Consider the following 144,179-nt stretch of genomic DNA (forward strand, 5'->3'; position numbering starts at 1 on the left):
ATAAGATAAGCTATAAGAGCAGCTGAACTGCTTAACTGTTAGAGCTGTTTAAAAAAAGGTTTTTGTATACCTAACAAGGACAAACATTGTGGACCAGATCTAAAGTAGTTACTAAAAAGAACTGCAATGCCTAAAAGTGATTTTTAAAACCAAGTATAAAGGTAATTTCTTCTTCCATACCTGTGAAAAAATATCTGTGTTTAGTAAAAGTAAAGAACTCCAACTCAGAGATGGTTTGAAGCAAATTTGAGAGCATTTATTATAGAAAGAGTCCGTAAATTATAATTTAATAGAAATCAGTATTTTATCAGCATGTCTAGTTTTAAATTGTTTGTCATTTTTCTGTCATGTAAAAAATAAATCCATATAGCAAGACAGAATTGAAACTAGACACAAATTGGAGTACTTTTTATACAGCGACTTGCTCAAAAATAAAATTTCATCATAAATAGACCATCAGCTAGTGTTTATTTAAGAAATAAGAAATAAGTTTAGGGGAAAGTTAAGGTCATTTAATGCATTTCAATTCTGTGTTAGAATCTCATTTTAATAAAATCTGAAAAGTTAAAATATATTTTTCAATGTAAATATATTACTGCTTCAACATTTTCTTCTATACAAATTCAATTGTTATTTATGGCAACATAATTGGCTGGAAAGATGCCAGTTTGTCCTCCTATGCTTCCTTCCCACCAATCAAACTGGGAATCTGTTTTGGTTGTGACTGTGATTTTGTCTCCAGCTTTGAAAGTCAAGTCACCTGGCTGTTGTCCTTCGAATGAGTAAAGTGCTGTCACTTCTACTGGACTACTCCAAGAGTTTCCTGAAGTGAAAGAAATTAAATAAAAAGGAAATTACTAAACTGTACATACAGTAAGTCCTTAAATACAATATTCTTAAATGACAGCAGAAAATAGTGATAAAGACACCAAAATAATTTATCTGAGCATGTACGCTGCTGATGAAAAAACCCTCCATTTCCATTACATTCTTAGGAAAGTGAAATTTGGATTCTAGTCTACCAGCACAGTCTATTTAATAAAGTAGTATTCTATAGAAAATAAAGAACAGCGATTTTTTCTATATGCCTCATGCGGCCAAACAGAGACGGTGGGAACAAAATCAGTGTGTTGACGAAAGTGCAAGTGCTTCCGAAAGACTGCTTAACAGAACCACTTTCTGGTTTTAGTTTTGGTATGTGTTCTCTGTGACAACTTCTTCACAGAAACTGCAAAACTGGAAGCAGGGTTTTGGTTTTTTTATCAATACTCAGGATATAGGATGGTAAAATACAAAATATCCACAGCACTTCCCTTCTCTTTCCATAGGGTCTGCAGTGTCTAGGATTTTGGTGTATCTCACATGTTAAACAAAAGCCACAAAAAGTCCTTGTGGAAAAAATTGACTATGGTTCGGTATACTGGAAGTGACTTGGCTTGCATAGTGGTGCTTTAGGCCACATATACAAACGGCTTTTATTCTCTTTCCACCAGTTTCTTAAATAACTCTTTCAGTCCTTAGCTGGGGTTGGAATCATGCCATGAGTCTTCTGATCCAGTTTTAAAATCATCTAAAGTCTTGAATGCTCCAGCCTCCATTCCCGTTGACGCTTTTTTAGCCAATATTTCAATTTTTATTATTATTGAACTTTTAATCTACGTGAGTATCTTAAGTTTGCTAACAATTATGTTTGCTCTCAATTCCTTTAACTGTTTGAACTATACAAGGTAGCTGCATTTGTTTGATATTGATTTAGAAAACAGTTAAATCTCTCACATTAATGCATCTAGAAGTGAAAAGTGGAAGGTGAAATGGAAGACTAGTTAAGAGGAAATAATGAAGACATTTACAGTCTTCAGGTGGAGAGATTTCAGCACATATTGCTGCACAAATGATCGAACTTGCAAGATTAAAGGCTTTAAGCGTTAGCTGCACCTGCTTGCTGCCAAAACTGTATTGCAAAATAGAAAACCCAAGCTCTTCTTAGCCTACACACTGCAAGTACAGAGCTAGAAAGGATGGTGAGAGAAGCACTGATACAACTTCTTTTTGGCTATCTGTGGTCAACAACTGATACCCACAGAACTTTTCTTCTAGTCGCTTTTATCACTTTTATCACAAAAGAAAGAGGAAAAACACTTTTCCCCCAAGTCTCCGAAATACAAACTCTAGCCAAAAAAAGGACAGAGAGAGAAGAATAATGGATTACAAATGTATGCATAAACAGCATAGATTTTTTTTTTCCCCAGCATCCGTCAACATATGCGTTCATTCCATAGGCCAGTTCTTCCCCTTCATGATCTGTATTTGTAGCAGTCATCATCAAATGGAACAGGTTGCCCAGAGAGGTGGTGGATGCCCCATCCCTGGAAGTGTTCAAGGCCAGGCTGGATGGGGCTCTGAGCAACCTGGTCTAGTGGGAGGTGTCCCTGCCCGTGGCAGGGGGGCTGGAACTAGATGATCTTTAAGGTCCCTTCCAACCCTAACAATTCTATGATAAATAAAAAAATATTTCATCATGTGCTGGGAGAGTGCTGGTTACAGGTAAGTCGAATGCTGTCTCCCTTGATCACACAGTCCTTCTCTCTGTGTCTATATTCATGATCACACACCACTATTTCTTTTCATGCGAAAACAAAACCAGCTGAGAATCCTCATGTGCTCCACCAGTTATCCCTACCAAAAAAAGACAGCAAAACAGCTTTTCTAAATATCTTTTTCACTTTCAAACTTGAAAACCCGACAGACTGAGTATTCAGCAATTACATGATCTTCCTCCAAGAATTCAAGGATTTGATGCAGTCGGGATGATATGATGCGTTCCCATGCAAAGTGTGGTTTGAAGCTAGATATTCTGATCAGGAAAATCATAGCAAAACCCACAAAAGTAAAAGATGCTTTGACTTTCCCCTCCTAGTTTTAATTGAACAACAGTAAGAAAGTACTGTGTCTCAGGACTCTTTAGGTGCTAAGGCATGAAAACAGTTATGACTCAGTCGCATATAAAAAGGTAGAGGGGGTGTGTTTTACTCCTGTGCCACATTTAGGTGGCACACATGGGTAAAAACACAGTTTATAAGTTATGATGAAGGCTACAAATTCTTATACTTTGAGTTTTTAACCACTTGTGTTTCCATCACCTAAATGCCCAAACAGATAATTGCTCAAGGAGAATTACACTTATATATTTATAACTGCCCAAACTATGTTAATATACTTGGAAAAAACAGATAATTGACAGCACAAAAGAAGAGACTGAAAGTGCTAAAAGTGACGGTGAGAGCTTCTTTTCACTACATTCAATGGAAGAAGTCTCACCACCACTTTAATATGCTGGACTTGTAGCAATGGCCACAAGTAATAGTAATGTTCCTCCATGGCTGAACTTGCATTAAGACTGTAATTCCTCTTACACAAACCACTGCGGATACTGAAATTGGCTCAGTAAAGTAGGAAGAAAAATGAAGGGAAACTAGACACAAATTAAAGTATGAGGAGGTGGAACAAAAGAAGTGGGTGTGAGATATTAAAGTGCAGGAGTGCATTCTATGCACCACAATCATGCCTCCAATTATTATTTGCTCTCTCATATGAAGAAGTTCGTTTTATGCATTTCCCTTCCCACTTTTTGCCCCTGTGCATGTGTATCTTTCCAAACATACAGAAACGTTAAAGCTCTACAGCTGATCATGAACACCGAGTTCTGTGCCCTTGCCCCATTTGCTACCTGCTGTCGTTTAAAGGCATTTTCCTGTTTTATTCCTGCTAGCTATTTCATAACAATTCCTACTTCATTTTCCCTAGCAGCTCTTTCCCATACTATAGTTTCATTTTATGTCTCACAAAGATTCTAATCTCTCTGCTTTAATTCTGTATTTTTGTAGCATAAAACAGATAAAATGCATACTTATTGCCTCCAGATCGCAGCACCCCGTGCTTCATATTTATATGGATCATCCTAAAAAATAGGTACCTTAAATGAATGCAGTGTTATGAAATCTATCATGTATATTATAAGGGGGAGCTATTTCATGTTCTTGTTTCCCAATTTCAGTTTTACATGAAAGGGTTTTACATAAAATTGTTATAGTCAACGTGAAGATTGCTGAATGCATATATTGAAATCGCATTTGCAGCTCACACAAGATGGTGCTACAGTGCTACATACAGCATATGATACTGAAATCATTGAGATTTATGAGTATGCACACTGGAATAAAAACAAATTACATCGCGGAAAATCCTTAATTAACGGTATCTGAATACACACAGCACACTTCTACACACACAGTGGTCAAAACAGTAATACAGAAATTTTGGCTGAAGATCAATTAGTGCAGCAGCCAGCATACATATTCAGTGTTCTAGCATACATGGGTATGGCGTATGCTTGACAACAAACTGCTCTGACCACAATATCCTTTCATTTTTTTTTCATCTTTACATACCATAATGATTTGAACTTTTTGCTAAGGGCTACTGCTATGGATTAAGAACTTGATGATGTATAAACTAGAGTGAATTTATGGCCTCTTGGGTGCGCTGCAGTACCAGCCCCAGAGTGAATGAAAGAGCGATAAAGCTATCTTTAATTACAGCACATATACCGTAGAATGAAAGCCTTCTCTAGAAAGTTGCTACAGAACAGATACACTGGCTACAGTTGCATTTATCGGCTGAGGAGTGCCAGAGCCTTTCTTTGTCTTTGAGGACAACTGGCATAGACTGGCCACATACATACTAATAAATGCTCACCATCCAGAGAGGAGAGCCACATCCAAACTACCTACAAGTTTCTACACTGGAGTAACTCCTAAACCACATCTATGAATTAACTGGGAAAGTGCTCGGTGAAAATAACGGCAAGGAACTTTCTAACAACACAACCACACAGGTAACTGAGCTATAGTGCTTGAGCCCACGCCTTCACACTGTTTAATTTACTAGTAGATGTAGCCACTGTTTCACATTCTAATGTGAACCTATAAAATATTACTAAATTCATAGGCTGATTCTAAGATTTTTTTTTTTTAGGGAAAACCAGGCATTTTACGTCGTTTTGGGTTCAGCTTATTATGCTTTCAAAAACTAAATCTGAGTTGGAAGACACAGTGGTCCAGTCCAGCTGGACCAGTCCAGTGGGTCCCATATTTACTTTTACTGGCACAGATGTATCTATCCCCTAGCCACTGAATGTCTGATATTGAAGAGCTTGCAGAAGAATTATACAAAAACTGCGAAGTGCTGCTTTTGGCCAGTGACACAGCAATAAAACTGAAATAAGTTTCATGTGCTTGAGGTTACTGGTGAGATTGCTAAACATCCACTTTGCAAAAATTTGCTAATTGTCAGCAATTAAAGAGCTAGCATGATTTTGTGGGTCATGTGTGCACCTGTATGATAGAAACTATAGGTGAAATAATACAAACTGTTGCTGCTGGTTTTGGGTTCATCTAAACCATATTAAAGAACTTGCAAAAAAGGAGTCCTGTGACTCAACTGTCACTGCCAATGAGCCATCTGATCAAGGGTACTGATGACTGATAGGGTAATCCTGTTGTTGACTGTCCATATATTATGCACTTTCTACTAAGTCTCTACTTCGGTAAATGAGCTGTGGGTCTGGTTTCTTTTGAAGTTGAAAGGTTATAGCATTGCTTCCATTGGTACACAACATACCATATGAAAACGTGATTGTCTAGGTAGATATATTTTTCCTGGAAACTGAAGTCTCTCTATCTTACTCAACTTTTTTGTGCAACCTTTAGAATGCATGGCTATAATTTTCGTTAAAAATCAATCTGAATGACCAACGCATTCAACATACTAACTTCTACTTTCTCTGTATTTTGTAAATAAGTAAAGAGAAATGACTGGAATTGCCACACTAAATGTTAAAAGTCAGATGAGTCTCCAGCATCAGAGACAACAGAAGTTGTACAGTGCTGGCATAAAAGCTCCACCAAAAAGCGTCAGCTTACAGAAAAGCTGTAATAGAATTCTCATTGCTTAAATGGAGACCTAGAAAACTAAGCAACCACATGAATGCTGTTTGTGCAGTAGAAGTAAGAGAAAACCAACAAACAGACCAAACGATGGAAAACAACTAATGGATTTAGGCAGATGCAAACATCTATGCTTTTAAAAACAAGTATATCAAGTATCAAAAAGGTTTACTATCACTAGTACAGTGTTCAGAGACATTGAAAGCCTTGCGTAATGCTCATAGGTTTAGGATGAGAGCTGTAACTAACAGTGAACAGAGAGAAATCTTAGTTCTTTACCCATTATGGGACCCTGGGCTTTTGTTTGGAAAGAATTAGTATTGAGCTTATAATTCGAGTTCAGGAAAGAATCCAAAGTAGGCTGAAGAGCTAGGTTAATTACTGGGTCCTGCAAATCTCTTTAGTAAAAAATGACAGTTGGTGCCAGCAACAATGAAGACTTTACAGGAGAATTTTAATAGCCACCCTCAGCCAATGGTCTGGACACCACCACCTGAAGATACAATTGTGAAGGTAAATACTGTGCTTGTATACATATGCTAATTATACAAAACTGCCTGAAGGATGTTCGCCCCAAATGATGATATTAAAAAGGAAGACTATTATCAGGTCCCAACTGGACACATCAAAGAGGAAGAGAACCATTAGCTTCATTCAACAGCTTTACCTGAGCCAGCAACATGTCATTGCAGCAAAGAAGGCAAACAGTATCCTGGGTTGCATTAGGCAAAGTATTGCCAACAGGTCAAGGGAGGTGGTCCTTCCCCTTTACTCAGCACTGGTGAGGCCCCACCTAGAGCGCTGGGTCATTTTGAGCTCTCAGTATGAGAGAGACATGGACATGCTGGAGAGAGTCCAGCACAGGGCCATGGGGATGATGAAGGCACTGGAGCATCTCTCCTGTGAGGGAAGGCTGAGAAAGCTGGGACTGTGCAGCCTAGGGAAGAGAAGGCTCATCAATGTCTACAAATGCCTGAAGGGAGGGCGGAAGGAGGATGGAGCCAGGCTCTTTTCAGTGGTGTCCAGTGATGGAAGCAGAGGCCATGGGCACAAACTGAAACACAGGAGGTGCTATCTGAACATCAGGAAACACTTTTTTAACTGTGAAGCTGACTGAGCATTGCAACAGGTTGCCCAGGGAGGCTGTGGAATCTCCATCCTTGGAGGTATTCAAAAGCTGTCTGGACATGGTACTGGGCAACTGGCTCTTGGTGGTCTGGCTTGAGCATGGGGGTTGGACCAGATGATCTCTAGGGCCCCCTTCCAACCTCAACCATTCTGTGATTTGGTAAAAAACTTCACAAACAGACTTTTGAAACATAGAGCTGAAGTACCCACATCTCCAAAAAGAAGTTTGTGCAAGCAGGAGAACCTGTACTACCAGAACAGATTGTGTGTGCTCATAACCCATACTACCTGTGAGAGGGGATGTGCATGAATGTAAAGCTTTGTACACATAATACTTGATATGCATGCATGACTGGAAGTACAATTGAAACTTTGGAGGTTGTGTTTAGAAATCTCAGGTGTTTATGAACTTTTTCTAGTTGTCTAATATTGTGATTTATTTGCTGTAATGCTGATATTGATCCTGAATGTATACTTCACAGATTATTAGTTAATTAATCTGCCATTAGTGAATTCATAACGCACTTTGATCCTGATTTTGGTTTAAGCTACTGAGCGGTCTTTCCCTGTGGCACTTCTTCCAAAAGTGTCTTCTCCCACCGCAAGGATTAGGCTGAATGGCTCATGGCCATCACTAAACTTTGACTAATAATTATAATGAAAGAACTTATTTAGCTGCTGGTCTGGTAATGAGAGCCAGTATGGGTTGTGATGATAAAGCTAGACTGAGAGCAGGAATTCAAATACGTAATAAAAAGCTAAGCTCACTAGCAGTCCCATGAGAAGCCAGGATGGCTGTTCTTTTTTGCAAAAACATACCAGTTTAGCCTAGGACTGACAGAGCAACTGGGCTCCGATTAGGGTTAAGACTAGGATCAGAGTTTAATAAAGTAAGGGGCTGAAGAGAAAGATTCATTAGTGGACAAGCAATATCAGGAATGAGATAAGGCATTAAACGGCAAGAGTAAGTATCTTACAGATACTTCTGTATTTGCTGTGCTCATCACCAGACAGAGCTAGATCTGGAAGCTTAAATATAACACTGGATCCTTGAAGGACAGGTGAGGGACAGAATAAGAGCAAGAAATGTCTTGTGGCTCGTTCTGAGGTGGATACGAGTTACTGCATTACAATCAGCGTCAGCTTTAAGGGTGGAACTTAGAGTATGTTTGAGTGTGAGTTTGAGTGTGGAATCCAGTCAGGAACAGTTATTCAGCTTCTGCAGTCACTGTTAATAGGAGTTTGAACCGGCCCAGTTCTTACAGTGATTACTGCTGCCCCTTCTCTTTCATATTTTCAGACTAGAAGCTTATTGAGCTATATTTTGGGTAGGATTTGGGTAGGAATTGCGAGCACCAGAGAGACAGATTTTCTGCTGGATTCAGCACACTGTGCATTAGAATGTGGAAGGCAAGGGGTGGGCAAAAGAAATAGCACGTAGCAAATTCTGAAGGCATCAGGGTAACTACTAATGACAAGGATAGCTTCTAAATTAGTGCTAGGGCTTCATGATAGTAGGAACTAAAGGCCCAAAATTTGACTTGAGGAATGCACCAGCATTGGGCCACGATGATGCCTAAAGGCAGGCAGAGAAATGGCTTAAGTTTAACTTCAAAGTAGGTAGGTGAATCACTAAGTTCAATTTGTAATACTCACAAGAATGTGATGAAAGCTGGATCTGGCAGAGCATGCTTTTGGTCCTGTTTGAGCTCAAATATACTTTACCTAAGAGTCAGTGAAGGAATGTAACAGATGGGCAAAGTGATAGGGCAGGAAATTAACTTGGAAGCAAGAACTGAATCTAGATGAGAGTAAAGGAATATTGAATTTGCAAAGGTCAGAGAGATGGATGTTGCAACAATTGAATCATACAGGACAAAAGTGGAGATGGAAAGGCTGCATCTTTGAAATGGTATTCAGACAACAATTTATAGGACTCATTGCTTAGGAAGTGAGAACTTCTAATGAAATTCAACTTGAAGATCACATGTGCTCTGCAGTGGTCAGCAACAGGTAGTTTCAGATTCTATCTGATAATTTTTAGTTCAAATTCATAATTAGTTAACAAAGGAGTACCAGCGTAAGGCAGAAAGAGATGGATCTGGAACAAAGGTAGTTAGGAGTTGTCTGCAGAAAATGTTATCTAGCAAATGAAAAGGGACAAAGAATAGCTAGCTGGTAAATCTTAAAAGAAAAAATAGAGGTCTGATAAGGACTCCTTCTCAATGACACACTGGAAATATAGATGTAACGGCAATTACAGACATAGCCCAGCAATGGAATTCAGGGAGCACAAGGATTACCAAAGAAAACAGAAAATGACAATTAATCTATCTAACAGGTTAAGGAAGGATGGAATGTGATTTCTAATGCGTGGTTATAAAGAGGTCACCAGAGACTTGGAAGCAACAGTTACATTTACATCAATGAAAGGTCAACTGCCAGTCTGGCCCTGTCCACGCTATTAAACTCCATGTCTCCAAATCAGAGTAGCTTCATTCATATTGACTACTGGGGACAGTCTCTGGCGCATGCTAACTTCCAAACTACTAAGGACAGCCCACTACCTTTCCCAGATCAAAATCACACCAGGAACTGCTAACAATTTAATGGAATAAATTATAAAGTTTCAGTGCCCAAGCACATTCCCTGGCCACGTTTAATTTATCAGCACAGACAGAGTCAATGGCTTGAACTGGATGCAAGAGAGACTGCTTTAAAGAGGGTCCAGCATAGTACTGAACAACTCCAAAACAACAAGATAAAAGATTAGGTAACAGCAATGTGATCAACTATGGGCTTTATAAGATGAAAAAGTACAAGATGCTAACACTGGGAAGAGATATTGCGGGATGAGATTGAGAGTTTAAGGGTCAAAAAGAAGTGTCAAGGTAGGATGGATACCTGGGACAAACAGAGAGAGAAGGGATAAACGCTGAGAATCTTCTTCATCTGTGAAAGCTGTAAAGTTTAGAGAAGATATGAGCTGAGGATGAGTAGAACTATCATATCTGTATTAGTATCCTCCAGAAAGATACCCAGTATGGACTGGTAAGAGGCGACAAACACTGGTTAGGATCTGAAGAATGGTCAAGTAATGCAAATACAGGTGAGACGGGGAGCATGTAACTAAAGAAAGCACATTCTCTGAGACTTAGGTTGGAGTCTGGTGTGTTGCCAGACACTAAACCACTCCTCTTTTTGCCCCTATTAGTCATCTGGGGAGGCTATTTCAGAGCCATACTCCTCCAGTAGGTAAAAGAGCTTTCTTAATGTCCAGCTTCAACTAATTCACTACTAGTTTACATCTATTTTTTTGTTTGTCAACATTGGCCTTTGGCTGAAACCATTCTTTCTTGCCATTTACCTTCCTTATGCTTTATAGTCAAAAAACTTTTTTTTAAACCTTCAGACTGTTACACTAAAAATGACTTAGCCACCTCATATCAGTGACTCCTTGCTCCACCCATTGCACTTATTCTTCTCCGCATCTATTCAATTTAACTTAATTTTTCTTGAAAATGATTAAACAGAATATTACCATCAATAAGAGGCCTGTAGATAACCGACTCCTCGCACTCTACCATTAAGGGCAGAGCTGTTTAAATAGAAGGATGACAGAACTGAAGGAACAGAGAACTCATTTTGTAGAGATCATGGATTTATTTCTGAATGCAAACACTGAAAGAAAAATTTGGAATGAATCAGCACAGGAGACTGTCAGAACAGATTTTTTGATGAGGAGACAGCCATGAATGAAGAAATAAGCAAAGAAAAAATGGAATGGGAAAGAGAGCAGAGAACACTGCAGGAACAGCCACAGAAAGCTGAGGTACAAGAATGGGAGAGGTATTACTGACATAGCAGAGCCCCTCTTTAAGGTGAAGGCTGAGACAAAAGGTTCTGCAACCAAAGCTGCAGAATAGGCAATAAAACTAGACAACACAGAGCTAACTGGTCAAATGCATTTAGAAGAACGGTAACGAAATCACAAAAACTAATAATGAAGATTCAGAGAAATCAAAATAAAGGGGATGTGTACCTAATTTAAAGAAACTTCAATATAGAAAGATACAGATTTTGAATATGAATGGATGTATTCCAAATCCCAGAACTCGAAAGCCACAGCCATATTAGAATTCAACATAATACAATATTAAACACAGATGTTACTCATTAGTTTGATGATCATTAATACAACAGAAAGTCATTACTTATATGAACTGTTTTAATATTAGTAGGTTTTGAAAGGCGAGAAGTCTCTGTGTACAATAACGGAACCTGCTCCAAGGCTACTGAAGACAGAAAAAGGAAGCTAGCAAACAGAAGATGAGAGTGATGCAAAGTTGGGAGGGAAAACGTCTTTGTGATTAGTGCACTTATCTGTTCCCTGACCATAAGAAGAAATACCAGCACATGAATTAAATGGTGCAGCTATTTCAAAGAGACGAAGGAAACAGGCCTAAAACTGACCTGTTGATATTAATTTAAAAAGCAGTTAAGAGCAGCATTAATCAGGTTGATGTCAAAGCATTAATTGTGTGCTGGACCACCAATACGGAGAGAGAAATTGGACAGTGTGTTGTCTGATATAAAGCTAATTCTTCAGCTCTCTTTTCTCCAAAGGATTATGAGCTGAAACTACTGATTATGTCAGTGATACAGCACCTTTTCCAAGAACGAGGCAAATCCGATGTCTTGGTTATGTATGATCAGTCATACTGGGGAGTATCTACCTTCTACTACACCTAAACTTACTCTCTTGGTTTCTATTATATTTTACGTCTATTTCTGAACTATTATGTAAAACAGCAGCTACAAAAATAACTTCTGAACGTAAAATTATGCCCTACAGAGATTTGATTTCTCAGGTGAATATGTCAAGGATACTCAATGAAGCATTGGAAGGGAACTGAGAGGGAGTGGGTGGAAGAAAGATGCAAGGCTTAGTGCTGGATTTTTGAGGAAACCACTCATTATTCCTACATGCCAGTTTCCTGCAAGCTGTTCAATCCTTTTATTTTAAGGATCTCATGCCTTACGTCACTACTACATTTTGTAGTTCCTTTTAAGGAAGAGTTTTAAAACAAGAATGAATACTAGTTTTAAATTCAAGGTATGGGAATTAACAGTGGTTTTGATCATAACGATTCTGTGTCACACTCTAAACAACTGAAGACACGCTTTGTTGATATTTTAAGAGACAATCTTAGAAATAGTTCAGTTGTCTGAAAGCATGCATGCACACGACTAAACTTGCCTCCTTAGAAACAAAACAATGGAAACTATTTCATTTATGTTATGAACAGTCAAAAATGCACAGAATACCTCTGAAAACACAGAAAAAGATACTCCAGGGTGTAAAGAAATAAAGCTACAAAAGTACCAATTGTATGTTTATTACAAACTACATGCACACATACCACAAAAAAAATTTTGTTATAACTAATTTTTCCACTCAGAGTTTAGAAAGCAATCAAAATGTTGATAACTGCAACAGAAAACAGTGTTCTGTTATTGAAATAGAAAATATATGGCTTGCAATGGATGTTACTACCAGTTTGAGTATTTCCTCAAATTTAAAAACTTCTTGCATATATTGTGTGATTCCTTTATTAAAAAGGACTGGCTCATTTACTTCATAGAATGTAAACAGAGAAAAAAAATATTTCCACAGCGATGTTATAAAATACTGAAACAATGCTGCCTCAAAATATCCACTTTATGACCACATGCAATAATAAAACCATGACAGATATAGCATCCTGTCCCATGTGACTTTTTGGAAAATTGGTATCTTGGAGATTAAGACCTCATTAGGTATAATTATATAGTTATAATTCATAATGTTTTACGGATGCAGAAGTTTAATGCAAGTAACAGTCCATGCTTTAATGATATTTGAATTCCGAGGCTTTACTTTTCATAAGTAGTTTCTAACAAATACTGTTTAGGTAATGTGAACTTTGGCTCAAAGCTGGGGCTTAGACCCACAAAGGTGATGTTCACATCTAGGTTGCACAACAGTTATATCAGATTACTGAATTACCTAGGTTACAATGTCATGATAAGCATAAACAAAATACCTTATAATGTTAAGATTCACTCACTGGGCACTTATTAGGCAATGTCCGTTCTCAGGCTTTATCATTCACTATGCCTGGTGATAGGCCCAGAGCAGCAGCACCTTTGGAAAGTGAAAATTGTTCTGTCTTTAAAGACTTAAGATGGAAGTGAAGCAAGGAAAGTCAGAGAAAGGATGAAAGGAAGTGCCATATGAGTTACTACACAGAGGAAAAGAAGGCAGTAAACTAAAAGATGTCATGGCTTTCTTCTCTCAAGACAAGATGAAACATCATCCAGGGGGAGTTGGGCAAAAGGGAGTAAAGCACAAGCATGTTACATACTGGGACTCTGAAGAAATGAACTTTTCAGGTCCTGTATGGCAACAAAATATTACACATGCTAATGCCTGCTTAGAAAAAAAGTCTGCATGCAACTCTCATTCAGAAAGAAAAATAGTAGCCCCAGTGTACTCTAAATAAGAGAAGTCATGAAAATAATTTCAGTTCTTGAATCACACCAGTTTACAGATCAGGTTTTTTTTTTTTCAATCTGGTGTGCTTCATTTTCCATATTCTTAGACCACATCTCTCAGACTTTAACCTAAGAAGAAAGCATTTTATCTCAGCTTCTAGAGCAAAACAGGTATATTCTGACTCACAAATTTCATTTCAGTTGTTTCTGGACAAATTACAAGCCAAGTGTTTGTTCAGTCTTACAAGTGAAATCTCAAATGTCCTATCCACATTAAACTACTAATTTCCTTAATGGCCTTTTTTATTTTGTTTTTTAAACGTAGACTCATCTCAAAAAACCCGCAGCATACACAAAACAACAACCTCAGATCTCACTGAACAGATGTTTGGGAAGGCCTAAATATGCACGGTAGATTTGACATTTTATATCTACAGGTACTAATCTGCTATAATCAGATATAAGCATAAATCTTCCTGTACAGATACTTGAAGTATGTCATATGCCACCATTGATCCAATTAATCTCCAATAATGCTCATCTGATCAAAGGTCAGGAGACATGATATTCAGCAAATCATGCTCAGAAGAAATAATCTCTTGCCTTAGCTGTTGTTTTGCCACTAACTATGGCTTGTTTTGGGTAAGTAAACAAAACCACTTGTCTTTCTCTACTTTCTGAAAAAAAGCTTCTTAAGATTCTCAAAGTAAATAAATTCAACATTGAAATCTGAAAACAATTCCTTCTTCGTAACTAGAAAACAAGGATGGACTTTTTGGGGTAAGTGACAGTGCAGTAAAGCAGTACCCTTCAAACGTAGGCTACACAGCCCTGCTCTGAAGAGGGAGGGCAGGCAACAGTTGCTCTGCTCTATTCTACAATCACTTACAGGCAAATAAGCGTCTTCTATCCAGAAGACCTGATGTCTGTTCTGTTGTAGCAGCTGCAGATTTAAGGCAATTTCAAAGCATTCAAGGTACTCTGGATAATATTAAGGAAGGCCTGTGTCATTCCAGGAACTACACTCTTTAATACCTCTTGGTACTAAATGTACACCCCAGGTCTGGAAAGGAGTGCAACCCCAAATGTTAAGCCCTCTTCCACTCTCATGGGAACTGTCTCAGCGAACCCTATTTTCTGAATTAGTTGCAAAGCTAGGCATTATGTATTACTTCAACTAGGTACTTTGCCCAGGTTTCCAGCATTGCAAAGCCCTCCAGTTGATTTCCGGAATGAATTAATAACGACGTTCTCTATCACTAAAGAAATGGTGGCTGGAAAAAACTATTCCATGTTTAATACTTTTTGTTAAAGACAATACAAAGCAAAGTCAGCCACAGATGTTCCATACAAGGTACACTACCCTCAATTTGTCTGCAGAGCCTCAACAGATTCATCATCAGCTGCAAATCTGTATGCATGGAATGGAGGTATTGTACCCACTTTTCTAATAGACACAAAACCCAGAAAAAGGCTCAAGTATTTTTGAACTCCTCCACATAAACTGGAAACAAGACCATTTCAAAGCAGCTTCCATGTCACCAGCTTGTGTCACTACTGAACAGTGTCACATCTACCAAACAAAACCAGTAGTTTCATCGGTAGCTGAGACAGACCTTAAACTGTAAAGTTTAAGTTATTGTGCAAATTAAGCTCGTTCAGTATGAAACATATTTCACTGTTTTTGAGTTTCTGGCCTACTAGGGAACATGCTGGCTCATCATCTTCATCTGCTGATGGAATGCTTTCTATCTTTGTTTCAGCACACTCAGCTTTTGCATTAAAGAAGTGCCTTTTTTGTCAAGCATCTGTGGATGTATTCGATATTTAGGATATAAAAAAACCACCTCCTGCTTGCAAGAGTCAATTCCATAGCAGTACTTTTGCTGATTACTTTTTGGATTTTTCTGCCTTTTCAAAAAACATTTAAATTTTCATTCAAACTGAAATGGTCAAATAAACTATATCAATGTCAAGGGCTTTATTATGTTCAAGACTACATTAATGCAAATAGTGCCTGTGCTGAAATCATACTGCAGAAGCTGAGATGCAATGCTAAGCATAACCTTCATATTCTGAAAAGTACAGTACAGTAACGAGAACTAAGCACTGTTTTATTCAGGTCAAACTGACAATTTAGGAATGATTTCCAGATATTTTATTATGTTGACAAGTTTCTCCGTGTTTTCTCTACAGATAGTGAGTTAACATCTCAACCTGAATACATGGTCTTTATATTTTGCTTCTCAAATCTCTGTACTGTCAGATTCAAAGCCCAACTTAATTCTATTGTAGCTTCTGCCAGTTTCTTAGGGTAATGTTTTGTGAAATACTGATTGAAAATTTTTTCAACCTTGCATGGAGGCATTGCGTATTGCAACTTGCAACATCCACCCTCATGAGGATGAAGCATCTTGGACTGCCACCACGACTCAACCTGTGTTCACATTACGCTTCCCAGGCTGGAACAGCCAACCAACCTTCACTAAATACTCATTACATCAGTCTGCCAAAACGTACACAGTTATGACAAAGTTCATGAAATGGAACAGTAAACAGTTCTGCAATTTTTGGATAAAATTTAAGACAGTATTGACAGTATTCTTTGTACTTTTATGAAATGATGCAATGCTACATACAATGCTTTTCGGTCAACTGAAATATTGGATATATAGATGCTCCTTCAAAAGAAAAAGCTTATAGTAACTGCATTTGCAAAAATAGTATCTCTTAGTTCAAATGTGAGGAAATTCTGTCTTGCAGATGGGATTCAGACACTAACTCCAATTTGTCCAGTGTGCAACAAATATGAAGGCAGATTTTTATGCCAACAGAACCTCCAAATTTCTCTGCTGCCCTATACCCAGCTGTACCACGAATCTCCAATTCTTTCTCATCCTTTTGCAATAGTTGACAAACGTCAGAACTGGTTGAAGGAGTAGGGAAGAAACAGTCTGAACTTTATGGCAGGGACTAATACATGAAAATTGTACCAGAGCAAGTTTTTCCCTTCTATTTTTCCTTATAGAAGAGTTTTCTATTTCCTTATTTTTTATTTTCTTTTGACACCTTCCTTGCTAAATAGCAAAGGATCTACGAAGAACATAGACATGCACCACTGAGAGGAAAGGGTGAAGAGGGGTACATGAAAAAGGAAAGTATTATCAGAGTCTTCCTTTAGCACTTAGTATAAAGTTCAGTATGCTTCTGGGAACAGATATGCAGCATTTCCTCCCATCTCCTTCCTGCCTCTCACCAGAGGTAAGGGGAATGTTGGGGACTATGTGGAAATCAGGATGTTCTCAAGCATGCAGTTTTCAGATGTGGTGAAGTTTCTTGTCCCTGCTGTCAAAATGGATCTGTAAAGCATCTCCCTGCTGTTACTGCAAAACGATCTCCATTTCTTAGATCAGTATTAGCTTTCATCTCAAGTCAATCAAGCACGGGGCATTTTGCCGCAGTCTGGATAGAAATCCTGTATATCTATCACTTCCTTGAGGTACTCAAAAGTCCTGTTTGGCTTCTATTAGTATTAACGAAGCAGAAGCTCCCATACTCCCGAAGGCTTTTCTAGATAAATAGACAGGAAAGCTATTTAAACTTGCTTTTGTCCTACTACTTGAAAAATACAGAAAGAAAATATTATCTAATGCAGTACACAGCTTTGAAATAACTTTTTAAGCATATTTATGAAATATATGCTAAAACATTAAGCTGCATGCTTTGCAAGGGCCTCAGAAAAAAGACTTTAACCTATACCTTTTAACATTTTTATGTTCACATGAACAATTTCACATTTTAACTGCTGTGAATCAGAATTACCACCTTAATGGTGCTTTACACTTAAAAAATAAGCGTAGATTGCAGTGAGATTTTCCTATGATTTAGCTCTAATTTCCTAATTTTTATTCCAAGTCATTAAAAAGCGCCAAGGAAAAAATATTGCCAGTATATCTGTTTCGTATTTAGCATAACAGCTCTCTGCCAATGCATGCAAACATCAGAAAGACCCGGATTTCATCCTAGCACGCTTGACCTCAATCTCTCTGTGCCTTGTTGCATTTTGAGCTAGCTGATTATAGGAAGTAAGTTATTTGTTCCAGTGTGACCAGTGAAGTCCTGCATGCTACATATTTTCCCCTCAGTTTGCCACAGCATAAGCCGTAAGCAGATTGGTTATCTGACTTATTACATTCATAGTAGTAATAGTACAATCCTAGTAAAAGTGAATCAGGGATAAAAATAGTCTCAAAAATAATTTCCTGGGATTTCCTGGGTTTGGTTAGTATTAAGAAAGAGCTCATAATAGCAAGAAAATTAATACTGTGGGGGACCACCAGATGGATGTTTTATTTTTCCAGTAACTAAATATAAACATGTCACAAGCCTTGCCACGAAAAACACAAAAATAGACCAAGCTTAGCTAAAACTCTTAAAAACAAACAAACAGACAAACAAAGGTACCTTTGGTACTTTGCAGGGAGTTAACTTCATGTTCACTAAAGCAGCAGACAATGTCATGAAGGATTATGACAGACACATCATATATCTCACTTTGTAAAAATATTCTCAAATAAATACCTATAAGTTATTTTGAGCTGTCTTATTGATTTTACAGTTTATAATCTGCTAGAGTTCCTCCTCAAATTATAGTATAGAAGGAACAGATTACTGCACAGCTTGATGAAGGTTCTTGCTTACAATGTAAAGTAGTTCTACTTCATCCTATGGCAAGTCTCTGCCTTTCTTGGAAAAGGAGTAATTAATGAACTGAAGAATGAAAAGTGGCTTTTTTTCAGTTACAAATATACAGCACACATCCACAGCAACTAAAGAAATATGCACATATCTGATTTTATCCAATTTTGTTATTTTGATTATTTTATCCAGTTTTCAATTAATTATTGAAATCATCTTTTATTCACCACAAAAAATGTCTACTCCACTTTCCCGTAAAGACACACAATGGGAGAAAAATTTCACTAACCAGTTAACTTCCTCATACACAAGAGTGAGTAACAGCACAGAAATATCACAGGAAAACATGGGAAATTCAACTGAAAGAATGGCTTCCTTTATCAGCTCTCCATGAGGTAGATTATTCTATTTATCTTTGAGTTGTCATACCCCCATTAATGAACTGACTTTTAAAAGCGTACAGTCTAATGCCTATGAAAATGACTCAGGGTCAACATCTCTGAAATATCAGCCAGTCTCAGTGACAGAAATAAATCATGTTTCCATGGATGATTTCATTTCCAGTTCAAAAGAAAAATGCATTTTTCCCCCCATTGTGAGGCATAGAGTCTTCCTCCATCCTTAAAAAAAAAAATAGCTTTGGATTCCTTCTCCCTTCCAGGTCTATACAAATAACATAGTACAAAACACATTTTATAATCTTACTTAACTAAAAGTTAAAAGCTTTTCATTCATTTTCACTACAATGCAAGTTGGCAAATGAATCTTTACAATGATGACACCATTTTAAATTATCTTGATCCAGAACAGACAGAAAGAAGCAAAGACTGCAATACTTACAATATTCTAGAAAGACAGACTTTAAACATTTGCTTTCTGACAACAAAGGAAAAGCAAAAATTCAAGTATTACACTGGGAAAAACTTAGCCTTAGACTACAGACATACCTCAATTTTATTGGCTCAAAACTGGTGTAATACTTTAACTTTACTATTGTGGTGCTTTGTTTTAATTACAATAAAAATGCCCAAGCCAAAAGTTGTTCATCAAGAGGAGATTTGGGGCACGCTCAGATTTCTCTTACAGTGTACTTGTCAGAATTTTTTTGTCAGTGGGTATTTCTAAATGTGGAACTGCATAGGTTTTATAAATAGTTGTACGTTAGACTTCCAGTTAAATTTGAGTTGTTCCAAAAGAGTACTAATTTTTTTAAAACTAAGTTAAGAGAAGCACATCAGAAAAATAAATCAATTCCTTCGATACACATTTAGCAAAGCAAGACTATTTTAAAGTTGCAAGCACATAGAGTGATGCTCTCTCTCTGCAGCCCTAACTAAAAATCCCATTGTTTCACTACACTGTGTTTAAATAAGCACTACAGGTAATTAAATGTACTAATTAATGTAGAGACAGCTAGAATGGTGTCCACATTTCAGGTTACATTTTTTCTTTTCCCTGTGTTTGATCAGTATTATCCTACAGGCTGTTAGCTGTAAAAACAGTATCACAAGTCAGATGGAAAGTGAACTGCTGCAGGACAGGCATGCAAGTAAAATAAGTGAAACAGAAGGTGAAGTCACAAGTAAAAATTATGCTATTGCCCTCAGAGAGCTTCAAACCAGATTTTTTTTTTTAACATTTTTTACATCAGAGGCAGTCTATGGATTCTTAGTCCATGTAATTGTGTTGGCTTAGTTAACATGTTTTGACCTGGCCACAAAAAAACCCCATAATGTACTAACAAAAAGAAATTCACATACAGACCGTCAAGTTTCCTTGACAAAATACATTTTGGGAGGCATGAAAAGCTGTCTTGGAACTCTCACAGCAAACAGATTTTCATAGATCTACTATTAGTGACCAAGGATGAGGAAAAGGCTGAGGTACTTAATGCAGTCTTTGCCTCAGTCTTCAGCAGTAGGACCAGTTGTTCCCTGAGCACCCAGACCCCTGAACTAGAAGACAGGGATGGGGAGCAGAATGAAGCCCCTCTAATCCAAATGGAAATGGTGAGGGACCTGCTTCAGCACCTGGAGGTGCACGAATCTATGGGGCCGGATGGGATCCACCCAAGGGTATTGAAAGAGCTGGCGGAGGTGCTCGCCAGGCCACTTGGTATCATTTATGAGCAGTCCTGGACAACCGGGGAGGTCCCAGCTGACTGGAGGTTAGCAAATGTGACACCCATCCACAAGAAGGGCCGGAAGGAGGATCCAGGGAACTACAGGCCAGTCAGTCTGACCTCGGTGCCTGGGAAGGTCATGGAACAGATCCTCCTCAGTGCCATTACACGGCACATGCAGGAGAACAGGGTGATCAGGCCCAGTCAGCATGGGTTTGTGAAGGGCAGGTCATGCCTATCAAACCTAATATCCTTCTATGATAAGGTGACCCACTTAGTGGATGAGGGAAAAGCTGTGGATGTTATCTACTTGGATTTTTGCAAAGCTTTTGACACTGTTTCCCACAGCATTCTCCTGGAGAAACTGGCTGCTCATGGCCTGGACAGGTGTACTCTTCGCTGGGTAAAAAACTGGCTGGATGGCCGTGCCCAGAGAGTGGTGGTAAATGGAGTTAAATCCAGTTGGTGTCCAGTCACAAGTGGTGTCCCCCAGGGTTCGGTGCTGGGGCCGGTTCTCTTTAATATCTTTATCAATGATCTGGATGAAGGGATCGAATGCACCCTCAGTAAGTTCGCAGATGACACTAAACTGGGCGGGCGTGTTGATCTGCTTGAGGGTAGGTTGGCTCTGCAGAGGGATCTGGACAGGCTGGACCGATGGGCTGAGACCAATGGTATGAGGTTCAACAAGGCCAAATGCCGGGTCCTGCACTTGGGACACAACAACCCCATGCAGCGCTACAGGATTGGGGCAGAGTGGCTTGAAAGCAGCTCGACAGAAAAGGACTTGGGAGTGTTGGTGGACTGCCGGCTGAATATGAGCCAGCAGTGTGCCCAGGTGGCCAAGAAGGCCAACAGCATCCTAGCCTGTATCAGGAATAGTGTGGTGAGCCGGACTAGGGAAGTGATCATCCCCCTGTACTCGGCACTGGTGAGGCCCCACCTCGAGTACTGCGTTCAGTTTTGGGCCCCTCGCTAAAAGAGGGACATTGAGGTGTTGGAGCGTGTCCAGAGAAGGGCTACAAAGCTGGTGAGGGGTCTGGAGGACAAACCTTATGAAGAACGACTGAGGGAGCTGGGGTTGTTTAGCCTGGAGAAGAGGAGGCTGAGGGGAGACCTTATCACCCTCTACAACTGCCTGAAAGGAGGTTGTAGAGAGATGGGGGCTGACCTCTTCTCCCTGGTGACAAGTGATAGGACAAGGGGAAATGGGTTCAAGTTACGTCAGGGGAGGTTTAGATTAGATATTAGGAGACATTTTTTCACTGAAAGGGTTATTAAACATTGGAATAGGCTGCCCAGGGAGGTGGTGGATTCACCATCCCTGGAGGTGTTTAAAAAAAGGGTAGATGGGGCACTTAGGGACATGGTTTAGAAGTGGCTCTTGTCAGGGTAGGCTAAAGGTTGGACTCGATGATCTTAAAGGTCCCTTCCAACCTCAACAATTCTATGATTCTATGATTCTACTGAACGATCTAGCATTCATAGATTACTGAAAGAAAAACTGAGATAATCTCTGAAATTATAGAGAACTCGGCAAGACCTGATTCCTGGAGAACTGTAACCAGGAAAAGCAGCATCTCCAAGAGGGATTTAGTTTACACAAATTGAGTTTACCACGACCTCATGGTACCACCTAATCAAAAAGGATTGATATTGTCTCAACTCTTTTAACATAGAGGAGCAATATGTAAGAGGGTTAAAATAACTAACTAACAAAAAAGGTAAGAACTGGAATTTAGTCCACATTCATTATGCCTTTTTGGAGCCGAAATCCTATTGATCTCAGTGAGCTCACATCTCGGGATTTGCTATTTGTAGCACTATTTAAAATCTGAGAAGGAGGAGAAAACGACTTATGACAAAGAGCTCATCAATCTGTTTAGCAATCAAAAGAGAGATCAAGGAAGATCAAAAGGTGATTTGATTACAGCACAAGTGCCTCAAAGGGAACAAGAGGGGAACAAAAAACGCCTCTGGGTAGGAAAGGGCTCTTTTAATATAGTGAAGAAAGCCACAACAAATACCATCATCTAAAAGCTGCAGACAAATTCATATGGAAAGGCGTGAATTTTTAATAATGAGGTTGACAAATCGCTCAAACCATAATTGAAGGAAGGAGGGGTTTTTTAGCTTCTTAAAAAAGGTGTCAGATTTCTCATCTGCTTCCGTGTCTGTCAGTAGGCTTGATATAGCACATTTTTCAGTATGAAAGAACACAAATATATGCCTAGTGGGGCAGTAACAATTTCATATTATTTTCAAAGTGAAAGATTTCTGCTGAAATAACTAGTTACAATTAATATTTTGTTGTTGTTTGGTTTTTTTTGAAGTTTTACGGTAATCAAGTTTGGGTGTGATGATTTTATGCACAACAGTCTTAAGCTTTCAATGTCTGCAGATAGTAAATTTATTTAATTCAAAAACCCAAAGAAGACGGCACACATTTTCCCCAAGATAAAGTTAAAATTAAAAATATTTAGTTCAAGTACTTGTGGAAGGTAAGAAAGCCAGTGTTTCTGAGAGAAATCTTAAAAAAAACCCTTGAACACTTAGGCTTTACAGGCACAAGTTCTTATGAGTTTCTTAAGAAATCATACGACTGCTTAAATGATGCAAACAGCATCATTACTTTCTCCTAATTATGACAAAATACTTGCACTGTTACAAAAACAAATGCTTTTGTGTTTACGACGAGCATTTTATCTTACAGTATGGTAGCCATAGACCCACCCTCTTGTTCATAAACATTCCTGAAAGGGAACACATTACTGAGCAGAGGCAGAATGAAGCACTACGCAAGTATGCATTTTCGAGGCCAGAGAACTCAAGTCCATGGTGATTTTTGATAGCTGTGAAAGAACAGTGTTTGGAAGGAAAAAATTTTTTGCATCTTCATCCCCATTCCTGTCTCAAGCCCGTTTCCTGATTGTTTCAGCATCTTGGCAATTTAAAGTGATTCTTTTCCAAACATGTGAACCAATCCTTTTCTGATTAGCTGAGCTGAAGAAAGTGAAAAAATATCTGACTTCTGATTCTGAACAAACTGCCTGTTAATGATTAAGTTCTCACAAACGTTCACTTTAACCCAGCTCCTGCTTTTACTAGCTATTCCTGCTGCTACCAGTTCAGTTGGGAAACCACATCACTGCAACGTTTTCAGGATTGTACAGTATTCAGCAAACTGTTAGGAGGACAGATGGGTAAGTCAAGTTAACCATATATCTACAGTTTTGGTAACTTGCTGCTCCATGGCACAACCCCACGCAGATATAGCTAGAAATCGTAACACTAATGAAACACTAGTATCTAAGATTAGATATTCTAGTGTGACAATATCAACCAAATGTATCTGAAAAAATTGTCCTAATAAAATAAACTTCTCCTGAGTCCCCAATGCCCAAGTAGTCCACTGAAGAACCACAGGTCATTTATATTACAGACGTGGAACAGAACTCTGCAGAAACCTTCTATCCAGATAAAGTAAAGTTAGATCATGGTAATAAAACTTGGAACGATCAGTCAGCCCATTTATTAGATTGTACAACATAGAGGGGACAAGTAGAAAAATGAAGCTGCAAATCCCTAATTCTAGTAAGGGAGAAGGCATGAATGTTCATACTCATAAGTAAATCTCATATCTTTATCTGAGCAGTCTCCAGAAAAATCTCTACTACTGTAGAAACTTCACACTTCATTGAATCACGATAACTGTATCAGCTATTAAGTTTTTTTTTTCCCAGAATTGCAAAAGGTGTCTGCAAATCATTATTTTTTTAAAATAAAATTTGTCTTATTTCCAATTTTCTGGAAACATTTTAAAGCATTACTGAACCTCAGTTTACAACTAAATGCATTACCTTAAGTATTATTCAGTTACATGAAAACAATCTACTTGTATGACAGTTCAAGTATCACATTATCAGTTTAGGAAAACATGTTTTTCATTTAACATTCTTCTTGCATTTGAAATAGGTTATATTACATTACCCATCTAGATAATTCAGGTCCACATAAAATAATTAAAAATGTTTTATCCTCAAGACCAGCTCTTCTTCCATCTAATAAGAAGAATTAATGTTTCAACCTTTCTACTACTTTTGTAACTGTTGCAAAACCAAAGCCTCATAACACAACGCCAACCTCGCTCCTCCCCACCCAAAAGCAAGTCACTACTGGCAACCCAGACAAACTTGCTGCTCAACATCAAACTCTATCCCTGCACCAGCCATTATACCTAAAATGTAGCTTCCTAAAGATTAGTTTCATTCACTCTTCTATTAGTTATCTAAAAACTCTTTTTTTTAAACTAGAAAGATGCAAAAAATGTTGAACATTTTTTCCGGATCACTGTAGAACATCCATTACAGCAACTAATCCTGCAATAAAGATTGGGAAGTATGATCTGTAGCCTCTAGGCAGCTCAGTTGAAATCATCTGGACTATAAATAGGGATGAAGAGATTCTTGACAGGAGGTATGGCCTTAAGGCTCCTTCTATACCATCACCTAGCATTACTACATCCCTTGTTACTGATGTGAAAGGGACTGCAACCCTTTTCCAGCCTCCCACCAACGTGCACGTAGGTTACGGTATTGAGACACTCAGGGGGGAACCAACTTCAGCCTTGACTTTTCCCCGTGATAATAACAATTCTTTGGCTTTTAGAAACATATAGTGTTTCTGTGGATTCAGATAGCATTTGAACTGTTACCTATGGAAATACAATCTGCAATAGAAAGCAAAATATGCCATGCCAAGCTTGTACGGTAAACAAAAATTTATCACGAGACAAAATTTCTTGCAGGATGTGTCATTTATAGAAGACCCTACTGCCTCTTGCACTCCTCAAAGATAAGCTTCTGTGTTTCTAGAAATCCTCAGGAGTCCCTGATGGCAGACTAATTGAGTCTACATTTTGATTTCAAAGAATCTTGAAAGCCATCAACAGATAGCTCTGGAAGATTTTTACCTTGTCACTTGCAACTGAATGGAAGAACACTCCCTTTAATACAGCAAATGCGTGTGCAAGCTTTTCCTGCTGCTTTAGAAACCTCAGTTGGTATGGGGTTTTTTAAGATGGAAAATTTAAGTTTTAATGTCCAGAAGTTCAATTTTTCTTTCTTTTTGGATGACAGCTACTGAGTACAGATCACTAGAGTCACCATTCTTTTCCTGGTAAAAGTCCTACAGTAGAACAGCAAATTTTGATTCTCAGGAAATCTCAGATCTGCAGAAGTCACATCAACAGCTCAGCTTAACATCCTCCTATGTCAGTCTCCTCAACAGACACGCACATCAACAGCATGTATGGAAAGAAGATATGAAGGAGAATGTAAAGACAATGACACGTATCATTTATCTTAATTTTTAGTGAAAATGAAATTTTAGTGAAAATTATATGAACCAAGAAATGAAAAATACAATAATGATTTTGGCCTTCAGACTACTGAGTTTAGATGCTGTGTTAAATCACAGTACTCTCCCTGAAATAGACTTTTCACTGTGATCTATTATCAACCTTGATTTAGCTCCATTTTCAAAAATAAAAAAAGAGATCTTTTGTTTCATTTTATTTCCAACTGGCACATGCAGTATGTGAAAATCTGTGTACATATTCACATATAGATAAACATATATATATGTAATATATAAAGCCTTCATCTTGATTTTTATCTATCAGAAACGACTAAAACATTTATTTATCAAATGGACAATATATTTCATGGGAGAAATAATTTGTTTCACTGACTTTGAAGCAGCTAACAGTCTTTTACCTGTGAAAGAAGGGATTCCTGGTGGGAGCAAACACTATAGCAGCCAAATGAACATAACAACTTTTGTAATAAAATTTTTTCCTAACAGATCACATCCTAAGTTTCCAGATGATGGGCCCCGCAGTTCAAGAGCTACATCGCAAATACTACAGAGTAAGATTCTCCCATTAGAGATGAAACTGCTTTAAAGTTAAGAGAATCAGAATAGAACAATGAACAAGTAGCAACTTTGTAGTATAATGTTACCACAACTCAACACAAAAACCTCAAGGAGTGTAACTGCAATGGAAATCTCTGTTTATGCCAGCAAAATCAGATATGACCTGTGGAAGCACTTTTTAATTAAAACAGGAATTAGAGTACCTTGCATAAGGACTTGAACACAAGCTTGTGGTATCAGCTTTCTTTTTCATTTCAATTAGGTGGTAACGTAAAACAGTTTTATTATTTTCAGTGTATTTTTCAGTGCAGAGCACTTTCAGTGCTCGCTGAATAACGCAAAAGAACTTTTGCTGTTCAGAAAAAGAACGTCGCTGTTGGAATCTAAAGCCAGGGAATAAGATTCACATTTATGAAATTTTTTTCAGGACACCATACAAGACCTGAATATCATTTTAACACATGGACAATAAAGTAAAATACGTACAGCTAGATATTGTTAGATGCCTTCCAAAACACTCTTAGGACTTCTCAGATTCCATACTGCATTAATAAAATATGTGTAAGCTTAGTACTTACCCACAGAGGCATAATCATTTGGAAGTTCAGGATAAAGTTTGTTTGTATTCTTTTTAGCTGAAAGAGAAAATAAAGTAGCAAATTATATGATATATTAACATACATTGTTATATTTCATATACTGCTTTTCTAATACATGTTCAATAGTTATAAAATGATTGTAGTTATCTACAGAGCCGTACAGAAGAAATAAATAAGAACTTTGCCTTATATCCTTGTCGAGAGAAATAAATCAAGTTAACAACAGGAGCTACACAGTAAAGCCTTGCTTTCCATGAGAGCACTTTGGTAGATAAACTGTCATAGAGCGAAAACTCTACCTCTTCTGCTCTACTGTAAGACCTCTACCTATTAAAACATAACGACAACCTGAAAAAGAAACTAAGTTTTCTAGAATCCAGAAGTTTCTAGAAGTAGGACTAGCAGTTTCTAGTAGGACTGTTCTTTTTACTACGAAGTTTCATCGTACCATTGGGCTTCTACATATCCAATAAACATGAATGCTTCCTTTGAACTACTACATGCTTCTGTAACTATACAAACACTATTTCTACAGAAAATCTGTCAGAGAGAAAAGGTTTGTTTATATAAAACAAACAAAACCTTTACCCTGTATCACTCATGGCACTATCCCAACATGTTTTCAGTGTTTGCCCAAGGAAGAGTATTAACAGAATATTTTTATAGAGACAGCTACTACTATAATAATTGCATAACATTCATTAGGCTTTAATGCTCTAATTTTATATAGAGAATAATCATTATCAAAAGGTTTTTAACCTGGTGGTGTTGGTCTAACAGTGGGTTTAGGTGGCTCTGGTCTTGCTGATGGTCTAGCAGGTGGGTCATTTACCTAAAATGTACAAATTTTTATAAAAAGTTGTATCACACCTGGAAGTAGATTGTAAGTTCAGAGTCTAGAGGTATGTCAAGTTACACTGACAAAAAAATAATTCACTCTTTCTCCACTGAAATTGTATGAACTCGAGAAGCACACTAAAGAACTAGTGACATACACGACTGTAAATTCACCATGGGTTTAAAAAAGATGAAAGTAAATGATTGTCTATCAGTAACATCAACATCTACAAGAAAACACTTTCTACAGTCTTAGTATCATATTGTAAATGTGACTGTTTGAATGGAAGACAGAAAAAGTAGATAAATGAAGAGTATCCACATCAAACCTGGTATGCTCATTATTTGCAGATTAACTTGATTAGGAATAGTAGAACAAACTTTTCTAATCATACCTCATATTTGATTATGCGCTATTATAAAAAAAAAAAGATATACTTTGTTATTCTGGAGGATGCAAAGCAAAACCAGCAACGTTCTTGTCCAGAGGAGCCCACCAGGGCAATACTTGAACGAATCTATTACTCGCATGCAGAATCTGCAATGTGTTATGCCTTTAAGCATCCAATAGAGAAGTTACAAATGCCACGTGAACATCAACATCACCACTGACTCGGAACAGTTCAGGACCAGAAAGAGCCTATGTGAAAAAGAGGTGCACAAACCCATCTTTGTTCCCTTACAGCTTTTCCTGGGTTATTTTTTTGCTCTTCGTTTTCATATACTTCAGTGAAGGATGCTAGAGTTTCATAAAGATCATCTGCTTGAGCAGGAAAAGGCACATCACCAAGCAAGATGGCACTAGCACGAATATCCTGCCCATAAAACCTGATACAAAAGAAAAGATGCCAGGTATTTGATCATCATTACATTTCAACATCTAGACAAATTCACCTTGTGCAGACGTTCCCCCCGCCTCCTCCCTGTCCCTGCATTTCTCCTACTGATCATCTATTGAGCAATGACAGAACTAGTTGAACGCTGTAAATTTGCAATGATAAGTAATTGTAGCAAACCTGAATACCTACCTACCACCTTATTTCAAAACGATCTTCACCAGCAATATTCTGTTCCTACTCACATGGTATGCATCAGCTAGACTATTTGAAAGCCAATCACACAGCAAACTGAAGAAACACACACCACTTTTGCAAAACATTGTCATAGATTCCTTAATGATGTACTAAAATTCCTTAATTCATTGTAACCTCAGTTTTATGAATGGAGACAGCTAAAAGTTACTGACATGCTGTCATTAGAATAAGTATTAGTCTTTGCTGATATTAGCAGAACGAAATTTTTCATAAACACAGAACATACAAATGCAAGACACTCAGAGGTTCCTTGGATTTTAAACTTAATAGGCTGCACAAAGGAAGCAGCATTCCATAAACTGGGTATTTTCTCAAAATCAGTGGTCTAAACCAGATTTTTTTTGTTTGTTTCAAGTGGCCTAAAAGAATATTTCTCATTATGCAGTAAATACCTCAATACCTATATTCTACAATATTGTGCTGGGTTTAGATGGCAAGGTTTTGGTAAGGGGTGGGGCGGCAGGGGTGGCTTCTGTGAGAAGATGCCAGAAGCTGCCTCCACGTCAGATACAGGCAGTTCCAGCCAGCTCCAAGAGAGACCCACCACTGGCCAAGGCTGAGCCCATCAGCAATGGTGGTAGCACCTCTGTAAAAAAAGAGGTAAAAAAAAGCTACACAACAGCAACTGGGAGAGATGAGTGAGAGTACGTAAGAGAAACAACTCTGCAGACACCAAGGTCAGTGGAGAAGGAGGGGGAGGAGGTGCTCCAGGCACTGGAGCAGAGATTCCCCTGCAGCCCCTGGTGAAGACCATGTTAAGGCAGGCTGTCTCCTTGCAGCCCATGGAGATTCACAGTGTAGCAGATATCCACCTGCAGCCTGTGGAGGACCCCCCGCCGGAGCAGGTGGATATGCCTGAAGGAGGCTATGACCCCATGGTAAGCCCGTGCTGGAGCAGACTCCTGGCAGGACCTGTGGGCCTGTGGAGAGAGGAGCCCACACTGGAGCAGGTTTGCTGGCAGAACACGTAACCCTGTGGGGGACCCACGCTGGAGCAGTCCATTTCTGAAAGACTGCACCTCATGGAAATCATCCACACTGGAGCAGTTTGTGAAGAACTGCAGCCTGTGGGAAGGAGCCATGTTGGAGAAGTTTGTGAAGGACTGTCTCCCATGGGAGGGAGCCCACGCTGGAGCAGGGGAAGAGTGTGAGGAGGAAAGAGTGGCAGAGACAAGGTGTGATGAAGTGACCTCAACCCCCATTCCCATCCTCCTGCGCCGCTCAGTGGCAGGAGGTAGAGTAGCTGGGAATGAAGTTGGGGGGAAGGTGTTTTTGGCTTTTTCATGTGTTCTTTTTTCTCATTATCCTACTCTCTTATTAACTGTCAATAAATTAAATTAATATACCCAAGTTGAGGGTTTTTTTTTGCCCAAGACAGTAATTGGTAAGTGATCTCCCTGCCTTTATCTCAACCCATAAACTTGTCATATTTCTTCTCCTCTCATCTTCCTGAGGAGGAGGAGTGACAGAGCAGCTTGGCTGGCATCTGGTGGCTAGCGAAGGTCAACCTGCCACAGATATATAAACTCTAAATACTCAGCATCATCTCAATACCCGTTGCAAGATGTCTAAATTGAAGAAACCCTTGGCCCTCAAGAAACTCTGAACTCAGCACAGTATGTTCGCACAACAAACTCTTTTTCCAAATTGAATGTGCCCTGGTTCATTTTGTCACTATGCCTTCACTGAATCTTCTAGATTTGAAGAGAACTTACTTGCGATTTGTTTCTTTCCTTTCAATTAAACAGGTTCCTTCCAGAGATACACCTGCAAACAGTCCTCGAGATTTGCAGTATGTATAGACAGCAGCAGAGCTTCTCAGGGCAACATCCCCTTCTAAGTTCCTAGAAGGAAAAAAATTTTGGTTTACATTCTTCAATATGGCTTTGCAACATGAATAGCAATGTCTTTTTATTTTAATCCCACCAAAAGTCAGCAAAAGCTTCACTTCCCTCTGTTCTTGCAAACTGTATTGAATATATTCAAGTGGGTCAGACTTGAAATCCTTTTTCAGTTCTTATTTCAGACAGGACCAAGTACAAAGTAATTAAGTTGTTTGATAAGGTTTCCTCTGAATCACAGAGCAATGTTGCCTCATGTGAATGCTCCACGTTATACCTCCTCTTGCATTCCAAAATCTGAAAATGATTAACCCATGTTTGAATCATGTTTTAAAATGATCTGATTATGTTTGTGGTGACTTGGAATTCCATTCAATATATCCAAATCGTCCTCGATTTTACGGTGCCTAAAACAGCACAAAATAATTCACGTAAGGCCTTACCAGACCTCAATAGAACTGGAAGATTACAATTTTTGTCTTACACAGGACTACACAATATTTTAGGTTTGAAGATACCTCATCAGTCAGACAGTCTTGTCAACTTCTTCCTCAAAATGGATACAACATCAAATTGAGATCAGGTTACTCTGGGTTTTGTCTAGCCAGTTTTTGAAGATTTCCAAGGACAGTTTCCACACTCTGAGCAACCTGTGTCAGTGCTCAATTATACTCATGTTGAAAATTTTTTTCTCATATCCAGTCAGAATTTTCTTTGTTTTGACTTATGACTACCATCTCTCACTCTCCTGCTATGCACCTCAGTAAAGAATTTGGGTCTATGTTCTTGGTGATCCCCTGTTGGGAATGCAGCCTTTTAGAAGACCTCAAGGTCTTTTCTCCTCCAGGTTAAACAAGCTGAGCTCCCCCAGCCTCATCGTTCAGGTACTCCAAGTCCCTGGCCACCTCGGTAGCTGTTCACTGCACACACTAAAGTTTACAAACTTCTTCCTTGTACTGCAGGGCCAAAACTGGACACAATAATCTAGGTGTAGTCTATGAAGTGCCAAGAAAAGGGGAACAATCACTTCCCTTATCTACTAGTTACAGCTCTGTTGATGCAGCCCCCTACACTGTTCACTGCCTTTTCTGTCAGCATGCTGTGCTGGCTCAGCTTACTGTCCACCAGGACCCCGGCACCTTCTCCTGCCTACATAACTGCAGAGGGTTCATCTAACCTAAGGTGCAGAATTTCACATTTTTCCTTGTTTAATTTCATGAGATTTCCTGTTGGATCCTATCTCTACACTCTCTAAGTCCATTGCTCTGCATGGCAGCCCTACCCCAAAATGTACTGGCTGCACCCCTCATTTGGTGTCATCCACAAACTTGAAGAGGATATTTTGCATCTGCACCTCCAGGTCACTGATAAAAACATCAAGTGGGAGAGGTCCCAGAATAGTCTCATGAGGAATTCCATAGAAACCTAGTTTCTGAGTACAACATGAGTCATTTACCACTATTTTTCAAGCTTAAGGATCCATTTTTCACCTATTTACTAGCCTGTCCCGCCCTGACACGCAGGCCACAATGTCCCAGCTTGGACACAAAGACACTGCAGCACAGCACACTGAACGCCTCTGCAAGGCAGATGACATTCGCTGCCCTTCCCCCTGATCCACAGATCTCTGTCATCTGTGGAATAGATGTCATCTTATCCCTTTTATTTTGTCAGAAAAGATAACACCTCACCAGTAAAAACTTCATCATAAAAGAAAAAGGTCTCAGAAGGCGCATGTTCCACGAGCACTGTTTGAGGCACCTGGGCTTGGTAAGCCTAGAGAAGAGAACCTAACATCAGGGGGAACCTAACAGCAGCCTTCAAGTATCTATGAAAAGGCAATCAAGAATATGAAGCCAGGCTCTTTACAGCAGTGTATGGACATCAACTGGACATAAATTGAAACAAGAAATGTTTTGACTGGATGCAAGGCAAAACTTTTCACCATGAGGACAGCTGAGCAGAGAGCAGGTTGCCCAGAGAGCCTAAGCAGTCTCCATCTTTGGATTTTTTTCAAGACCCAACTGGAATAAAGGCCTGAGCAACTTGATCTGAAGACATAACAGACCTTGCTTTGCGCAGGAGGTTGAAGTAGAGATCTCGTAAGGTCTCTTCCAAGTTAAATTATTCTGTGATTATATCATCTCATCCTTCAAAGTAAACTGGCTTAACCACTTAAGGTTTAAAAGTAATTATTTGGTGTATTTTTTATTTACTGTCAGGCAGGACCGCGGTGACGGAAAGCACAGACCCATAGGTTAATGACAATAACAGTTCAGTCAAGCACAGTAGCACCTGTACTCTTTATTGAGTCTAGCCAAGCAGTCTCCTGAAGAAAGAGAATAAATCTCAGAACACTTTCCTTCTAACAATAAATGCCTTTATCAGAGGTAAAAAAAAAGGGCAACAAGCAACTAAAAAGGCATAACACAAGAACAATAAGGTCCAGTCAACATACAGGTTGCCCAGGTTGTTCTGTAACATGTCAAAAAAAGCCACATCAATGTTTATAGTTTTTAAAGCTATCTTCAATATTTAACTCTACCCCACATTTAAATTTACCCCATATTAAGAAAGTATTTTACTCACCTCCCCAGAGGTCCAATTGCCACAGTAAGATTTCCTCCAAGTGTAAGATTCCCTCCTTTGGCGAAAGCCTCTACTGCTCTTTCATGATTCAATATTATCACTAAGTCTGAAACCTACAAAATATCAAATAAAGTACTATGTTTTTTAAGAAGAAAGTTAGAACGGCAAGGGAGAAGTATTTCCTGATTTGCACGAAAACAGGTGGGATTATTGAAGATATTCCCTTCCACAAATGAAAACCACCTCTCTATTTATCAAGGTTTTAATTGAAGTGAGAATTTTTCGTTCTCTCTGAGAATTACTTCTTTTCTTGTAAAGGATTCTTTTGAATGAATTTTCATAACAAAGTTGATTATTTTTCTGCAAGGTATTTTGAAACTAAAAATCCTTTCACCTACTTTTTGACTGATTTTTTCCCAAATGATGATATGGTCAGTATGTGATAAACAACAGTTGTAACAGAAACCTTATTTTAATTCAAAATTTCCTAATTAATTAATTTTTATTTTGTATGTTTTTTGCAAACAATTACGAAGGCATTTTGAGATGTGAAGAGAGATCAGATTAAGAAAATAATTTTGATCCTTCCCTAGTTGAATTAATAACAGGAAGACAGAACTTTACAGTAAACAAAAATTACTGTCCAAACAGTAAACAGCAAAAATGATACAGGTTTTCCTGTTATTGACAAAATTTTATTTTCTTGACAGAAAATTAAGGGTTCAATATGAATTAATATTTAATTTTTAAGACTTGAATATATGAGATGTAGCCAGTTTCTTCAAGAAACTATTAAACCAAATAACTGAAGAGCTAACAAAGTCTTTTTGAGAGATTCAAATGCAAAATGGAAAAAAAAGAAAATCACTATTTTTAAAAGACTTTATTTGTCTGGATTGTGACACAAAATGCACATATCAAAGAACTTCTACTACTATTTAAATCGATGCCTATTACCACCAGTACTGTAAAGCTACAACGGTATTCTACTTAACAAATTTCAATGAAAATCTCCTACAACTCTTTTCCCAATCTACGAAGCATATTAAAGAAGAAAAAAGCCTTTCAAACACACAGAAGATCCTATAAAGATCACTCTATAGCTTACCTGAAAGCTCAGTAAACACACTACATATATTAAAAAAACAATACTGAAACAATACCAGTTTGTTCAACAGAGTAGATTACACTTTTGTAGCTTACTGTGATGGATTATCTTTTCAACAGATAACTTGAATACCCAAGGACTTCCGTGCCTGATCTTTCATCTGATGGACTTGACTGAAAGCCAGGTTCAGAAAAAACTTGCAACTTACCCCAAATTCCAAACAGTGACAGCAGGGAATACAAGAGGAAATACCAGATTATTTGCAAAACAAGGCTGTCCCAGAAGTATCACACACAAGTAAAAGAGGTCTTTGTTATTAGCCCCCTGGTAACCTCCACCCCATCGCAAACAAAAGATGGCTGACACGAGTAGTTTCATCCATGGATGAAGAGGAGAATGTCATTCAGGATGCTGCTACCTCATCTTACCCATTAGGAGGATGAATCCATAGCTAAAGCTAAATGAATCCATAGTGAGAAAACCTTCAAGAAAAGTATTTAGATGAATTTTAAAATTGGTCTTTAATTTGAGGTACCAAGTTGTTTCACTTGGAAAAGCATGCAAATACTACAACTTATTTCCTTCTTCTTGTTTAAAACCACTCATAAGCACCACTACAACTATGCCAACTATAATCTCTCCTACAAGAATAAAATTCATCCAATTTCTACAAGGTTTATGATTATATATGACTAAAAGAATGCTGAAATTGGACTCTGGGGTCCTAAGCCACTTAGGTATTTCTGAATAGCATCTCCTCTCTTGAAGAAGTAAATAAGATTGTGTTATAATAATGCCAGTAAGGAAACAGTATTTTGTAAACTGACTAAAATTTCAAATGAAGGGCACAATATTTCTCAGAAAAAACACCCTCCCAGAAATAGCTTTTGTATTGAAATTATTTGAGTAAGTATCAATAGGAAATGGTTACATTATCTAAAATATCAGATGGAGATGATTAAAGGAAAAGTTTCACAGATTGAACGTGAAAAGTCTGTTTCATTGTCATAAAAGCAAAAAAAACCGCACGCAAGCCCCATAACCAAAACCCAAACCCTGGGGCTCAAACTCAATGTTTTGTAATGCGTTTAGATCCTGTAGTAATGAAAACCAAAGGAAACTCCTTACAAAAACTAATGATTTAGTATTTACGGTGTCCTTTAAAAAGCGCACAGTAATAATGCCTGAGATCACATAGTGAACAATGAGGATACAATAAAATATTGATCCGCTGCTCGTTATGTGAGTGCTGGCTGACTGGCTGTCAGGACAGGGATAGCTGGGTAGTTGTAGGAGACACACTGGGGGCTGGCGTGGACCACCCAGATCAGCTATGCATGGATTCTTCAGAAAAGTAGGACACCTGTAGCAAGAGATCTTGTTGGCAGCATACTGTTACTTTGATTTTCTTTGGGAATCATCAGAATGGAAGCTAAACAGAAAGAAAGGAGAAGGACAGGACTGAAGGCTAGGGTGGGAAGGAGGAGGAAAGACAGAAACAAACAAGGGTGAAGCAGCTGTGAGGAAGAAGAGATGGGAAGCAGAGGCAGAGCACTGTCAGGGCTCAGATCAACAGGATTTCTTGGAACATGCTGAGAGTCCCTTACTTTAAGCATTTCTGCTGGCTGGAAACTGGCTCATTTTCTGTAGCATTCCTTCAGAGGAGGTACCACCAGCTTTGGTGTTCCCAAACTGAAGGGTGAAGTGGGAAATGCATGAAATACGGTAACGTTAGCTAGACTCCATTTCACTCTACCTTCAATTCTTTTCAGTTTCCTGGCAGATGGAGTCCTTGTGCTCTTTAACAAAGAATTTGATACAGTATAAAGTACAGGATACTTTTAATTAACTCCAATTGGCTTACGGTGAACACTGACAGGAAGCTTTCCATAAGGGAAAAATTCAGTCTGCTCAAAGTGAGAAATCGAGAAAATAGCTGTTATGTCACTTCTTTTCATTTAAATCTCTCCAAGCAATTAGACTGATAGGATCAAACCTCCAATTTTGTTTGTCTTGTATGAATGAATTTTATAATAGCTTTTTTACACAGAAAAATAAATTCTACTATCTCACTAACATTCAGATCTCTGTCAATGCATTTTAATTTCTTGCAAAAGAAGTTACCAGAAAGTATTTCAAATGCAAAATTATACCTCAATTCCAATTTCAAATCCACCACCAACGCCAGCAATTCCTATTGCAGAAGGAGCAGACCAGGCTGTCATGCAAAACAAGACAAATTTACAGATTTTTTACCACACTTTACAGGAAATACTAATTTTATTATTAGAGTTAAAAAACGTTAACAAGTTCTCTATTTAAAACTATGTTCAAAACCACTACAATGAAATCATGTAGCTATGCAGAAAGAAATTTAAGAAATACAAACCCTCATGATCTAAACAAATCTTTGTTACAAATTACTTATCATACAGTTGTCCATAACTGGATATAATTCATTATTCTAATGAGTTTTAAACTATACACTTTTATATTTCATCCTTTTCTACGAAGACACCGAAAGCATTTACATCTGGTCAAAAGTAGGTAAAAAATTTTGAAAACAGCTTTCAATCCAAACATTGTCACCTACTGGCTTGAATCCTCACACATCTTGGGCTTTATGCCATGAAAAGAAATAATGAAGAAAATGTTTGTTTTCTTTTTAATTCTCCCATGAAGTACAAAAGGAAAATAGACACTTACTTCCATTAGGAAGACGAGCTAATACAATTCCACTTCCGCCTCGAGCAGTCACCAAAAATCCCGCCTTGATAACGGACAAAACTGCAAGGCCTTTGGCTTTAGCTATTACATGAGCTGAAACAGCAAATTCATTTATTCAAGATCTTGTAAGAGAATTTCTAGAAGGAGAAAATAAAACTCTATATTTAGCAATTTTGAACACATAAGAGTCAAACAGTTGAAGCAAAAGCTTAAAGAAAACTGGAAAAAAAAGAAAAGCTGAACTGACAATGACACTTCCACGCCATAGTCAACCACAAAGCTAGTCACAGGTCACATTAGCTTCCACCCATCTCTACACTGACACAACTGCTTCACCCATCCCAGTTAGCTCGTATAGAATTAGTTTGCTTATTGCCACGAATATTGTGTGTGAGTACCCTTAGAAAGACAAAGAGACAGTGAATAGTTGACATTCATGTCTCTACAGATTTTTGGAGGAGTCTGAATTTAAATCACAGTGACACACAGCAGCCTAATTAGCTTATATCATTAGCCAGTGTTTGTGGTAAATAAAGTGTCATCATTCTGCAACTCATATTACAGTCCTTCTGGAACACAATAGTTATAAATTCAAAGCCAAAACCAGCAACACAAGATGAAGGAAGATACTAGGAGAAACACAGAATACCAACTGCAAAAACAAAGAGGACAGCAGCAAATAAGAGTGCTTAATCAGTATCAAAGGAGAAATGTATCCTGATCTTTTTCCTTCAACTTACTTTCGTATAGCTAATTCTAATAAACACAGATATTCAAGAACTAGAGCTACTCTTCCAGGTTCTCCCTTAAGAACAGATATTCACAGGGTGAGCATGACGCGGTCCACCCACCCCAGAGAGAAGCCTTCCTGTGCAGATATCCTGTGGTTGTGAACATGCAAAAGATCTCTCCCAGAAAGTAATGTCTGCCTAGAATACAGCAAACCCCTTTACTTCCAAAAGGTTTTCACAAAAGTTATGGCACTCCAGATCTTCATTCCTCTCTAAGTTATGGTCAGTGAAAACAGAGGGAATTGGTAAAGAAGAGCATGACTGCAACACAGGGGAGTGCTGGAGGTTTTAGCTGAATCAAAACATTTTCTTTACTCACGAGGTATGATTTTATCGGGTCCATTTCTGGAAGTTATTTCTGTAAATTCTCGTAATATTTTAGCTGCCTTTTTAGCTTCTGACTTCAGGTTGGAAGGTATAGGGTTATTCACTGTAAAACATGAAAGAAATAAGAAATTACATCTATGGTCAGTTTAGGATAGCTCATATAAAAATAGAACAGTGTAATTTGTATGGGAAAAGTGATTCTTTACAAATAAAGAGTAAACACCACAAATGGGAAAACCGCAAATATAAGAAATGATCTTCTGCATCAGACGCACACTTCGTCCCTGATAGTTGTAATGGAAAATGCCACTTAGGAAGAGCGCACAAGCCCAGTTCTTTTCCGCAATCTGTTCCCCTTGTGCTTCCTCAGAATCCACTGATAACAGCAAGGATGCTGGAGATACATCCTCAGTTGTTCCTGTCAGTATTTATTTATGGGCTTGTTGCATACGAATTTGGCAAACCTGCTGATAATCTTTGCCTCCAGAACTTCTGCAGCAGCAGCTCAGAAATACTTAATCTATTCTAAATTAATCTAGTAGTTACAGTGAATGACTGCTAGTTCAAGTCTCATGAATTCTGGTAAACAACTACTGCTTTCAACTTATCCACTACCTTCATGCTTTTATAGACAGTCACAGCCCCCCAGCCTTCTCCACTCCTTCAGGAGTCTCAGCCTCTCAGTCTCTCCTCAAGGAAGTTGCTCCATCACTCTGCTCACTCTAATTGCTCTTCTCTGTACCACCATCAACTCTGCTGTCCTTCAAACTGGCAACTGTTGACCAATGAACACTAAAAGGTCAACATCTCTTCAGAAGATTTTTCTCTTACAGAGCTAAACTTGCAGTGTGTTCTGAATGCGAACAAAATTCTGTTTCAGACCAAGAAATTTCCTTTAGTAATCGACTTCCTGCTGAAAGGTTTACCAATATTTTCTCTCCAATGTGATCCAACATAAGCACCTCTGTAGATTTCAGCTGAGGAAAAAGCAGGGACTAGGGACAGATTATGTTTGCTTTATGAAGCTGTAGACTACAGTAGCAAACACAAAAAAATCTTCAAATTTACCCCCCAAATCCATGAGATCATAAATTCTACAGAAGAGTGTTGATTCCATTTAGATCTACCAGATCTGCTGTCATTAATCAACTACTGAACAGAATCAAGTATTGTAAGATATTAATATTCTGCAACAGTATAAATACCACTTTATGAATTAATAGTAATGCTTCACCTGTAGATTTGCAAAATGAGGCCTTAGTGTAGATAAAAAGATATGACCTAGTCTTGATTCTCACATCTACTAAAGCCTCTCAAAGCTACGACTTAAATTATTCTTGTTTTCCTGCCTGAACATATCAACACCTACCATTTCCAAGTTCATCAGCATCAAATTGTCTCAGTAATACATAAATACATTGTCAGAGCAAAGATGCACCTAGCCTCATGTCTTGTTCCTGAAAAGAACCAGCGACAGTATTTCAATAAAATTCCACTGTTCTTAAATTCACAAACACATAGAAAAGACTGTGCATAGAGAAACAACTTTCAGTCAAAAGTCGCCAAGTTTTTTAATTGGTGTTCCCTGAACATTCATTCAGCTCTTCTCTCTAGGCAACATTCCCACCCAAAGCCATGAAGGTGAGGACTAAATACATTTTGAGATTAAATCAATGAAACTTGGAGAGCAATTCAGCTCAGACTGAGTGAAACGCCTAGCCGCAAGTCAGCCAAGTTTCTGTCCAGGTTCCATTGACTAGAATAGGAATTACGCTTCTACTTTTCAAAGTGAAGTGTATTCCTCTAGTATGTCCTCCAAGCAAGAAGAAAGATTCCCAGAACAAGAGAGATTTTGACAGATGAGTCTCTGACCTAGCTTCCCCTGTGAAAGCTTGTAGCAACATTTGGCTTTGGTGAAAATGCAGCAGGTATAACATTGGAGAGTTTGAAGTGACAGCAGACATCACAAGGTTGTGCAGAAATATCAGTCTCTCTGGGAACAGAAGGAAATACATGCATAAAATGCAACAGATTGTAAACTGCACTGCGGTAACAGAGACATACTAATTCTGTCCTAATCATCCCTTCTGTTTTCAGAAAGTTAAGATGATGGCCAAGTCCCTGGTGTGTGAAACAGTAGGGGAAGGTGAAGTCCTAAACTCTAAGATCTCAGGACTTCAGAAAAAAGCTATTGGCACGGCAATTTTCTTTGACTATTACGGCACTAAAACTGTAAGCCACTGTCATGGTTTAACCCCAGCCAGCAACTAAGCACCATGCCAACTAAGCACCATGCAGCCACTTGCTCACCCTCTACCCCAGCAGGATGGGGGGAAGAGATGTGGAAGGGTAAAAGTGAGAAAACTCGTGGGTTGAGGTAAGAACAGTTTAATAATTGAAATAAAATAACAACAACAACAGTAACAATAATAATGATAAACTGTAATGAAAAGGAAAATAACAGAGAGAATAAAATCCAAGAAAAACAAGTGATGCAAATGAAAACAATTGCTCACCACCAACTGACTGATGCCCAGCCAGTCCCTGAGTAGTAGCCCCCTGGCCAACCTTCCCCCTAGTTTTATTGCTGAGCATGACGTCCTATGGTATGGAATATCCCTTTGGTCAGTTGGTGTCAGCTGTCCCAGCTGTGTCCCCTCCCAGCTCCTTGTGCACTCCCAGCCAACTCACTGTTGGGGCAGTGTAAGGAGCAGAAAAGACCTTGACTCTGTGTAAGGACTGCTCAGCAATGACTAAAACATCCCTGTGCTATGAACACTGTTTCCAGCACAAGTCCAAAACATAGCCCCAGACTAGCTACTACGAAGAAAATTAATTTTGCCTCATCTGAAACCAGCACAGCCAACTTGCAGGAGTTTTGAACGTGCGTTTCTTCCGTGGTTCACCAGGCTGGAACCTGGCCACACGGACACAGCAAGAAGAGAGACCAGCATAGCCCAAACAAAATATGAACAGATAGATTAACAAACCGGGCTGGAGTAAACCTCTCCACTACTTCCATTGTTTGTACTTGACATTGCATTTTCAAGGTCAGTGGGAAAATATTACCAGGATGTCGTAGGAGAAAAATAGGAAAATTTTTTGCTTTCGTATGGAGATACATTGAGGCAATCACAAAAAGAGTATTGCCACACCATTGTTCTCAAGAAGGCATGAGTAACACACTTTTAGCATATTATAACTTCTAGTTAATATTGTAACACACAGCGCATATTCATTTGTGCAACCAGGTGAACACTTTTGTATGTAGATTTTCACTTAAGATATTTTTTAAGTCTATAAGTCTTGATTTTGGGGAGGGTCACCTACGCAGTCTACACAAGATACACATTTCTTGGTACTTAATTACTCCTATGCTTCAATAAGATTAAGGTGGAACATATGCTTCACTTTAACTGTGGTAAAATGGACGGTTACACGCCTGACCATGCAGGACTCCCAGCAAAGTGATCAAGACAATGAAAATAAGACATGTGCACACTGGAGATAAAAAAAACACATTACGCAAAACAAGCAAAACCAAGCATTATCCACCTTCTAGATTACAGAGAAGTAAAAGATACTCCTGTGCTCCTCCCACTCTCCTCTTCCTTATCTTTGCATGCATTCCTTCCCCCTGCTTGCTTCTCTTTCGCCAATCTCAGAATTTGGAGGACCATCTCCAATTCATTCTTCTTACTACTAAAAAGAGAAAAAAAAGCTCATCTTTTAAAAGCATTAGAAAAGAAATCCCTTAGCTAAGTCCACTGAGAAAACATGAGATGTTTTCAGACCTAAATGTCTACAAACAAGAAGAGATGAGTTAAAAACAAACAAAAAAAATAACTTTACAGTTTTCATATGCATTTTCAGATTCAGAATTGCTTCAGAAAGATTTGACGGCTACCAGAAAACAGTGTGTGCAAGTTTATGTGCACGTAGGAGTTACTATTTAATTGATGACAATCCAAAGCTGAATTTCATAAGCCAGCAAAAGTAATGCTGTTACTAGCTCACTCTCCCTTCAACTCTCAATACATAATTGGTTTCAAAATCAAGTTTTGGTCTCACCTTGGGGCAGGAGGGAGGATGTCAAAGTAATCCTTTTCAGTGTTTACTTCGAACGTTTCACAAGCTACCTAGTCTGACCCTATGATTTTCCTACCTGGCTTAATTTTATCCTAGTATTGCTACTTAGGAAGAAATTAGTTAAGAAATATGTTGTAATAAGGATGGTGTTTTTACAAACATGTTGCCCAGAGAGGTGGTAGATGCTTCATCCCTGGAAACTTTCAAGGTTTGGACAGGGATCTGAGCAACCTGGCCTGGTTGAAGAAGTCCCGTCTCATTGCAGGGCAGGTCGGACTGGGCGACCTTAAAGGTCCCTTCCAACCCAAACTATTCTATGATTCATCTGCTCTCTGATTCTAAACATTATATTAAACGCAAACTTTTCACAGAAAAATAGCATTACTTGAGCAAATGGAAAATTATGTATTTCCACTCTAATCCCTCTGAAAGGGTATTTTTTGTGCCACATGTAAAGGGGATCCCTGTATTACCAAGGGACAGGGGAGATGGAGAGAGATTCCTCATCTAACTGTACACTGCAACACTAAGCACGAGAATAACCTAACTTCCCATCCTCAAAATAACAGCAGAAACTTCACTTTCTCCCTGTATTATTTGTTTCCTACATCAATATTGCTTCTGCATCCCCTGGGTATCTGCAGGAATACACTCCCTTGCTTTTTCCCTTCCTGCCATAGACTGAAGCAACGCAGGCTTATTTTTCTGGACTAAGAAAAAGCAGGAAGATTTGACACCACCATTCTGCCAGTTACTTTGCACGGAGCCAGATTTGTGCACTTTCAGAAGCAGGGTAAGGAATGGGTGATACTTCTAAAGCACAGTAGAGATACAGAGGGAAGAAGAGGGAAGGAAAAAAGGAAGAGGTGGAATGCACTGCCAACTGAAGAGCTCAAAGCTGCACCTTGTAGAGAAGGCTTGCAAGTAAAATTACTTAAATCCAGCTTTTAATTTAGACAGCAAGCAGCAGGTATAAAAATTGAAGTGACTTGAATTGGTATGGCACAGAAAGATTTTAATAACGAAGGATGGGATCAACATGCCAGCTGATTAAACACTTTCATTGCTGAAAACCAACACAGTTACTCAAAGTGGCTACCATATGATTCTTTCCATAGTGTCTCATTTTGAGTTCCTCTACTTACTTCCATAATGTTACATAGATACTAAGGAACTGGCAGGAAGCCTACAGGGATCTTGAGGAACTGATGACTTGTTTAAAAAGAAATCAAAACCACAAACAACAAGCCCACACCCTAACCTTAATTATGTATAATATGATGCTTGATAAAGCCTGGCTGGACTCCCATTTTGCTAAGATTGCTAGGGCCATATCAAAAGAAATCTAATATTTTTATCACTGTGGAAAGAGGGAGGTTTGACTCTCCTTCCTAGGCCACGCCACACTCAAGATTTTGTTGACAGAATTTAAGATTAAATAAGGACACAGACAAAAATCAACACTAAAATTTAATGGTTAGCTATATAACACAGGTGAGACCTCACTATAACATTTTATTTTAATCAGTTCCATAAAACTTTGTCCAAAGGCAAAGAACATTATGCTTTTTCAGTAAAAAACATAGTAAGTGGAAAATTACACAAATATGTCAAAGACAATTCAAAACTAGTTTTTTTTTTTTTTTTTAAAAAAAACAGAAGTACATAGGAGCTTGCACTATTAAATGTTGGTGTCTGTCCCAAAATACGATAGAAATAAAATTACCAAAGATTATGAAAGTTAGAGACAAAATCTTGTTTCTTCTAACTTTAATCACTGTATAAACAGACAAAACCATAAGTGATATTTCTGTGACATCAAAAATGGCTTAAACTTCTGTTCACCTATCAAATTGTCCTCCTCCCCCTCAAGCCTACCTTAGAATTTGAACTGTAGAATTCTGTTCTTAAAAACTGATTTAATATTGCAAGCCTATTGAACAGATGTTACAGAAATATCTGCTTTTTAATAAAATACTGTATGAAATAAGCAGAAGTTCCACGTTCAGTTTACCCCTTCAATAACATAAGGAATAATCCTGTAGCACTGTCTTCACTATTAGCTTTTAAAGTATGCATATATAATTGTCTGCTTTGTATTCAAGTAATGCTCAGGAAAGAGGTAACTAGGTGCAATAAGACAATAATATCTATCAGGAGGATATACTGACTGATGGATTTGGAATGCCATGACCAGTGAATGCTCAGCTGGGAGCAAGCTTCATTTGCACTCCTGCTTGTTGTTGAAAGGAAAAGATATTGAGCATATGTGAGTCAGCAACACAAACCCCATGGGGGAATATCACACCAAAATTGATTAACTGCTTAATTTGTAAGCTGATGAGGCAAGTGCGTCAGCCTCTAATTTACATTCTGACTAACAGTAATAATGTGTTGGCTGAACATTTGGTGAAATTATCTGAGCAAGGTGTAATAAAGAATAAATAAAGCCTTTTTACTTAAAAGCTATAACTAATTCTGATATAATCCAAATTCTGCTGAATATGAACAGATGAAATAAAGCATGGTGGCATTACGAGAACCTTAACATCAAAAGTACAGCTTCAAAGGAGATTGACGACAAAGTGGAGACAAAGTCTTACATGCAGATTTCATACATATGTTGCCCATGTATGTGTGAGCTTTGAAGTATTTGGTGGAAGGTGGTTTTGAGTTTTTTTGGTTACCAAAAAGATGAAAAAAACCAATAGCAAATACCTTCTACGAACCTCAGACAGTAATTCAGTCTTCACTTTCAGTTCACTAAAAAGCTCAGAAACAGCATAAGAATACATTAAAGCATAGCTGATTTGCAAATACTCGTGGTCATAGGAGCAACATCAATCCTAAAAAGCTTGTATGAACAGAGAACATTCAAAGTTATGATTAAGAACAGTCATAAACATGAGAACTAGCATAGTCACGAAAGGTTAAAGAAGAACTTCTAATGGGAAAGAGAAACCTGAAAAGCAAGAAAGAGCAGTGTTGGAGAGGAGCCTGAACAAGAGATTTCAAGTCAGCCTTACAATTAAAGTGTTGAATGTAATTTTGGTTTCACAAATATGTAACATCATGGTACTGTTGTAGCCAGCTCCAGCCCTGGTATTCATCTGATATTTGGAACTCACAGAATGGCAGGTGTTGGAAGGGACCTCTAGAGATAATCCCTCCTGCCAAAGCAGGTTCACGTAGAGCAGGCTGGACAGGAACACATCCAGGCGGGTTTTGAATACCTCCAAAGAAGGAGACTTCACAGCCTCTCTAGTCAGCCTGTTCCAGTGCTCTGGCACCCTCAAAGGAAACAAGTTTTTCCTTATCTTTAGACAGAACTTCCTGTGTTCCAGTTTGTGCCCATTGACCCTTGTCCTGTCACTGGGCACCACTGAAAAGAGTCTGGCCCCATCCCCTTGACACCAGCCCTTTAGGTCTTTATAAGCATTGATGAGATCCCCTCGCAGTCTTCTCTTCTCCAAGCTAAATAGACCCAGGTCTCTCAGCCTTTCTTCATAAGAGAGATGCTCCGTTCCCTTGATCATCTTTGTAGCCCTCCACTGGACTCTCCCCAGTAGTTCCTTGTATTTCTTGAACTGAGGAGCCCAGAACTGGACACAGTACTTCAGATGTGGCCTCACCGGGGCAGAGCAGAGTGGGAGGATGACCTCCCTCGACCTGCTGGCCATCCTCTTTTTAAAGCGCCCCAGGAGACCATTGGCCGCCTCGGTGGCCACAAGGGCACATTGCTGCCTCATGGTGAACTTGTTCACCAAGACTCCTAGGTCCCTCTCTGCAGAGTTGCTTTCCAGCAGGTCAGCCCCTAACCTGTACTGGTGCATGGGGTTATACCTCCCCAGGTGCAGGACCCTCTACTTGCCCTTGTTGAACTTCATTAGGTTCCCCTCCACCCATCTCTCCAGCCTGTCCAGGTCTCGCTCAATGGTGGCACAGCCTTCTGGTACGTCAGCCACTCCTCCCAGTTTTATATCATCAGCAAACTTGCTGAGGGTACACTCTGTCCCCTCATCCAGGTCACTGATGAATATGTTGAACAAGACCGGACCCAGTACTGACCCCTGGGGAACACCCCTAGCTACAGGCCTCCAACTAGACTCTGCGCTGCTGATCACAATCCTCTGAGCTCTGCCATTCAGCTGGTTCTCAATCCATCTCACTGTCCACAGTAAGACAGTGTCAAAAGCCTCAAGGTAGACAACATCCACTGCCCTCCCCTCATCTAACCAGCCAGTCACGCCATCACAGAAGGCTATCAGATTGGTCAAGCATGATTTCCTCTTGGTGAATCCATCTTGACCACTCCCAATAACCTTCTTTTCCTCCACATGCTTAGAGATGACATCCAGAATGAGCTTTGCAGGGATGGAGGTGAGGCTGACTGGCCTGTAGTTTCCTGGGTCCCCCTTCTTGCCCTTTTTGAAGACTGAAGTGACGTTGCCTTTCCTCCAGTCCTCAGGCACCTCTCCTGTTCCTAGAACAGCATGCAAGACGTGCATCATAAGCATTTTGTCTAACCACAAGAAAAAGTGAGGCAATATAGAGCAGTGGATAACAAGCAGCAGACTACGTTAAACATGTCTCCATCAGTCTTCCTCCATTTACTACTTCCAACACTTGAAGCCAATGGTAGGCAGCAAAGCAGCCACGCCAATGAAATGTCAAGAAAAGATCTGTGGAGTCCAAGGAAACAGTGGCAGAAGTTGAAAAGGAACCTAGAGGAAAAAGATCAAATAAAATAACCACTCCCCGTTAGTTGAAACCTGGCAGACTTCTGTTGTCAGAACCCAAGCTCCTTACTCCTGGTTTTGGAGGCAACAGCAACAAGCAGGTATTGTTTCCTCAAGACTCCAAGGAGCATGAAAGAGAAAAGCCTTAGAACAGGCAGTCTGATCATGAAAGCTTCAGAATGTGCACTAATGGTATGGCAAAAAGGAGTCTAGGAAAGCAGCAGCAGGGAATGAGAAAGTAGCAATTATTGACACAGGTTTGTGCCAATTGTCTATGTTGTACAATTCTGATGGAGGCACCTTGAAAACAGCAAGTGAGTCAGAAGACAACAGAAAATACATCAGTGTGAGGCAATGGAAGCAAAGTCAAAAAGGAGAAAACAGGGTGTCTCTGTACAGTGAAGACTTACACAAATCTCATGTATTTCTACCATGCTCCTCATCACCTGGATTCCTGAAATTTTATTAACTTTCGCACAATACAGTTCCTCAACAAGCTCAGTGTGAGTAGTTAGTGCTACGTCAGAGACAGTAAGAGTTATGGCAGGGTACAAGCACTGCAGCAGGAACTAAGCTGAGCTGCACTGGTAGACTAAATGTGTGCTTTCACAACCTTATAGGTTTTTGTACTTTGAATTAACGTAACTACTCTCTCCTCCATTCCCAGCCTAGGTAACAAGAAGTTTACTGCATGGTACTGCATTAAGCTGGTGCTGGTAGGGGTGGCGGAGGGAGAACAGAGGAGAAAGGGCCACAGAACCTGCAGAAAACAAGGAGTTGGAAGTATTTTAATGTTTACCTAAAACAGATGGAAATATAAGAACAATCAGATTTTTCCTCCCAAACACTGCATTGGAAAGAAGTGAAACAGTGCTTAGAAGTAAAGCTGAAAATCAACCCCCCCCACTCTTATCCACGTTAAAACCAGCGTGTTTTATCTTGTTTCACCTGCAATAACCTGTTAAAGTCAGCCATTGATGACAGCTTGTACACAGGAAAACCCTCATGAGCATAATAAAGTTACAACTAAATTCAGCCTTCAAGAGCTCAAATATGAAAAAGGAATGTCATAACAGAAGACAGCACCTTTTCTAAAAGGAAAATAGCCCAACAATTTTTCCTCAAGGAGCAGAATCTCACAGACATTTCTATCATTACATAAAGCTTAGATATTTACAGTATTTTTTTTAATTGAACTGGGGAGAGGGATATAAAAAGAAATAATCCTTGAATTTACGAAGCTTACATTCACAAAATTACATACATATATTTAAATCACAGTAATTTGGGGGGGCGACGACAAATGCCATCTTAAAGATTAGTACTTCTGAAAACCTGTATAGAATCTTTCATTGCACCTGTATGCTTATTCCAAGACAGCTAAGAAGTCAGACAACAACGATGAGAAACACAGTAATCTACATTTGGATTTTGGTATGCAAATACACAGTATAAAGTCAAACCAAAACCTACAGAATCACAAGTCTCTACTCACAAAAGAGCCACTTCAAACACAGAAGCCTTTCCATTGATAGAAAGGAAGTAATGGAGACAGAGAGCAGATTCCTTCCTTTGTTCTTGTCTCTGTAAGCTGTTGTTTTCTGTGGGTTTTTTTGTTTGTTATTATTTTGTTTTGTTTTTCCTTTTTAATGTATTACTGTGACTTATAGAAATCAAACTACCTCTGGAGATAAATTCAGTATTATTGGAAATATGTAACTCTGGTAACTCCAAACCCAGAGAGAGAAACTGCCCCAGCCTCAACCTGCACTTGTACTACTTTTACTATTAGACAGTGTTCCAAGGCAGACTGCTCTTTGCAGACTAACTTTGATATAGGGCTTTCTGCTATGAGGTTTTTTAAAGGAGAAAATTTATCCTTCCTGGTCAAGTTTTTAGGCTGTTGTCCTCTAAGCACAGGGATTTTGTAAACTCAAGCTTACAGAGATATGAACTGAGATGCTAGCTGATAACCTTTCTGAAAGCAAAGCAAAATTTATTTGAAATGCAGTAATTACATAAAATAACACATCCAAAAATAACCTCAGCTTTTGCACAGGCTATCTGAATAAATTAAATTGTATGAAATGTGATAAAAGTACTTATACCTGTTAGCTATGTCATTGTGAGTACTGTCATGTATAGTGTCCAAAAGCATACAAGGTTTTTGGTCAGCTGCTAGTGTTGACAAGCTGGCTTTTCAAATTTTGCTACCAATTATGTATGTATTTCTAGACAAAGGGATCTCAATTTTTTTTCATATGGAATATCCATTTTGTTAATGCTAAAAAAAACCCCACAACATGGAAAATCCCCCGTGCCTACAGGTTCACTGTGTGCATATTTTTTATTATTTTTCTCAACAAAGATGAAAGGACTTAACTAATCGAAACACAAAGAGTATCACTTGGTAACTTGATGGGATATCAGTCCTCAATCCCAGTTTGAATTAACTATTTCCTTGAGAAAAGTCAAGGAATTTAAAAAAAACCAACCTATAACACACATTATCAAAAGCATTTGATGAGCTAGGATCCCAGCAGTTTTTGTACTGAAGTCAGGTTGAAGGAAATTCAAATTAGAGATGCTGAATTTCCTCTCATCTCCTAGAAGGATGAACTTTCTGATGAGAGCTGGAACATATGAGGGTAAAATAATACAGACATAACTAACAAGACACTTTAAAGAAAAATGTGTTCCCTTTGTACATGCAAGATGTTTCAACTAAGTGATGTCTTCTTATTTCTAAGGAACTGTGGCATGTGAAGATAGTCGCTAACTGCCTGAGGCGCAGCTGAATCAGAGGATTTGTTCCAAAAAGCACATCAGACATCTGCTCAGCTGCACAGAAGGCAGAGCAGTGGAACACCTGTAGCTAAAAGTCTTCAAAAATCCTTGTTACTTTTAACAATTACAAGAATGCTAAAATCCTGAATCCACAGTTCTACAACTGAGTTGAAGCCTTTGCACTAGGAGAGAGGATAAACACAACAGGCATGGGGAAGAAAAAAAATAATCACTCAGTTTGTACAAAAATAATCAGAAAATGGCATTTTCAAGAATACAGACAGTGGTAGGCTTTACAATACGCACCAAAGGCAGAGTTACCCTGGGGGTTGCCTCAGACTAACAAGTGAACTCTTCCAAGAACTTGTATGAGAATTGCAGGCTTTTGCTCAAAACACGCCACCACACCTATCCACTCTGCCAGCCAAGCCTTGGGAAACTGTCTACTTGAAAATCTTTTAGCAAGTCTTTCGTATACACTTGTTGTAATATGTTTGATGTGTAAACAGTTGGTACCAAAGGGGTTGGGTGCTGCCCACCAAGCAAGATAAGTAGTGTGACCGAAGCTAAGTCAGAGCTAGGAAATTCAGTTCTGCCTGTCTCTCCTCACGTTAATACAAGAGTTGGTATGATATGTGAAATTTAGACATGGGGGTAAGGGAAAAATCCCAAAGGGAATCCCAACTTTGGTTTGCTAACTCTACTTTAATCACAAAGGATATACTTTAAGGCAATCCAAGCAGGTAAACAAATACATTAACCTTTAAACAAAAAAGCTTCAAGTAAAACAAAGCTGTGCTTTTCTGAAAAAAAAATCCTAAAAACCTTCTTGTTTATTTTCTCACTGGGGACAGAAGCATAGAGAGAACAAAAATGTGACAGACTACAACCCCAGTGTGCACTACCCAATAGCCTCATATGCTATAATAATAACCTACATGAAAAAAAAATATTTGAGTACCTTAACAAAACACAGAAAATATTTAACACTTCTATCAGTAAAAATGTCACCAACATTCTGACCCTCTTATTTCCCCATTTCATACATGTCCCAATTCCCTACGTGCACCTGTAAAATCTAAGAAGTTACTAATTCCCACAATGAATTAATTTCTACAATTAATCATACAAGAAATATTTCTTCAAACTAAAAGGAATAAACACTAAAAAAAAAAGAGTACTTGATATTTATTAATCGAGAGTTCGAAGAGCTCTACCTAAGCTCTTAGATTGTCTTTGTCGCAATAGCATTTCTCTCCCACTAAGTCATACAGCCTATTCTTCATAGCAGCCTTGCATTACAGGCTCTTTTACAACAATGTAATGGATGTTTAAAAAAATCCCCAAATATAGGGACCTTGTTACATCAGAAATAGTAATTCTTAGTGATGAGAAACCATGATACAAGAACTTGTTTTGTGACTTCTGTTACAGTTCATTTCACAAGTATGAAGTTGACATTAACTGAAGAAGGTACAGACTGTGACTGTCTCCCACTACCGAGGGCTGAGAAGGCAGAACAAGGTTTAAGATAACCATCCTCCACACTCCCCTCCCCAAGACACAGAAACATGAAATACTTGATCTCAAGGTTAGAGCTAGGCACACCTACATGTTACACACACAAATACAAACACTGAGTTTTATATGAACTGTGGAATATCCAAGACAACTTCTATATACAGCTTCACTTTCCACCGACCCACAGATGCAGAAAGGTGGTGCTGGTGAATCTATTTCCTATACTGACACCTCAAGGCACTCCAGTTGATAGAAAGCAGGAATGAAGGCACTCTACACTGCTCAGGTGATATAACATGGCAGAGCTACACGCGAGAATTACACAACCGACTCATCTGGCCCCCCTCTCCATCACCGAGGCCTCATCTGATAACTGAGCAGCACCACCGACCCCTCTGGCTCCACCACGTTGCACTCCTGGCCCCTGCAAGCAGACCCACGCGACAGCAGAGTGCTGAAGCACATAAGGAGGCAAATGCTGGATAGAGAATCAATGTTTCTGACTAGCTGTCATTTCCCCTGCAAAGTAAAATAATTAAATATAAAAAAATGCAGTCATAAACCAGCATTTACAATAAAAGTGATGTATGCAGGCCAGCACATGAAGTTGCATAAAAGGAAATGTATCCCATTACACAGAAAATACGTTACATATAAGCTTTGCAGGTTATAACGATTAACTAGTCATCACTTTCATTTCAAAGTCACAGATCTGGCACAAAATTTAGAATCTGGCATTTTTATTTAACTTCAAAAGTACCAATTTTTGACGGCATAACAAGGCAAACAAATCTTAAAAGCAGCAGAGGAATCCAGTCCCAGCCACACCCCGCCACTGCAGGGCCGGCAGCCAGCCTTACAAAACCCAGCCAGGTTTTGTACACGGGATATCCCAACAGATGAAGCCAGATTCAAAAGAAAAAAAAAGAAAAAAAAACGAAAAAATACTCAAGCTTTTCTAGAAAACGAAGAGTGCACGTGCTCAACTTTGCCAGCAGCCTGGTGAGGCCAGTGCCATATTCGACGCGTCTTAAATTTCTACTTGGAGGATGCACTATTCGCGCAACATAGGGCAAGAAGGAAAAATTATTGGGAAAACTAAGCGTGTAAGAGCACCGTAAGCTTGGTTTAGGGCGGGGGTCTGACCGGCTCTGCTCGGCGGGGACCCGCGGGGCAGCAGACCCAGCGGCCCACCGACGGCTGACCGGCCTCCTGGCTCCCCTGTGCCCTCCTGGTGGACCACAGGGGAGGTGGGCGGCTTCCTCACCCCCCGCCATGACCCACCCCAGCGGCTCGCCGGACAGACGGCCGCCCACCCGGGGGGAGGAGGCGGCGGGCAGGACGGAGCAGCCGTCCCCTCAGCGGGGGAAGCCCACCGCTGCAGTTCGCCCGCTGTGGAGCCCACCTGCCCCCCACGGGGATACTCACTCCTGCCCGGGCTAGGGCTGCCTCGCCTCGCCTCGCCTCGCCTCGCTTCCCTTCTCCTCGCCGCCGCCGCACTGGGCCGGGCCCGGGCGGCCCCGCCGAGCCGCGCACCTGCCTCAGGTGAGGCGGGCGGGGCCGAGGCGGCCGCCAACCGCCTGCTCGCCCGCCTGCCGCCCCGTGTCCTGTCCCATCCCGTCCCGTCCGTCTTCCCGCCCACACAGTCCACACATCGTGCTTGGCAGGGGTTCACCGTTCACCCCCCCCTTTTTTTTTTTTTTTCTCAAATCAGGCAAAAATTGTAGCCGACTGTAACGGCCGGTGCCGTAAAGCAAGGCGCAGTCGGCGCGACAGGCGGGAAGGCCCCTTTGCTAGGTGGCTGGCCAACCCCAAGCGAAGATGGCGGCGGGGGAGGCGAAGTCGGTGCTGTTCGTGTGCCTGGGTGAGCAGGGCGAGGGGAGAGGCGGGTCTTCTCTTGTCGCTCTTCGGTCAGGGGCACCGGGCGGGGGTGCGGGGAGAGCGGCGGGGCGGGGCGGGGGGCGCTGCCGAGGGAGCGGTGCCGGGGGAGCGGTGCCGGCCGGCGGGGCTGCGGTTAGGCCCGACCTAGTGACCGCAGATAGAGGGTGGCTCTGCCTCCTGGGGGAGGGCCGGAGTGGTGTCTGAGAAGGGAAGCAGAAAGCAGTATCCATCCCCTTCCCTGTCTTTGTGGTAAGTCGGAGTAATTAGTAGGAAATGACACCTGAAATCCAGCATTGAGAAAGGCGAAGGTTGTCTGTGGGGAAGAGCAGCTCCTCAGTAAACATAAATCACTCAAGGGTATTAACTCCTCAAGGGCAGCCCTAGGGGGTGGTCGTCAGTAGCTTTTTGAAACGGGCTGCCCGGTGCTTAGCTTCCAGAGCAGCAAGGAGGGAAGGGGTACCGTCCAGCCGGGGTCCTGGCTCGCTCTGGCCGCCGCCGTGGCTCCTGGAGGCGCCGCCTGGCACCGGCGGGAATAGGGATGGGGAAAACGATTGGCGTCAGTGGAGAGCGGTCTCTGTAAGAAGAGGGAAAAGATGTTAGGGCTTTAAGTAAAGAAGAGAACTTGGTGGAAGTGCTTTTGATATATGAAATTATGGCCATCATGGAAAGGAATGGAAAGAATAAGGCTTTTTTGAAGGGTTACCTAAATGAAGAATTAGGAATTTATTCTTTTTTTTAAGTAAAGGTATTCTATGTGTTTAAATCATGAATCTCATGTGACAAGAAGTCATGGAAAACAGAAATGTAAATGTGATCAGAAAGGGTTTGAATGCTTTCTTGAAGCTTAAGACGATTCATTACTGATAAGCAATATGATTTTCTGCATGTTCACAACCAACAAATTGCAAACCTGACTACATAGATTACAGGAGTGTGTCCCGTTTTGCGCATACTTTCTCTAAACATCTGCTTCTGCTCCCTTTTGGGAATAACAAGCTACGTGGCTCTTTACTCTGTTCTGGGAGGGCTTTTAACATTATCTGCTGCCTAGCCTTATAATCTTAACTGTGTTCTGAGAGTTGATCCCTGTGAATCCCTGGCGTTTTGCCAGTTTTGTTACAAAACCATTGGTTAATGTGTTGTTGGTTTGTTGGGTTTTTTGCTATCTGCTTTTCTGTTGTAACAGGAGAAATGCAGATTAATTGAATAACAAAACAAGAGTTTAATTCTGTGAAATATGTTCTGATGTTTACCTTAAAGTAAAGTCAGCTCCTAATACTAATTTAGGGAGAACACCCTTTAGTAAGGGATTATCAGTTGCCATATGTTTGGGAGCCAGTGGCATAGACAAAATTTTTGTATAAAAACACCTAAGTAATATGCATCCTTCTTTCCAAACAACATATTTTAAAGGCATCAGTAGTCTTTACAAAACGATTAATACGTATGGGTCTGAAGCCCATGATGGTGATTTGCACTGTAACAAGTTGCTAATCCAGCTGAGTCTCTGAGGAACAGTTGTTAGTGGAAGATAATATAATAATTGAGGTATGAAGTGAAATTATTAATACTAAACTTGAGTAAAGGGTGAACAAGTCAGGACCAATGTTAATGGCATGGATTTTTTAAAATGTTGTAAATAGCTTTTAAATTTCTTCTTCTATGCTACTGGGTTATAAAAAAATAACCATAATAGTATGTGACGTGTGACATAAAATCTAATTGATGTGACAAGCACTGCTTTTTTCCAGTCAAATATATGCTCTTTTCAGTTAAGTTTTGAAGGCAACTTCCTGCCTGAAGTTTCCTTAATTTTTTTTGTTAGTCTTGAAGAGTGATACTTATGGTTTGATAGATTTTTTTTCTTCCTAAATTTTATTAGAAATAATACCTATGGTTATTGCTGAAAAGAGTACTAAACAGATTTCTGTAACGTTTATCTGTAGTATTCTGTGATGGTTAATGAAGCACGTTAATTCTGAAATCTACCACATTCAGTGAGAGCTGAAGTACAAGCCCCAGAAGTAAAAGCCTTAATGAAAAATTACATTTTCTTTCTATGTTATTTTGAAAGAAACCTATTACGTAAGTATCTGTTGACTGTATTCTTTGGTTGTGATGAGATAAGCAGATATTCATCACACAACAAAATACAGTCTAGTTCATGTGCATCGCTAAGTTAATGAGAAGGGTTCCTCATCACTGAGAAATAAATGAAGCACCCAGGAACATTATGTAATTACAGTATATGAAAAGGCACTGGGAAAGAATTTTTTTTTTCATTTAAGGCATAGAAGTAATTAAAATGGGAGGTGAACCAAAATGCAGTTTGCTCTTTTTGCACTTATGTAGCTCATCTAATTAATGGTAGAGTTTCAGAAATGAGCTTATTATGATGCTGTGTTACATAAATCAACCTCTTTCTCTCTGATGGCTTGTCCACTATAACGTAACAAGCTGCATGGGCATCTTAGACCAGGCACTGGCTTACTGGTCTCCTCTGTGTGTGGAGGAATAGTTGTAAGACAGGTGAACAGTAAACAAGTAGGTTTTGGCTAGGTCCTTTGAAAATCGATGCTTGTTGCGAACCACTGAGTGTAAGTATTGCCATCAGAGTTCTAGGCTGCATAAAATAATTTCTAAAATGACAATTAATTTATTGGGTATGAAGAAATTAGATTGCAGTTACAGAGAGATTTGAGTTTCCTAGTTCAGTTGTCACAATCCATTATATGCGTTTAGATATAGCCAGATACAAGGTTTCGTGGGGCAAAATGCCATTTATAGCTGCAGAATGGAAAAGCAATAGGTTGTATGAGACATCGAAGAAGTCATGGAAAACAGCTGCTGTAATGAAGTTTCTTAGCAAGCTGATAAAAAGAAATAATACTATTTTTTGGATAAAGAAGAGCATGTTAGATAAATGTAAGGAAAATACCTTTCTTTTGTGCAGCATTGATAAGATATCTGAAGAATACAATGCCTTATTTAAACTCTGTTTCAGAATGATGCAGAAGTACTAGAGTTGAAAGCACAGTTGTAAAAGCGATTTTGGAATTGGAAAATAAGATTAAGATGTATGCTTAAAAATGTTAAGAGTCTGATTGTTGTGAGTGGGTCCTTATGTGTTGAAAACTTTTATTTTTACTGGGTAACCTTTAGGTTGCTGAGAAAAGCATAATGTTCCAGTGGTTGATAATTCAGTATAATTAATCTTCCTGCAGGGAAAGATTTTTAAAGGGTGAACTTTCATCTGATTAGCTGATGGTTTGACCATTGTGAATCCTGGCAAGTCATATTGCTATTGACATGGATTACATTGACTAAGCTTTGATTGGCTAGGGACCAGTCAAAAAAATCTAATCCTCCCGTAGACATCCCCATTTAGATATCTTGAGCCAAAATTGAGTTCCGCTTAGAAAAATATATATATACCACACATACACATGCTAATATTCAGTTTCTGAGAGAAATCCCACTGTGTGTTAGAAGTAGGGAGGATGTATGGAAGTTAGATGATGTCATTTAGGTAGCTATATACTGAAAAGTTTATCTGAAAGAGTGTAAGTATTCAATGAAATTGATTGTGAATGGAAAGGCCGGGGAATTTGGACTAAAATTGGAGCCTTGAATGGTGCCTTACAAAGCTAATTGAATGCTGAGTGTGACAAGATAGACTTAACTGAGAAGAACTAGGAATCATCATGAAGTTCAGACAGACAGGAATTTGAGTACAGAATGGAACAGAGTGAGTAGAAAGTTTTAAACACTTGCTTATGAAGGGGACCTGGTGGATGATGTAAATGATACTGGGAAGCAGTATTACAGTCACTCAGATGAACTGACTATGCATGGAAAGGTAAGTAGAGTTAAGCAGGTTTTTAAATGTGAGAGGATGAAAGCTAGTAAAACTTCTGTTACAAACAGCAGACAGAAAAACAAACGAAGAGAAAAGCATCTGTTTGCATTTGGGGAAGGTCTGAAGGAGTTAAAGAGCTGAATAAGGAGCAATGAAGATATAAAAACAGTTGAGAGAAGAGATGGTCAGATCAACAGTACCTAGAGATGAGCTATGGACCTGAGCATGAAATGGCTTCAAGTTGTCTTTCCTGTCAGTAGAAATAACACTTCCATTTCTGTATGAGAACGGGTCAAAGATTAATGCACAGACTGGAGTAAGAGCTCTAAAAATTAAGCATTGGCTTGGAAACTGTCAGTGGAATCCTTGTCCCTAGAAAATGAGTGAGAAAGCATGACTCCGTGGAAGTGATCAACAAATCATTCCAGTACTGATTCTGTGACTGAAATGTAAGTCTCTTATCCTTGAATCGTAATATTTTGAGATGTATGTAGGATTTATTTCAATGGGCAGACTCTATCTGGGTACCTTGGGTTCTATTTTTCTATGATTGAAAATGTCACTACGACTTAAAAAGCATGACATCTAAAAAATTAAGGGAGAAGGTGGAGATTCGAGAATTTTAATACTTTTATCTTGTACATAAAAAAAGCATGATCAGACCAGTCAGAAATACAACAAAGGAGAAAGGAATACCAGAGGAGGATAGGTAACAGAGATGAAGTGTAGATGACGTTTAAGGAAAATACGATTAAGTCCAGGGAGGAAGGAAATCTCCCTATGAATCTTTTTGTGAGATTTCCCCTTTGTTCCCCAGTTATGGCTGTCAATCCGTAATTTAGGAAATGCTGCGCATCTGTGAGGAATGTCGACAAAGCCTAGAAAGACAGATGTGGGATGTAAAACTGGATATGAAATGGATAGAAATTATAGTGGGAAAGGGATGATGGCTGGAACGCAAGGATTGAAGTTTGTGTGTGTCAGTGAGATAAGACAGGGCTTTACGTTAATGATGAGATGAATGATAACAGTCGCAAGGAGGAGCCTGGCTAAACAGAGTTGGTTAGGATGAAAATAATATTGCAGAGTATGTGGAGGAAAGGGCTTGTATTAACTCAGATTCTGTCCATAGTCCCCAAGAATAGATTTGAATGGTGACGGCAGTTCTGTAATTGTGTTAATGCCGCCAGTAATATCTGGAATGTGTCATCATGGAAGACATTAATTTTTAAGTCATAAACTAGGTTACGGTTTGTTTCAAAAATAATATAACTGCAGTTTTTAGTTATTGCTAGAAGTGGTAGTTAATATATTTAATCAGTCAGTGATCACGGTGCCATTCATTATGATATTTGATATGGTATCATCAAAGATTATATTTATGGCTTTTATTTTAAGTAGTGAGCAGGATATGGAAGAGTGAAAATTTGTAACAAGTCATTCAATCTAGGTAAAGCAGAAGGTTAAATAAATAGAAAAAGCCATGAAGGATTTATTTCAAAAGTACCATTTTGAAATTCTGGGAGCTAGTTGATGATTTAGTAGGACCAAAAGTATTAATCATTGTTTACTACTGAAATTTTGAGTGTAGTAATGAAGCTTCCTGTTCATGCACAATGGCGTGGGATCATTCATGTGGAGAAAAAATATTATACAGGAAGAAGTGGATGGCCTCAACAGCTGCTGTAATGGAAACAGAATTTAATAGTTTAGAAAGAAGACTTAAAGGTCACCTGTGTGAAACAACAGAGGAGGAGAGGGAATAGACAAATGAGAAGCAGGGGATTATGATCGCAAATTTGATACCTCTGAAGGAGTCAAATGTGATTGTGGAAGTTATCAAAGGTTATTTTCAAAAGAGCTAAGTAAATATTTCAAACATTTTTTAATAAAAAAGGTTGGTAAAAACTTTCGCTGCAGTGTAGCCTGTGGTTTTATTTGTCCGTATTCAAGAAAAATAAATTTGAATTAGAGCAAGTGAAGAGTTAGCTTAACTGGAGTGATTAAGGGTCAGCTAATTTCATGAGGAGACCGAGAACTTGGTTTGTTTAGTTTAGCACAGCTATGCTTGACAAGGGTTCTGTATCTGTTGAAGGAAAGAAAGGTTTTTAAGACAGTGATGTTAAACAAGATCAGATGAGCATAGACTTCCAAGAGTAATTATTAAGTGGGAATTGGAAGTTTTCAGGCTATTACAGGAAATAAGTAGCTGGAATAGGCTTTTAGGATAGATGATGCTTTTTAAAAGAGAGCTTGATGTGTTTGTAAAAGAAGTGATGTTGTATATGCCTGCAATATCAAAGGATTGGGCTCATTGATTATAGAGGTTCTCTTCTGTCTTATGCTGTATGTTACCATGTTCCCTCTGTTTCCTATTAAAATTATATTGCTTAATGCTTAATTCATTTACTCAATTAAAGAAGTGAGATTTACTTTCTAATTTATTACCATATTCTGTCACATTTTTATAATGCATAAGTACTAACCTGTTTTCTCAGTTACTTTAAATAAAACTAACTTTTTCCTGTTTTATTTTTATTCCAAGACTGATTTAATGTCTCTGCTTGGAATAAACTAGTTCATGCAAAGGAAATAGTATGCTTTCTCCTGGAACAACATCTGCCTTCAAAATTCACATAATGTTTCAGCAAGAACAGTTTCTCAATGTTTAGCCAGTTTCTTTTGCCCATTTAATGATTTGATGTTCTCTAAAACTTTGATAGCAAATTTGTATTACTTCAGTGGTTTGCTTCCCACTTAGTTTGTGGGGTTTTTTTTCATAGTTGGCGTGATTGACAGCAAGTTATTAAATGTCCAGGTCATAGCAGCTTCTTTCTCTTTAGCAGTGAAGCTTCTACCTTGATATTTTCTTTGAAAATATAGTCATGAAAATGAGTCTTAGTCCCTGATTTGAAAATTTCTTTTTGCTTCCAGAAATTTAGCTTTGTTCATGGGCATTTCATTTTTATGCTGTTTGAGATTTGGAAAGAATTTAATCAGTAGTAGAAGAGTGACTTATTTAAAGGTATAGAAATGAGTGCTGCCATTTGTGGTATTTTATACTTATCTGCTCAAAAGTCAGAGATGAGCAAAGTCATGTGTTCTCTCTGATGGAAAGTGAAGATTTGTTTGTATGATTTATTGTGCATTTGAGTGACATATCAAATACTATGAATATCTATCTAGTACTCAGAATTTCTGAAGGATGAAAAGGTAGAAAGAGTTAAAGTAATAGTTGAATAGGCTTTTTATTGTTGTTGAGATATTTCATTCTTCAAAGAATATGTATTTTTGCATGCATGTTTGAGAGTTCTACTTTAGATGGTTAACTTAGTTACAGCTTCAGCAGTGGAGCAAAAATGATGCAGATTTCTAATTTTTAACAGGGTTCTATTTCACTGTTGAAATAGGTTCTTACTGAAAATAAGGTGAGATCAAGTGGATAGCGCAATTGGAGCCCATTGGAAGGGAAGACTGATTATGTATTTATATAACTAAGTACTTTAACTGTTTGGTGGCTGATTGACAGCACTTCAGCTTTGCCATGTTTTGTTCCTAATCCTCCATATTTTGGATCAAAAAAATTTAGAAAATTTATTTTCCTGAGGTGGTTTTCAAGCTTGTATAACTGATTTGATTTTGGGGGGGTTTGGAATTGTCCAAAAGTTTTTGTTAGCAGATAGGTAGTAATGTAAACACTTCAGGCAAATATTCATGATTCTCCAGTAAACATTAGTTGAAACTTGCCAGTGTGTAGGAAGATTCGAAGATACAGATTATTTACTGCCATTTAAATTCTGTAGTTTTGCCTGGTCTTCTGTGATCGTGGATTGCTTATGGAACAGAATAAGAGAGCAGTGTGCTTACACAATATTCCTCCTATTTATTTTGATAAGTTACATCTTTTCATATAATGATATGCATTTCAAGAGACTGATGGATAGTATAGAATCATAGAATGATTTAGGTGGGAAGGGACCTTCAAAGATCATCTAGTCCAACCCCCCTGCCACAGGCGGGGACATCTTTCATTAGATTACATCGCTGAAAGCCCCATCCAGCCTGACCTTGAACACTTCTAGTGATGGGGCATCTACCACCTCTCTGGGCAACCTGTTCCAGTGTCTCACCGCCCTCATAGTAAAAAAAAATTCCTTCCTTATGTCCAATATAAATCTACCCTCTTTCAGTTTAAAACCATTACCCCTTGTCACTACAGCCCCCTTTATATACAGAAAGGCCACAATAAGGTCTCCCCAGTCATTCTTTTCTCCAGGCTGCGCAACCCCAGTTCTCACTCAGAGGTGTTCCATGCCTCTGATCATCTTCATGGCCCTCCTCTGGACGTGCTCCAACAAGTCCATATCTTTCCTGTGCTGGGGACCCTAGAGCTGGACACAGTGCTTCAGGTGGGGGTCTCGAGAGTGGAGCAGAGGGACAGAATCACCTCCCTTAAGCTGCTGGCCACGCTTCTTCTGATGCACCCCAGGATACGGTTGGCTTTCTGGGTTGCAAGTGCACGCTGCCAGCTCATATCCGGTTTTTCACCGACCGGTATCTCCAAGTCCTTCCCGGCAGGGCAGCTCTCAATCCCTTCAGCCCCCAGCCTGTGTTGATACTGGAGACGGCCCCATCCCAGGTGCAGAACTCTGGGTTTCCACCCTTGCAGAATCTCTTGGGTTATAACAACATAAGCAATCCACATTTTACCTAAGTAAATAAAAATCTTTAATCTGATCTGTGCTGACAAATCCACACAATTATTGATTTGTTTGTTTTTAATCATCTGAAATTGCACTTTAATCTCCTGTTTCTATAGGAAACATTTGTCGCTCTCCAATAGCTGAAGCAGTTTTCAGAAAACTTGTAACTGATGAAAAACTTGAAAGTAAGGTAAGCTATTTATTTCTGTTCCTGCCTAAGAAATAACTGTTTCATAGCCAGTTAGCAGAAATACAAGCAGTGAGAAAGGAAACATAAAAATATAAATTTGTTTTTCTGTAGTGGAGGATAGACAGTGCAGCGACATCTACCTATGAAATAGGAAGCCCTCCTGACTATCGAGGACAGACTTGCATGAAGAAGCATGGCATTACCATGAATCATATTGCCAGGCAGGTACTGTACTTTAATTTTCTTTAAATATGTGTATGTATTTGTTTTGTTGTTACAGTGGATGACAGACAGTGCTGCTGTTTCAGACTGGAACGTGGGGCGCTCCCCAGATGCAAGGGCTTTAAGCTGTCTAAGAAATCATGGCATTGAGACAGCACATAAAGCACGGCAGGTAGAAGAGAGTATATTTTCTTTCTTATTCATACCCATGCTTTGTTTAGACCTAACCATCACAATCACAGAAGTAATTTGACCAATGCATGGTTAAGCATCAAGTAATAAATACTATGTGCAGTTTTTCAAAGGACTCCAAAGTGGCCGAACTCTTCTAGTTGAGGTTAGTGAGTTTCTTGTTGTTAAGCTTCATTGGAAGTATAACTAGGAAGCATTGGAGCAGTTTTTGCATTATAGAAGAATCCTGCCTTCAAATATTTAGTATTTTGGGCATTTTTATGAAACTTTTTTGTAATACTTTTTAAAAATGGACTTATTTAGTAATCTGTGGTGCTTCTTTCAGCAAGGCATTGTAATACCTGTTCACCCATCACAGAAAGCTTCTGCTCTTGCATGAAGATCTTTTTAAAAGATTTAGAGTGCTAAATAAGAACAAAGGCACTCAAACCTAAGATTAGTAGCACGGTTGGTGGTAACTTCGTCGAAAAACATATCCTTGAAGCATTCTTAAGTCAGAGACAGGTTTGTCACTTGGTGAAATCCTCTTAAGTTTTACCAAAATTAATCTTGGTTTTCGTTAACAAAAGGACATTTATTTCCATGTTGTATTCCAGAGAGATCGGAGGTAAATAAATGTGTCTGCATCTATTTAAATCATTCAGACACTCAAATAAATGCACATAACTTACTTCAGTTAACTATTCTCTGGATATAAGATATTCCTTTAGGGCTTGACCTTTACTTAGCCTGAGTTTATGCCACTAGTTCTTGTACTGACAAAAAGATCAAGTAGTCTTGTTATTATCTTCCATTTCTGTTCCCTTCAGAATTTTACTAGACCTTACTGAGGTCATACTTACTTTTTTCACTTTCAAAGACTACATGTTTAGTTTTTTAACTTTGTAAAATAAATTCTCTCAATTAGTGAGTTGCCCTCTGCTGACCTCTCCTGATGCTAATCTCTGTTATATAATAAGACAAACGGACTGAGCACAACATCGTTTCAGATTTTCAATGTTTTACTATTAGAATAATTACTAGAAAAAGTCTGTTATGATCTTTTCCTCTTACAAGTTCTGGACTTACTATTTATCAGTGCTTACAAACAGCATTATTTATCATTATACAAGCTAAATGGTACTGAAATTAATCAGTCAGTGTTTCAGTCACAGTAGTGTAACGTGTCTGTATTCTTAAAAGATAAGCCTTGGAAACTCGAGAACTGTTATTGGTATTACTAGAGTGGTTTTTGAGCAGTTAAACTGAAGCAAAGCATCCAAAACCAGTTGATTCTCTGCCTTGAAACAAATCTGTGTATTCTCCTTTGGCAGAGGAGGAATAAAAACACTTCAATGAAGACATTTGCTTATACGTTCTGGCAAAGGAAGAGATTTTTAAAGCAGAAGAGCCTAAAATGTTACATATACAGGGAGAGGAAATTAACAAGAATGAGACTATAAAATGAAAGTCTTAACAGGATGAAAATTTGTCTAAAACATCCCAGTACAAGCAGGTTTTTTCATAAAGAAAATTTTCAAATCCCTGAACTACAAATAACTGTTGATTTTGCACTGATGTTAACTATGTAACTTGAATATTTTTTTTCAAACTTCTGTTGAATGGTCTCTGCTGATTCTCTGAAGTGTGGACCTGATATGGTCTTGTGGTACTTTTGGGGAAGAGAGGGACTCGATAGTGTAGAATAGGACTTTTCAGAGTAGTCAGGTTAGTACAAGTGGAAGTGTATTTGTTTCACTATCGGAGACAAACTGAAGGACAGAATTTTGTGTATGACTTGTTTCAGAGCAGATTAAGAAAGATTTAATACAGAAGCTGCAGAAATAGAGAGGAGGGATTTGTCTTCTGTTGCCTTTGAAATGCTGTCATAAGATGACTACCTCATGCAATTATCCTCTTCTCTCCTGTGGAAAACTGTTACCCACCCAGTGAAAGGCACTTTCTTTCATGTAATTTTGTGCATAATTATGATAATCATGGATTGTATCTTTTTTTTTTATTCAAAACTGACATAAATGCTACAAGAATGATTTATGTAAGATAGAATGTTAAATTGGTTACATCCTACCATCATATACAATGATGGCTTAAGTGAATTTTAAGTGAAAAGTGAAGTATAAAAATAAATGTATATATTTATATATAAAAATAAAGAGTTTGTTAACATTTTATTTGATGGTAGGTTGCTGTATGTTTATGCATCCATTGAAATTCTGTAAGCTCTTAGTCTTCATGCACAAAACAGATAGCTATTAATCAGTTTCACTTTTATTCATGCTGAGGCCAGAATTTCTGTGACTCATGCTGTGCATTTGCCTTAAATATGAAATTGAGATTAGAGGAAGGTTGTATTGAACGGCGCTTCACAGCTGGATAAATTTGAGGACTACTGTCTCTCTTTCTTTTGTTTTTAGACAGAGAAAAGGAGATTTCCCTTCTGTAAACAACGGGAAATGTTTAACAAATAAATTAGAAAGATGATGTGTTTCTCCATTGATAGTCTTTAATAATGGTCATGTGCATTTTAATGTAAAGTTACAGTTATCTGTGTAGTTCCATCCACAGTTGACTGCTTGAGCTCCATTTCTTTTATGTCATCAATTTCTTCCCCCAAAATAGAAGTTTTCATAGTTTTGAGGAATATCTTCAGTTTACTGGAGTTTGCTCCACTAGGCTTTTTGTATCTGATATTACTGTGGGGCTTAAGAGCACAAGCCAACCAGCAGTCTTGGGTTTTTTTGGCTGCATTTCCAACTGTGTTAGTGCTGGTTTATAGGGCAGTAACTGTCAAGTTGTCAAGTACACAGAGAGAGTGGGAAGTGGGACAGGTGTGTTTTACTTTTCACTGTTTTTTATTTTATTCTTGCATATGTCTGTGCTACAAAGAAATCTATGCCCACGTATTTTCATAGGGGCCACTGTTTAGCTGTGTAGAGCAATCAGAAGCAGCTTGTAGAGGTACTGCTTAGAGTTGCCAGGAAAACAGAGCTATTTCCACTGCAAAAATATTTTCATAGGTCAAAGGCACTGCATGAATACAGCAAATATTTTTACAGTGAAAATAAACAAGTCTGCATTTGTTTTCACCATTAACCCTTTCTTTTCAAATGCTTCCCCCACCCTGCTTCTCCTTGTGTGGAATGTTTCATTTATGGCTTTAGTCTCGTGATAATTTCTGTAGGTCTCTTCTTACTCTCTGGTATGGGAGCTTAATCAGTATCTATTTGCTGTTTGCACAGAAAATAAGTGGGTGTTTTGCTATCTAAAACTCTTTTTTAATATGTAAATAATTTTTACAAGTTAAAACTCTGACTTAGAGGATAATGTGTTTTGCCATTTTGTCTTGTTCACTTGCTTGGTCGCTTCTCTAGGCCATACTTCCCAGAGACGCCTGCCAGAAAAAAACTGTATTGAATGAACTTTCCAAGTTTCTTGGTTATGATACTACACATAAGACTATGCGTGAAATGCAGTCTTAATGTAAACTCATTATAGATTTTATTCCATTTATTCATCCTCATTATGGATGCTTGGTTCAGCTATCTTATACTAGCATACTGTTCATTGTGGTCATGGTCTGGGAAGATTTTACCCTAAAAATAAGGCTTAAGTGTAAACAAAAATATAATTATACTGGTAAAAATCTGCAGCCATCCTTATTCCAATACAGATAACATTAGTACTGAAGTTAGTGGTTTATCTGCAATGTTTGCCTACCTGACTCTGAACTTGGATCCCTGAATTTAGTTAATATTCATGTTCGGGAGTCAGTAAGCTACAGGAAAGAAAAAGAACAGATAGTATGATGGTAGGAAGATGTACATTAAATCCCAGATTTTTTTCCACATCATACCATAAATTTTGTGAACTTACATGGCCTAAAATACTGTGAATGCGTTTGTCTTTAAGAGATTATAACTCATATCATCATACTTCAGCTTTGAATTTCATTTGGTATCTCTTTCTGTGTAGTGACAAATTTCTAGATTGGAAGTATTGCAACTGATTCCAGGGTACCTACATTTTTGTTTTCCTATCAATAAAGTAATTTGTGTACACTTTTATTGCATGGCTTCCACGACTGGAAACCTGCCTTAGTTTTAGTAATTGGAAAACATTAGAAATGTCATTTGTAATGGTGTTCTAAGTTGATGCATGAGATGTTTTAAAAAAAAAAAAAGGTATTAGTAAAATTGCTACCTTGTTTTTTTTGTGGAAAACTTGCAGAAGTGGATAAATAATCATGGCAAAGTAATTTTAAAATGCCTTAAGGTACTGTAAAAGTTGAAAGTACGCAGTTGTATTCTTTCCACCTGTCTCTCTCTAAATAAATCAGAACTACAACATTTGAAAATACTTTTTTTCCACTTTTTATAAATCAAGCACAGTTTGTAGGCTAAAGCACATATCTTTAATTCTAGGTTACTAAGGAGGATTTCCAGACCTTTGATTATATACTTTGTATGGATGAGAGCAATCTAAGGTAACGTATGAAGAAATGGAACAAATTCATATGTATACTTGTAGTGATGTCTCAAAAGTAATTTTAAAGACAGATGTCATGCTTTACTGCTTAGTTTGTCTTGGATTTTTTGGGTTTGAGTTTTGGTTTGTTTTTTTTTTTGTATGTGCGTGTGAATAATATCCTAACAGATGAGTTCTTCACTTCTAAGTTTAATGAGCTAGAACTCAGTGGTTTATTTGTGTGTTACATGCCACTCCAGGATTAAGGATATGGCAATTCAGTATACTTCGTGCTGTAGATGTGCAGCTGGTGCAGATACAGTTAAGAATGAGGACATACTGTCTTGATCAAAGTGATGTGTTTTTCTAATTGCATGAGATCTAAAAGACACTGTGGAAACTTGGAAGGGATTAACTGTGGTGTGGGGTTTTTTGTTTTGTTTTGTTTTTTCCTTTTTTAATAGAAATAGAGTGAGCTCTGAAATAAGTAAAGTTGTTAGCTGGGGGAAATCTTGTTTGTTACTGTTAGCCATGTTCTAATTAGGTCTGTCTTTGAGACAATTTACACTTCAGAAAGATATGGTGAAGTAGCTGCCTAGTATGAAAATTTGGATATCATTGGCAAAATTTCTACGTAATTACATACATATTGATGATTGGGGTTAAGGGGCTGAGCATCAATAAACTACAAGTGTCAAAGTGCTTGTAAGGATTATTGCTTGTAAAGTTAGTTTAAAAAAAACCAAATAAATAACCCCCAAATACCCCAACCAACAGCAAAACAAAACCCAAATAAAACTGTTAGTTGCACATAAAGACTTTTATAAGCAGCACCAGTTAACCGAAATAAGTATTGTTTTGTTGAATTTTCTAGAATGTATTGAATGACCTCTTACACAGCCTGCACGAATGAAGGGTATATAGCCCTTGGCTTCGTTGCAGCGTGTCAGGCAAAGATGTGACTGGGCTTACTTCTATTTTCACTTGAATTCTTAAATGGAAGCTTACTTCTGTATTAACAACATATATGATACAAGCTGTAGAGCAGAAGAAACGTCACAACTATAACAGGGATATTGCTACTGTTATACTTAAGTTTCACCTTACACTTGCACCCAGTTCAACCATTTTCCCTGGGCATGCCCATTCGTAGCACTGGGAGGGCAAACTGATTCTGGGTGTTGATGGAGTGCCTGTCATATCAGAAATGGAAGATTTGGGACATCCCTTTTCCTTCCAGAGCCACCTGGCCCCCTCTTGTTTATTAAGTGGTATGCGAGAAGCCTTGAAGGAAATCATTAGACTTTTTTTAATAATAAAAAGCTAGAGAATTTATTGCAAATCTGTAAATTTAAGCAATAACTTCTTAGTTGAAACAGAAGTCCTGATTTTATTCAAGGAAAAACAGTGTTGTGGCCTTACTGCTATTTCTAAACTATCTGAAATTAATTTCTTAATCAGAATTCACTAATAATTAGAATTTAAATTCTTAAAACTGATTATACTTATCACTGTAAGTATTTACAGGGGTTTTTGCCTTTTTTTTTTTTAACGCTGCCTAAGTAAAATGATGATTTGGTATGCAGATGTGAAATATCAAAAGAATTTAGTATGTTCTGGCTGTTTGGCATTGTGAAAATCTTAGTACTGAGCTGCTTGTAATCTGAAGATGATGAGAGGTACATTTTAACTGCATTTGGGATAATGGACAGCCATTTGTAAGTAGATGGGGAAAATACCATCTCAAAACCAGTATGTTTTATCAATGGGAGGCAGTGTAGAAGAAAGAAGATGTGACAACTGCTGAAATGTTGTAGTATCATAGAATCATAGAATTGTTGAGGTTGGAAGGGACCTTTAAGATCATCGAGTCCAACCTTTAGCCTACCCTGACAAGAGCCACTTCTAAACCATGTCCCTAAGTGCCCCATCTACCCTTTTTTTAAACACCTCCAGGGATGGTGAATCCACCACCTCCCTGGGCAGCCTATTCCAATGTTTAATAACCCTTTCAGTGAAAAAATGTCTCCTAATATCTAATCTAAACCTCCCCTGACGTAACTTGAACCCGTTTCCCCTCGTCCTATCACTTGTCACCAGGGAGAAGAGGTCAGCCCCCATCTCTCTACAACCTCCTTTCAGGTAGTTGTAGAGGGTGATAAGGTCTCCCCTCAGCCTCCTCTTTTCCAGGCTAAACAACCCCAGCTCCCTCAGTCGTTCTTCATAAGGTTTGTCCTCCAGACCCCTCACCAGCTTTGTAGCCCTTCTCTGGACACGCTCCAACACCTCAATGTCCCTCTTGTAGCGAGGGGCCCAAAACTGAACGCAGTACTCGAGGTGGGGCCTCACCAGTGCCGAGTACAGGGGGATGATCACTTCCCTAGTCCAGCTCACCACACTATTCCTGATACAGGCTAGGATGCTGTTGGCCTTCTTGGCCACCTGGGCACACTGCTGGCTCATATTCAGCTGGCAGTCCACCAACACTCCCAAGTCCTTTTCTGTCGAGCTGCTTTCAAGCCACTCTGCCCCAATCCTGTAGCGCTGCATGGGGTTGTTGTGTCCCAAGTGCAGGACCCGGCATTTGGCCTTGTTGAACCTCATACCATTGGTCTCAGCCCATCGGTCCAGCCTGTCCAGATCCCTCTGCAGAGCCAACCTACCCTCAAGCAGATCAACACGCCCGCCCAGCTTAGTGTCATCTGCGAACTTACTGAGGGTGCATTCGATCCCTTCATCCAGATCATTGATAAAGATATTAAAGAGAACCGGCCCCAGCACCGAACCCTGGGGGACACCACTTGTGACTGGACACAACTGGATTTAACTCCATTTACCACCACTCTCTGGGCACGGCCATCCAGCCGGTTTTTTACCCAGCGAAGAGTACACCTGTCCAGGCCATGAGCAGCCAGTTTCTCCAGGAGAATGCTGTGGGAAACAGTGTCAAAAGCTTTGCAAAAATCCAAGTAGATAACATCCACAGCTTTTCCCTCATCCACTAAGTGGGTCACCTTATCATAGAAGGATATTAGGTTTGATAGGCATGACCTGCCCTTCACAAACCCATGCTGACTGGGCCTGACCACCCTGTTCTCCTGCATGTGCCGTGTAATGGCACTGAGGAGGATCTGTTCCATGACCTTCCCAGGCACCGAGGTCAGACTGACTGGCCTGTAGTTCCCCGGATCCTCCTTCCGGCCCTTCTTGTGGATGGGTGTCACATTTGCTAACCTCCAGTCAGCTGGGACCTCCCCGGTTGTCCAGGACTGCTCATAAATGATGCAAAGTGGCCTGGCGAGCACTTCCGCCAGCTCTTTCAATACCCTTGGGTGGATCCCATCCGGCCCCATAGATTTGTGCACCTCCAGGTGCTGAAGCAGGTCCCTCACCATTTCCCTTATGTCAAGGGGAGGACAGGTCTTGCTCACCAATTTACTATTTGCTGTTAATTGAATGTAGTAGGATTCACATGAGTTAGAGGCAGTGTTGAGACAATTTGCAGCATACCAATATAAAACACCAGTTTTGAACAGATGGCAGAAGCTTACTCATACTTCTGGGAAAATATCTAGATACTTTTCATTATTTTTGTTTAATACAAGCTAAAGATAGATATTGAAAGTTCTAATGATTAATTTGCAGAAGAAGTTGATGAACTGACTGTTACGAAGTTCTGTTAAGCCTTAGGTCGAGTGCCTGACTGCTTGTTTATGCACTGAATTAAGTTTATGTTTATGTCCCCTATACTCAATCAAAAAAACCCCACATAACAAGAAAAAAACAAAAACAAGCAGCAGCATAGAGACTCCACAGAACTGATTAAATCCAGACGCATATTATTTTCCTGTTCTCTAGAAACAGTCATGAGCATCTCATGCTGATGCCAAAAACGTTCTGAAGAAAAATTCATGGGAAAATTTTATTTTCTTTTTTACAGAGATCTGAAAAGGAAAGGCAACCAAGTTAAAGACTGCAAGGCCAAAATTGAACTACTTGGAAGTTATGATCCACAGAAACAACTTATCATTGAAGATCCATACTATGTATGTGTAAGAAATTCTTGGGGTGGCTTGATTAAAAATTGTGTACATATAGCATATAACATTTCCAGATCCCACAGTTAACATGTGACATATAACATGTTATACAAAGCCAAGTGTTAACATAGTTTTTTTTTAAATGACTTAACAAGACAATATAAATTATTGGGATAGGAAAGGAAAAACGTGTCTTTATGCTTATAACAATTATTTAAATTTAAATAATGCAATGCAGCTATATTTCCAATATTGGGTGAAGCCCTGGTTGGTCAGCGCCCTTGCAAAGAGGATGTAATCAGGGAAGATAAAGACCAAGACATGGTCAGAGAAGGTCAAAGAAGTTGAATAATTTCAAGCCAAGAGCAATCAGTTAGATTAAGATTCTTCAGTTTAGGAAAGAGAAGTGGATGAAGATACAGTGGGGTTCTATAAAATCTTGATATCATGGGAAAAGGTAAAGAATTGCTGTTCATTACCCAAGAAGTTGAGAAGATCAAATGGCATTAGCGGGAAGTGGGTTCAAAACAAAAAGACTTTTTTTTTTTTTTTTCCACACAGTGCTTCATAAAACTGTGAAACTCAACATGACAGGTTACTGTGAATGCATGGGGCGGGTGGGGCAAAGGCTTGTAAGGGCTCAAAAAGTGAATGGAGGGAGTATGTGAAGGAAAGTTCATCCAGGACTGTTGAGTACAAAGTCACAGTGTTTGGCTGTGGAAATTCCTGAGCTGCAAAAACTATCACCAAGTATTTGTACTGTTCTTACTCTTCCCTAATGTCAGCTATTTGCCATTACTTACAGCAGGAAACTACTTTGCAAAAATTTTTCATTTGAACCAATGTTACTATTCTTACATTCTTTTTCCTCTGTTCTTTTCTAGGGGAATGAAAAGGACTTTGAAACTGTTTACGAGCAGTGTGTTAGATGCTGTAAAGCATTTTTGGAGAAACCTCATTAATGCTTCATCATTTTATTTCTAAAAGAAAATAATTAAGTTCTCCTGAAATACGTAAGGTTTACTTGATTCATGTATTTAAATTGCAAAACTATTCCTCAGTAGGTTCAAAACTTTTTCATTTTATGTTTCAGCTTTTCTGTCATCTAATTAAAAAAATATAGAAAAGTTTTATTTGGATTAGATGATAAACCATTTTGTCACACATCAATGTAATAGTAAAGTCTATAATTCAGAATAAATTTACCTGTAAACTCTTCCAGTGCTTTCTCACAAGCACTGCAGAAGTAGCATCTTGCTTCTTTCTGTGCTGCCCTAACTAAACGGAGGTCTTCTCATTGTGCCCTTAGTGGATTAACTTAAATAAACTTTCAGTGGGGGTCTGCGAGATAATAGTTCATGTATGATAACTTAAGCGTGTCATCCTAGTGTCGTTAGACAGCCTTTGGACTGAGGCTGTTTCGTATTCAGCTTGCCAGGCTAAAAGAACTGCCTGCCCCTGGACAGGCATTGCTCTTGGCACTATTTCAAAGCTTAAACAAGCAAAAGCCTCTGCGTGTGTCATCAGGATCCTGTGAAAACGTGGTTTTATATCAGTTTCAATGCTCAGTTATTCAAAGAAGAAATAATTTTTGTTCTAGTACATTTTTATACTAATTAAGAGGAACTTGATTCAGAAGTAGTGATTGATATTAGTAGGACTTCTCTGGCTCGTCTTCCTGTCTTCAGTTCCTAGCACACTGATACAAGTACATGTAACGTAGCATTTACTTTGAGGACAAAACAGGTCATCTTAAAAGCCTAAATGTGAAATGTACATTTTGTATCTCATGGTAGTAAAATATGCAAATCCATGCCATAATGCGAGTTCCTGTGTGCGTGTCAGACAGTATTTTCAGATTTACTCAGGAGAATGTCAAAAGTGTTCTCTTAGACTATAGTTCAACCTGAAGTCAGTCCCTCTGTAATACAATACAAAGTTAACAGAAGGCCAGTAAGTAGAATGTTCTGCTCTTGTACAAAAATTTATTGCTTTGTAAAAATCCATGCCTGTTTGTCTGAATGTCAGCTTTTATTTCTGCCTTACGTAACATAAATGTACTGAGATCAGTGATGTAACCAATACCATGATAACTTTCCTATTTTGAATGATACCAACATTGGTATGAACTACCATTACCACATTATCTGTAAAACTGGATCTATAAAATTTGCTTTCTTATTTATTTAGTCTTGGTTTTGCCTCTGTCTGCCCTCCAAAGAGTAGCCTCTGTATTTGTTACTCTCCCTTCTGGGAGAGGGATACATTTTCATAGAGGATCCTGTTATTCCTGGGGAGGGAGGAATCCTGGTGTCACTCTGGGTGTGCTGCAGGCTGCACAATGGGGATTAAGTTTCCTGGGACTCCTGCTGTAGGACAGCTGCGTTTGTGTTAGTGAAGTTTCTGTTTTGTGCTAAAATTTCAGCCAGACATAAAACTGAAGAACCTGCTTACAAAAAAGGCAAGTGGTAGATGGAACACTTCAATACAGAAATCACGATCTTTGTGCATTACTGCATTACCAATAGTTTTGACTTTTAAAGAACAAGCTAGGAATTTACAAGTTAATAGCGGTTTCACTTCAGGGACAAAGAGTAATACATATAATATTTCAGGTCAGATCAAGCACTGACCTTGGAAAAAATTATTCTCCATTTCTTTTATGAATCCTTTGACAAAATAAATGAGGGAAAATGATGGGCAGTTAGGGACAAACCATCTTAAATGTGGTTTTGTGCACTAATCTCAGAACTGGAAGTATTTAAGTGTAATCTAATGTTATTCTCTGCCAGAATTACCATTTAAAATATTGCAGTGAAAGTAAAATAGCTCAGGAGATTGAGAACGTGATGGCTTGTGCTTTCCCATTCATGGCTGAGTAGGAATTGAACCTATAGTTTCCTACATATTAAAGTTAAGATTTTAAAAGTCTTAAATCTTTATCTTTGAGCTGCCGGGGTAACAGAAAGGAGGTAAAAGGGTATGGTTGTTCACCTTGACTAGGCTTGGGAATCTTCCTCTAAAGTGATACTAAGTCAAAACTATTTGTGTTAAATTCAGTTTGGATTTTAAAAGTTTCAGCCTTGGGGTGTATTTTCAGCAAGTAATCTGTTGTCTGAGTAACTAACCAGCTCTACTGGGACGAAAAAGCGGATTGATTAATTTTATCCGTAGTTGGGTTTCTTTTGGAGGAGGTGAAGGAGAGCACCATGGTAATTTAAAAGAATTCGTACAATACAAGAATACAGGAATTGCCTTCAGGAGGGACAGTTGCATGGTACCGTTCTTTGGGTTAATACAAAAGTCGTGTATCGTATGGATGACTAAGCTCTTACAGGTTTAAAATACCACTCATGAAAAATGGTAATGTTGAATGAAAAAACACAGAACTGATGACTCCTTCCCCCTCTCCTGCCCCACGGCTTGTTTTAGTTTAGGTAGTAAGCTTATACGCAAGATTAAATTAAAAAAAATCTGCTGTGGTCTAGTTGTATCTTCTGTCAAATCTTCTGCTAAATCTAGAGAAGACTTCCATGGGATTGATTTATTTATATTTATTTATTAAGTCATTAAATAAATTACTATTTTCCTTTTACAAGGAAATTTTCTGTAAAGTTTTCACCTAACCAGATTTCAGGTGTCCTACTACAAAAAGAAATACGTATACTAATTCAGACTCCCATGTTAATTAAAATGCTGCAACGTGATTTCAGTCAGTGGAACCACAGAGAAGCAGAGAGTTGCACCCACGTTTACTATGGATGAGGAGTTAAGTGAATCCTGTAGCAGCAGATTCTTTTACCAGTTTTTCAGTACGCGTGCATTACGTCCATTGAGAAATGAAACTTTAGCATTTAGTCATCACTGAAGGCAAATGCAAAATACGTCCTTCTCCCTTATTAAATACAGCCATGTTCTAGGATGGGATTTCGTACCTTTGCCATTTTTTTCTTCTAAAGAGCTAGATACTGAAGGCTCTTAAGTGTGAATTTCAAGAATCCGATCTTCTAGCTATTTCTCAGGGTGGGGAGGGCTGTGTTTGGTCTTGTTTTTACGTTTTGTGGTTTGAATTGAGGATAAAATGGAAGCTAAATGCCAGTACCTGAGCTTCATCTACAGATCACACACAAAAGTTTTCTTCCTGTTTGAGCCATTTTATTATGACAACTGAATTTAATATCTGATTTAAGGAAGAAAGGGAAATGTGTATCAAGGTTTCTTGTGTAATTGTTCACTGACTCCTTAAAAATGTTATGATACTAAAATGATTAATTGGACACTTACTGACTATATTGCCTTGCAGTTTCATGAACAGACTGCAGATTTTTTTTTTTTTTTGGAAAAGAAAATAAAACCCAAACAAACAGAAACAACCGTTTGTCATAAAAAAGATGCAAATTTATAATGCTTTAGAGAATTGGAGCAGCCTTGTGGTCGGGGCAGTTTGTAGGATTGGAACACACAGATCTGTCCGTCCTCACAAATCCATAGAGCGTCCAAATTCCTGGATTTTTCTCAGGTGGGTGTAGCTTGCTTACTCCAGTGAACTCTTATTTTGGAAAGAGGTTTGAGTGTGCATAAATGATAGTAGCTACCGGGAGATATCTTGTTTATCTGGATTCAGTGAACAGAAAGCAAACTGAGAACAACTTAATACCAAACACTTTATTACTTACGCTTGTTATTTACAGTATTTACATATTGCACGTTCGCTGGAATGTTTTATACATTTATTATATAAAGTAAATTAATGGCAGCTTGTGTTTGTGTACAAAATCCATGCTCCACTGTCCCAAAAAATATGTCTACTTGGAATTACGTTCCTGTTTGTCATGCAATTTGTACTCCTAGGGTACAATGTGACCCTAATGCAAGTCTGTTTTAACCAAACTTTTAAAAAATTGCATAAGCGTGAAGGATATCAAGTGACCACAACTACTGTGGAGCAGATCTTTAGTAGTTCTAGATATACAAACAAACATTCCTTAAAACTGTAGAATTAAGCAATAGAACATCAATTCTCTTGGTGAAATATTTGTGTTTACATAATTTTTGGCAGCATTACACATCAGTTGTAAAGTGTGTTTTTTAAGTACGGAGCATTAAGTACTACTGGCAGTTATGCTACTGTAAAGAATGTCAATCTGCAAACTGTTGACAACATACAAAACGCATGTTAAAAGAATTATGGGAAGTAATCTGTTAATCTGCAAAAATAAATCTCTTGTTCACAATGGAATATGTTATAAAGGTACTAAGTTCTATTTCCCTGTTGGTTTCCAAGGCACTTCTCTTGGTTCTTGGTGTTTCTTTTCATGGTAATAACATCTGGTGGATTAAAAGAAAGAAGAAAATTGCCTTTCATCATTTTTATACTCACGTACACGTGTTCAAGAATGTATTTGTCATATTGAAAATAGTAAATAAAACTGGAGAATTCAGTAGTAACTTTGGAAAGATCTAATAGTGCATTTCCGAGTTAGCTCAGTTTAGTTCATGTTCATATCAGCCTGACTGCTAAATTACTGTTTCGTTTGTTAATCAAGGCTGAAATTTTGGAAAGTGTCCCTTTTTGTGCTGGTTCCTGTTAGGTAGAGAAATTTGGAAAATACAGTTCTACCTATTCAAAATGTGCTCACAGTTACACTTAGCCTGTTCCCTTGGGTGCAGCTGTGAAGTCAAAAAGTGAGTGAACCTCAAGGACAGTATTAACAGATTGTATCAACACCTTCCTGACACCAAGACATGAAGACAGAATTTCACAATGTCCAGTAACATAAATCTATCAAGGTAGGGTTCAAAGGATCTAGGAAGGATTTGATGTTTCATTGGGCACATTTGTGAAGAAATTTGAACTCGTATAAACAAGAAACAAATAGAAGTAACTTTCTGAGATTCGGTCATATAAATATAGCCCCGGGGATGTGCAAACGCTGAGGCAACACAAACTGACTAGGAACTGCAGTGGTTCGACTTGCTACCCGTTCTAGTAACTCTTCCCAGAATAGTTTCTTGGAATGAAATCAAAACCATTTCTATGACACTGGTGTCAAAAACACTGATACAAAACTGTAAGTTTCCACATTGCTTATGTAAGTATATTGCCTGCACTCTAGATACGTTAATTCAAAGGTTGAACAGTGAAGGTTTCCACAACCCTTTAAGCCTTCTGGGAAAATGTAATGTAACCACCTCTGTGCATACGTATCTAGAAATCCATCCTCTCTCCAGCAACTTCTGAGCTCGTTTTCTGCAACCACATTTTCTAGACAGGTCACCTGTCTAGCATTGAATGCTGCAAGTCTGTCTGCCCAGTTTCATATGTTTCTAAGACAACCTGTTAATGCCCTTATTTTGAAGTAAAAAATGCACTATGTCTTATTAGTCAATAGGAACTGCACGGGTGAAAAACACTGCTTTTACACGAACAGATGCATAAGAAGCTTGTGTTTCTCAGACACCAAAAGTCCATGTGGGAGATAAAAAACAGTAGTTCTCTGATACTAGATTTCTTCTGATGTCATTTTTCACAGTTAAAACTTTTCGTATTGTCTGTCTGAACAAATTTAACTGTCTTCCCTACGAGCAATGGGAATGCTCTGATATTTTGAGGTTCTCTGCATTTTCTACTGCTTAAGTATAATTTGTAATGGGATCATTTGAATGCAAAGTCAGTCAGACTCGACATAATCCATTGGAAATCAAGCTATCGGTGCATACAGAAATACTTGTTAGTAGTATTTAAACGTATTTAGTTTTGCTATTTTTTTAAAGCTATTAGGAAATGTAATAATGTTACAGAAAAGCTTAATGTAATTTAGGTTTTTTCTGGCTTTGCAGATAGGACAAATACTGTTTTAATTTTTTTTTTTAAATAGCCTTCCTTAGAGGGGAAACTGATGTAAATTTTCCTTATCTTGCATTTTCATCTAGCTTATTTTCTGTATGTGTGCCCATACTGTACCCTATTTAAGCTGTGATGTTTAAAAACATATTAACGTGCCTTTGGTTTGATCAGTGTGTGGTACAACTAACAAGTTAAACACTGAGAATTTAATAGTTTTTTCATTACTAATACTAATGGGAACATGCAGCTCACTGAGGGTGAAAAACTGGAAGTGGATAGGATGCTCATTTGTCTTTTGTATGGTTATCTGATCAAAAGCTGTGGGTCTTACATTCCCAGTGCTCAGCTAAACTGTGTTTTCAGAAACCTTTGACCAGTGCTAAAAATCTCAGGCCTTTTCAATCTGTTGTACTTTGTTTATTTCACATAGTCTACATCGTATGCATCAGTCCAGGAAAATTAGACTAGAATTTAGCTGAGGATGGCAGGTAGTCTTAGTGGAGATACTGAATACTATTTGACTACAGTTTGTTGAGAACATAGGTAGCTGTACAACTTCTTTCTCCACTTTCATTCGATTCTTAGTTCTCCTTTGCTAATGCAAAGGAAAAAAAAAAAAAGACTAAAACAGAAGAGAAATCCAATCAGCAATACCTGAACTGAACTCGTGTGAACACCCAGGTGGAAGTCTGCTCTAATGTGAGTATCAGATCACAGAGACGCATGCATTGAAGATGATCAAGTTCTTAATGTTACACCTGGTGTTGGCCACAGAGACCCCACAGTAAGGCAAACTCTGAACTGCCTCTTAATAGAATTGGACTATGCCACAGTAGTAACCATGTACATTGGCTGCCTATTTAATTCAAAGTTCTGATAAATGTCTTAAATTAGTTACCTTGGGAACTACTTCCTATCACCAAGTAGAGGTGATTGAAAGTTGTATATGATGGATCAAGCTATACTTTCTAGGAAAAAAAGGGTCTGCCTTCACTGAATAATATGCAAAACCCACATCTTAATTCCACCTTCACTATGAAATTAAAGTGTGTGACGTTTCTTGAGTGCACTCAGTCTGAATAAGAAACTGTGCAAGTAAGAAAGCAATTAAGGGCTGTTGTTTCCATTGTTGCAAAACTTAAAAGCCCAATCATTATTCTGGTTTAAGAATAGTTTTAAATAGTGGATATATAATATGGTGTACAGGAATGGGGTATTTAGTGTGGTATTTCAGTTTTCTCTTCATGTATTTAAAGTTTCCAAGTTCATCTTGTATTTTCAGCTTTTTTAACATATATGACTAGTATGGTCAATACATCTTGAGGAGTTTACACAGATTTTTCTGACTTCCTAAGGAAATTCCAGTTATCAGTGTGCTTTAGCTTATTAGGAATTTTATAAAGAAACTTTGACCTTCTTAGGTATGTATTTTTATTCTTGCCCTATCATGTGCTTCAAGCAAGAAATCCTGTTTCTGTTGCTTTTCCTTTACATATTGTTAATTATATCTGCTTCTCTAGGAAACAAGCTACTGGTAGATAATTTTTAATACACTTATAGAATATAAGCATTTTCTGTGCTTAGCCTCAGATTCCTACTACTTGCACTTGTCTCGTATTTATTAGTATTAAACTGTTTGTGTCCTTAGTTTTATTTTGTTCATTGGAAATAACTGTAGAAACTTAAAAATACATAAATACTTGTCAGTACAGTAATTAAGAGAATTCTTTAAAACAGAAGTCTGTAATCATGCAGTCCTTAGTCCTTGAACTACTCCTTGTGGTACAAGGAGGTTTGAAGCATACGTTACGAGATCAGTGTTGGTCTCTAGCAAACACTTAAAGAGCAGGTAATGGGAAAGGGAGGGAACCAGCAGTAGCACCTGCAGTTTTCAAACAAACGCAGTAAAATCTGTGTGACTGTAGCCAAAGTGATTGTAACAAACGCTGTCAAAGAGGCCGGATTTTCTTTTTCAGATTCATCACCGTCTGTCACAAGATCTGAATTGGGAACTTGAAGTAAAGACTTCAGGAATCTTGTTCCTGACATTCTTTACCTGCTACAGATACGGACAACGTAACGGTTGTTGGATGTATCTGCATGGAGTGGAGCAAAGCAAGCATGGAGTAGGGGGACTACTGGGAAACAGGGAGAGAAACGAGGCTGAAGGACAGGACAAAAAGAACATCAGAGACAGGACTCTAGCATAGCTGTGTTGAACACGAGGAGGAGAAGGTGCTACAGAATAAAACTAGTCAGAGATGGTACTGGTGGCAACCAGGGAACATGGCCTGGGTTGCTGACTGGAGAAAAAAAAAGGAGTACTGAGTGATGGGGTAATATAAATATGCTGCTCTGGCCTCACTCCTGTGATCTCAACAAGTAAGAGGGCTATTACTGGGGCCCTGCGCTGCTTGTATCTGTGAGACAGGCAAAATGTGAGCATACACTAAAAAAAGAGAAGAGGGAGCCCAGTTACGTATGTGTAATAATGTGTACATATGAGAAAAAGTGAATGAAGTCTCTATAAACACATTGTATCACGCACACACCCCCCCCCCCCCCCGGTTAGGTATATTCTGTGATGGTCATAGATGCCTAATTCCTGGTTTTGAATCTTATTTTCTTGTTTGTTCTTAACACAGTTTCAATGTCTTGTGTGCTTTAAAGCTCTGATAGTCCAAAATGCATTTTAAGTACAAATAAAAACAAAATCTATCCCTTTTTTTTTTTCCTTCTCCCCAAATTGATCTCTAAACATAGACGGATGCCCATGGATCTGAAAAATGCAACAAAACCATTAGTTTGCCCAAGTATCAAAGAGCAAAAATTCAGCTATAGCCCAGCCCACTCACAAGCCTCCAGTGAAAAAAAATCAGCTACCAACCAAAACAGAAAATATGATTTGTTGGGGAAAATAAAAGTATATGTGTCAATAATTAAGAATGTGTTATTTTACTAGTTTATAATATGAGTGTAAAAAGATTTTTTTAAAATGTATTTTTCATTACAGTTAATATAAATGGTCAAATTCTGCTTGTGAATTTAGACCTTTGCAGAGTAGTATCACGTAAGAAATTTTTGTTATCCGATATTCAGGAGTTAGTCTGAGCTTCAGAATGGATACTAATAGCCTTATGGCAGAAACCAGGAATGTTTACCTATTGCCTAAATAAACTCTTGGTACACTAGAGAGCCATCTGAAGTAAGAAATGGCTTTGAATTCTTGTTTTGCTATGTATAAGTGGTACTATGTTCAAAACTTTACAACTTCTTGAAAACACCTTGTACCAATGATAACTATACACTGTGGAGAAAAAGGATGATTTGATAAGTGGAAAAATACAAAAAGAACCCATTTTTCTCCAGCGCAGTTCATAAAATGATGAAAACAAATAAAGCCTGTTCTATGAAAGGGGATGTCTTACCCACCCAAATTAAGCTGATGCAGTGGGGAAGCTTTGAGGAGGAAGGATGCTTTATGGAGACACCTGTGGATCTCAAGGCATATATGGTAGAGAATAGTCTGCTGTTCTATTAGTGGAGGCTGTTTAAGAGTGCTGATAATGATTTGTATCTGTGTGGAAAATAATGGAAGTTGAGGCTTGTTACTCACGTTGAAGCATGCCTCCCAGTTGAGCAAAGGAGTTGTTTGGCAAAATGAGATGGACTTTTTTAAAATAGACTCCCAGCTTGAGATGTGAACTACATAAGTTACTGTTCCTTCATATGATGAGTTTGTGTTTATGTGACTGGGTGTAAAGATACAGAAAAAACTTTCTAAGGAAAGGGAGAAAAGAATTCTGTACTATGATGCATCTGCTTATTAGTATTGGTAATAACATTATTCATCTATGAATATCATCTAATAGCTAATTTGTTCCTTGCTTTCTGGATTTTGTAATTGGCAGGTTGAATCCTTGGCATTTCTCCTAGTTAGATCAAAAGATTTACCTATTTACTAACTTTTATTTACCCTAATACTATATGCAGTTGTTTCCATGATTCCCATGGCTGCATGTTTCAAATTAAGACAGCAAGAAATGTAATAGTTATTGGGCATTAGAAACATTCTGTTTTGAAGCTGGGCTAGTTTAGGTTTATTTTAGGAAGTCAGATGGAAAATACTTAAGAAATGTTGAGGAATTTAGCATAAAGTCAGGCTGCTGAATTATATCTAATGATTTAATATATTATTTCTGCCCTTGCTATTAGAAAAGTCTTTTCTAATGTCTAGCTGGAATCCTCTCTTCTTGCAAAGTTAAACAAATTATGTCTTATTTATCTACACTGGATAGAGAGAATGGCTTGTAGCCACTTTTTTTGGCTAGCATTGAATAGCTCTAACATGGTTTTGTGCAGTTGTCTTTTCTTTAGATTAAATAATCCCAATTCCTTTCAGCTGTTCTCATAAAATGAGTTTTCTAGGTCTCTGGTCATCCATGTTGCTCTTCTTTGGACTCTTAAAAGAAGCACCGATATATCTTCGTGGTGTCCTTAATTAAATACAGTATTCCAGCAACAGTGATTATTTCAGGTGCTTTATAAACAATGTTTCTATTTATAAATTCCAGTATGGTTTTTGTCTATTTTCAAGTGTGACATGGTTGACATGCTCAGTTTCTGATCCACTACAGCCCCTATGTTTTCTACAGAACTATCTGACTAGTTATTCACAACTTGCCATGTGTTTCTGCAGTTGATTAGTCCTGCATGACTTGATAATTCTGCTCTTGCCTTAAAAATTTTTCCTATTTTTAGACTATTCAGCTGATTTTCCAAGATTGTTTTCAGTTTCAAGATTGTACTCTATCATGATTGCTTCTCCTACAGTCATCCATAAATATACTGTCCTCTAACACTCAAGTTATTAATGAAAATATTGAACAATACCATACCCAAAATGAAGCAGTGTGACTCTGATCAATACATTTTTCCAGTTTGATAGTGAAGAACTAATAACTTACTTGCTTGTTTTTTCCAGCCATTTTTACATTCATCTTGATCACATTTCCCTACCTTACTTGTGAGAACGCCATGCAAAATAGTGTCAATGCTTTCAAAAAATAAACTAAGATGCTTAATATTTATTGCTTTTTCTCACTGATTCTCTCCACAAGATGTGTATTTTATCACCGAGTTAAAATGTCTTGGTTTGACAGCATTTCTGACTAACAAATCCATATGGGTTATTATTTATCCCTTTGTCAGAGGTCACATTATTTGTCTCAGGTAAAGGCTGAGGACAGAATGTAAATTAGTCCTTTTGTATTCTCACGTTGTCAGTTTTCTAGAAATACAGATAGTTTGGAAGTACTTTTTTGGTTGGTTGGTTTGGTTTTTTGGTTTTATTTTGGTGCATGGTGAAATTCCCAAAGTATTTGTGGGAATTAGAGGTACATCTAGGCAAAAAGGGAGGGAATAAACCCATAGACATGAGAGGTGAACACAATGAAAATCCCAGGAAATCCCAGTAGTTTAAAGTTAGTTTATCAATGCTACTAATAATACGTTTTAATGGAATTGCTATAAAAGCACCTGCAACCTATCTGCATTTATAAAGCTTTCATGTGTGTAGCTATGTATATATTAACTCATACTAAAACGTACACCATAGATCCACAGCTGCACACATCAAAGGGCTGCTGCTGCCAATACAGGCGATTGTGTTCTGAGTCAACTCTTGAAAAATAAGCTACAGCTGTTGTCGGTTTTTTTCTACAACAAATTCACTATCTGCTAACTGTCTGCTTCTATGAATAATTCACAGCTGATGCAGATGGACTTTTATATAACGACTTCCAGTAGGGGGTACCCTTTATTTATCACCAATATTTGCCAGATTAAGCCAGTTACTTCAAGGGGAATAAGTACTCTGAAAGGGGAATACCTTAGTGAAAGGACAACTGCTACTACCCTCCCATGAATTTTCATGTACAAAACACAAAATCCACTGCTTTGCTATGCAGTAGAATGTCATTACTGCTATGAAAAAGCTTACCTTTATCCTTCCATGCACATTGGGCTTACTGCCAACCGAGTAAGAAGCCTGGCACATCTTTTATAGTCTGTCATGAAAAAAGAGCACAGATTACTAAAGCAACCACTTCTGCTTTTAAAAATCAAAATTGGTAACAGTGTGCAAATTATTGTCGTAATGAAGTTCAGTGAACGCCTTAGTTAGCAACAGAAATCAGCTCCTTAGACTTAGAAATGGAGCGTGTAAAAATTCTGTAACTGAGAGTCTCGCCTAATGGCATGTGTAACTCTATGCAACTGATTTCTGCATATGCGCTATCTAAACAAATGGCATGAATGTGCTGGGAGTGTATGTATGTGTGAAAGTGTGTACATCTGTGTCTGTGCTTAAACATGGGATCTAAACATGTGGCTGTAGTATTTCCATACTAGAGGAAGAATAAGTAGCGCTCATCCATCTTTGAAATGCAGCCCTCAGTGAGCAAGTCTATCAACTTCAGTAATGCAACTCCAATAAATTTTCTTCCTGGAAAAACTGTGAAATTAGACAAGTAACATCTCCTAGTCATAGGAATGTTAAGTCCAGCCTGAGTAGGTGACCACATCATACAAATTACTTCATAACTGTATCAAGTTTCATCTTAAAACTAGTAAAGTTGTTTTTTCTACAGTGGTCCTATTGTTAGTAGTTCTTATTTTAGGTACCTTCTGCATTCATAATAAGGGTCAGAACCAATGCAAAACTACAAAATTAATCAAGATTTTAACATGGCAAACTGAAAGCGAATTTTGTGCAAGTTGGTTATGAACAGAGAGCAGAGCAAAATACTTTTTAGGTGCCAATGGTTTACAAAGTACTAGAAGGTATGCCAACTAAATGCTTTTGCACTGACTACCCCCATGTTGCAGCATCACAGATTCTTTTAATTTCTTCGTTGTTTGGCCTTTGAATTTCTACATAGAATGAACATTATTACCTGAAATCAGGGCATGAATTCTTCATACTAGGCATGAAGAAATGAAGCGGGTTGTTTACCTCATTTTCCTAGAAGAAAGTTACTTTAAGGAGATGCTAGTCAGTCCAGTCCAGTGACTGATGTTGCTTTTCGTTAGGTGTTATTTCATTAATGAGAAACTACATCTAATGTTTCCTAGAGATGCAATGTTACAATCCCTAACTCACAGCATAGATATGTTATAATTGCCATTCATACTAATTATCCTCCATTATCCAGACATTATGTTGGTGGGTATGTCACCTGTCAGGAGGAAAAGGCTAATGCAGACTGTAACACCAACTAGTTTTTAGCTTCACAGCTTGGAGTAGTCATTAGTGCTGAGTCAAATGATGGTGGTGGTGTGATCCTTATGAAAAAGGTAATTTGCTTGTTCAAAACAGACTAGTTACAAACAGCTTCCATCTCCGTCCACGTAAACGGAATGTGATCTGGTTAGCCATTATCTATAAATCCTTGTCTTTTGAAGGTATTCCTAATCTGAAGCCTTACAAATAGGGAAAAAGTCTGCAATTCTTACCAAATATGCCTTTAAAATATATTGGGCTGAAATATTTATTAATACTTGAAACTTGGAATCTGTAACTCTTGTTTCTATTCCCAGCTCTGCTACCGCCCCAACTGGTTGACCTCAGACAAGTAAAATAAAGTGTGCTTCCATTCTGAAACGGCTGAACTAAAATAGCATCTGCTTACTCAACAGGTCCACCTCAGTATGAATCTGGAGCGCATCTACTGACTGATAAGTGTCAATGTTTGATTTTATTTTTTCTTATTCTCTGTGCCACTAAGACTGATGAGGTATCATAAGCTGAATTTTCTTACTTGTGTCCATTGGCATTTTTTTTTTTCACTAAGCCTTAGGAAGTTACACTTCAGTAATTCACTGAAGACAAGGGCTACAAAGATTCACTGTCAACACCACTGGTAGACTGGTAGCTGAACAGTCAAAATAAGTTCTACATAAATAATCAATGAAAAGGAAACAGCCCCACCTGGATTTCTGATCCTACCTTGGATTTGCAGCACTAGAAATGAAACATGAGAGGTTCGTGAAAGGAGTCATGTGTCCCTATGAAAAGCAAACACCTTTGGTTTGGAACCAAAGAGGCATATACATCAGTACCTAAGGAAGCAGCGTTTACAGCCGTTCTACACAGGCTATTTGCAGTGAAAAGGTTGTGTTTTCATTTTCCTCGCTGTAATGCTGATGCTGATCTAGCAACGCTGTAAAACATACTTAGTACATTATAGAGCACTCCAAATTCTTCATTGCAAGGAACATATTCTAACATTGTACCACTACTGGTACCTCATAGAGCTACTAAATTTTAGAGTTTTCTGTAGTTTTATGCAAGTCTCTGGTTTTGGCACTTACATGCTGGGATGGTGCAGTCCCTTGTATTGTGATAAAGCCGATGAAAGTGTTTACTACATTTTGGGCTAAAGTAGAGTGGACCTGAAATATTAAAAAAAAAAAAAAGTTAAGAATCAGCGCAGCTCACAGGAAGAGCAGTGCAGCTTATGGTATGTATGTGAAATGATGGATACCAATACAAAATTAAAACATACCTGTTAAATGCTTTAAGAACTTGTCTTTCATCCTCAGATCTCTGGGAACTATTTCTGTTGGGCAGAAAAAAGAACAGTCATTCTGCGGCCCTGGAGCTATGCTTGTCAAACATAGTATGAGGAAAACTCTGTCCAGCAAACATCACCACTACGTCCTGACAGATGCACAGAGATCAAAAGTCCTTTGCATACAGTAGGCCAAATTGCAAGCATTTGTTTTACATAAGAAGCCACTGCAGAATGCACTGTGAAACACACTGTGGTGATGAAACAAGTAATGTCTCTTAGGTGTGCAGTCATTAACGATGATGACGATTAACTAAGAGTCAGATTTTAGCTCTCTATAAATTACATTATCAAGTTCACCTAGATTTAAATTCTTCCAGAAATTTTAGTTCATGGTTGCTCAGAAATGGCATATTCCGCTAACGGTAAAGACCCAAAGACATATTCAAGTTTGGGTTTGTGTCTTCTAATTCTCTTATGCAAATGTATCCACTCTTTTGTCACAGATATGTTTGTACAAGCACTGTCCTGCTGTAATCGTGAAACTGGATTGATCGCCTTACAGGAATCTTTCCCCCCCCACACCCCAGCAGTAAATAAAATTCACAGGAAATGATCCCAAGCAAATTGCTCTCTTCTGGCTCCCTGTGTTTGTGGTTTACCGCCTTGCGTTTTGTGTTCAGCAGATGGCAAAATGAAACTGGTTTACTGAAATCCATTTCAGCCCTAACCCTTGCTTGTGTCTTTCTGATTTACAGCTATCTTTGATTGCTTTCCGTTACGAACTCTATGCTGATAGCTTAGTGCTGATTGTGTATGATACACTACATGGTGCTTTATTTATTTGACCATAAATGCCTGAGCAGCCTTTTTCATTCCCCTGGCACCTCTTATCAGATATAAAGCAAAGAGCATTTCCATCCAGATCTGATTCACTTGCGAGGTTAGACACTTCTCGAAAGTCATTCTTCATTTACTTCTAACTTTAGTCAGTGTAAGTAAAATTGACCTTATCATATTTGACCTAATTATGTCATGAAGAGCATTAAAAACACACATGCTTCACTCAGAAATTTCCCGTGGGACAAGCTCACTGGGAAAGTGATGCCAAAACCGAGATGAAAGACTCTAAGCAGTAGTTCCTTTTCAGAGTTGCTGGGAATAACTCCATTATAATAACAGAATGAAAAATCCTGCTTAGGAGCCAATGACACCACAACCAACTAATCTGCTCTGAAGTAGGTTTCTTATTTACATAGATAACTGTTCAGCACAAATCAGACGTTTTGCACCAATATGCTGATGTAGGGTGGCCAACAACTGTGCCCATGTTCCACATGGAGATTTAGAGTTGTACAGATCAGGGTTCCCTGCTTAGTCTGCCCTCCTTAACTTTTCACCATTTATAAAACAAAATGTTCTCGCTATGCTGATCTTAAGTGGAACAAAATTGTCTTCCTTTGTATATTCATTAATCACCCAGATGGAGAAGTAACATTTTCATGACAACCACCAACAAACGCAAATCATGAGGATATTTGAATATGAATGAGAATGAAGAAAAGGTACAATGAAGCTTTATGAGATCAATAAAGGCAAAATAAATAGCATACTAGCAAAAGGAAAGGCAGTTTGGAAAAAGGTGAGTGTAGACATCTGCTGGAAAATATTCAGAAAGTCACTTTCAGTAGGAGGGGTAAAATGAGCAGTAGTAACGCCGTAGGGGGTTGGGAGTGACAGTGAACAGCAAATTAGACACAGCAGCAGGGGAAGCTAAATCAACTTTCAACTGGACGCACAGAAACTGAGCGGTATCTATCCATCACTGGGTGACTCAGTACAACTGCTTCCACGCTGCTCTGGGCAACCCTGCACCTCTGGCAAACCAACCTGGGCTTTCACTGGAGGTCAGAGAAGAGACATTAAAATAAGCAGAAGGAGGATGGCAGGGGTTGTCCCAAAGTAATCATAGCTTCTATAGTGACAGGGGAGTACTCTGTTTCAGGTCCCTGGTATTTCAGAGGTGCTACCTCTGGAGTACAAAAGGGATTAACTAAAGTTTAATGAAGCCGAGCTGCAGGAAAGACTTCTAGAGGTGAGATCTATACGGACATACTGAAGTCCTGCAGGGGAATTCTTGCTAGGGTCATTTCCAAGCAGCAGTTAAACCAAGCACATTTTAGAAAGTGGTAAACTTCCAGGCAAAAAAGCATTTTCATCCCTCATTTCTTTGATTTCAGCCTATTTCAGTCTTTTCCCTTATTAATAGGTTTTGTTCAAAGCCAACACAAAGGAAGTCAGACTTCCAGTTGAGCACATTATCCAGAGAGAAAGACTCTGAGATGTGAATGAAGTTTTTCTATTCCAAATTTGCCCTCCGTGTCAGTTTCTGATACCAAAGAGAATCTGCAGGTATTTTGAGTGGTGAATTCTTGATATAAAATTAGTAACCTGATGTGATGTTTGATTCACCAAGGCACCCTACAGAAAAGAAAAGATCTCCTAAGCCATGGACTGTGACTTACCAACTCTCTGCTCATCCTGGTATCCTCCGTAGTCAGCCACTTCCCTTCGATCTAAGTTATAGTCGTGCTTGGAGAAGTACTGCACCCCACTGTCCTTCTCCAGGTGGTATCTCTTCAGTTCCTGAATGATCTCCATGATCAGATTTAAGAGACTTTGCCTGTCCTTCAAATCAGCGGAGTCAGTTTTCTCTTTGCAATATCCTGCCGAGAGCATTAAGAGCACCAGCCCCAGCAGCCCAGGAGACCTCAGTCCACTCATTGCAGTCTGACCTGAAGGGCGCACGAGCAGATGGAAAGGAAGGATCCGCTGCTGTGGGAGTATTTCACTGGAAGAGAAAAACGGGGGTGGGTCGGAGGTGGGGAGACTCGCGGGGGTGAAATCGGGAGGAACATCACAGGAGGGATGCGCGGAGACCGCTTCGCAGCTTACACAACGCGGGGGGGGGAGCCCGGCCCGCTCCGGCAGCCCCGCCGCCGGGCTGCGGGGGGTGATCGCCGCCGGGGGAGCCCCGCTGCGCCCCGCTCAGCCGCCGCGCCCGTCCCCGGCGGAACCCCCTCGCCCCGCGCGCTGGCGGAGCAGACCCTCGCTCGCCACGGGCCAGCGGCGCGTACCGCCCCGCCTCGCCTCGCCCCGCCCCGGCCGCGGAGCGCGGCGGAGGAGCGGAGCGGGGGCCAGGGGCGACAACTTTCCCCGAAGTTTTTTTTTGCCGGAGGACCGCGGCGGCTGCGCACCGAGCGAGCTCCCCCCACACTCCTCCGCCGCGCTGCAGGGCTGCGGGCAGGAGCGGGGGTACGGGCGCTGTGCGGCTCGGGGGGCAGCCGTCCGGGGGCAGGGCACGGCAACGGCAGCCTGTCCCTTCTTCTCTGCCCTTCTTCCCTCCCAGCTGGGGAAAGGGGCGCGGGCGGCCAGGGCCACCTCCGCAGGGAGCGGCGGGGGACGCTGCCTCATCCCCGGAGCCGCTCGCCTTCGGACGGCTGAGTGCGCCCCTCCACGGGCTGCCGGGGGCGGCCGCCCCACGGACGGGGCTTCCCGTGGCGGCTCTCCCCCGTCAACTTTGGCGGGCTGTCACCGTCGTGGCCCCGACTGAGCGAGGGGTGGGGGCGCGGGGAGGGAGACGGGGGAGGAAGGAGGGTTGCCGGCCCTTGCCGGCCGCTTTTACCTGTCTCTCCGTCCCAGCAGCCGAGGTGTCTTCCCCCCCCGGGAGCCGCTCCCTGTCTCTCCCCGGACGGCAGCAGCCCGCGAGCGGTGGGGAGTCCAAGTTTTCCCGGCTGGCCCTCCCGCCCCCCTCCCGTCCCTGCGCTCCCGCCGTATCCACAAACTACTCCATCGCCGCCAGCCCCAGCGCAGCCGCTTATATAGGCTATAGGATGGACATGAGACGGCAGATAGTATCGACTTGGAAGTGGGTGGAAAACAATAAAAGTCCACTTGGCAACCTCGGGAGCGTCGCTGCTTGCACAAGCCCCCCCCTTCCCGCCCTCCCTCCCGCCCCGGTCGCCCCCCCCCTCCCGTCCCTCCCCCTCGCTCGGCTCTCCCGGGTAGGGCTCAGTCACTCCTTAGCCTCTCTGCGACGTAAGGAGACGGTCCCAAGTGTGTATGTGTGTGGAGTGGGAGGGGGCGGCGGCGGGAAGATGGGGGGGACGGGGGGGGGGACGGGGGGACGGGACGCGCCTCGCCCGAGCCTTTAATTAGAAACGCGCTGAGGAGCCTCTGAAATATTCATGGCCTTGGCGCGGCTCCCCGTCAGGCGGGTCCCCGGCCCCGCGGCCGCAGCCGCCGCGCTCCCCGCCGCCCCCCGCAGGGGGCCCGGCTGCCGGGGGCGGGCGGGGAAGCCGCCTGTGTACCGGGAACTCCGTGCCCAGCTGCGGCGGGGAAGGGGAGGTGTTGGGGGGGGGGGCGAGCAGCCGGGGAAGAGGAAGGCTATTTTCTGCTCCCGCCCGACCGGGAAGCCGGCGGAGAGAGGTGGCTGGAGCGGGGTCTGGGTGGAAGAGGCGGGCGTGTCGCCTTTCTCGCCGGTTCTTGGCAAGGGTAGTCCCGGGGGGGTGGGGCCGAGGCGGCTTCCTGGGCTCTCGGCGCGGCGCTGCCTGGAAGGGCTGCCAGCGGGGCCGGGTGGGGTGAGGAGGCGGAGGAGGGGGGCGAAGGCAGCGCCACCGGCTCCCTCAGAAGAGGTGACAGCCCGAGCGATGGGGAGGTGCTGGCGAGGGGCGGCGGAGGGCGAGGGGGGACGACAGCCGCCTTGTGCTTCCCTGGGAAAGCGAGACCCCTCCGGCGAGAGCCACCCCTTCCCACACACGTCCCTCCCCAAAACAACCCCTTCTCAGCCCAAACTCCCCGCTGCGCTCCCCGCCGAGCCCCTTGGAACGCGCGGGGCGGCGAGAGTGTGTGTGTGTGCGTGTATGTGAGAAACACGATCCGGCTGAACTTTCCTGTTTACTTTGACTGTGTGGATAAACCTCTCCCCTTGGCAGCCGCGGCGGGCAGAGGCGGCCCTGGATGGGATCGTCTGCCGGCCGACCTTCCCCAGCCCCCCGAACGGCGACGGGGTGGGAGCGTGAGGCGCTGGCGGGGTAGGCGACAACGGCAGCCGCCCCGCGGGACGCGGCCGGTGGCGGCGGGCAGGGCCGCCCGCCCAGCGCGGACAGGTAGCGGTTGCGTCGCCGGCAGCGGCGACAGCGGCCCCCGGCGGCCGCTGCCCGGCCTGGGCCCGGCGCTGCCCAGCCGCCCGCCGCCAGGCGGCGCTGAGGGGCGCGGCCGTTGGGGCTGTTAGCGGCTGTTAGCGGCCGTTAACGGTCGCCCCCGCCGCCCCTCAAGAGGAGCGGCCGGGCCGGGGCAGCCATGCGGGCAGGGCTGATGCCAGCTGTCAGCCAGAATGCGGGAAAAAAAGGGTGATTTCTGTTTCGCAGCGCTCCCTGTACCTCGCTTATGGTATGCACTTGTATTCCCTCAGTACTACTTTGTTATTTTTACCTATATTACCGGATTTATCTTTCCTTTGAAAACAACATGCATATATGTCTATTGCTACAAAAATCTTAGCCCACGCTGTCACCATGAAGTTACTAAAAAAAAAAAAAGGGAAAAAATACACAACATGATGAAGAAAGACACCCAGAGGCAAGACTGAGCAAGAACGCTTTGTCAGGAGTCCAGAATCCTTCTTCCTCTTTGGCTTCATGGCTGGTTTCCAGTCACCTTAAGTCTCAGGGGAAAAAATAAATTGAACAAGCACTTCAACAGTGAGAAAGAATGGCCCTTTGCATGATATAACTTGGTATGGTGATATTTACTAGTTAGTCATACCAAATATTGACATGTCAGGGTCACCTAATGGGGACAGGGAAGATGGAAAATGAGCCAGGTAGTATAGAGCTTTGTGTTCTGTTTCTGTGATTATATTTCAAGTAGTCCTTCACCCAAAGTAATCTCTTTGGAAAAAGGTAGATAAAGCTGTGGAACTGAAGGAGGTGTTCAGGAAGTCAGCTAAACACCTGGATGGATTCTCCCCTAGCTCACAAGCACAATTTCTGCGTCATTTTTGGTCACCGTCCCGTGAGGAAGGAGCAGCCTGTGTTTTGAGTACACACCAGTTCAACTTGGGAACGTCAGGCTGTGTCTTTCCTAGTAAGTTAGATGTACCCAGACATGTCATGTCTGGCATGGAGACCAGCTGTCATGGAACGATCTGCGAGTTGTTGAATAATATGGTTTATGTAGGTCTCTTCCTTTCGAAGAGACAGTGGACATTATCAAAAACTCTGCATTAATCCCTCTTATCAGGTAACTAACTCCACTGTGAGCCTGGGAATGGGATAGCTGGCATGGGCCAAAGACACACCAAGGACAACTTAACATCATAGACAATTTCTTTCTTATGCTCAGGAATATTCCCTTTACATTTACTAATATAGATCTAGACTCAAAGTACAATGGAGATATTAACTGAGATATGAGATGGATAAATGAACAGTGGTTTGCCTTTTTGTGCATGCAGAAAATGAGGCAAGGGTCTATTCTGATTTGTTTACATTGAGTTATACAAACATTTGTAATAGCTTTACTGGAGTTAATTGAAACTCACACAGATTTAGGATGATAATTTAGTATTCCAACAGGTTACCTTTTCTTAAGTACATTTTCTTAAGGCTCCATCTAAGCAAGCCACCTGGATGCTAACCACCTAAACGCTACCAAGCTACAATGCATATATATTACCGAAACTGCCATCCCCAAGACTTCCACGCCTCAGTCTGACTCCTGAGGCTTCTAAAGTGAGTAGGTTCACTGTTTGCCATGACTGCTCACAGGTTCTTGGACTTCTTCCCTGCATACTGGGAAGTGCCTGACTCTTGTCAACACTAAGCAGCCAGGATGATGAAGAAAGCATTTTTCTGGGGTTTACAAGATGTTAGTTTTAATCCCTTCAGGCAGAGATGAAAGATGAACACACCTTCCCAGCCAGGACAAAAACCTGCTTGTTTTCCTTGAAAGAAGTCAGAGAGGGAGATATGAAACCCAGCCTCAAAAAGCAACATGAACCTGGGACTGCAGATCATAGAGGTAATGATATACAATGAGTATTTTGGCTTGTCCCGGAGGGGTAGATTTCATTTTAAAACACCTGATGTGAATTTTTGGCTTATTTTTAGAGGATGTCAAGTTAGTGAACTTGAACAAGAATGTGCCCTTGTGGCCAAGAAGGCCAATGGTCTCCTGAGGTGCATTAAAAAGCGCATGGCCAGCAGGTTGAGGGAGGTCATCCTCCCCCTCCACTCTGCCCTGGTGAGGCCACACCTGGAGTACTGTGTCCAGTTCTGGGCTCCTCAGTTCAAGAAATACAAGGAACTACTGGGGAGAGTCCAGTGGAGGGCTACAAAGATGATCAAGGGAACGGAGCATCTCTCTTATGAAGAAAGGCTGAGAGACCTGGGTCTGTTTAGCTTGGAGAAGAGAAGACTGCGAGGGGATCTCATCAGTGCTTATGAATACCTAAATGGCGGGTGTCAAGAGGATGGGGCCAGACTTTTCAGTGGTGCCCAGTGAAAGGACAAGGGGCAGTGGGCACAAACTGGAACACAGGAAGTTCTGTCTGAACATAAGGAAAAACTTCTTTCCTTTGAGGGTGGCAGAGCACTGGAACAGGCTGCCCAGCGAGGTTGTGGAGTCTCCTTCTTTGGAGATATTCGAAACCCGCCTGGATGTGTTCCTGTCCAGCCTGCTCTACGTGAACCTGCTTTGGTAGGAGGGTTGGGCTAGATGATCTCCGAAGGTCTCTTCCAACCCCTACAATTCTGTAATTCTGTGATTCTGTAATCAAAATCTATGAATAGATCAATCTACAATGCTATTAAAAATGTCCTATCTTTAAAGTAAACATCATGATCCTCAGAATAAGCATACATGAAAGAGAATGCAGTATTTGGTGTATGGTTTTACCTGGTGTACTGTTCCATGTTCCCTTGGTGGTTATGAAAGAGAGGTACTACATTTAGGGTTTGGAACAAACGCCAGGCAGAATTTCTAGGTTTGTTAAATAACACACATTAGTCACTGTTTTTACCCATTCCATTCTGTTATGCTATGCTAAGACAGTAAAGGAAAGATATCTTGACTTCTTTTACTTAAATGGTGTACGTGAGAACAAGAAAATGTGTTCTCTTTGGTTCTGTCTTCTAAGACTGGTGAAATTTTCATGCTAAGAGCCCTACAGTTTCAAGCATGCTCTTGTTTCAGCTGATTATAACAGACATAAGGGTTCCTATCTATATTTAATAAAAGCAAGTGCAACATTTTCTGAAGTGATTGCAGAGCAGAGCTGATTGTCTAAACGAGGCTCATAACCAATACATGAACTGAGTGTATGCTTTGGAGAAAATTCCAATGGACGTTCTTAAGACTGGACTATGAAAATGCTTCTTATGTTGCTCTTTATTGACCTCAGAACCTCAAAATAATTATTTTAAAATATGTTTTCTCCTTAAACATCGCATCAACTTATAAAAATCTTAAAAAGTCAAGTTGCACTGTTGGTTTAAAAAGCAGACTTTTCACACCTGACAGAAGAAAAGTGGTATTTAACCTTCAGGTTACACGTCAGTCCTGCTAGATATAAATATGATGGAATGAGATGGGGCTGGTAATTCTGTTCTGTTAATTGATTATCAGTTGGTTGACATGGCAACCGGACTTCCAAAATATTGACCACACACATGGCATCTACATGTATGATAATTACTTTTTAAATCTATATAGAAAAACATATACATCACATCACAGATGATACTTTCCAAAATATCTGCTCCAAGTTATGAAAATGCAGAGTATGTTTTCAATATAATGTATTGTACATAAGTATAAAATAATATTTATGCACCTGGCTCAGTCATCTCTGTGAGCCTCCAACTCTCAGAGGCAATGCCCAATGACAGCTGCTGGGGAGAGTAAAGATGAGGCTTTAAGAAGTCCTGTAGCACTGAAATCAGCCAGAGAACATATATAACTAGAACAAAAACTTCAACAGATGTTAGGGGTATTAAAGCCAAGTGAGCATTTTAAGGGCTTTCCCCACTTCCTACCTGATGCAAATGCCAATAGGATTAAAACCCCATCAATCATCACTGCAACCAAAATGGAAGAACTTTGATACAGTTCCCAAACGTTTTATCAGTATTACAGGCAGGGCCAGCTTGATGTTTGGTAGACAGTTTAAAAAAAAAAAAAAACCACAACAAAAAACCCAAACCAGATTTCTGGCTATAACTTTTCTCTGCCTGTAAATTCAAGGCTAAAGACAGCTCTGAGTTGGCCAACGCATCTATTATTGAGCCAGTTCCACAATTATCTTCAACTTCGCAGTGCTGCACCAATGCAAAGCTCCTTGGAAATCCTATCGAACCAGGAGGAGGAAATGTCTTACGAGAATAGTCTCACTTTTTTAGGTGCCTTTCATAGCCTTCAAAGTATCCCCTGAAATCTCCAGAGACCACCCCTCTGAATTATTCCATATTTAGATTTTCAGAGATACTTTATTTTGCACAGTGAAGAGAAATGCCCCAGCGAAGCAAGTGAAACCTCTCTTGACTGTAGACTATTGTCCATGGGAGGACACTAACTTAGACCAGACCCCTAACTTCTAAGGAGCTAAGGGAGGGTGGGGGGTTAATCCCATTCTAAGAAACTTCTTTCACACCATAAACAGTTCTATAGTGACTGTGCAGCAGTGAGCCTGCTATATGTATGTTCAGTCTTGACTCCTAGCTCTTCACTTAAGTTATATTGCTGCAGCTGCAGAAACTGCCTTTCCACATCAAATTAAGACTACGAGTAAAAGCCCTAGCTGATGCCTCATTAGCTGATAGAGTGCATTACATTTTCTGGCCTGCTCTGGTCTCTCTGTGCCAAAGGAAAGAGGATGGCTTCAGTGTACATAAGAACTCAGTAGTTTCAGTGGCAGAGTAGCTTCTGCTTCATTCCCAGCTCTGGTTCTTATCTTGAGGAGGCAAGTGGGTCACATGTGTTTTTTAGACCCATTGCTTATAAATGATAACATGTTATAATAGTATAGCCTAAATTTGAGAATGTTATCTCACAGTGCGTTTGCACCACTTCTTAAAAAATTTATGCTGAAAAACAAATGCAGTCTTAGGCAACATAAGGATATCCCATATGACTCACTATCAGCATCTGAATGCTAAGCACAAGCATCAAGCACTTTAAAAAGTAGAGGTACTTTTTCCTTCTGTGGGTCATCAGTAGGCAGGCGTGCTGCTTATTCAGTGAGCAGGTGAGCAAGCCCCGTGACTGACTATCTGGTGGACAGCTGGATGACTTTTTACAGATCAGATGTAGAGTAGGCCTGTTCGCAAGATCATGGTCTGGAGACTGCTTGTAGACAAGCATACTTTTTGGAAGATTGTGTGCCTGCAAACCAACCAGTGCTTCTCTTCTTCCAGAAACCAGCACTGCAGTGCCGACTGTATCTGGGCAGCCTCCTCATGACCAACTTCACAATGAAATGGACTGCCTTCCAGGGTAAAGGCAGAAAGTTGATTAAACAGCAGCAGAAGACTGTTCTTTATAGATTCAGGATTTCAGCTCCTAGGCTTTGTTCATTCTGCCCTTGAAGTGATATAAAGAAATCATCCACTATCCCAGGGTTGTGAATGTTGTCTCTTCTTGTGTGGAAGTCTGCTGTCCTTTAGAGGAGAGAAAACATTCTGAGTCAGCCAAACTGCGGGAAATCCAGGACCTGGCATACACAGGCTACATCCGCAGGAGTAAATATAATGTGATCAAGACCATTGATAAAGTCTGTGGCACTTAAGCCAGCTGGCACAAGGTAGGCCATATCCATTCTGTCCATCCTTCTTACTGCCTGTGAGAGGACAGCCTTATGCAAACTACTCATTAGGAACGCTTCCTGGGCTGCCCAGCTTCCCAACAGTACCCGGGAATCGATCGGGAGAGTTGTCACAGACTAACCGTGTGCCAGGGACTGCTCTAACAATTTAATAGTATTGATGGCTGGGTTCCAGTGCCAGGAACCCTCCCTGGCAGTGTTCAGTGGGTCCCACCCGTATTGCAAGGGATAGAGGCAGCTGCAAACCGGCCATCCCTTTGGGGTCTCAGTGGGTAGAACTGACAAGCTTTTTGTCATCATGGCCTAAATTGGAATAAAATAAGCATCGTAATCTGAGAGCTGCAGCAGCTTCAAAAAGCAGCTTCAAAACTTAAAAAAAAGTTCCATGTCTTTATGGTCAGGCACCTCCACTGGAGGCAGCAAAGAATCAATGTAAATTGGGCAGAATCACAGTGAAATCAACTTAGTTACAGAACAGAACAAAAAGGTGTTGATGTTTTTCATCTTTTTTTTCCCCTCATGTGCATTGTCTGCATAAATGCAAGATCTTTTAGATCTTGTATGGCAATGGACCAAAATTGTCAATATCTTTAGTTTTAGCTCAAAGGAAAAGAAAAGGTTAAAAAATAATTTTATATGACCTTTACAAGCTGGTCTTTCTCCTAAGACAGAAAATGACTTTGCCTCACATTACATTATTTTTAACAAGCTATAACATATTTACCGAATATTTTGCTACTGTGATTGCTCTCTTCAGCCTCTTTCCTTACCCGATTTTCCTCCCCAGATTACTAGTCTATTTTTTAATGGAGAAATTTTCACACATAACAGAATAATACTCTCTTGAGACCGGTGAATAAATGAGGTGGTGATGATGATGATGATTATTATTATTATATCTTATTTTTCCCCACTTTTTTGTCTTATTCTAAGCTAGAATTTCAGGTTTGTCCAAGTTTGTCTCACAGAACTTCAATGCCAAATGGTTCTGAAACTGAAAACTGATATTCATTACAAAGTGGGGGTTTTTTACGTTTTTTTTTTAACGGGTTGTTTTATTGTTGGTGTCGAAGTGTCATATTCAAAAAATCACATTGTAAAAGTCTTTTCTACAATTTTCACTCTAACTTGTTTCTCTTTAGGAAACACAGCTAAATGAAAAAACCCAAACAGGTATAGCTGTGAGAAGACCTTATGTTGCCGAATTAGTACCTGTTTGTTGTCATAAAAGATAAAAATCTAATTGACGATTCACTATTTATGTTATTCATTTGGATTTTACATTGAGCTCAGCCTAGATAACAAGCAGTGCAATTGTTTTCACCTTTTCAGTTGGCATAGTAATCTGGGGAAGTCTTCAAACATTTTTATAATGATTTAGTGGCAAATACCACAAGGGAAAGGTTTCTGTCTTAAATGTTACTTTGTAATTAAAATATCCAACTTGGAGGTTATTTCTCTTGTGTGCAAATTTTGTAAAATGTTGTTCTGATATACCAAAGAATTTGTCTCTTTAATTAAGGGAATGCAGATGGACTTCTATCTCTGCCGTCAGGTACCGTGCATAGATATGGCTGTTTACTCCAAACTTCTTACTTATTTTGCAGTGCTAGTTTAGTGGAAATATCGCTTTGGTAGTTTCAGTTAAGTCAGAAATTGCAGTCAAAAGTTTCTGTTAGAGGCTGTCAGAGAATGAGAATGTTCCCTGGGCAGTGTTGCCCAATGCAGCTGTGACGTTTGCAGTTATTCTATTTGAAAACACAGGATTCAGAGCTATTTGTCTCTCTTTCTTTGTCCATTCCTCACTTGTTAGAGGAGCAAGAGGACAATACTCAAAGGAAAAGGGTTTTGACTGTAGTAACAGTGATTAAGAGCCAGATGAAATCTGGAACTTCCATTCTCTGTAGAAGTCTAACATTTCAAAGCATCTTTCTTTTGATTTAAGATGATCTCACAAACAAATAAAAAACCTTGAAAAATATTGTTGGTGGAAAGTAAATATTAAAAGAATTTCAGGAAATCACAGAATATCCTATGATTTTTCCAGAATTACGTGGTGCACCCAGCTAATTTAGAAGTGGGAGCACTCTTGGGAGTTACCCAGAATTAGGACTAGCGCAGGGAGCATGTGGAACAGGATGTCTAACAAATCAAGTCTTGAAGGGCCTTCCAGCGTCTTTAAAGCTTGGATCTAACTAGATTTCCCAAGGCTACTATGTTCTTGGCTCCATGATGTCCTGTGGCTCCTGACTGTGCCAAGAAACTTGATCTTGAGATTGGCTGTTCAGTCTGTTAAATCCCCAGTTGCCTGCCTCTGAAACAATCTGTTTGGTGCAGCCTACTAGGGAGCTGCGTTTGTGATTTGTCAGAGCTTGATAGAAAGTAAAATATTTCCCCAGAACTTTGTTTTTCACGTAGGAGTGCTTCTCTAATGAAATACTGCCATGTTTGAAAACATCTTACCTGCTTTCTCCTTGTAATAGGAAGTTTGCAGTCTGAGAAACTGGGTGAAGGAATAGAAATTAAAGGAGCATGATCTATTTAGGTTTTTTCTTAGTTGAAAAATGCTGAATATTGCTGCTTTTTTTTTTTTTTTTCCCTACAGAGAAGGTAAAACTCAGTGTTGAATGAGAAAGTGTTTGTGTAGGGAAGCAGTTACCTACCAAACAGCTAGGCATGAACAAACATCAGAAAAAAATCTGGGTTTTATGTTCATGGCAAAAATGAGTATTTTCATCTTATTGATCTTAATCTATATTCAAGGTAAGATGTCACTGACAGCAGAACAGTTATCTGTCAGCATTGTATCCCAGGAGAATGGCAAATGGATCCAGCAGTTTTCTGTAGCATACTTCGGAAAAAAAATGTTATTCCAATATTGATCATGTATGTGTCCAGGGCAAATGGATGCTCTGATTAGTTGCTCCAGGTGATGTAGAAAACAGGTATATTTTTGTTGCCATGAAAGGGAAATTGCATGGTTCTTTCTTATCTTACCCAAAGGAATAAATACAGAAGATCGAATTCAGGTGATATTTAACTCAGTAGAACCACATTAACCTTGGTCATAGTTGTCTCAGATGAAATATCCATATACTTTATGTATCTAGAAAAGGTCTTAATGAAGCCAGCCCTAATTAACTGTTCAGACATCATTGGATTAATCATAGTTTAATAAAAGATAACAGAGATAAGTTATTGTGTTTACTTGCCTATTTTAACAAATTTTCATAGAATCATAGAATCATAGAATTGTTGAGGTTGGAAGGGACCTTTAAGATCATCGAGTCCAACCTTTAGCCTACCCTGACAAGAGCCACTTCTAAACCATGTCCCTCAGTGCCCCATCTGCCCTTTTCATGTTATTCAAGGCAAGAACACCTGACTGCCAGTCTTTTTCCAGTTTATATTGGTATGTTTCTTTTGACACTTTCTACAGACCTTAAATTATTTTTATGTTCTTTTTTTGTGGTCCTTCCACTTTTTTTTCCCAACATCCTTTTCTAAAAGGAAACACCAAGAGTCCATAGCATGCCAGTAACAGTCTCACCGATCCTGTATCTGGATTTACAGTTGTATATCTCTTGTTAGTAAACTCAAGTGTCAATTCATTCTGTCATTTTGCTACAGGATGGCGTTGGGTTATTGTATTAGTAGCACATATTTAACTCCTTAACAATATGATATCTGTGCGGTTACTTTTGTCAACAAAAATCAACTGTCTAAAAATATCCATCACATCTTATTTGAAAAAAACCCTAATTTTTTTGTAAAATCTATGTTGACAGAGATTGTCTAGAATCCTGTCTCTTAATTCTTTATTTATTGATTTTTAAACCTTTTTCTATTAATTTACCTCTGACTGGAATCAGACTAATCAATTATCATCCATATCATTCCATTTCCTCATCCTGCATGTGACAAAAAAAATAAAAATCAGTGTTTTCAGTCTTCTACAATTTCATTGTCACTGTAATAAATAAATAAAATTAAAATCAGGAGGCCATATATTTCCTCAGCAAACAATTAAGTGTTACTGGAAACGTCTTATGCGCCTTTGATGTTGTCTAATATCTTTCTCAGTTACTAGTGAATTAAGAATCTTTCCTTTATTCCTGTGTGATCCATGTATCTTATCTGGCTTCCTTCTAAAGACAGAACAGGAGTATTAATTGAATAAGTGTTCCTTTTCTGCACTATTAATAATTTAACAATTCATGTCTAGTTAAAAGGCCCGTTTCATTGCTATGATTCATTTCTTTTTCAGTGCATTAGAATTCCTCACTCTTAGCTGTGCCGCAAATGGATTTTTTTCCCATTGTTAGCTTTCCTATAGTTTAGATGGTTTTAGCTACCTGTCATTGTGTTTCAATATTATTAACATGGGTTTTGTAAAGGAAAGTCATGCCTTACAAACCTATTGTGCTTTTTTGGAGGAATCGGCATGCATTAGGGAAAACTGGCTGGTACTGTCAACAAACTCTCTCAAAAGGCTCCTACATAAACAAAGCATCCACTGAATAAGAACCAAAATCATTATGTAGATAAATAATTGCCTAGAATACAGAAAATGGAGATTGGAGTAAGGAGCAAATTTTCGCAGTGCAAAAAGTTTATCAGCAGAGCTCTTCAGGGATCTATGCTAAGATTGGTAATTTCCAGCATATTAAAAAAATGAGGCATTCCTTGGAAAACGTGATAGTGTTTACTGATACCGAGTTATTCAGAAAATCCTGACCATGAAAAATCAGAAAAGAGCCTTATAAGACTGAGTGGTCACTGTAACAGTAGATGAAATTCAGTTAGATACATCCAATGGTAAGCAAAATAGATAGGGAAAATAATCTGAATTTTACATAGAAAGTAGATTCATCTCTGAGCTGATTACTATTCTTCTGGAATGATGTCTTAGAATTACAGTAGATAGTTCTGTTAAAAATGTCATCCTCGTGCTCTAAATCAAGGCAATATTAAGAACTATTTAAAAAAGAACAGAGAACACAGTGAAAACCACTCCTTCCCTCTCCACGGAAGGGGGTGATTTGTCTGCAGCTGTGTTCCCTCCTCCCTCCCCACTGCAGAAATACATACTAGTACTGGAGGAGGTTCTGAAAAGTTTAGCAAAGGTGATCAAGTACATGAAATAGCTTCTGACAGGGAACATCTAAATGGATTAGGACTTTCAACATGGAAATTATATGAGTGAAGGTGTATGTGGTAGAGGTCCATGAAATCAAAAGTGCTGTGGGTAGACTAGTAAATAGGGAATGATTGTGCCTTCCAATATAAGGTTTGGGGCCTTAGATTCAAAACAGATGATAGTGGTTCTTAACACAACGTGTGGTTTATCTGCAAAACACCCTGACACAGGATGCTCCAAATGGTGAGAGTTTAAATGTATTCAGAAGCGACCAGAAAAAATTATGGAAAAAAAACCCTAAAATAAAAGACTACTAAATTTTAAAAAAATTACACTTCTGTCCTCTGAAGTTTTTGAATGAACTTCTGGGGATTCCAAAAGTAATCTTTTCTGGTAAAGTTATTGTTAAATGCGTGCACTTCTGTGCTATTCCCTATGCATCCTCTTGTCTGAGTCTGGATGCTGGTCCACGCAGAATCACGGTTTCAACAGGTATGGCCACTCTTAAGGAATGCTAGGGGTGAGAGCAAATAATTCCGTGTAGGACTTTCAGAAATTTAAAACACATTGCAGTCCAGATCTGTCAGAATCAAAATTAGCAGTTGTGACAGCATTTTAAGCCTATCCAGAACTTTTTTTTGCCTTCAATTACCTCAAAATCAACTACAAATTGTGTCACTGGCTCTAACTTTTCTCCTAGCTCTGAGGACACCATAAAACATAGCAATTAATTTGCATCTTCAGTCCCTATTTTTATAACTGTATTTCAAACCTAACCATAGTTTTTAATCAGTTTGATTTATATCAACTGCAGAATTTAGTCAATTCACTCTTGCTAGTGTCCAACGTCCTTGCCCTACAAATTACATAGAATCTAATAATAAATCTGCTTTCTGTCATCATTTATAAGATGACCTTAATCATAATATCTTTCCCAGTGTTAGGTTTAATAAAAGTCAGTGAACCAGCTTTTCTTTACAGTTTTTGATAAATTGGTTGCTCATGTTGGACACAGTCCTCATTTTAACCCTGCAGGTTTTGAGGGGTCCTGACATAACCTGAAATCCCCATGCAGCCAACCCAGAACAGCATGGGAACCTGCAGTCATAAACATTTTGTTCCTACCAGCACCACCCCACTTCTTGGGTCTTGGGTTCTCACTAGTGCTGCCCTAACCTGTCACCCTAATCCCATCTCTCACCTAAATCTTAGTTACAAGTCTACAAAGCCATAGATATGCCAAAGTGATAGACCTGACTAGAGGACAGCTGAGCAGTCAGCAATAGAAGGTAGGTAGTTTGTCTTCCGACACATGAGTCTTAATGGATATATTTGCTGCAAAAGTCTAGGCAGTGCTATGTAGCCACCATTAACAAGATCTGCTCATGATCTATGCGACAAAAGTTTTGGGAAATCCTCTGGTACCTGAAGAAGAGATACTTCAGAGGTCTGTGCATATTCAGGTTCTTTAAGTTCCAAGTGTTCACCAGTTCAAAGCATTCACATATTTTTTGTTCTTTTCGACGCCTTAATTTTTTTTTCCATTTCTTTGACTGAGGCTGGTAATGTCTCCACTGCCACTGGTTGCTGTTTCTGCACTGACTGGAATATTATTTTACTTATCTTTCCAAGGACGCTTCCTCAGACTTTGCATATCTTATTCTGTTGTTATTGTGCATCAGGAGTATTAAACTACACAATGGCAGCTACTCTACTCATTAATGGGGGGAGGGGAAGAAATGCAGTCACAGGTTACTTATAATAATTGTTGCTCATGACAGCAACAAGTTACTTCATATTTAGAAGTCAATTCAGGAAATGTTAACCATAAACTCTGCTTGTTAAGTCCAGGCTTCACCCTGCTCAACCAAAGATGTGAATTATATAGCACTTGTCCCAGTTCTTTGCAGTCCTGAACCTTAGCCCATCTCCAAACCAATCCATTTGCTTAAGAGTAGCCCAGAATCCCATCACATGCACTATAACCTATTTTGAGTTGCTAAAAACTTGCTTCAGAAATAAACATCGGTTTGATGGCTCCAGACCTTCAGCCATTCCTGAAGATCTTGTAAAATCTGTATTAAAAAAAATAATTCAGCAGTTTCTGTTGGCAAACCGTAATTGGAAGCAGAATTAAGTCTACTGTAGGCCAAAGACCCATGAGAGCCGTGATCTCTGGCCCTCATCATAAACCTGTAAATGACTATGCTTTGCTGTTCACTCTGTTACCCTTGTAAACCACCTACCAATACTTGCTAAAAAATAAAATAAAAGTCATTATATGCCTGCTGGTTCCTGGTCTTATCCTAGCCATGTGAGCTTTGCAGGGTTCGAGTTTAAAGCTAATTAATCTATTCTTCCTGTTCTGAATACTTCCAGTTTACCAGCAATGCAGTGATGACTCAGAAGAACTAATTTTGTTAGCTCCCTCAAATAGAGTTCATGTGTCTTTTTTTGAATCTAGCAAACTGACTATTTCTGTTCCATAATAAAATGATACACACGTGCTTGCAATATGTGCAGGAGATTAATTCCTACCTCAGTGAATTAAGGTCCAGACTAGAAGGTGTAGGACAGCTTGCATACCAATTTTTCAAGTATTTATAGGTTTTAAAAGAGTGAGGCTGCCATTGTGTGTGTCCTGATTCTTCTATAATTGAAAAATTTTTTTGTTTATTCGAGGAAGAAGGGCTTTGTTGTTGTTGTACCCTGGGTAGAATTGCTACGTTCGCTTTGTGCTGAAACACTGATCAAGGGCTGTCCAGTGGAGTGATACCAGCTGACCAGTCCACCTGAGATGGAGAATATGTGCAGCAAGGCTGTTGCCAGTAGGAAACACAGATTCAGAGTTCCTTAGAAAGAAACAAGGAGCTAGCAGCACACCACCAGCAACAGTTGCAGCAAATGTTAGGCACAGTTAAAAAGGTGGCAGCAGCAGTCCCAATAGAAGCTTCAAGAAGAACCCCTGAGCAATTGAGAGAACTTACGGCTCAATAAGAGCTGCAGCTACAGGAGCAACATTGAAAGCAAGAGGCTTCAGGACTAAGGAAAATAAGATCAGTAGACCATGATGAAAAAAACCTCAACACATAGAGCAAGTACAATCATAGAATCACAGAATCATAAAATCATTTCAGTTGGAAAAGACCTTTAAGATCATTGAGTCCAACTGTTAACCTAGCACTGCCAAGTCCACCGCTAAACCACGTCCCTACATCTACACACCTTTTAAATACCTAAAGGGATGGTGACTCAGCCATTTCCCTGGGCAGCCTGTTCCAATGCTTAATAACCCTTTCAGTGAAGATTTTTTTCCTAATATCCAGTCTAAACCTCCCCTGGTACAACTTGAGGCCATTTCCTCTTGTCCTATCGCTTGTTACTTGGGAGGAGAGAATGACCTCCACCTCTCTACAGCCTCCTTTCAGGTAGTTGTAGAGAGCAATAAGGTCTCCCTTCAGCCTCCTTTTCTCCAGGCTAAACAATCCTAGCTCCCTCAACCGCTCCTCATAAGACTTGTTCTCCAGACCCCTCACCAGCTTCACTGCCCTTCCCTGGACCCCTCCAGCACCTCAATGTCTTTCTTGTAGTGAGGGGCCCAAAACGGGACACAGCACTCGAGGTGGGGCCTCACCAGTGCCAAGTACAGAGCCACTTCACTACTCCTGCTGGCCACACTATTTCTGATACAACCAAGGATGCTGTGCCAACTTCTTGGCCACCTGGGCACACTGCTGGCTCATATTCAGCTGGCTGTCGACCAACACCCCCAGGTCCTTTTCTGCTGGGCAGCTCTCCAGCCACTCTGCCCCAAGCCTGTAATGCCGCATGGGGTTGTTGTGACCCAAATGCAGGACCCAGCATTTGGCCTTGTTGAACCTCATACTCTTGACCTCGGCCCATGGATCCAGCCTGTCCTGATCCCTCTGTAGAGCCTTCCTATCCTCAAGCAGATCAACACTCCTGCCCAACTTGGTGTCATCTGCAAACTTACTGAGGGTGCACTGCATTCTCTCGTCCAGATTGTTGATAAAGCTATTAAACAGAACTGTCCCCAATACTAAGCCCTGGGGAACACCACCTGTGACCAGCCACCAACTGGATTTAACTCCATTCACCACTACTCTTTGGGCCCAGCCCTCCAGCCATTTTTTTACCCGGCAAAGAGTACTCCCGTCCAAGCCATAAACAGCCAGTTTCTCCAGGAGAATGCTGTGGGAAATGGTGTCAAAGGCTTCACTAAAGTTCAGGGAGACAACATCCACAGCCTTTCCCTTGTTCACTAAGCGAGTCACCTTGTCATAGAAGGAGATCAGGTTAGTCAAGCAGTTGATGTTGCGAATGATGTTGAAACTCACAGGGAATGACTGACTCCCAATAAAATCAGCCTGAGGGTAACCTAGAAGCATTGTTAGAGCTTTCATGTGGCTTACTGAGATCCAGAACACTCAGGTTGTCAAACCATCAAATTTGTGGAAGGCAGCTTAGGAAATCCCAGACCTGCTGCAGGAATGGAAGATCACAAGTGAAAATGCGGTCAAAACGCATTCACTAAAACTGAAGGCTAGATCTTACTAGTTACTTGATATGAACATGATACGAAAAGCATTTTCAGGAGCTATTAGAGCATCCGTGAACCAAAATGGTGTTTTACTTCATAAAGAGACAACAAGTTGTTGATCTTAGTGTGATTTTACGGCATGTTGCAGAGGATGTATATAGTATACAGGGCCTGGGTCTATTATGTTTAGCAAGTCCTTGATGCTTTCAACTGGCTCCTGATTTTCAGGACTGAGGCACAGTGACAGATGTGGAGATTATGTCCTCAGGATAATAGGGGAAGATAAGCAGCTGCCTGGAAAAGTTTTCAGAGATGTTTGTTTTGTTATTAAGGATGTGCATTTCTTTGGACACTTCTGTACAGGTGGTTGCACAACTTCTGAATGTAGAAAGCCTGCAGCATACAGTAAAAGAGTAGCAGAAGATGCGTTAACAACATTGAAGAGTTAGATAATGAATAGGATAGCTCAACCACATTAGTTATAGTTTATTAAAGTGTGACAGAGATCTGACTCTGTATTGACTGTGGTACATCTGGTGCCACAATTATCTTTTGTGGATGCTGGAACGTTTTGATGTCTTTATCTCAGCTGAAGTATCAGCAGGCTAACCTGGGGTTTCTCTCTTACATGGGCTGCAACAATGTTAACAGGGAATAATACTGCAAGTGTAACTGAGAAATGAGCTGAGAGGCTGATCTGCTCTCTTGGGTGCCTCTTTCCTGTGAGCATACATTCATTCAGCTCTCACGGTAGAATTTTATTGCTAAAATGTTGAATGGGTGTCCCCCACCCACCCTTGCTGTCAGGGCCCTGAGTGCACCAAGAACAACCCCTGCAGTCTTTTCCCCTCTTCGAGGTGTTTGGCCGCCTGTAGTCAAGGCCAGCTCTGAGATGATGGAGCCAGGATCAGACTGCTGAGAAAGGAGTTGTGAAGGAGCTGTCAGAAGCTGAGCTGGAGGCCTCAGCTGGCTCAGGAGCTCAATTTCAGTTCAGGTCCTTGTCCCAGGTCTTCATCCAACCCTTACATTCATCCCAAACACATCTTTACCATGCCATGGGGTATCTGCAGTAGCTACAGAAACAGCTATAAAACATTTACCTGTACCACATGCAGCACCTGTCTCATGTTGAATTACATCTGTTATGCTCCTAAGTGGAACCTTTACTACAACTAAACTTTTAATTTTCAATAAATCAATGATCCTGAGAATTCAATAGATGGGAATTATAGAGTGGAAATAACTACACTGAACCTGCCTACCTCTGTCAGTTCAAGTTTTGGTTTTGCTGGCCTTTGAGAAGTCAGGAAAAGTTAAGTTTTTACTGTGTCATATTTATATAAGAACCTCACACCTTTTTCAGGAGCCTAGGCGCTTAACTGCAGCCAGGAGATTTAATTCCTCCCTAAATCCTTAAGATAATAGTGCCCACCAGTTTCCTAACATTATAAAGTGTTATAAAGAGAGACCAAATAGCTGATAATACAGTATTGGAATAAAGGCTTATGGTATTGGAATAAAAGCTGGTGCCAACAGTAGTGGGGGAGTCATGGTTCATCCTGTGGCAGTTATGACTAATAGATGCAAATTGAGAGCAAAGATTAGGAACAGTGATGTAGTTAATGCTGGCAGAATAGATACTGAAGAACTTGATCTTGCAGGCATCTTGCAAGCCATGCAGAGCTAAGATGAGTGTTCACAGAATCACAGAATTGTAGGGGTTAGAAGGGACCTCTGGAGATCATCTAGTCCAACTCCCCTGCCACAGCAGGGTCACCTAGAGCAGGTTGCACAGGAACGCATCCAGGCGGGTTTTGAATGTCTCCAGAGACAGAGACTCCACCACCTCTCTGGGCAGCCTGTTCCAGTGCTCTGCCACCCTCAAAGGAAAGAAGTTCCTCCTCATGTTTAGGTGGAACTTCCTATGCTCAAGTTTGTGCCCATTACCTCTTGTCCTATCACCGGGCACCACTGAAAAGAGCCTGGCCCCATCCTCCTGACACCCACCCTTTAAGTATTTATAAGTGTTGATGAGGTCCCCCCTCAGTATTTTTTTTTTTCAGACTGAAGAGACCCAAGTCCCTCAGCCTTTCTTCATAAGAGATGTTTGAGTCCCCTAATCATCTTGGTAGCTCTCTGCTGCACCCTCTCCAGCAGTTCCCTGTCCTTCTTGAACCGGGGAGCTCAGAACTGGACACAGTACTCCAGGTGCGGCCTCACCAAGGCAGAGTAGAAGGGGAGGATGACCTCCCTCCACCTGCTTGCCACACACTTCTTGATGCACCCCAGGATGCCATTGGCCTTCTTGGCCACAAGGGCACATTGCTGGCTCATGGTCATCCTGTTGTCCACCAGGACTCCCAGGTCTCTCTCAGCTGAGCTGCTCTCCAGCAGGTCAGCCCCCAACCTGTACTGGTGCATGGGGTTATTCCTCCCCAGGTGCAGCACCCTACACTTTCCCTTATTGAATTTCATAAGGTTTCTCTCCACCCAGCTCTCCAGCCTGTCCAGGACTCTCTGTATGGCAGCACAGCCTCTGGTGTGTCAGCCACCCCTCCCAGTTTTGTATCATCAGCAAACTTGCTGAGGATGCACTCTGTCCCTTCATCCAAGTCACTGATGAATATATTGAAGAGGACTGGACCCAGTACTGACCCCTGGGGAACACCACTTGTCACTGACCTCCAACTAGACTCTGTGCCCCTAATCACAACCCTCTGAGCTCCACCTTTCAGCCAGTTTTCAATCCACCTTACTGTCCATACATCTAACCCACACTTCCTAAGCTTCCCTATGAGGATGCTGTGGGAGACCATGTTGAAAGCCTTGTTGAAGTCAAGGTAGACAACATCCACTGCCCTTCCCTTATCTATCCATCCAGTCATGCCATCGTAGAAGGCTATCAGATTAGTGAGACATGAATTCCCCTTGTTGAATCCATGTTGACTACTTCTGATAGCTTTCTTTTCCTCCATATGCTTTGGGATGATGCCCAGAACAAGCTGTTCCATCATCTTTCCAGGGATGGAAAGTTGAAACCACCAGAGCAAACACTTTATTTTTGTTTCTGGCTAAAGGTAGGTGTGTGTTTTGATATCAGGTTCAGGTTAAGGAGAAAAAGGATACAGGCGTTCCAGACCCAGCCTTCATCCAATTCCTACATGTCTAGCAAGATCCAGCAATAACCTTAAGAAATCAATCACTACTATTCTTAAATTTCAAAACTGGGGGTGGAGGGTGGGGCTGAGGATGAGAGGAAGGGAGATAAAAGCACCATCCAAATTACAGCTATATCCACAAATTTTTATAATCTCTCCCCAGTCATACTACCAACGCCAAACTCAAGTCTTACTTTCAGGCTTATTATCAGCCTAAAATAACCTAGGAATTTACTGTGAGATACTAGACCTTGCTGGGTCCATCCCAGTTTGCCAAGTAGCATGCCTTGACAATATAATGCAGTAAGCTCTTCATTTTGCAGTAACCCCAACCTTTTCCTTCGTCTTAACTCCATGCTAGCAGGCTGGATTAGCCACAGAATTATCTCCTAGGTGATACTCATTATTAGAGACTTCTTCCTATGGATGAGACTACTGTTAAATTGTTTTAAAATAAGAAGCAGTATTATGATAACGGGGACTACAAAGCTGGGATAATGGCTTTATCTTCCCTGCAAGGTCCATAGGACCAGAATTATACCTGATTCTGGTCTGAGTGAGAAATTAAAGTTAGTTCTGCAAGAAAACGGATCATAGTTCTAAGGAAAATGTAAAGTCTGGGGCTAATTTTATGGTATGGAGTAGTACTAAGAAAGGCAGGGACTGAAGTTTTTTAAGATGTATTTTGCAGAGGCAGAATGAGGATGAATGTTAGAAAAAAGTACTGCTTTTGAGTCTTTAGATATGATGATTGCGTTGGAGGATTTACTGTTTTAATGAGGTTTAGGAATAGAAATAAGTGTAAGGTGAGAGAATCAAGTGAAGAAATTGAATTTATTGCTAGATTTAGCAGAGCATACAGGGCCAAGAAGTTCTGTTACGGAGTTTATGGGCCCTTAAAGCGTAGCTGAGGGAAGGGCTAGAACTGAAGTTAGGGCAGGGTTAAATGTTGGTTCTGTACAAGAGTTGATGAAAAGTTTTGAGAATTTTGTGTTTTATAATGCCTGAAGAGTTAGGATAGTCCCTCAACCGGCCCGGGTAAATGGTTTTATTTCTGGCTTGAATATACTTCACATAAATCTAGGACAGGTGCTGTAATGATTGTAAGAGAATACAATAGTTCATCAGTGACTGAAAAAAGTTAATTTTTGCAGCCTGTGTAGACTAAAACAAAGACTGGTATTTAAAGGAAAACTGTGGTTAAGACCAGAGTAAGAGCTGCTGTCTCAGTTAGGAGCGGGTACAGAAGATACCCAAAAATCTATGTTTATACTGGAACTGGAACTACAAGTCTCATAGAGCTGGGGTAAGAGTTTAGCAATAGAGCCAAGTGGGTTTTCAGTAGATTTGAGGCAAATTTAGGTTGCATATCTTATTTAAAACTATATTTATGTTTGTTTTAAAGAATAGGTGCTGTAAAGCGAAGCCTCTAGAGCTAAACTGGTTACAATACAGTTCATGATCTTCTGAGCCAAGATGAGGGATGGTCTTGGAAAGCCTAACGTCTAATATTGATGTGGGCATTGATTGCTGGTAAAAGGAGGTTATTAATTACAGTTAGGTTTTTTTAAAGACAGGACATCAGCTAGAAGATATTTGTTTCTACCATTTCCAGATCTTGTTTTCTGTCTTTTTTGCGGTTTCCAAAAATAGTCTCAGCCGTTTAACGCTTTCTGTCCCTGACTCTGAGAGTCTTATGGGTTACATGTAGCCCACATCTTCAGTACTTCTTAATCTTCAAACTGAAATGAAATATAAAGCAAACTTTAACAATAGACTTGCTGGCCAGGTCCATCTCATCCTGCCATATTCAACCCTGCTAATTGCACTATCTTGGACCTGCAAATCATACATAACGAACTGAAAAATTCAGTTCCTGCTTCACAAAGTTAAACTCCCACCCAAACCAGAAATTTTATTTGTGCTCTACAGTTGTGGACTATACCATGCCGTGTATGTGACCCACTTTGAGCCTCTGGTACTGTGAATTCTGGAGTGCAAGGCTACAGGACCCTAAAAAGAAATCTTGTTCATCACTTCTTCATATTCTCAAAGTCAAATCAAAGCTTTCTTCAGGTATACTCTAATTCACACTTGCTGTAGGTAGCATTGCTGGTAAACCAGCAGCTGGAGAATTCTGCTTATATTCTCAGGAATGAACTTTATCACTCTTGATAACTATACCCAGAACCCTGTAACATCTAGAAAACTAACCAGAGACAATTTGGTCCTCCAGCACCAGGTCTTTCAGAGCCCTTTGTGCTTTTCGAGTGCTATCAATAGCACTATGCTCCTTCATGCCTCCAGGTCCTGACCTTACACCTTTTCTTAACCAAGCCATTCATATCTGCCTTCAAACTAAGCAGAAGCCATTGTCCTTGCCGCTTATATGCCCCTGTATTACCTCTCTAGGCAGTGAAGGATCCAGAAATTAACCTAGATCTTCAGTCTTCTTGTTTCAGACACTAAATCTATTTCTATTCCGGTCTTACCAATAGTGTGAATTCCCTTCCCTAACTCATTTAGTGCCATTTTCTCATATTCTCATGCACCTGAGTACGTTTGGAATCCAAAAATAAAATTAGATTTTCAGTTCAACTATAATTGTAACCCTAATTTTAGGCCAATGTCTCAAAAAGATAAGGAAATAGGTAGAATTACTGTTGGCTTCTGCTGTCGTACCAACTCTACAGTCCTTGCAAATGTAAATAAACTAACTTTTCAGATTCTTCTCTCTAGGACTTCAAAATGTGTGATAGTAAAGCTTTTTCCCATCTAATGAGAAATTTATTTTAAGCATGTTTTACGTTATCCTTATTGGTGCTGCTGGTGCCAAACCTGGCAGCAATGTCAGGAAGTGGCCAGTACTACTACAGGGAATGCAGCGCTGGGCTAAGCCTCCTTTCTGTTCTCAGCCACAGGACTTGCTTGGTATGTGACCTGTGGTAAGTTTACTTCTGAAGTGCATCATGAGGTTCTCTCCCACTTGGTGGGAAAAGCTGTATGAAGCAGGGGTTATCTTATATATACATCTTCATTTTTTACATATATGTATCTATATCTGTATATATCTTCATTACAAAATACATGACTATCTTTTTCCTAATAATATGATTAAGTTTCAAAATATTGCGTGGTCTGAAAGAAACTTTGTCAAAACTTCTCGCATGCATTAATCAACAGACTTTGCAAGCCCAATTCACCATATAAAGAAGACTGCTGCCCACCTTCAGAATAAAAATGCTGTACTCAGTTGCCAAACTTAATTAAAATTGTGTTAGGTTTTCTGTATCACAGTTAAGTTTTTGTCTTTTCGTGGATTATTCCTTGTGTTCTATATTCATGACTGAGTTCCTAAATGACATAATATGCCCAGGAGACTTTGTAATCCAGAATTTATGCTTACTAAAAATACTTACATTCTTCTGCTTGCTCATAAAAAAAAAGTTACACAAATCTCAGAATTCACGGACAAAATTCCCGAGGAGCTCCATCAAAATTGTTACTGGATAAAATGTCAACATAAAGTACTACTTTTCACTTCATTATGGTAAAGTATATACAAATATATATTATGTGCTATGATAAAATACAAAGTTTTAAAACATTTCCTTCATTTCCCTACACTGTGTAATTAAACCAATTTTGGATTTATTGTCTGTCTGTTCAAGAAAAGCATAGATTTTTTAATAATTGAGAGCTAGAGCTTTAGATTCTGAGGTGTTAAATTATGTTACCAATATATGTTACATTTAAAATGATGACTTACTGGTGGGTTGAACTAACTACAAGGTTACTTCTAGACCTTATGAAAATTACAATACTTTATTAGCATTTAATTTTTTTTCTCCTTTTTTGGTTTACAATTACTTCAGTTACAGTGTTTCTCCACCTCCTTTCCCTAAAAACAGTCCCAAACAACAGAACATAGTTGTAAGAATTATATATTTAATATATAAACTCAGTCCTAGAAATGGTTGAAGCATATTAACAGCTGCTGAAAAGAAAGTCTTCCCAAGACTGATACTCTAATCTCAATTTCAGTGTCAATGAACAAGTAAAACAAAGTTACTACAAATATCCATTGATTCTGTACTTAGTAATAATTGGATGTATCATTGCAGGCTTTGCTCACAACTGAATAAATCTAGGAAAAACACAAATGATAATTTAATAAAGAGGTTAAACTGAGATAACATAGGAAACCTTGATGTAGATATTTCTGAATTTTTGTTTTTTTGACTTTGAAACCCAAAATGTTTATTTTTCTGTAGTTTTTTTTAGGTACCTGAAAATAAATGATTGATTCATTTGTATTAGAACTCCCTGAATCTTTAAGTAGAACCATTTTTTTTATACAAGAGGAGGGTTCATCTCGGGTAGATCTGAGTGCAGTTTTTACATTTACCTTAAACCCCCTAAGACACAGTGGAATCTTCTTTATGTCTTTTTTGCTCTGAACATAATGGAGTTCAATTATAGTTGGGGTTTTCACCTGCCTACAAACAGTCTCTGAGAACATTTAGCAAGACATATAGACCTCTTAAGCTTAATAAATATACCTTTTTCCTATCAAAGCCTATTAAAAAATTTCTTCGAGCCTTCAAAAACCCCTTAGACTTGAGAGCTCTTCTTTAAAAACAGAAACAGAGAAATGTGGCTTTTTAATATCTTCCCCATGCTTATTTCAATAAATACTTGTGCTTTTTCAGTTGTGTTCAAATAAGATGAAGTTATTAACAGTCTTACAGTCTAAATGTGCAAAGTCCTCTACTAAGGACAGTAACAACTATTGTAGTTAGTCCTCACTTGTAAAATAACTGTTAGCTCTACCAACTGCCCTACCTCTATATAGCCAATTTTGCTCCCCACATTGACCTTATCAACTGGTTTGTATTTAAATTCACAGTTGCCCTCAGTTTTTCAGTCAGTAGCATGGTGCCAAAGCTGCTTTTTCATATAAGCTTTTTCTATGTTATTGTATTTCTTCATTTAGGAGAGACAAAATTTAATGGCCTAAATGCAAAGTTAACAGGCAACCTCCCTTTTCCTACACTTTGCCCATTTTGTACACGCTTAAAGCGCTTAGATGAAGTGCAGAGAACTCTGAGCACAAATTTTTTACTTCTGTTCCACCATATGGCTGGGGTTGGTTCTGAGCTGGCACAAGGTGCGCTGTATTAACAGCAGCCTTTGCAAATGTTGGCACGATTTTGTGCCAAGCTCAACCAAGCTCAGTCCAATGCTTCTTCCCCTCTGTAGAGTAGCACATAGCTACAGCCTCCATCAAGAAAGCAGAGAACCTGAATTGTATACCATATGCAGTCCAAGGGGAATCATGCACTCCAGCAGAATACACCTCCATGAGAATATAATTTTAAGATTGCTTTGGGTGGTGTTGACCAGGTATTGTACATCTCTTCAGAAGTTGTGTTGACATTCTAGAAAGAGTTCAAAGCTAAGAGAGAGGCAGAAAGAGAGAGAGCCCAGAGGATAGACTGTGACTTCATAGTCTTGTGACCTCTCCACTGAGAAGGTAGCTCCATTTTAATCCTGCTCCTTGTTCACTTTCTGCATTTTATACTAAGCAGTTACTAGTTTGATAAAAAACCCTCCTCTTTTCCAGAAGATTGTCCACTTGGTAACAATATTATGTCTTTGCTTCTTTGATGAATTTTTTTTTTTCATAAATTTGAAATCATGGATGATTCTTAAATCCTTCAGTGTAGAAAGACTCTACAGGAGATAGAAAGGAGATATCCTTTCTTCTTGCAAAGTGACAACTCTTGGAGAACTACCTGAGTCACTCTAAGGTGTGTGTATCTGTGTGCGCATGCGAGGCCTCTTCAGACTGAAAACCAAAGTGAAGCCTTCCCACATGTCACAAGGGGTGTTTGAGTGTGGACGCACATGTGTGCATGCACATGTGTACGTTAATCAGGAAAAGACGGAAGGATTGTGTTCTTAACATTTCTCTGGGATAAGACATGAAATCCCTCTTAGCTCTTTGATGTCACAGAAATAAGCATGTCAGGGACAATTTAGGCAACAGAGATATTTAAAGACACCTTTTCCTCCTCATAGTTTTTCTAATAGCTGCTTTGAGCTGGCTTCCTCTGTGTTATTTGTTTTGAGTCCTATTCTGAAGAGCCTAGCATCCACAAATACTGTTGAGAGACTAGATCTTGGTTTCAGGGGTCTGAAAGTTGGCTGCAACACGTAACTTTATTGGACCTAACCTAAGCTTGACTGTAAAAAATGTGCTTTTGTTTATCTAAATGTAAATAATCAACAAAAAAGTTATGTTTTCAGATTAATGTATTTTTTCAAGTTACTTTGCCAATATCACAAAGGGAACCTTACTAACTGATATATTTACTTTCCTCAACATTTTGTGTCTTCTGAAAGATTTTTATATTTTTTGCAAGTTTGTTTCCCTCATTCCTGTGTAAATTCTCACTGAAGTTCCATCATAAAAAAAGAGAGAGAGAATCCTGGCAAAGTATTTGCATCCCTTATATGTCCATGTTTAAAGAAGTCTGACTAGAGAGGACTTACACCCTACAGGCATTCTCTTCCTAATAGAAGACATCTGTTGAACGTGTTACAGGAGCAGGACTCCATAAGACTAACAGGAGTTTTTCTTTATTTAGTATGAAAAAGTATGGCAGAAGTCCCTTGGAAATTCAAAACACAAGAATATATTTGGACTGTTTTCTCCAAATCCTTCACAGTATATGATCTAATTTTCTTTGGGAAGTAATGGTTTTAGCTGTCTTTTATTTAAATAAACTGTTTTATTTTGCTTTACACTTCTTAATGGAAGAAAAGAGACAAAATGCAGATGTAAGCCTCAAGATTTTTCTATCTGCAATTTGGTTACCTATGCTCTCAAAATAACCTCTGCTATTTGGGTTACGTGGTAGAAATAGTAGGGTAACCCTGTATTGCCAGATGACTAGTCTCTTGCAAAACCGTTGTCTTTTCTCCCTCTCGCATAACTGGCTATATTTTGGGTCATGCAGTGTTGAAAATCATCTCTGCAGTTTTATTTACTACATTCAGAATGAAACAGGGAATCACTTAACCAGAGCCATCACAGAAGGTAACAGGGAAATCCTGCACTGTAACTCATAATTCAGGGACCAAGGGGGAGTGATGAGAACTCTCTAATACTGCTTTTCCTTGCCCATCTCTTGTACTCTAGTAGCACATCACAGGGGACAGGTGTCTACTGCATTCTTTGTGAGCTGGTGAAGCTACTAAGTTCTGGAAAATCATGCTTTTGAAAGCAATTTAATCATATGGACGTGATAAGTCTGTTATTAAGGGCTCAGAGATACAGCTAAATTGTAGCGTCTCTGTAAATAACCTATTCTGTTGAGAATATCTAATGAGAACTAATTTGACCAAACTTAGCCCTTGTGAAAGAAGTTCTTCAAATTATTTTACTAAGAATAGATACTTACCTGACTTAAAAAAAAAAAAATTAAAAAAATTGTTTAACAAGGTAACTTAAACATGTGCTGAAGTACTCAGACTTGAGTCAATCTCTAATAAAAAAGGATTTTGAGATTGGGTTTAGAGACCTTAGTGCTTTCAGAAAACTCAGCATGGGTGGAGAAGGGAGAGAGCTGTATTACAGCCATATACAGAGTGTATTTGTTGTTGTGGTTTCATTAGGACTGTTACAATTAGTGTCACTGTCTTGCATTTAGTAGAAAGTGGCTGGTATAAACTATGTGATGATTAGATAGGCCTACTCAGCTTTGGAATATGGCAGGAACATGCAAATATAGGTGAAAACAATCTTTGACCTCATAGCTTGTTAGAAGAGGTTTCACTGTACTGGTTTGAAACTGCCAACTCACAAAAATATTTGGATTTATATTCACAATTCTACATCATTATATAATTCTTTGAGTCTTTATTGAATATTAAGTTAATTTTAGGTTATTTTATATGGCACATGAGGATACATGACTATAATTGCCATATCTCCTTTTAGAATATACTAGGATTTGCTCAAATTTTTCATTGTTTTTTATTGTTAAATGAGATATTGAAAGTAATCCATGAAAAACCTCAGTTGTCAAAGTTAACAGTAACTTTGGTTATGAAATACATAGAAGTATTTATAGAAAACTTGAAAAGCAGCATTTAAAAAGGCAAAGGACAGCTTTTAAAATTTCTGTCCTGTTTTAACTTTCCCAAGTTTTCCTTCAGGCTATGTTTTGGAAACTGAATGCAAGAATGAGGTAATGGGATTCCTACCTTTGTGTGCAATACTGGATTAAAGTGTGGAAGCAAAGTCTGTAGGTGTGTAAAAACACAGAATGGGAGTCTAGGAGTTATCTGGTAAAGAATGAACCTCATTATAAAAGTGCTGCCTCAAAATCTGGACCTAATCTGTGAAAACTGTATTTTTTTTATAGATGTCATCTCTGTCTTTAAAACTAAACTTTGTGTATCTTTAGACATATTTGACTGTGCAAATGGGATGAGGTTGTTTTGCTTAAGGATTCTAGTTTAAATCTGAAGAAAGGTTCTTGTCACTTAAACTTTTTTTCAATTATATCAATCATAGTCCTCTTAATTTTGAGAGGATGCTGTCTCTAAGGACATCTATTCTTTTCCACTGTCTCTTTTTTTCTACCCGACTTAACAACACTTATACAGCTCATCCTTAACAGTAGCCACAGAGAAGTAATTCAGAAAATTAGAGAACAAAAGAAGCTAGATCACAGTATAAGAAGTTGCAACTGTTCAGTTTAGCACCACTTCAGCACTGAGGTATCTTCAAAGCAACAGCATCACGGATGAGACAAAGTTATAAAGTACATCTGAATCATCAGAATGAGTGTTTTCTTTTAATGGGTGGTGTAGAGGCCAAGATATAATGGTCTTTAAAAGAAGATGTGCTGAACTTATGTAAGTAGAGACAAATAATGAGATTTAATCAGAATTAAGGTTCATTAGTTTGCCTTTCTCAAGGCTGCTGCTTGAATGCTGTCTTCTGAGTAAGGGATTTCAATACTTTCTCTGGGTTAACACTTGTTAAGATCACACAGATTTTCTGCTTATAAATTTGTTACAGTTTCCTTGATATCCTACGCAAGATCCATCAAGCCTTAATTGACATGATTTGCCCATAGCAAATTTGAATCATACCGCTCTTTATTTTGTATTAGTGTGGTACAGAAAACCTTGTAACAACTGGAGGTAGAAGCATAAATCCTTGTTCTGTATGTGCCCTTTACTAATAATGTGTTGATAGCTCTCATCTATAGCTTCTATCTAAAGTTAGGAATGTGCTAGCGTTATAGAATTGATAACATTTATGAAACCTGAAGCTTTCTTATGATGCATGATTTGTGGAAGACTGTAAGTCAGCGTTAGGAATTTTCAGCACTCAGATAAAAGCACCAGCAGTCAGAATGTCTGATATACAAAGAACTTAAGATGCAGTTAAAATTAGAAGTCACATGCTACTGGAAAAGCACAACAGAGCTGTAAATTTAACGGTAAAATTTGTTAACCACAGTCACAAAAGTAGATATAAGAAAGAAAAGGACTAGAGAAGCCTGAGAAAGGTCATCAAGCTGAATTTGCATTGGAATATAACCAGTTAGAGAAGCATAGGGTAACAGAGAGAAAGAGTTTTTTGATTGTTTTTAGAGAAGTAACCTACAGCAGTAATGTTCTGTGGAAATGAAGGCCCAGTATGTCCATGTCTCTCTTGCGCCAGGAAGCCCCAAACTGGATACAGCACTCCAGATGTTGTCTCACCAGTGCTGAGTAGATGGGAAGGATCACCTCCCTCCACCTGCTGGCAACACTTTCTAATGCAGCCCAGGATGCTGTTCTTCGTCTTTGTGGCAAGCGTGCATTGCTGGCTCGTAGACAACTTGGTGCAGCCAGAACACCCAGGATGTTCTCTGCAACGCTACTTTCCAGCTGGTTGGCCACCAGTCTGTATTGGTGCCTGGTATTCCTCATTTCCCTTTATAAAACTTCATGACATTCCAGTAGGTCCGTTTCTCCAGCCTGTCAAGGTCCCTCTGAAGGGGAGCACAGCCATCTGGTGAACCTACCAATCTTCCCAGTTTTGAGTTGTCTGCAGACTTGCAGAAGGTGCAGTCTGCTACGTCATTTATATCATTAATGAAGGTGTTAAACAGTAGTGGACCCAGTATCAACCCATGTGGTAAATCACTAGTGACTGGCCTCCAACTGGACTTTTTACTTCTCATCACAAGCCCTTGAGCCCAGCAGTTCAGCCAATTTTCAGTCCACCTAACTGTCCATTTATCTAGCCCATGTCTCCTCAGTTTGTCTATGAGGATGTGATGGAGACTGCCAATAGCCTCACTAAAATCAAGGTAAACAACAGTCATTGCCCTCCCCTTATCTATTAAGCCAATCATTGTGGAAGGTTATAGGGTCACTTATGCCTGATTTCCCTTTGCAAATCTATGTCAGCTACTCCCAATCACCTTTCTGTCCTCCATATGTTTGGTAATGATTTCCAGAAATGTTTTCTTCATCACCTTCAGAGGTTTTGAAGTGAGACAGACTGACTGTCTGGATCCACAGACAGTGGATCCTCCCTCTTGCCCTTCTTGAGGAAAGGAGTGGCATTTGCCCCCCTGTCACCATGGCCTTTTTAAAGATAATTGAAAGTGGCCTCACAATAACATTGGCCAGATTCAACTGCAGGTGTGTTTTAGTTTTCTTATCCCCATCACTGTATGCTGTAGCTTAATCCCTGTTATTGATACCAGCTGTGTAACCAGTTTTTTTACCCACAGGATCCATCCACTCTTCCTTGAGCTCTTCCCTCTCACCAGCAGGATTATAGATAAAGAACCCTTTGGACGCTCTGGCTGCTTTGAAGTGAGCAATAGTTTTCCCTTTAGTAGGAATTGCATTTCTTAGTAGTTGTGAAGGAATCAAGGGACTAGTTGGAACTAAACCAGTACTCTTCAATTCCTCATGTAGCTTTATTGATTCTCAGTAGGCTACGTCAGACTCTATATGCTTAAATTTCCAAATTCATTTTCTTGTGTGAAATCTATCATATTCCAACAAAAACTGAAGTATGAAATTTCATCAGTTAATAAATTTTATAGCAAAAAAGAATTAATCTAGTCTAGTAGTAAGTGTAATAATATCAGAATTTCATCCAGTCATTCTTGTGTTAAATTAAGATTTCTTCATCATATCTTGCTCAAAAATGCAATGTATGATTTCACTTTCTCAAAATTTTGACAGAGATTGTTCAAATTGCTTATTGTTTGTATGATATACAATGTATTGGAAAAAAAAATCTGTTTGAGAGTGTGGAGATAAACAAACGTGAAAGATTTCGGTATCAACATACTTCATGTTCTAGTAGTCTGAAGGTTTTTGTATTTTCTCAAGTGTACATTCTTTTTTTGTTGGGAAATGATTTGAGGGTTCAAAAAGTTAATAGGTATCATGACATTTTTCTGTTTTTACACAGAAAGTTTTAATATAAGAACAGTGAGAAACTTTTTCCATGAAGGCTTTCCTGCTTGGAGGAGGAATATGGCAATTTGTATTTTTTCCAAGATATAAACAATATATATATTCCAAGACACATGATCTTGGCAAACGATAACATAATGGGCAAAACCTTACCAAATCTGGACATTTGGGACTATCTACCTTAAACCTAATGTTAATTCTAGTTATGTTTTATTACATTCAGTAGGCTGTTCTTGGTTATCTTTTCATATTATTTTTTTCTTTTGCAAATGAATAACATGAGCTGTGTATGTCTCTGTGAGACACCTTCATCTAATGCATAATTGATCTGTTTATGTCTTTATATGTCTTTGTTCTATCTTCCTTATTTTACGTCTCCCTATCTGTCACTCACAACCTTTAAAATGCACTTTTTGCCCTAGATGCAGACAATTTTGCATTCACACTGAAAACCAAGATATCTGTCTTATCTCAGACACTACCTATGATAGAGGCTAAGAGCATCCACTTAGGAAATAGGATTCCTAAGTATGTCCTCCCACAAACATTTTTCATAGAAACTTCATGAGGCTCAGTTGTATCCACACCATTATTTTTAATACTGCTAAATGAACATTTCTTCCAAAAATATGTGTAGTTATTTTTGAACCCATTTTAATATCTTTATGATCCAGAACTTGCTGTGGCAATGAGTTAGCACTGTGAGAAAATAATTTAAAGTGATTAGCTGTGATTTATATTGGAGCTACTTTTAAGTATTCATTGGTGGTTTTCCCCTTAAGGAGTGGCACTGAAATGCTTAAAAGCCTATAGGCATGGTCCTGACAGACAGGAAAGAAGTTTCAGCAAATGTATATGAACTTCAGTCATTATCTCCCTTCTAATTCCTCTTATGGATTTATCCTTAAGTGTAACGAGCATTTTCATTTCCCATTTGGAAACACTGTGTGGTATCTCTTTACCTTCCTCTGTTGTGGCCCTTCACCCTTGTCAGAAATGGATGGATGAAACAATATCTTCTGTCTTTCTATCTTCTAAGCGCATTGTTCAACTCATCTCATTAACATTTGTACAGTGGCCGATCAGGACTACTACAGAAACTTGAAGCGCTAATCCAAAGCTCACTGAAGTTAATGAAAAGATTTCCATTGACTCCACTGGGTGCCACATGGCGCTCAGGCTCCAGAAGAAAAAGTACTTGACAGCATTCTTAAGAACATTTCCTTTAACATATTTGTTGTAGGCTAGGGGCTTTTGTTACAAAGCTAGAATGTCTGACGTTTACTCTTGGATGCTACTCTTGGAGATATTGCATGAGTGTAAATAATGGCATACTGTAAAGGCTGCTTAGCTAACGATAATACTGAAAATATAAAATTGTGCAGAGACATCAGTGCAAAACATAGCGTGTTGCTTATCTAATGTATCATTTTATTGCAGAAGCCAGACTGTTAAGAGCACAATATCTTTCCAATCTGTTCAATTGTATTATCTGTCAGCTAGAATGTTATAAACACAGAATCAGTAATCACAGTCCCAACACAGCTGATATTGCAGTATATATGTGTAAATGATATAGCTTATGCCAGAGCTGTAAATTACCTTGATGTTTACCTGGAAGGAGAAGAAAGATCACCTTGAAATTCATAATGCCTCTAAATGAGGAAGTAGTAAAGAGGTAAAAGGTATAAGGAAGAACGGTTTCACAGTAATTTTCTTACTTGCCCTATCTTGACTCAACTGAACCATCTGCTAGGGCTGGCTGTCTTTAGCTCCACGATAGGAAATATCCACGTTTAGCATGTAACCCCAGCCCAGAGTCCAGCGCAGAGCTCACAATGCCAGTGTTTGTCCTTCAGGGAAGTGCTAGGTGAGGAGGGGAAAAGATCCATCCATGTGTTACATAGGACCCTGGCACAAGAGTGCCGGGGCTAAGGGTTACAGCCAGGTGTAGAGGTATGTGCGCACCTATGAATAACTGATTCTCTGTCCTTCCCAGCATTTTGAACATCCTGCTTCAATTTTCTGGTAGAATATCCTCATTGCTGGGCTATAAGTAAGACTGAGATGATGTGAGAATAGAACCATTCTTCCTGAGGAAGTGACACTTGTTGGACAAAAAATGTAAGAACCTATAATGTGAGAGACAGTAAGGATATGTTATCACTTTTCTATTGCCTTATCTACTATCTACCTTATCATTGTCTACTAGTGATAAGGTCCCTCTGCTTGGAAGAGGGAGTCTTGATAACTTCCCCTTTCGCCTAGTAGCACACTAGCTTGAAACCTTAAACAAAAAATTTGCTTTTGACCTTTGTTGATAAATGGATCAAAAGAGGAATCCAAAGCTATTTAAAACTGCAGATGGAGAGAAACGTCCCCAGGGAAAAAGTGTTCTGCCAGCATCTGCTGGCAAGTAAAGGTAGCTGCTAGGGCAGGGTAATCCTCATTTGCAGTCGGTTATGTAAGGATTTGAGGCATTGTTAGCGTTTCAATATGTTTTGAAGCTTGAGTTTTTATTCAGAATCAAAAACCTGTGGTGGGATATCTCAGGTCAGTGTACCTGGGTGAACCTGTAACCATACTGCAGCCTGTGACAGGATTAAATTTAAAAAGAGTAAAACTGAGAAAATGAGAAGGAGACACCAGTTTCTTTTCCCTGTTATGTTAAGAATTTAGTCAGGACCCTCAGGTTCCTCTGCAAGAGATGAAACCCTACTGGGTTTGCTGGAAAAGGTGGGCAGAGGAGAAGGGTGATAAGTGCAGCAGTAAAGACAAGCAGTGATGATGGTAACATCACGACTAGGGCAAGAGATAAACCTTTCCAGCAGTTGGACTCTATCGTAGACCACACAAGAGAAGCTGCAAGTGGGGAAATATTGTTAATTACTGAGTAACCATTGTTTATTTTCTCAAGTTTCTTCAGGGTGCTTGACATATTATTCATATCTTTTGGGGGAAGAAATCTCTAGAAATTCTACCCCCAAATAGTCAAAGGACAACATTGCAACAATGCAAAGGACAGATGTTTGGGGTTTCAACTGCAGGTGACATCTAGTATGTCAATAGTGAAATATATTGTTGATAGCAGTGTGCTAGGCAATACAAAAAGGGCAGAGAAAAAGACCAGGAAATGTTATTGGAACAGTTCTAGGAGAAAGAGAAGAAAGAGAAGACATCAACTTGTTTTGAGAGAAGGAGAGGTAAAGCCAATTTCAAGAAGAAGAAAAGTTGTTACTAATTTCATTGTCTTTAGTAGCAGGAATGTGATTTGTGCTTGATCCACAATGATTTTCATCTACGTAGCAGGTAGTTAGGGGGAAAAATGAGAAAGGAGCACTGAGAGAAGGGAATTTTGGTTTTACAGTGAGTTTTCCTGCATGCCTGCCTTTCGATTTTGAAATCGTGCTACTCTTCGATCATGAATGACTATTCACTGTAGAACTACCTAATAGACTTGCAATGGTGAAATGATTTGTTTTTTATTTTATAATGTTATTTGTCATTTACAAAATCCTAATATGAAACGTAAATGTCAAGGAATGATGGCAAGTTTTATTCCTATAACCCATGTATGCAAAAAGTATGAAAAGTATTCAAGAGTGCTTAAGCACTGGAAAACTAAAATAATCCTTCTCACTAAAGAATTAAGTGGAAAATTAGCTCTTTCTGTAAGAATTTCTTCTCTCAAAACAGTGCAACAACCACTATCAGTTGTAATTGTGGAGGTATTTGGAATTTGAAATCTATGGCACTTTTTGATGGATTATGATATTCAGAAATAGGTTTAATTTTATCAGTGCTACTATGTATGAAAATGTGAGTAACAGAAGCCTTGTGTGGACAGACAATGATAGCCTAGGGATCAAAATGGCAGATGGGAAGCAAAGCCTGTGAATCTCAATTTGCAATGTGGAAATACTGAACAAGGTTATTTTAACCAATAATAGTTCAATCCAATTCCATCAAGGACCTTTTGCAAACTAAAATGAATTTTCTGAACTTTTTTTTAGAAGAGATTTTCTGAAGTAATGAAATATCTTGTTTGTACCAATTTCAGTTTCAATATTCTGTTTCAAAAACTTTATTTTTTTAACTAGGGAGTGTTTGTCATCTGATCACTGGATTCCTTCATGATGTAAAATATTAGGCAATTAAAAATGGTGCCACAAAGACCAGATGATCAAAGCTCTTCAGCCAACAGATTATTTCAGTGAAAAAACGTCTGCACTGCTGGGCTCAAAGTGCTCGTGATCAGCAACATGAAGTTGGGCTGGAAGCCAGTCACTAGTGGTGTATCCCATGGGTTGATATTGGGTCCACTACTGTTTAACATCTTCATTAATGACGTAAATGGTGTAGCAGACCGCGCTCTGCAAGTTTGCAGACAATGCAAAACTGAGAAGAGTGGTTGGTTTACCAGGTGGCTGTGCTGCCCTTCAGATGGACCTCATCAGGCTTGAGAAATGGGCCTATCCGAGTGTCATGACTGGGGGTCCTGGTGGACAAGAAGCTGGTCATGAACCAATAATGAACATTTGTGGCAAAGGCCAACAGCATCCAGGGCTGCATTGGGAAAAGCACTGCTGGCACATTGAGGGTGGCAATCCTTCCCCTCTCATCAGTACTGGTGAGACCACACCTGGAGTACTGTGCCCTGTTCTGGGCTCCCTAGTACAAGACAGGCATGAACTTACTGGAGTAAGTCCAGTGAAGCATCACAAAGGTGATTAAGGGCTTGGAGCATTTGTCAGATGGAGAGGAGAGTCTAAGAAAGCAGTGACTCCTCAGCTTGGAGAAAAGTAGGCTCAGGGGCATCTTATCAATGTGTAAAAATACCTGGGGGGGAATAAAGAAGAGGGAGGTAGACTGTTCTCCTTGGTGCCTGATGACAGGACAAGAGGCAATGGGCACAAATTGAAACACAGAAAAAGCTGTTTAAACATAAGAAAACCCCTTTTTATAGTGAGAGTGGTCAAACACTGGAACAGGTTTTCCAGAGAGGTGATGGAGGCTTCATCCTTGGAGATATTCAAAGCCAATCTGGACACAGTCCAGTAGTAGTTGCACTAGTTGAGCTGGCTGTTGGACTAGAGAGTCCACAGGTCCCTTCCAGTGTCATCCATTCTGTAATTTGGTGATTCTAATTCCACCTTGAGTATTTTTATCCTCTTTAGCACATGATTAAAACACAAAATTACAGCCTTAAAAGTAAATGGTATGCCCTGCTGACTGACAGAACATCATTATTCTTGAGATGATGATTCTCTGGAAACAATGACTCTCTATCCCCTCCTCAGTCTATCAAACTGATGATATGCACAAGGATTTCATAGGTTTATGACGTTTGGAGAAAAGGTTATATAAATTGCAGAATGTTATTGTACATGTTAACACATAAGATCAGTTACTCTTCATAGATCTTTGTAGATTACTACTGAAATTTGAGAACTACAGAATTAATTATGTAATGCTGCCCACATGTTTCTATTTTCATACAGAGAAACTGATGCAGGTGTGTTGTAGGTGTATACAGTCTCTTTGGGCAGTGCACCTGGGGATGTTTAGTTTGATTAAACAATAAATATTTCATTCATTTATCTCAGATGACTTGTGGGCAAAACTTTGAACATATCTGTTTCAAGCAGAACTTCTATAATAAGACCATTTCTTATGTTTTCTTCTGTTCATAAGTATGCAGCTCCTAATTTAAGATAATTAGATGCTTATTTCATGGTCTTTTGAAATCCTTTTCATTAATAGCAAATGAGCATCTCCCTAGATAGGCAGTCACACATTCTGGCTATGTTCTGGGCATTTCTGCATAGTCTAGAGGAGTGCAGTGTTATAATTTAGGACAGATCTTTCCCTACCTCTCTAATTTGGCACCAAATTCCAGTGAACGTTTCTGATGTATGGTACCAATATTCAGACAGCAAGATATATCAGCAGCAAGACCTTTGTTGACTCCTTATTAAAGGATAATATTTCTTTGGAGAATGAAAGACAGACCTGATGTCCATATAAAGGAAAGAGATACATAGCCTGGGGGACAGACTGTTGTGCGTGTTCCCTGATAAGGCGGCTTGTTATCAGCAATGAGGAGTAGCTAAGGTTGGACTCGGAGTACATAATGTCAGGATGTCTGGACCCAGGAATATTGACCCATATGTAGAGTTGGTCTTTGTAGCTGTTATGCCAGTGGGCAGTCTGGGAATGCACTAATAGGAACCAATTAGGATATTCACAGTGATGCTCAGATACATTTTGTCCCATGTATGGGAAAAGCTTGGAATGCGAGCCTCTTTGGTGAGTCCAAGACATCTGGAAATGTTCTAGGATTTGGTGTTGGGATGGTCACACCCTATTCTGTTCAATCAGCTCTCAAATCTGTGTGCAAGGACTGTGCACTGACAAAAACATAATAGTATGGTTTAGCTACTTTTCTCCAGCCTCTCCTGACCTGGACCTGCCTGCCACAGCCTCACCCATCCATTCCCTGTTCCAGGTCTTGCTCTCTTTCCTTATCTGTGCTACTCCCCTGACCATCCGTACTGTTATTCCTGTGTTCCCACCTCTATCTGACCTTCTGTGTGTTACCACCATATCTCATGAGTTCCTCTAGCATCTACCTATCCAAAGGCATGATATCTGAACTTGGAGTTCCCAAAAAAATCCTGGTCATGCTTGCTCTTTCCCCCTTTCTCTCCTACAGTCTTAGTTCATCCTCTCACAGGTCCTACAGCCAGGTCAAGCCAGTTCTGGAAGCTGAAATATTTAAATTTCCTCATTAATATCATGGGGTAGCTGAAATAAATGTCAGACAACGCAGCCCATGTGGAAGTTATTTCTTGGAAAATTTAAAACTTTAATTCGTTTCTTTCTGATTTGAAGGTTTTCTGAAATGCAAAACCTGAATATTTAACAGAAGTTTAGAGAAAATGTTACAATTATTACCTGCTTTCTACACCAAGGATTGGAAATAAAAGTTTTAGGAATCTGACTGGGAAAAAACATAGTAGTTAAAATATTGAAGAACGTAAGTAAGTGAATAGGCAAAGCCAAAATATTGTAGTAGCCTGACCATTTGGAGCAGGATAAAGAAAGATACATAGGTGAGTCTTTTCCTCCAAAGTTCCTTTATTCAATCTGAGTCTTTGTGATGTTACAAAAGAGAAAGTTACTAAGAGACTAATCAATCTAACTAGCAATATTGGATTCCTGTGGCATTCAAATGAATGTGAAACTAATGTAAACTGATCACTGTAGAATCCCTTCCTTTCCTGCAGCTATCTTTAAGAAAATTTATGTAAGGGGCAGCTTCCTTGCAAGCACTTTTGACTGTCTTAGAGTACAAGTGCACAGTACATGGAATGTGGGGAGAAAAGGTCTCATGCTGCTGTAAATATGTGTAGTCTTCTATGCTAGACTTCAGTAGGAATTGTGTTAGAAGGTTTGTAAACACTAGTCAGACAGGAATGTCACTTTCTCTCCATTCTGTGTGATATGCATGCAAAGTGGCAGTGCAGGTACCATTTTAAGGTTGAAATGGTAACTGTCAGATGTTGGCCCGTCCATAATTTTAGTATGATATATTTTCTTAGTTGCACATTTTTAATGTGATAGATTTCTAATGAAAAGATAAATTGCATGCCCACACCAAGCACGGCTAAGCCTGGTCTCATTACAGTGCCATAAATACAGAAACTCATACAGATATGTATTTCCTAACTTCTGAATGAATTTAATCTACTGTTTGGAGTCACCCAACATGATCTCTTATCTGCATCATACATGAAGAAAGACCAAGCCTGTCAGTCATGCAGTATCTCATGCATGATCAGAAGTTCACCTGGGATTTCCTAGTGTATTCTTGATCTGTTCTCCAAAGAGCATTCATTTTAGTTTGTCAGCCTGCTTTAACAGGAAGATGTCTATGAAGATTAAACTTGAATCTTAAAGGAAAGATTTAATAAGCTAAATATATAAAGCTATACGGAATTCTGAAACTTCATCATGATTCCTGTGAGGTGATAGAAACATCAGGCTCTTGTTGCTTGTGGAATGAATTTGAGCTGTATTTACAGTAATACTGAAAGAAAACACTCACGCACTATTCCTGAAGGACTCACTGTTGATATTTTAATGTTCTCCATGTCTATTAAAATGGCAGCTACTCTGCATTTTTAATTTACTATGTTTGAGACTGCTCTGTCAGTCTCTCTAACAAGACACCTACAAAAAACATTCAACAAGGATAAAAAATTCCATGTTTCAGTCAAAAGAAACATGCTCAAGTTTCGGGACAACATAGTGATTTTAACTCAGGTAAATGCTTAATCTAAGCCCTCTCCTTTACAGATGGCTTTTGTTTTGGGTTCCATTGGTCCGTATGTGTGCATGCATAAAAATTTATTTCCATTAAATATGAACCTATAATTTAAGAGGACATTTAAGTTAGATGTTAGTAGTGCTAAGACAATAAAAAATTATACTGCTTGAAGCAGTTTGCTAGGAGAATCAATGCTTTCAATAGGTCATATTATAGTGTACCCCCTGAACTATGTGCAAATTGAGAATAAAGACAAAGAGAGGAAATGGAGATTGTATAGTACCTTCATGCTGACATTCACATGGTATGTATATATTTGAACACTAACCTCATTAAGGATATTGTTGACCCTCAGAATTTCTTTGTGGAAAAGATTTGTGGTTGTTCATATTTGGCTAGACCTCAGGTTCCGCTGTATTTAATTTAATCAATCACTTTCCAACAGTAAAGACACAACCCTGTATCACTTGAAAACAAAATTTGTTGACTTCAAGTCTCTATGTCAGATGTTGAGAAAAGGATCAAGAGTTCATATTTTTCCCAACTCAGCATGTCTAAGTGCGTATTTCAACAGAACACTTTGAAAGGACTTTAATTTGTATAATTTGCTATTTTAATTTAGAAAAACAATAAAAAATAAAATGTGAGTTTTTCTGGGGGTTACATGAGATAAGTCCAGCTTTCAAAAAAGTCAGGGCCAATTTTCTCCAATTTGGAGAATAAAAAGTGGTGGGAGTTACTACGTAATAAATCCAACTGAGTGTGAGAGAGCAAAACTTATTTTTAGTTTTTGTTTCAGAGTTCTGAAAATTAATCCTCATCCTCATTTAGGAGACACTCATGTAATAACATAAAGCCTCTTAGTCCTTGGGGAAGTGCCATGGACGGTGCTTCCCATTACATCAGAGACTGAGCTGTCTGTACACTGTAATCAATACAGCCAAGAGGATGATGCAGAATAGCCTCCTTCTCAACTGTGATTCATCATTACAAGTCACTTTGCTTTCAAAGATTTTTTTTCCCTCCTAATCTTACTGTCTTGAGCAACCAAAAATACATGCTTTGGGAGAACAGCACCTTATCAAATTATTTCTCCATTGAGAAATCAAGACCTGTTTACCTATTTCTTTTTGAAAATGGTCTACAGAAACTTCAGAAAAATTTATGACAGTGAGAATATGTCTCCATTTATTCTGTTTTCAACCACTAACAATGTTAACAGAGAATTCACAATGTGGCAGAGAAATTTGCAGAAATAATGGCCAAAGGATGAATATGAGAGGGCGACAGAGATAAAAGCTTGTAATAAACCCAGTGAGATTGATCTGACCTAATTCCAACCATGTAAGAATTTGGCTTCTGAGCTAATCTATTTGTCTAGGTTCTTTCTGTAGTCAGAAGGGACAAATAATTACTTCATGGGGGTGGTTCAGCTTTTAATAATTAGTGATAGTGTTCAATGATTCAGTTCCAGATTACACCACCAGATATCTATTTTATGGTGACCTGAACCACTCTATTATTTCTGTTGGTTCTGTTGAATAATAGTCCATTGTTGATAACGAAAGCTTAAGAAACAGCATACTGCAGACATCTATGTGTAAACACCTGCATGTGGGTGTTTTAATTCTGAATTGAATTCCTTCGATGTCGGGTAGCAAGTAGAGAGAGTCACCACAGAGACCTCCACTGTCAACTGATCTGTTATGCACTGCCATCTACATGCTCTTAATTCATCATAAATACAAGAAAAAAATATCTTAAGTTCCACTGAAAGTAATCTAATACACTTTAAACACATTTGAGAAAGGCTAGTAATACACACAGGATTGGGTACCTCAGCACAAGAGATTTACTCGGATCCATCAAGCCATGTTAACTCAATGTGACTTTGAGCAATAATGCTGAGTTAGTGCTGGTTTTTATTCATCAGTCCCCTGATTTAAATGCCTTAACCAGAACAGGTCCACCCTGAGTGGGAAGAGACAGAAACATGCCCATTTAAACTCATTCTTCTTGTTGCCAGGAGCGTTACAGGAGGAAATGAAAAGCTCTTCTACTTTGCATTATATAATTACTATTTATTGAACAGAAAGGAAGGAGGAAAAGGAAAAAAAAATTCATTATGCCAGCAATTAGACAATTTATCTGAACTATGAGAGAATTTGTTTTAGTCCTTGCTTCACTGTTCTGGAGATTTAATCCGAGAAAGGTTGGTTAAAAGAAATGTAGGTGCCTCAAGAGTTCAATCAGCTAGATAAGGCAGAGCTTTTGAGGTTCTAATGTTTGAATATATGTGCCTGAAGTTGAACTAATATGTAGTGCGTAGTCTTAGAAACTGATAAACCTGCACAGCAGAGTGGAGTATCACTGCTCAGGTAAAGGACAACTGTGTTTGTGTAGCACTAAATTTAAGGAAATACGCCCTCACTCTCATCTACTTAATAAAGCTGCTTTAACTAGACCCCTTTGCACTTCTAGGCTCAATGGCTGGTTGGAGACACCAACCCACATCTGAATACACCCAGTATGCTCATGGCTTTCACGGATCTGGTCAAATTACTCTCCCAAAACCTCAGAAGTCATGTGTCTCTGAGCATCTTTGGGATGGCCCATTTATTGCACTTCATGTCAAGTTGTACAAAGCAAAATAATTCTTGGATGATAAGTGTGGTGACATAAAAGATTAAAAACTTGAGCAGATGCTTGATTTAGGAAGTAGATAAATTCCACTGTGATTGCATGCTTTATTAGGTGATTCATGGTAGCTGTATTAATATTTGGATTGTGCTTTTTTACTTTTAGACAAACTGTTTTTTCCCCTATTTTACTACCATCTCATTAGTGGTGCAAAGAATCATGTTGAGATTAAGTTCTGTCATCACCCTTAACATTTCTAGGCTAAGCTGTTGTTCTGATACACTAAGAATGTGATAAACACTGTGGATTTACACATTTCAGGACTTGAAAGTCCTAAACTTTGATAGAAAACCAAGCTGAAAGGTATTTCATAAAACCTATCTTCCACTAGGGAAAAAGAAGAAAGACTGCAGAAAAAGAAAGAGCACAAAGTAACAAAAGAAATAGCAACACAATCAAAGAATAATAACATAATTCTAAAAGTAGGTATTCGCAAAAGCTAACTCTGAAAGACATAGTTTCCCTTAACTTTAATACTGTAATGCCCCTTATCAATAAATGAAGTCTATGGAGATTCTGAAGAGAAACTTAATTTAGTTTATCTAGAAGGTTATTTGGAGGAACCACGTGTAGACAAGCTAACAGCCTTTCTCTTACCTTGGCCTTTTAAAAATACATCAGTAGTAAAGAAATTATTGATTGGGGTTTTTTTTGTTTATTTTGGTAGGTGTTGAACGTCAAAGCAGGAGAGGACAGCGTATCAAGCTCACTGGAAAGTAAGTTTTAAGAAAAGACCATAATTTCAAAATATATCGTGGAGGTAAATAACCTAATACTTGGTTCCAGAAGCTTCAGAATGGTCATGTTGAAATGTGTCCTACACATATCAAAACTACAATTATTAAATACATTATATATATTTAATACATATATGCATATAAATTACATTTTTAATGATATAATGTTATCATTAGATTAGATAGATGCACAAAACAGAAAATGAAGTCCAATTCTAGATATTACAGGTAAGTATTACATTTAATATTAACATTATTAGCATTATGCCATCCAGAGGGACATTGACAGGCTTGAGAAATGGGCCCATGTTGAACTCCAGAAGTTCAACAAGGCCAAGGGCAAGGTCCTGCACCTGGGCTGGGGCAATCACCACAATCAGTACAGAACTGATTGGTGAATGGATTGAGAGCAACCTTGCGGGGAAGGACTTGGGGATACTGGTTGTTTTTGCTTAAGAACAGAGTTATAAGTCTGTAGATTGGATTTATAACACCAGATACATGGGAATGGTGCTCACATTGCATGATCTGCCCCTGCTTTGTTTTTAGAAAATGTATATTCCAAAGTTAGCAAAGACAGCTTGAATGTGTAAGAATCAATAATCTGAGAACAATTCATATACTTTGTGCATGCATTGCTAGAGATTTTTTAAGTGCAAATATGTACTGTACCCTGTGTTGTTTTTTTTAAAAAAAGGGTAATTTCTGACTAATTACATTAGACAAATATTTCTTCTGTTTATCCTGAAAAATCACTTGAACTCACAGAAACCTTGAATTTACTAGGCTCCGTATGCATGTTAAGAAGATGCAAAGAATCCAGAGGCTTTAAAGAAGAATCAATCTTCTCTTAACTCTCATTTCATAGATGAAAATGGGAAACTGTATCTCCGTTCTAGGTCTCAACTCAAATATTTTTTAATATGAAATTTTTAGTTGTAGAAAAAGAAATGATTGGTAGACTCAGATGTAGTATGCTGTTTCAAAGCATGGGTACTAAAAATACGCAGATACAAAAAAAAAAAAAGAAAAAAGAAAGCATGGGCAGACTAAATGGGTACTAATCTATTGTATGAGTAAAACAAGAAATTAATTTTATCCTGACCAGAAAGCATCTCTTATTCCTCTACAGATACCTAAACTCTCCTCAGTACCACTTCTGGGCTCTCCCCAGTGCCACATTAGGTTCAATGGCCACATCTGTTTTGAATAGTTTTGCATATTCTCATTATCAGCTCAGGGGAAAAGTTTGTATGAAGTTTAATTTTTCATAGTCATAAATTCTCTTTCAGGGGATATTTTTCAGATTATGCTATTGCTTTAGTATTTGTTTTATTGTCATTTCTGGATGTGCATCTTACTGTTTTCATGAGAGAAACCAAGTTGAAAAAGTGATGTGGAAGACAGTGAGGTTATGACTTTGGGTAAAAGACATTCCCAAAAGGACCATAGGCATCAAAATCTAATGAAGTGATTTGTAAAGTAATAAAGCTCATACCTAGTGCTCACACAATTAAGGACCTGTTTAAGGCCTAAACTTTTACAATTTATTGGCTTAGATACATCAAGTTCTGCTGTTATCACCATCCCAGGATTCTGCCTTTTGGGTTGACTGGAAACCTGGGTACCTGTCTTCTTCCAAGGGCTGCATAAGTGGGATGTCTAAATGCCCACATATTTTTTAGGAGGACTAAGACAGCAAATCAGTTCAATGCCTATTTAACTCATTGACAGGATTAAGTATGGAAGAAAGAGTAACTGCTATGATGCCTCTTGAGAGCTGCAGTTCTGAGTTATTCAAATCTGCTATATAAGCCCTGCCTTTCAGCAGGATCACGTCTGCTTCAGTATCTGTATCCCATTCATGGAGATCTTCATGGTTGCTCAGGAACCTGAGTAGAACATAGTGCATATTGAAAAAAACCCAAGCTATCAAATAAGTAAATTTTAATTTTTACCAATGAACAATTTTCAAAATTCAGTCCCTTTGTGCAGAAAATTTCACTGTCCCTCTAACAGGCATGTAAAAGTTTTATTCATATGTTGCAACTTTAGTGAGATTATGCAGCTGAGTTACTTTTTCTCTCTAATGATAAAGTTATCTACAGAAAAATATGAGTAAACCATTTATTGAACTATGTGTTCGTTATGTGACTGCATTTGTTGGTAGAAGCAAAGTCTTTGACAGTTTTGATGTTTCAATGTACAACAGCAAATATGTTGATGCATCATTCAGAATTTTGGTTTGTGAAATATTTAAAATAACTGGGTAAAAGCTACAGTACTTAATCAGGTAATCCTGGATATTTTACCTCACCTGAACGTAGGGCTGAAATTCAGTTACCTAAGCATTTGCTGGTATATTAGATACTTGGAGTACTCTGCTTGGCTTCCAGCTGCTTTGGCAGATGGATGTGGGTCTCTCAACTTCTGTATTGTCTCTGTTGCCTCCATGAGGATACCTCAGATAATCATAGGTACCTGAATAATTCCTGAAATATCTAGAAGCTGCCCTTGTAAATCTAGGATAATTATCCTTTTTATAGTCGGAGGAGAGACAAATATACTTATGGAGGGTGACTCAAGTAACTAAGTCATCTTGGACACCTATTTTATGATGCTATGAATCATTTTGTGAAGAAGCCTCTTATACTGCATTGTATATAAAGAGAGTGACTGAGTTAGACTTAGACCTCTAACTTTTTAGACATGGTTGTCAGGTGAAATGAATCTTTTCTGTACTCACAACTAACACTATAACTTAGCATCATAGTGTAAATATATGTTGGCTTTTATTTTTTGGTCTAGAACCTTCTAAAGATCAGCTTAATTTTTCAAATTATTTTAATAACTTTTGAATCAATCCTAGATGGAAAACTCTGGGGAAAATGAATGCAATTATGAGAAAGGAAAATGATTTTGTAAATGGAAAAAAGAAACACTGAAAGAAAAATGTATTCATACAGAAATTGTTTGGTTTTGCAATCCTAAATTTCACAATTCTAGAATAGAAAGTAAAATGTTTGTTTCTTCTAAAATTTTACAGTGCCTCCATGTTTGATATTGTGCTGTCACCATGAGATTCTGAAAAAATCATGGACAATGCGCATCTAAACTCTAGCAATAGAAGTCTGTACAGGAAAATTAGGTCATGATTCCACAGCAGAATGTGGAAGAATGAGCTCAAACTAACTAATGTAAAGCCTGCTCAGCTGTTTGTGATCTGTGCTTACCCAAAGAAAAGGCAAAAGAGAGACTTGCCTTTCGTACCTACATAAGGAACAGAAATCTGCTAATAGAAAGCTCTCCAAATCTAGCAGGCAAGGGTATAAGGAAATCTAAAGATTAGAGCCTGAGGTAAGTAAAATTTGGATTATAATTGAAGGTATGAGTGAATTAGGTAGTAGAAAAACTTTAGATAAGAAAACAAAAATTCAGGAAAACCTGGAGGCCAGTGATATGCAAGAGGTCAGAGCACGGAATCGCAGTGGCTTTCTCAGTCTTGGACTCTACAGCCAGAAACTACATGATGACTGAAACAGAAAAAGTATCCAACAGGGTCATTGCTGATCCTGATGGCAGACAGTGCTCTTGCTCTGTGGGACTCCCTTGCTGATGATAAAAGGTTTATCCCCAATGACAAGACTTAGGAATCCAAAAGAAACTTGTATTTTTAGTATTCTTCATACCTCTCTGGGGATGATAATTGTCACAGTTGCTACTGTGGTATATTAAAGCATACATTAAAGTGTATATTAAAGGGTATATTACAAGTCTCCACAAGTTTCTTGTAGAAGAAAAGCAATTCTTTTTCAAAGCTAAATAAGCCAGAATTTTAAGTGCTCGTTAGACTCTGGTATGCTTAAGTTTTATTTACCTAGCAGATTTATTGAGAGAAAGTGCTAAGTTAGCATATGTGAATGGACCTAGGCAAGTACTTTTACAGTACTACATGGACAGCTGTGTTTTTTTATCAACTGAATTTGAACACAGATAATTATTTTCCAATCTTCTGTCACTTTAAGTAGGAAAAAAATAAAGATAAGATGAAGCATGAAACACCAAGTCACCTCTTTGATTTTAGGAGTGGGACTACATTTTGGAAGCTATGCGAACCTAAAGTAATAAGTCTTCTTCATTAACACTAGGCAATAGCAGATTACTCCATGCAGGCTAGCACATGAGGTGAGTGAAGCATGTGCTTTGTTAGCAAGTCTCAGTGTTATTTTCTGAAGGCAAAGTTCTAGGTGACCCTACTCTGAGTGTAAAGTTGGATTAGACTGTCTCCAGGGATGCCATCCAAACTTAACACTTTTGTTATTTGGTGACTCTATGATGATAATTCTGGAAAGTGACAAATGGAAGGGTAGTATTTTCAGTGGTGTCTCTTTTTTTCAATCCAGGGGTAAAATTGTACAAATACTGAAACAAACATGTCCTCCACAAAGTTCTTTGAGAACTGTAAATATTGTTATTGATTACTATTTGTAGCAGGCTGCAGAATATATTAGTGGAAAAACCTTTCTTGTTTCAACTTCGAATGATTTGATGCAGCCTCATTAAAGAACTGAAAATATGTCACTTGATCACATATGGAGATAGCCAAAGTTATTTGGTGAGGCTCTTTAACGGCAATGGTGTTGTGAATTGGGAAAACCTAAATGTATTCTCACCACATGCTCAACTGATTGTCATCACCCGTAAGATGTTATGATTATGGAAAAAATGGATGTCGTAAATCAGGACAGACTAGATTAGTGTGACAAATCTTACAGTCATTGGTTTCATTAGACTTGCTCCAAGACAGTGAGTTTTCCTTCTTAAACATGTAGACAACCCTTTGGATTGAGTTTTGAGATTATAAAGAGAAACCCTGACAACTAAATTTGAGTTATGAATTTTTCCAACCAGCTATCTTATTTCTCTAGTTTTCGACTTTCAAAAAGTGGACTGCTCATGATTTGGTGTGAACATGTTAGACGTAACTGTCAAAGAATTATCTTTTTTCTGTATTAACAAGAGCTGTTATGATTATTTAGTGATTATCTCGGCTAGTAAAATGGGGTGCTTTTATTCAGCACTTTGTCCAACAAAATGAAAATCCTATCCTAAGTATTACCATTACTTTTTCATGGTACTGGATTTCAAAGTAATGCATGTGGGTTGTATCCAGTATAAAGCAGAAGCTTATCAAATGCGAAGAATGAATAAAACTTTAAACTATAATTTTATTGGCCATGAAGAGAAACATTAAGAGACGCAATATAAGCATATACAAACAGAATACCAAAACCACAGCATTCAGCAATGTAACATACATCTTTCCAGCAGGACTTTAAAGCAAACCCTTAGCTCTTTTTAAGTTGTAGTGCTACTGGGACTCATAGGCTCAGATTTATCCCTCCTAATTTTAGCTGCTTAACTGAGGAGTTTTGCTGTTCAATGAAGAGAGGAAATGACAGGTATTTCCAGAAGGTAATTCACTCAGATCTATGTTCTGAGATTGAGTTACTGAAGACACCTATTTCTTTTCATCATTGAGAGTGAAAGTCCTGAGTGATTACTTAGTTGAGTATATAAATATAAGGAATCTAATGTGCTCCCAAATTTGACTTAGCTGTGGAGCTGAATTTTCACTGGAACTAAATTTTTTCCTCAAATTCTACCAGCAAAGGGTCAGAAACAAATGCAATCGGTGTGGATTTTTACCTGCATCCATCTTTGAAATGCCAATCTCTTTGGTTCTAGAAAAGGCGAAGAGTCACAGCCCCCAACCATTCCTCCTGCCAAACTGATTTAAAGGAAAAGCAGGGAAAGCCTTACAAAGGGCAGATCAGTTTACATTACTGCTAGTGTCCAGAAGTACAGCGCTTTCTCCATACTCCCAAGGACTGATGTAGCTCTACTCTCTCTCTAGTTTCTGCACGGACAAAATGCCACAATTTTTCTTGTTGCTCGAGATAGGCAGGAAATACTTTTTCCATGCTGGGAAAATAAAAATTAAAAAAATATTGCTGTCACAAATTACAACTAACTCTTCAAACTCTCATTTAATATTTATGTAAGGAAAATCAGTATCCTGTCAGTTGAAATGTCTTTTTTTCTCTAATTTTTACATATGTAATTTTGTTTTGTTCTTTAAAAAGACCATTTCTCTAATTGGCTTACATTTAAAATCTGGAAGGGAAATTTCAAAGCTATAGAGAAAAAAGCTCCAAAGAAGAAATTAGTTATAATCGCCTTCCTTGTGAACATGGTTTGCTTTGACAATACACCACTTCGTATGAAAAAATTATTTTAAAAATGCTTTGCTAGCTTTCCTTCATCCTCCATCCCTTTTTGGTTTCCTGTCCTTGCGAAATGCCATGCTTAAGGTAAGTGAATCTCTGCAGGGATCGGATTGGACCTGCTAACTATGCTGATCTCTTAATTTTTACTGTTAGTTCTTTCAACACAAAGATGAGGCCTCTTGTTGCTCTGCCTATATCCTGATATTGCCACTACTGTCAGTGTGGTAAATTTTAAGTGCACAGCAATTCAGAACAATAATAAGGAACAGAAAAGATTAGCTCAATTGCATTTCAGAATTTGCTAGTGCATCATTTGAATGATTCAGTTTGTGTGTTGTTTTTAAGCTTATTTTCCAGAAAGCGTACAGCATTTCACTGGTTGAAAGCTAGCTCTTGCATTTATAAAATTTCATATGCTTGATCCACAACTGTTTCAAGTATCCTAAATCAACATCCACTCTTGAAAATTTGGACCAGGCTTCAGTATTTTTAATTTTGTAACTTTTTATTGGTAAAGGTAAGTGGAAGCTGGAGTGTGTAATCAGCTGAATAACCAAGATGTGAGTCAACAACAGTAAGATTTGCATCTCTGTAGTTACGTGAAAATAGAGATAAAGGTACATAGAAGAGTCAATATAAACTACAGATCTAACTCATGTAGTAAGTGAAAATAACTTTCAAAGTCAAAATTCCAAGTTGAAATGTGGCACATAATTCAATAGTTCTTTCAGAATTTTTAGGTGTTTGAGAGTTTTCTTAAAATCTTGCTCCAACAATTTACACACACTTCTAAAAAAATTTAGCCTTCTCTATGTGCATGAAGACAATGTCAAGACAGCAGAGACACGTGATGCCCAATTAGATTAAACAGTCCTCTCCTATCTAAAATTATTTAAATTACTATGGAGTTGTGATCTTCAGTAGAATAGTTTTATTCAGGGTGTTTTTGGGAGAGAGGAGGTTACTGACAATAATTTTTTTCTGGAGGTTTGTTAATTCTCATACAGTGACTACACATACTTAATGATGACGATTTTCCATTTGAGATTTGGATTAAGCTGCATTTGCATGGGAACTGGAATTCAATAAAACATATACAAGACAAGTGTTTTAAAGTTTTTTAGAAGAATCGAAGTGATCTTCTATGTCGTGCTTCCTGAAGTACTTAGCAAATCTATTTTACAAATTTAATGCTTTTAAATACAATCAATTTTATAAACAAAGAGAAAATTAGCTACCACAGTTCAAGAAGTGATGAGTCACTTCAGGTTTGTTTAGCTGAGATTTTTCAAAGGTGCTGAAAGATGCAGATAAGCTCTGGGAAATGGCCACACGGGTTTGTTAAGTTTGTCTCACCACCCCTTACCCGGACATAAAACCTAAACGAGTTGTCTAAGCTCTCAGTGTAATTGGTAGAGACAAAATGGTGCCTCAAAGGTCCAGCTACTGAGACTGATGCCTGACATGGCATTGGATGGATCACTTCTGTAGTTGCCTGTCTCTATTTGCCAAATATATGGATTACCTTGAGGACTTCACAGTGTCACAGAAACAGGGAATGTTTGAGGTTGGAAAGAACCTCTGGAGGTCATCTTGTCCAACCCATCTGCTCAAGCAGGGCCACTGAGAGCAGGCTGCCCAGGACTGTCTAGGCAACTTTTGAGTATCTCCAAGGCTGGAGACACCACAACCTCTCTGGACAACCTGTGCCAGTGTCCAGTCACCCTATGGTGAAAAAGGGTTTCCTGATGTTCAGATGACACCTCCTGTCTATCAGTTCATGCCCATTGCCTCTTTGTCACTAGTCATCACTTAAAAGAGCCTGGCTCTACCTTCTTTATACCTTCTATACCTTCAGATATTTACAGACATTAATGAGGTCCCTCTGAGCTTTCTCTTCTCTAGGCTAAACAGCCCTAGCTCTCTCAGCCTTTCCTAATATGGGTGATACTCCAGTACCCCCTGACTTGATTAGACTAGGTACGTAGCTTTCCGATGGCTAAAGTTGGAGGGCATGAAATCCATTCTTACTATCCTATTAAATCTGCTAGCTACAGAAAATGTTATTAGCCATAAATAGCTGAATTTAAATGTTTAAAAGTGGATTAAAGTGTTTGGGTGTTTTTTTTTTTTCAAAATGCCATTTTATGCAGAACAGTTGGTAAGCCATCATCTACCAGGAGCTGAAGAGCCAGTGTGCCCCAGCCTAAGAAGACTTGAATATACTCACAGACTTACATGCAAAGTGGTTCATGTGACAAGAACAACTGCTTCTGTCAAATCTTTCAGCTTTCTAATGCCTCGTTAGAGAGGTTTCATAAATTTCCAGTCTCATCCACATTCTGAGTCACTTACTCAGTAGTTCTGGATAGATCTGGTAGAAGAGATACAATGCTAAAGATGCTTTGTAGCCCATGTCTCCCTATTAATCTTCCTGACAGCTCTTTATGCTTATTTAGTAAAGAGGGAAATAGATTAAAATCCTAAAAAATGTGGCACATCGGTACCCTGCAGAAAAAGCGCAACAGCACAGCAAGCAGGCTTTTTTGCAATTATCTGCAATGAGGGAATAGATAGTGTTTGCTTTGTAGCAGAAACCTTCCTTTTATTAATTCAAAACAGAATATTCAACTTTGGATTATCTTATGAATAAAATCTTTGCGCAAGGTCTTGTCTTGGATGCCACTGACATGCCCCTCTCTCTTGTCCTTCTGTATTGGCAATTTTCAGCCAGAATGGATGCAGAACTATGTTTCTAATAAACCGGTTAGACATAACTACTTAAGACATATGATTTGTCTATTGTGCCCTTCGCTGAGTATTGACAGATGCAGGCAGGACTGAACGTGTTTTATTCTACTTGTTGGACAGATTTCAAGAAAAATGCCTTTTATTTTACAAACAGCTCCTTTGACTTTTTGAAATTGAATGAAAATTCATGAACGCCTTAAGCATTTCCTGACTTCTCCGATTTTAAATTCCTTAAGATATTTTAACCAAAAATCATGCAAAATATTTAATTTATGTTAATCTATTTTTTGTGTTCCTAGTTTCAGGAAGTGACCCTGAAATTTTTCAGGAGTGGAAACTTTCTCAAGACTTGAAGATTATTTCTTTATTTCACATTTTTATATACAAGTTCATGAGGTATGTTGGGAAAATAGGCATTGAATTTGAGTATTACAAAATCGCAAAAAGTATAAAGTGTGAAATTTTAAGGCAATAATTTCCTTAAAATTTCCATAATTTCTTTTGCCTCACCCTATTTAATTTTATTCACAAACTGAAAAAGAATTATCCCACAAGAAAAGATGAGCCACCAAATGAAGGCAAGTAGTCGAAGAAGAATTAAACTGTCCACCAAGTAGAACAAATTTCCTAATTAGTCAGTCCTTTACCTCCTGAAGAACATATGGACAAACATCTCAATTCATTCTCAAACTTTAACTGTTGGTGGTATAGTTGTTTTTCTTTCTGCATCATCTGTTTCAAATCATCTGTAAACTTAGGTCACATAGGAGGCCAAAGAGAAACAGAAGAACTAAAAATCTATGGTTTGGTCTTCTACCACTGAAACAAACTGTAGTTTTGTTTTTGAGTTGGACAAACAACCTTCTTCGATGGAAAGCTGTCGTGTACGTTTCTCGTATCAGAGGTTATATGAGTTATGGCTCAGTGGAAACTTGAACTAGTGATATTTCAGTTCCTCATTCTTTTGCTACACCTATCAGAAGATAGCATCACATTTGTTTAATTTAGAAATTATGGTCCAGGTCCTCAACTGGGATATGAACCAACAAATACAAAACCTTAGAATTGATTCTGCATTTCCAATTTAAAGGTCTGAAAGTCTGGTCCTGTTTCAACTTTCACTAGACATTCTGCCACATTAAACAAAGAAACTAGGTTCACTATCCTCTAGCTTCTAGACAGAGCTGAAAGAAATCAGAAAGAACAAATGTGTGGTGTTTAAGGATTATATTGCTCCATTCATTTTCATGGGTCAAAAATGAATGAATACTCAGCAATTTACAGCTGAACCAGGAGAAATGACATGGAAGACATAACTTGCAATGAACAGCCTCCTCGTTGTCAGTCTAAATATTTTCTTAACATAGAGGTTGAAATTCGAGCAAGCTTCGTGTACTGGAATACTCTGTTACTATATGTGTTGTGTGACTGAGACAAAAGAGAACTCTCTGTAGTATGCACCGAATGCCACAGGCACAAAATGTGCCTCTACATAGTAACACTCAGACACGTTGAAGATTTATGAGGGAGTACTGAGGTAGGTGTGCCTCCACCTGCCCCCAGCCTTTACAAGCCCATCTTTGTCTGACCCGTCTTGGTAGAAGCATATACATTAAGGCATAGGATCAGTTCAGGGAACTTGTGTTCCATTTAACCATATCCATAATGCA

General features: G+C 39.1%; 3 protein-coding genes across 8 annotated transcripts; 1 reads left to right on the forward strand and 2 right to left on the reverse strand.

Moving 5' to 3' along the window:
- Window positions 1-231: 231 nt before the first annotated feature.
- SH3YL1 (SH3 and SYLF domain containing 1) lies at window positions 232-53,823 on the reverse strand. 5 transcript variants are annotated; one of them, XM_074581715.1, is made up of 11 exons: window positions 52,905-53,032; window positions 41,896-42,042; window positions 38,333-38,443; window positions 37,202-37,315; window positions 36,649-36,713; window positions 33,388-33,500; window positions 30,673-30,801; window positions 28,529-28,691; window positions 27,786-27,858; window positions 27,006-27,062; window positions 232-823 (listed from the first exon to the last, which is right to left on the reverse strand). In XM_074581715.1, exons 2-11 carry the CDS (start codon window positions 41,966-41,968, stop codon window positions 624-626), a joined length of 1,098 nt encoding a protein of 365 aa, XP_074437816.1. In that variant the 5' UTR covers window positions 41,969-42,042; window positions 52,905-53,032; the 3' UTR covers window positions 232-623. The 5 variants fall into 5 exon arrangements, with proteins under 5 accessions (XP_074437816.1, XP_074437818.1, XP_074437817.1 ...); XM_074581717.1 differs by having other exon boundaries at window positions 28,547-28,691; window positions 52,905-53,022; XM_074581716.1 differs by lacking the exons at window positions 41,896-42,042; window positions 52,905-53,032 and adding an exon at window positions 53,638-53,823.
- On the forward strand, window positions 52,978-73,212 carry ACP1 (acid phosphatase 1). 2 transcript variants are annotated; one of them, XM_074581721.1, is made up of 6 exons: window positions 52,978-53,340; window positions 62,036-62,109; window positions 62,221-62,334; window positions 66,945-67,006; window positions 70,928-71,033; window positions 71,912-73,212. In XM_074581721.1, the coding sequence occupies exons 1-6, from the start codon at window positions 53,298-53,300 to the stop codon at window positions 71,987-71,989; spliced, it is 477 nt and encodes a 158-aa protein (XP_074437822.1). In that variant the 5' UTR covers window positions 52,978-53,297; the 3' UTR covers window positions 71,990-73,212. The 2 variants fall into 2 exon arrangements, with proteins under 2 accessions (XP_074437822.1, XP_074437823.1); XM_074581722.1 differs by lacking the exon at window positions 62,221-62,334 and adding an exon at window positions 62,390-62,503 and having other exon boundaries at window positions 53,219-53,340.
- A 1,962-nt stretch (window positions 73,213-75,174) lies between these two features.
- On the reverse strand, window positions 75,175-90,475 carry ALKAL2 (ALK and LTK ligand 2). The gene is made up of 6 exons (XM_074581723.1): window positions 90,133-90,475; window positions 88,973-89,298; window positions 86,442-86,495; window positions 86,248-86,328; window positions 83,876-83,942; window positions 75,175-76,355 (listed from the first exon to the last, which is right to left on the reverse strand). The coding sequence occupies exons 2-5, from the start codon at window positions 89,229-89,231 to the stop codon at window positions 83,878-83,880; spliced, it is 459 nt and encodes a 152-aa protein (XP_074437824.1). The 5' UTR covers window positions 89,232-89,298; window positions 90,133-90,475; the 3' UTR covers window positions 75,175-76,355; window positions 83,876-83,877.
- Window positions 90,476-144,179: the final 53,704 nt, after the last annotated feature.

Source organism: Larus michahellis, chromosome 3 (assembly GCF_964199755.1).
Source record: "Larus michahellis chromosome 3, bLarMic1.1, whole genome shotgun sequence".
NCBI classification, from domain to species: Eukaryota; Metazoa; Chordata; class Aves; order Charadriiformes; family Laridae; genus Larus; species Larus michahellis.

Bases quoted from the DNA above. Each gene is read 5' to 3' on its own strand.
- ACP1 (XM_074581721.1), top strand. From the start codon at position 53,298: ATGGCGGCGGGGGAGGCGAAGTCGGTGCTGTTCGTGTGCCTGG. The intron at 62,335-66,944 runs GTACTGTACTTT...CTTTAATTCTAG, and splicing joins TGAATCATATTGCCAGGCAG to GTTACTAAGGAGGATTTCCA. The intron at 67,007-70,927 runs GTAACGTATGAA...TCTTTTTTACAG, and splicing joins ATGGATGAGAGCAATCTAAG to AGATCTGAAAAGGAAAGGCA.
- SH3YL1 (XM_074581715.1), bottom strand. From the start codon at position 41,968: ATGCATGCAAAGATAAGGAAGAGGAGAGTGGGAGGAGCACAGGAGTAT. The intron at 30,802-33,387 runs GTGAGTAAAATA...TTTTCCTTCTAG, and splicing joins GCAATTGGACCTCTGGGGAG to GAACTTAGAAGGGGATGTTG. The intron at 28,692-30,672 runs GTAAGTTCTCTT...CTTTTGTATCAG, and splicing joins AGGAAAGAAACAAATCGCAA to GTTTTATGGGCAGGATATTC.
- ALKAL2 (XM_074581723.1), bottom strand. From the start codon at position 89,231: ATGAGTGGACTGAGGTCTCCTGGGCTGCTGGGGCTGGTGCTCTTAATG. The intron at 86,329-86,441 runs GTATGTTTTAAT...TTAATATTTCAG, and splicing joins GTTCTTAAAGCATTTAACAG to GTCCACTCTACTTTAGCCCA. The intron at 83,943-86,247 runs GTAAGTGCCAAA...TTTTCATGACAG, and splicing joins GGACTGCACCATCCCAGCAT to ACTATAAAAGATGTGCCAGG.